Source organism: Pinus tabuliformis, chromosome 2_2 (assembly GCF_031772625.1).
Source record: "Pinus tabuliformis cultivar Carrire ecotype Pingquan chromosome 2_2, CPIR1, whole genome shotgun sequence".
NCBI classification, from domain to species: domain Eukaryota; kingdom Viridiplantae; phylum Streptophyta; class Pinopsida; order Pinales; family Pinaceae; genus Pinus; species Pinus tabuliformis.
Genome location: NC_142300.1, coordinates 949,787,987 through 949,932,165, shown reverse-complemented (window position 1 = coordinate 949,932,165; position 144,179 = coordinate 949,787,987). Strand labels below are relative to the sequence as shown.

At 37.1% G+C, this 144,179-nt stretch overlaps 1 protein-coding gene and 1 pseudogene across 18 annotated transcripts; both read right to left on the bottom strand.

The window, feature by feature from the left end:
• Positions 1–59,868: 59,868 nt before the first annotated feature.
• Positions 59,869–129,796, bottom strand: LOC149196340 (3-oxoacyl-[acyl-carrier-protein] reductase 3, chloroplastic-like). Of its 18 annotated transcripts, none has more exons than XR_016254647.1 (4): positions 129,599–129,796; positions 62,690–62,771; positions 60,132–60,445; positions 59,869–60,007 (listed from the first exon to the last, which is right to left on the bottom strand). XR_016254647.1 is itself a non-coding variant. In XM_089405527.1 (4 exons), the coding sequence occupies exons 1-3, from the start codon at positions 129,645–129,647 to the stop codon at positions 60,159–60,161; spliced, it is 372 nt and encodes a 123-aa protein (XP_089261653.1). In that variant the 5' UTR covers positions 129,648–129,796; the 3' UTR covers positions 59,869–60,007; positions 60,132–60,158. The 18 variants fall into 18 exon arrangements, 5 of the variants coding, with proteins under 5 accessions (XP_089261653.1, XP_089261651.1, XP_089261652.1 ...); XR_016254645.1 differs by lacking the exon at positions 62,690–62,771 and adding an exon at positions 129,392–129,473 and having other exon boundaries at positions 129,599–129,793; XR_016254646.1 differs by lacking the exon at positions 62,690–62,771 and adding an exon at positions 129,392–129,473 and having other exon boundaries at positions 59,869–59,992; positions 129,599–129,793.
• LOC149196341 (uncharacterized) lies at positions 65,492–69,411 on the bottom strand (annotated as a pseudogene).
• Positions 129,797–144,179: the final 14,383 nt, after the last annotated feature.

Genomic DNA, 144,179 nt, shown 5'->3' with positions numbered 1-144,179 from the left:
TCACAAAATTCTGACAGTTTGATTTTTGAGCATAATTCTGAGCGCCTGATCACTCATCTCCACTATAAGCCTTTTGGACCCCAAAATGATCACTTTCAGTTATTGAACAGATGAGGATATTGTTCACTCACCTTCCCCACTTCAATCCATTTGGGCTTTGATGGATGTGTACTTCGAGACCCACCCGAAGATAATCATATTTCTTCTTTCAATTGTCCTCGTCCTTTTGTATCAAGGTATTCTAGAGAAAAGTCTTCAATACTTGGAATTTGAACATTCTTTCCTGGATCTTAAATCAAAGTAGGTTCATACAATCTTGATTTTTCAACATTAAAAACAGAATAGATTTTCATATATGAAGGCAAATCAAGCCTAAAAGCATTATTACCAATCTTTTCTTGAATTTTAAATAGACCATAAAGAATTGGTTTCAACTTTTTACCTTCACCTTCAAGCATTTCTTATTGGTTTCAACCTTTTACCTTCACCTTCAAGCATTTCTTTGCTAATGTATAGCCAAAATCATCACCTAATTGAAACTAATGATCCACACAATGCTTATCATGCCTTGCCTTATACTTGCCTTGACTGTTTTCTAGTTGTTCTTGAATTGTTTGTTGAATCAACTGAATTTTCTCAATGAGATTATTTTCCGTGTCTATCTCACTATATCCATCTATAGCTACATCTTTCTCAAGATGAAATCCAAAGGCGATTTAGGCAAATACCCAAAACATGCCTCGAAAGGTGGAGTTAGAGTAGAAGAGTGTTTTGCTCAGTTGTAAGCATGTTAAATATAATGCAACTATTCATCCAACTTAGGATGTTTTCTGCGATATCCTCTTAGCAAATGAATGATCGTCCTATTAGCCTCTTCAGTTTTCCCATCTATTTCGGGATGAAAGGATGTACTTTTCTTCAATTTGGTGTGCATCAATTTCCATAAACTTTACCAAAACTTCCCAACAAATCAAAAATCACGATCACTTACAATAGAAATAGGCAACCCAAAATGAACCCATACATTTTGAAAGTAAAGTTAAATTGTTTGTCCAACTGTAATTTTCTTTTTACAAGGCATTCACATGCACACCTTACTGAACCTATCCACAGCTACATACAAATAATCATGACCTTTCCTTGATAAAGTAAGAACTCCTACAAAATCCATAGAAACACTTTCCCATGGTCTTGAAGGCACTGGAAGTGGTGTGTACAATCCTAGTTTCCTATTACTAGGCTTACTGATTGCACACATTGATAAACCTCTTATAAAACGTGACACACTTTCAAGTATACAAGGCCAATCAAAATACGTCTGAAGATTTTCCATTGTTTTACTTACACCAAAATGTCCAGCAATAAAAAAAGTGTGTGCTTCCCTTGTGATATTTACTCTCTCTACTTATGGAACACAAAGTTTTCCCAAATGATAAAACAAATTATCATGTACATGGTAGTCTAATTCCTGAACCTGGTGGCCTGACTCAAGTTTAGATATACCTCTTGAAAGTCAACATCTTGTGCGTATTGTTCAACATAACTTTCAGGAAAAACATAATTATTCTGGTGTAAAATGGTTATATTTGCAACCAGTCTAGAAAGCATATCTACAACTCTATTATATATACCTTTCTTGCCCCTGATTACCAAGTGAAATTGTTGTAATAATTTCATCCAATGAAAGTGCTTTGACTGCTACAATTTGGTTTGAGATTGCAGATATTGCAGAGGCTGATGATTAGTGTGAATAATGGTTTCTTTTCCCATCAAATAAAGCTTCCATTTCTTCACCATTAAAAATCTCAGAATGAAATGAAATGGACTTACCATGTTGTAAAGGAACTACACGCATGCATAGCCACTTGTGTCTGTCTGTATTTCAAAGGGTTGTTTCAAATTCAGCAATGCGAAAACTGGGGTTGAATTGATATTTTGTTTCAAAGCATCAAACAATTTTTGTTGTTTGCCTCCCCACTAGAAGGCAACCTTGACGTTGGTCAATGCATGTAGTGGGAGTTGTTATGGAAGAGAAATTGGCAATGAACTTCCTCCAGTACTGTGTTGCTCCTAAAAAAATCCATACTTCCGTGACTGGTTTGGGTATTAGCCCATTCAAAATGACTGAAACTTTAGAGGGATCAATCTTCAGCTCACCTCCTCCAACTATGTGGCCCAAATACACTAAGGAAGTTTTCCCAAATTCACATTTATACATATTTAGAAATAATCGTTCTTTTCTCATGATATCCAAAACTTTCCTAACATGCTTGACATGCTCTTCTCATGATTTGTTGAATATCAAAATTTCATCTAAATAGACAATTACAAACTCATCGAGAAATGATCTTAAAATATCATTCATCACTCTCATGAATGTAGCTAGAGCATTACAAAGACCGAAAAGCATAACCATCCACTCAAACAATCCTTGTTTCGTTTTAAAAGCAGTCTCCCATATGTCCTCCTCAACTATTCTAACTTGATGATATCCACTTCTCAAGTCTAATTTAGCAAGACACTTTGCATTTTTCCACTGTTCTAGCAAATCCTCTATTATGGGCAGTGGGTATTGATTCTTTATTGTGATCTTATTTAAAGCTCTATAATCTGCACACATGCGCCACGTTCCATCTTTCTTAGGTACCAATACAATTGGTGAACCACGTGGCAAGGTAGAAGGACGAATTACTCCTTTATCTAACAATTCCTAGATTTTTTTTTTAATTTCTCAACTTTCCAGAATTGACATTCGATACATACCAATGTTTGGGACTGGACAGTCCTGTTGTAGCTAAATTCATTCTGAACTCCTCTATTCGGTGGCAGTGCCTTTGGTTCTTGAAACATTTCCCCATATTGATTTACCACATCAACCAATTTATTTTTCAACTTCACATCCACCTTGCAAAGGATTCCTTTTGCGTGTCATTATTTTGCTTGATCATGAGGAGCTCGAGACCCTTGCTGGAATTAACAAGACATTTCATTTCACCTGAACTTGCTAAAGACAGATTAAGTTTTTTGCGATGGGCTCTCACAATGTAATCCACTCCGTCTTTGAACAAATGATATTTGTTCTCAAATCTATGGAAAACAAACTTCCTGTCATACAAATACGGACTTCCCAACACAATTCCTAAGATATCCAATGGCACAACTTCTAATTCAACTTCATCAATGAAATTGGTGGTGATTGCAAATCTAAAAACACATTTCCATGTGACTTGCAAATTGGCATCCTTGGTTATCCAACCCAACGGATATGGTTTATGATGAGGCACAGTTTCCAGATTCAATTTCTTGACTAAATCAACATAAATTAAGTTGGCCTAAGATCCATTGTCAAACAACGTATCTATTTTTGTATACTTGGAAACGACTCGGATATGGAACAACTCAATTCAGTTTTCTTCTTTTGAAACATTGCGAGAGTTATTTGCCACGCTGGTACTTGCTACAGCTGACTTTTTTTTGACCTCTATGATTTCTTTTGCCACAACTTTTCCTTTGGTGACTGTGCCTGCGATTTTTGTTTCATCCCCTAAGTTTGAACCCATGCCTTGTTGTGCAGCAACATTGGTCTTCTGTTTCCCTTTACTGTTGAATTTCTTCAGTCGTAATTGTGTATGAAGCTTCCAGCAATGTGCTTCATCATGTCCTTCATTGGAACAATTCTTGCACACAGGTATCTCCCCTTATTTCTTAACATAAGCATTTTTCTTCTGCTTTCCTTTAAACTTATTCCCTTTTTCAACACTCTGAAATGGCTTCTTCTTACCTTCTTCCTATATATTTTTCCCTCTTTCTTCGAGGTGTGTAGCTTGAACACATACCTCATCAAGATTCCTAGGGCGAAACATAAGAATGGTATGTCGAATATAGCTATGCAGCCCTCCTATGTATTTCAGCAAGGTATCTTGTGACTGTAAGCCTACTCCAAACATAAAAGCTCGTTTTCTAAACACTTTACTCTTGCACATTTTGACCTTTCAATTGTCTGAAATTTTGCCAATTCATAATGCCTTTTTACATATGAGCTAAAGGTAGAACTGTTTTTTTAAGCGGTAATGAAACTAGACCAAGTGATAGATATCTTACCATGTTTCTTGATCTCATCTTGAGTCCTTGATTCCTACCATACATGTGTTTCACCCTACATTCTCAATGAAGCGAACTGAATCTTGATATCATCCTCTCGAAGGCTCTGAATTCTACATTACACCTCCAATTGACAAATCCAGTTATCCAGCTTCTTTGCATTAACTTCTCCATTGTACATAGGCAACTCAAATTTAAAATCAAGCTTCAAAAAAGGTGATTTAGAAACCCCTTTTGTAAAAAGATGATGAGTATGAGTAACAGTGGTATTTGTGGAAGAGTCTGAATATGCTTTCGAAGAAGAAGACGGTGGATATGGTGGAGGCTTGTCTCCATTCCCATTATTTCCTTTTCCTTTATCTTCTTTTCCATTACCTCCTCCTGAAGAGCCTTCTCCATTGGGAGGCTTGGAACTTTCTCCCTGTAGTCTATTGTTCTTCTCTTCATAGAGGACCTTAACCATCTATGTCATATCAAAGAAATCCTTTCTGAAGGACTTCTCGAGGACCAACAGACTACATGGAGAAAGTTCCAAGCCTCCCAATGGAGAAGTCTCTTTAGGACCTTAACCATCTCTGCGATATCAAAGAAAGCCTTTTTGAAAGTCTTCTAATCTTCTGTCATGATAGGTTCTCCTCCTTGAGACATGGTCTCTGAAGACTCAACTACAACTTGAGTTTGTACTGGTATTGGAATCTCAACTACAACTTCTGCAACTTGATGTTGAATTGTTGTAGAAGACTTTGGGAACCTTGCTCTTCTTCCCTTTGACCCAATTTCAAGACTTTCAACCAGCTTTCCTTCACCTCTTTTGAGATTTAACCTTGTGAGCATGACATAAACTTTCAAAAAATTAAATCCTTCCTTCACAAAGCAAATCTAGTAAAAAAAAAACCAATGCACTAATATCAAACATGATCTGAATTGGAGCATATTAGAAATGTTGTGCTAATTTCCCATTCAAAAATAAACCCAAGATGCTTATCAAGTGCTCAAGGATTCAAAAAACTTTTGCCATTAACATATTCCCATGAGAGTTTCTTCAGTAAATGTTATACGCAATTTAACACAAAAACCATATGTTGAACAACAGCAATATAAAAACAATGAACATCAATATACAACACACTTCAAGAACATGATAAAAGAGTTCACCCCTCTTGGGCTACGTCTCCCTGGTCCATCTTTCAATGGCTTGGGCCTCTCTATTATGCTCAAATTTCATCAAAAGTGTGTTTACAATGCTCAGTTTCCTCTCAAAAACTATCTCAATAAGTTCAACATACTCAAAAATGGCCATCCAGCCTCTTTTTGCATCCAATTTGGGTAAGAACTGAAGAAGTTATGGCTTCTCCTAGTTTCTCCACTAGTTGTTCCACAAAATGCTCTAAAATCAGCGGAAAACTACATTTCAACTCTAAAATTCGCTAACCGGACAAGAATTTCTCCGCACAGCGAACCATACCCAGTCCGTCGTATCGCAAATCAAAATCAATGAGTTCAGGTGGACAGAAGGTCTTGTTTTCACAGCAGAACACTTTCATACGATATAGGCAGATCCGATGGAATATTAAACTGTGGCATAAAGAACCATCGCATCCGGGGTCTTATCACTTGTCGCATTCAATAATTGGCTATGGGCTCTTTAACACAATGAAACATTTGCGATGCGATATCACGGACCCCCCGGAACATAAAACTACAACATAATGACGTACCGCATCCGAAACTAAAATTGTGCCTGTGCCAGTGCCAGGGCCAATACCAATTCTCCCCTTCACCGATTGTGATTGCGATTGCTTGATCACATATAAACCCTGAACCTGTCGAGGGCTGATTTGAAACACCTTTTCCGCCTACCGTTTCGATATGCGATTTTGCGAGAACCAATGGTGGGCTGCCACTTGGCGCCTCCTTATTCACTGAAGACTTGCCACATCATCCTAATCCTGCCATGTAGGTAAGTCAAACCTGAAATTTGACTTGCTCTAAATTCTGCATACGAACTCGAGACCAAACATATGCTCAACATTTCCTCACATAGCTCACTGCTCTATATGCCCTTTAGTACTCTGTACAATGGTTTATCATAGTAAATACTCCGCAATGCTACATCATGGTGCAACACCAATAAACTGTCAATTGACGAACTTCAATTATGTCAAGCCCCTTTTGTTTTCAACCCTCATCAAATATCCACATATAGGACCGAGTGTTGTGACTAGAAGCTTAGCCTTAAGGCGCTGAGCCCTTTAACAACGTTCTGACAAACTTTTCTCCTTTTTATTGCACTTTATCAGAGCTTTTCCTCTATGGGAACTTTATTCACAAACAGATAGCGAATTTTGATTGTTCTTGGCCCTTTTTGTTCTGGCCTGTTTTCGCATTTCACTTCATAGGATCAAGGGCAGTGACCAAGTGGCATGACCTGATGCGCTAATTCTTTCAACATTGTGTCGGGAGCCTTTTTCGTTTTTTAAGGATTCTGCAATTGGTTGTTAGGTCCCTATAATACTAGTGATTCCTCCATTACTATTTTCATTGTAGCCATTATTGTTATTATTGTGCCCTTATTGTCCCCATATTGTTAGTAGTGTGCCCCATAGAAACCCACTATTGTTATTGTTGTGTCCTTATATTATTATTGTTATGTTGGCTTAATTATATCGTGACCACTTAGACTCTTATATATAGAAGGGAGGTTTCGTCATTTGTATCATCCAAGAATTATTCATTTATGTAATGTAAAGGAGGCTGCCCCCTCGAAGGGGCTGAATTTTAAGGCGTTGATCCATCTTTTCTATCCTTTTGTGAGCTGGTTTCATAACATTTGGTATCAGAGCTTTGGATTCTAGGGTTTTGCTGCTCCAAACAAGTCATCGTGGAATATTCCCTATAACTTTGTTTCTGCGATGTTTAATAAGCTAGAAGAATAAAAAACAACAACAACAACAAAACCATTTGAACCAAAATCATTCTGAACGTTGGGTCTAAATTTCAGAGACTCTCTCACTATATTTTTGGAGATATGATCTGAGGAAGTTAAGATTTTTGTAGACTTCTGAATTACATTCCAAACAAGTGACCTGGGGAAAGTAGTCATAACTTTTGTTCTGAGCATCAGATGGAAATTTCGTCAGAGGTTTCAGAAAGAGGACGACCTGTAGTTTTCTGTATATCAGTTTTAGGTACTAAGGTCGAAACAATGACACGTGGAACTTCATACAAGTTCGCTCTACCGAACTAGTCTATAATCAGGTCATCGTGGCAGATTTGGCATAACTCTTCCTTGGAGAATCCAATCTTGATCAGACTTGCAGGGTTAGAAATATGACTCAAAGGGCTACTATAGGACGCGATTTCAGATATTCGAGATCCGCAGTTATAGAGATACAACAAATTCAATGTAGAGCTCTTATAAATTGAAAAAAAGATGTGTAGTTTTTTTTAACTTTTGCATAAGATTGGTTTGAAAAATTAATTTGAAGGAATTCAAAGGGAATAGTGAAGAATTATTAACATTAATTGATGCCCCGAAGAATAAGAGGAGGAAGTGAAACATGATATATCAAAATTACAAGACCAAGTACAACAAATTTCACTCTCACAAAAGGTAACTGAAGCCAAGATGAATGGCATGGAAGCTAATATGAATGGTGTGCAAGTTAAGATGGAAGGTGTGGAAGCTAAGGTGGATGGCATGGAATCTAAGATGAATGGCATGGACGCCAAGATGAATGAATTGAAAATAAATTTGAATAAGTTGCTACAAGAAATGGTTACTAATGGTGAAAAGGTAGTAAAGGAAACTCATGATGAGAACAAAAAAATGTTAATTATGATTTCATAGGCTCTAATGTTGGATTGAACCCACCATGAGGAAGTTTGGTGGCAAGAATCCCAGAACATGGATACTACAAATGGAACAATTTTTCGATCTCCATAATATGCAAAACACAAAAGGTACGTATTGCAACTTTATATTTGGAACCAAATCAGTTTGTATGGTATCGATGGCTTTGCTCTCGTAAACAAATTGTCACTTGGGCAATTTTTACGGGAGAAATTATAGCACATTATGAGGATACAAAAAGAAACACCTTTTTTAGCCAATTAATCAATCTCAAACAAAAGGGTCAAAGCACATTGATGACTTCCAAAAATTGAACATAACAGTAAAAGATATTCCAGAGGAGCATAAGATTGATGTGTTCATAGGGACTTTAATGGATAATATCTAACATGAGGTTCGCCTTTGGGAACCTGTTTCATTGGAGAAGGCATTCAGGTTAGCAATAAAAATGGAAAGCAAAATTATGGCAACCAAGAAGCCTATCACTCACAACTATAAAGATGGAAGTGATGTTTGCCCCTAGCCTTCCACAACCTACAAAGTTAACACCACAACAATTGGAAGAAAAAAGAGCGGAAGGGCTTTGTTATAGTTGTGATATCAAATACACTAAAGTTCACAAGTGTCCTAAGAAGAAATTATTCCACATAGATTGCGAAGAGGAGGAAGAAAAGGAACAAGAAATGTCAAAAGAGGAAATACTCCAGGAACAAACCCTAGATAATAAAGAAATGAATCTGACCATATCTTGTAATGCATTGGCTAGAATTACCACACCTCAAACTATCAAGATAGAAGGACATATGAAGAAGAAAAAGGTAATAGTGTTGATTGATTCGGGAAGTACCCATAATTTTATTCATTGTAAGATAGCCAAGGAATTGAATTGCTTCCTATATCCAGCACCAATGCGTCAAGTGATGGTTGAAAGTGGCGGAACCAAAAATTGGTCTGGAAATGCCATAATATCAAGCTATCCATGGGAGAATATGTATTGAATAGCCCAATGCTTTCCATTCCAATGGGTGGTGTTGATGTTGTCCTAGGAGTCCAATGGCTACAATCCTTGGGTACAATAACTTTTAATTTTCAAGAACTTTTCATGAAATTTTGTACAAAAAGAAAGGAAGTTGAATTAAGGGGTATTCCCAGGAAATAAGGAAAGATAATCAGCTCTAACGGTATGACAAAGCTTTTAAAGAAGGAACAACAAGGCGTAATTGCATAATTATGTCCTCTGGAGGTTCCCATATCAAAATCATCTATTTATCCAGATTTCCAAAAAGTCTTGAACAATCATTCCAAGGTATTTGAGACTCCCAAAGGCCTCCCAGCTATTCGTGATCATGATCATGTTATTCATTTGATTCTAGGAAGTGTTCCTCCAATCACCGGTCTTAGCTACGCCGAGTTTCACAAAAACCTCTATTGTGGAATGTGATGCTTCAGGAAATGGAAATGGAAGATCAAAGATCCATTGCTTTCGAAAGTCGTCTAATCAAAGGAAAGTATTTACACAAAGTTATTTATGAGAAGGAAATGTTGGCAATACTACATGCACTTAGGAAATGGTGACCCTACCTAATGGGAAGACACTTCAAGCTAAAACGAATCATGATAGTCTTAAATAATTTTTAGAACAAAGATTATCCTCTGAAGAGTGACAAAAATGGGACACAAAAATGTTGGGTTATGACTTTGAAATCATCTATAAAAAAGGGAAGCAAAACGTTGTGGCAGATGCACTCTCAAGAAAGGATGAGGATGTGGAAGCGCTATTGTGCGCCATTTCTATTATTCAACCAGATTGGATAAACGAAGCAAGCGACGAATGGAAGAATGACAAAGAAGTGTGGGCACTCACTCAAAAGTTACAACAAGGTCCCAGTACATATGACACATTTAGCTGGAAAAATGATTCGTTATGGTACAAAGATCTGTTATACCTATGTAAGAATTCCCAAGTCAAACAAAATATGCTTATGGGATTACACACTTCTCCCTTAAGAGGGCACTCAGGATTTTTAAAAACTTACCACATTGTTAAGAAGGAATTTTTTTGGGATGACCTTAAATCGGATATTCAAAAGTTTGTGGTAGAATGTTTGGTTTGCCAACAAAATAAAGTTGAAACAATTAAGACCCCAGGTCTATTACAACCTTTATCAATTCCAAGCCAACATTGGGAGGAGGTTTCAATGGATTTTATCACAAGTTTACCCAAGTCTGGAGTAAAGAGTGTCATCATGGTGGTAGTTGACAAACTTACCAAATATGCACACTTTTGTGCATTATCGCATCCATTTAAAGCCAGTACAGTTTCTGCTGCATTTATAGAAACAATTAAAAAGCTAGATGGAAACCCAAAGATTATTCTAAGCGACAGAGATCCTATTTTCAATGGAAATTTTTGGACAAAATTATTTTCTTGTCCCGGTACTCAGTTAGCTCACAGCTCATCTTATCATCCTCAATCTGATGAGAAAAGTTAGATACTAAACAAATGTTTGGAAGGATATCTTCGTCGCTTTTTATCTGATAAACAGACACAATGGGTCAAATGGTTTCCTCTGGCTGAATGGTGGTATAACACTTCCTTCCATATTGCAACAAAAATGACCCTATTTATGGCACTTTATGGATATCATCCACCATCCATTACATCGTATTTAAGAGAAAATTCTAAGGTTCAAGCAGTGGAACATCACATGGAGCATCAACAACAAGTTCTCCAAGTCTTAAAGGATAACCTCACGTTGGGACAAAATAGAATGAAACAACAGGTAGATCAACATCGCAGCAAAAGAAGTTTTGATGTAGGTGAGTAGGTTTTCCTACGGCTACAACCTCAAGCAAGCTAAGAAGGATAATAAATTATCACCAAAGTATTATGGTCCGTACCTGGTGTTGCAAAAGATTGGTACTATGGCATACAAATTGGAGCTTCCTGCAGCTTCCCGAGTGCACCCAGTTTTCATCTTTTCTTGTTTAAAGAAGGTTATACGTGACAACATCCCAGTTCAAACAATATTGCTAGAACTTGACGAGGAAGGTAAAATCATATTGGAACTAGAAGCAGTCACAGAAACAAGAACTCGATAGCTACGAAATCGATCAATTTCAGAGTATCTCATCATGTGGACGAACTTATCTGCCGAGGATTACACATGGGAGGATGAGAATTTTATACAGAAGCATCCATAACTACTCAGGCATTGAGGACAACACATTTCGGAAGGAGAGGGGCATGTTAGGTCCATATAATCCTAGTGATTCCCGCATTACTATTTTCATTGTAGCCCTTATTGTTATTATTATGCCCCCTATTGTCCCCATATTGTTATTAGTGTGCCCCATATAAACCCACTATTGTTATTGTTGTGCCCTTATGTTATTACTATTATGTCGGCTTGATTATATTGTGACCCCTTAGACTCCTATATAAAAGGGAGGTTTAGTCATATGTATCATCCAAGAATTGTTCATTTGTGTAATGTAAAGGAGATTGCCCCCTCGAAGAGGCTGAATTATAAGGAGTTGATCTATCGTTTCTATCCTTTTGTGATCTGGTTTCATAACATTGGTTTTGTGTTTATTCCAGAATCAAGCGCTTAACATTATCAGAGCCTTCTTATCGGGGATTTCCACTTGTTTCCTATATGCCAGCAACAACAAGCCGTCGATCGTCGATGTCACGTCATCATTGACACATGGCATCTCCCGAGTGGTGACATGTGTCACCAGGATAAAGCCAATTAGGCCACATCAAAAAACCAAAACTACCTGCCACGTGTCCCTCCGTACCATCACGTCATGTTGATGTTACCAGCCCCTTGTCCCTTATCGGACCCAATCAGATCTTGTGAATTGTCCACATCGGAGCTCATCTGAGACTGTTATATGTCCTTATCGAACCCAACCGGAAGCCTCCATGTGCTTTCCTAGAGGAGAGAGAAAGAGGCCTCACCTACCCTGTTTTTTCAGCGAATTCCTTTGTAAATTCCTTTTTGGCCTTCCCGACAATTTAACAAAGAATGCATTGTCCCATCTTATTAAACTCAATTAGAATTTTCTGATCAATTGTTTCCTAATGTTGGTCACCTATTAAACTGACGAATTTCGATCACTGATATGGCCTTGTCCTCTGACATGGGGATCAAAAGTCGCTAATCAAATAATGCCTTATTTATTGTGCCGCACCTTGAATCCTCCAATTGTTGATATGTCAGGACCTCCGTCTTGCGATATTGCTAATCGTTGATCAGAGATTTGCATTCGTTGTGTGTTTCTCCTTAGAAACTCCGAAGTCTGACTTGTGAGTCTTACGATGCTTCGATCTTTGATTTGCGGGGGTTCTGATATTCGAGACCTTTCATCTCCGATCTTCAACCCTGCTTAAGGCTTTAATCACCCTAAACTTTAGCAAGCCATATCATTTGAACCACAAGCCCATCTATGGAATTTCGCATACCGTTGGAAAGCTCTTCTAGAGAACTTTTGAATGGAAGGTGTCTAATTAGCCATTGAGTCCATATGTTACCTAAAAATATGGCTCCAAACTCACTTCCAATATTTTGGTCCTAAAATCTGCAGAAAACTAGGAATCACACCCACAATGTGTCCTTAGCATGACGCCTGCACCTCCTATGGACTTCCATCATAGGCCATCACTGTAATAATCATTTGATATCTTCTCTAATAAGATTGCTACTATGATTATTCTCTACATGTAGCCTGCAACTACCAAGATATTCCTCGTGAACCATCACTACCAACATCTACTGCAACAAGCAACCAAGCTTGCCTGGTTGACATCAATGCCAACACTCTTACCAACTGTTAGGAAAGCCAAATGCCCAACAAAACTCCTCAGGATGATTGTTGACATCAACTCCAACACACTTGCAGATGCCTTCTCAAGGACAGTGGCCATGAACACAATGCCAACTGTCCAAAAATCTCCCCCATTGGCATTGATGGAAACAAACCATCCCTTTCTCCAAGTGATGGCCAAACCTCAAGCTGCTTCCGCACATTTCATGGAATGAGACACCAATGACCTTCTTGGCATAAAAAATTATACACAATTTTTCTCCCCCTCTAACATCAATGGCAAGGGGCTACAAGTTTCCTTTCTCTCCCCATGATCTCACCGATTGTGAGGACTTGATTCTCGCTCTTGAGATGTGCATCGTGCCTCGCAGACCTCTCTTCCAGGCTTGTTTCTTCTACTGCTCCATACACTAGGAAAATGTGATATGCTCCCCTTCAACATATACTGCCTCTGATTTTTCCTTCCAGTGTTGGACAAATTATGGCTACAGGTTGAGCACTTTGTCCACTAAGGCATCTTTTATATCAAAAATATTGATACCCATTAAATAGTGCATGGTATTCATGCTGCTGCAAATACCAAGTTATAATGATGTATTTTGGCTAGCCCTTCTTCGTTGTTGTTGTTGCTTCTGAGATTGTGGTCACTTTACTTGAGCATCTCCACTTCTCCCCTTGAGATCATTTTCATACTATGGGGACTGCTTCACATCTCATACCAATTTCATCAAAAGAAATGATACAAGTGGAACATTGTACGATGAAAACTCTGTTATTTCCTATCTAAAAAATAAATATCCACTTGCACACATGGTTACTCAACATGAGCCCATCACAACCAATTGACATAGCTATACCAATCGAGGGTTAAGGGACATGAAAAATCATACACCAATTGTGTTTCTTGAACACTAGACTGCTAATCATAATCAAAGTTACAACTCAAATGAAATAAGAGTATTTCACCAAATATGAAAACCTTTTATTTGCTCAAGAATCTTCCTTTTTGAGGTTGTCCATTGTTGCCTGCTACTGCTTATCAAACAAGCTCCCCCTCAGCCAATGTTCCCTGATATCCTTTAAATCTATCTCGCATTTTCTAGGGGAGTGATCCTATGGACCTGACAAGACCGTGAGCTTCCTATCATTCCTATCTTCCTAAGAAACAGAGGATCTACTCCCCCGGAGACGATCATCCCCTTACTTCTCTAGACCTTTAAAGGTCAAGACTTGACAAAAACATTCCCATATTTCTTCTTCTTTACCCCTGTTTGGGTCTTCCCTTAGCTGCACATGGATAGAGGAAATATTTCTCTCAACTCCTCTTTTTACACCCAAACCCTATTGAAGCCTTTCTTCGTTTTAGAGGGTTCTGCCAAAAAATTTGGAGGACCATTATTCTGATTTCTTCCTCCTCTTTTCATCTTGCTCTTTTGACGCAGAGCACTAAAGACAAGTTTATCTTTTTCCGCTTGATTCTTTCTCCTTGTCTTCAAACCCCAAGCTGCTACATTTCATGCATATGCTGAGAATCATTTCGTTTCTTCTCGTTTCTGCAACCATTTCTCTTGAGCCCAAATTTTCCACAATCGTAGCATTTGATTTTGTCTAAGAATGGGGTGGAGGAGTTACTCCTTTTGACAACTCTTATATCAAAACTCCTCTCGTGGCCAACTTTCCATCTTCTAGCATTATTGTGCATCCTTGGGTTGCTGCTACCCAACACATTTTGTTTCCTTGCATACCATCTACAGTCTATGGCTTGATGTCCAAACTTATTGCAAGAAAAACAAAAACGGTGAAAAGTATTTTGATGAGAAAAGTTACATTGTATATGAAGGTTCTCTTAATGAGGAGGAGGAGTCCTCTGCTGGCTCTTCTCGTGCCTTTCATGACAAAAAGCATTGCTATCATGCCCTCTTACTTGCAGTTGCCTTTCCCTCTTCTACTGCATTCTTTTCTTCTTCTGCCATGCTCTTGGTCGGTCAGCACACATTCCAAGCCAAGTCAACACAATTTTTTTGATTGGGGATGAGTGGTACATTGGTACACAAGCAATATAATAGTCAAAGTTTAAGTTTCATCTTTGGTGTTGCTCCGCTACCAGCAGGCCTGTATAATACCTTGGCAAAGCCACACAGGAACACAAGCATCACTCCGCAGCCAACAAGCCCAGTCAATACCCCGGTGGAGTTACTTGCATCACCTCTCTATCCAAGAAGTCTTTCTCTTATTTTGCATTATTCATTTTTCATTTTTCAAAAATTTTCATATTTTCATTTTTTTCATTTTTTTTTCAAAAATTGTGCATAACACATATTCATTTCAGAGGCGCAAACTTATTGAGAGAAGAAGAGGTTGTTCCTTAAGAGAAATACTTTTGTATATACCTCTGACATACTTGTTAAGGTTTTCCCCCTCACCTTACTCTACTTGATTGAGATGACAAGGGTCAACCCAAAAACAACTGACTAGAGTAGGTGATACTAGTTAGCGTGCAAGCGTTGTGTTTTCATCGAGATTCACTTCGAACAGAACGTATTTTCCATTGGTGTATCATGGACTAAAGACAAGAAGCTCTTCATATAGAGACAGGACGATAGATAACCAAGTATTGATAATTGCACAAGTCCTCTTGTACTTTACCCAACTTGTTTCAAGAGTCGCACACAGTTCATGCGAAACTAACCTACGAACGCAAACAAGCAAACAAATAAAAGAGCGAAAAGCAGAAGCAAAATGCGAAAGAAAAGCGAGTAAGCAAACAAGCAAGCAAGAAAAAAAACAAACACACAAGAAATCAAACATGCATGCAAGCAAACCAATAGGCAGCAAACACTACTCCTACTCCTAAGCTAATGGTGCACGGGTCTGCTCACGTGAAGTGATACTTCCAATGTAGCCACTGTCTCATTGGTCGACCCATGTTGTTCAAGGCGTGGTTCACGAATAGCACAGTCACGTGAACCAGCAAACATGAAAGATATAATGATGAATACAAACACACTCTGAGTTTAAATCCGTCCACAGAAAAGAAATCATTGAAAGCACATAACATGCACTCTGTGGACTTTCCATGGAGTTGTCCTACACTGCGTGCAGATGTTAAGCATACACATTCTCTTGACTGCAACATGAAAGCAAACGTCTGAATGGTACACCACTTATGTCGTGCAAGTGTGTTTTCTTTGTAATATTCCTCCAATGTAACAGCGATGGGATCATGTGATTCGAGCCGAGGAAGAAAAATCTGGGTGTTTGATTGATCTTCAATGCGAAGCAAAGAGTGATGAGGAGTCTTGCATGTTTCAACAATTTCCTGACTGGAAGTGAAACCAACCTCAGGACAGCGAGGGCTTGACATAACCATCAACTCGGGCTGAAGTGGCTCGATAGCCTTCGGGGTTTCGACTTCGTCAATAGGTAGATCATCGAAGACTAGTGGCTTAGATAGATTAACATCGAGTGAATCAACATCATGATCAAATGAAGTATTTGGAATGTTCGTTGACACACTCATGATTTGATTAATCATGCAGATGGGTAGATGAGAAGCAAGGATGTTCACCCTTTGCGTTTTCAGGAATGATAGATGACAGATTGGACAGATTTTCAAAGGAATATGTGTCCTCTCCGCAATGTAATAACAGACTGGCATCCGATGTGTCCTGTGAACGATCAAAAGTAGAAACATCCGGAAATGAGTTTTCACAGGGGAAATCAACAGTGGAAGAATCACAAGGGATGTTAGGATAGAGTGGGTGAGGCGCGGGTGTAAGGGAGTCATCCTTCCCTATTGGTTCTTCTTTAGATTCCCGCACACACTCATCATGAATGATAGCGCGGGTTGGTTGCACAACACCAACTCCATCAACAACTTTATCCTTGTTCGCAACTAGTACGGAGTCTGGAACAGAAGAACACAAGACAGTGCAATTTGGAGGATCAGTAGAACACAGGGATGGAGGTTGACGGAACAAATCCACGTGACAACCAGCAGGCTTGCAAGCCAAATCTGTGTTGATATCAAGAGCAGGTGGGGTGCGAGAATGTGACAGTTCAACAGATGTGTGTGCATGTTCTCCCACATCAATATGTGGTGGTGGAGCTGTTTAATGAGGTGAAGGCGGACAATAACTTGTGACAACAACTATGCCTGCCTAAGATTGCGCAGCTCCATCACCGAACTACGCTGAGCGAGATTCGAATGATTTCAAGAATTGTGTATTTTTGAATATGTAAAGAAGATACTCTAATCTTCCATCGAGAAATTCCCAATCAATTTCATCTTCGGGAAATCAGTATGCAAGATTAGAAAGGCATGTGTGAAATTGTTCAACAGATTCACTGGGTACTTTCAGCAATTTCAGAATTTCTTTATTGAGTGATTTACGGTCAAAATTATTGAAGGCACAATCTATCTCCACGACCAAATGAGAAAGAGAATGAATATATTTTTCATACACCTTGGCACACCAATGCATTGGGTGCCCTCGAAGCGTGTAGGCGAACAACGCACAGGTCATGTAATCTTCAAAGATTTCATGTCTTTCACATGAGCCTACAATGCGGACCACGTGCCTAAATAAGGCTACTTGGCCTCCACCATCGTATGTTTTATGTGACAAGTTATCCCAGAGATATTCCGAGACTTGAAAGTCGTTTCCATAAGACATACACTCCCAAAGAGAGACTTTGTAGTTAGTCATGATAAATATGTAGATATTCAAAACATATGCGAGGACTCAGCTTGTCATCAGGTGCTCCTTTTGGCAACAGAATGTTTATGGTGCTAGACCCGCCAACATGTCAGGGTATCTCTCCAGTAAGAAGCCCCAACTAGACCTCTTACCGTTTGGTGTAGGAGTCCCAGTAGTGGGGTAGTACGTTATTTCCTTGACCACCATTGCACGTAGAGGTAAGTAAGATGTCCTTGTTGGTAGCAAGGGTTTGACCAACACAACAAGCCAATGAAGGTGCATGAAAGGTTCTAACACAGGGAATGGGGAATGAGTGCGCCCCTTAGAAACCTGTGGAAACATGAAGCTTGAAAGGGAACACACGAGCAAAGATACATCAATAGTTGGAAAGAAAGTTAACAAATATTCAAAGTGATGATTAAACCAACAACACATCTTAGTAAGATTCATACAAATATATATAGAAGAATCCATATATATGCGTACGCAAACAACTACATATATCATTAGAGTGACCATTTGAACTACAACAACAACATATGCATGAAACGTGTTGGCTCTGTTATATTAAGAAAGTGAGAGTTCCAATCATACATAAAACCATGACCAACCACTAGTTCCGACAACGGAAAGTTACAGTCACTGCTGCCTCCTCCTCCAAAGAGATATACTAGCTCTGCACTGTGGAGAAGTCAAGGCGCGTTACAATACACTGCAAGATTTCTCTAAGTTACACCTATAGGAAGCTTAGCTCCCAAAATCATGTACAATGAGTTATGAGGTTCTATAAATAGAAAAGGGTGGGGCGACCCTTGACATTCCCCTTTATGACTCTTCACCTACCCTCATGACTCTTCAACTGCTACATCACTGTTACATTCGACTATCAACACTTGGTCTTTCACTTTTACAACATGTTACATTACAATCTGCACATGTACCCATGTGAGACAAAATAGGCTTGAACAAGCCATGCAAGACATCAATGAGACTCGGACAACTATGGGAAGACCAACTCTTCGACATCCTCACGATGATCGGCGGTGGCGAACCGATGCCTTTGCACTCTCAGCAACCTTCCACTTGCCCTGCTCATGCGCATGTGTGCTACCCTATCATGTTGCGGATGATGCTTCCCTCTGCGATGTCATTTCCATTTCATTCTTGATATCCTTGTCTATGAACAACTTGGTTTCTTCATCGATATTCAAGCTCATAGACACTCACGCAACTACATCTCCAGTTGTGCTCTCAACGGTGTCCTTTCACCCTGCTCTCATGTAGGACATTGTACATGTACTACTGAGAGGTACACAAACACTCGTGACACGTGGAGGCATAGAAATGCTAATGGCAAGCAATTTGTCAATTGAAAACCAAAACAAATTTAAGAACTGGCATGCAACATACCTGTGTGACTAACTGTGAAGATTGCGCAATTTCCACCAAGAGGCTGGGAGACTGATTGCCAAAACTGCACAAGGCAAAGTCCAGGTTGTCAGGAGGGGGACTGACTATTGGAATTACGCAATGCATAGTCCAACCTAGCCTGCTGACGACTGAAACTACGCAATGTGTAGTTTCAGTCAACAATGACATACAAACTAGCAAACTGCATTGCATTGTTTCTGGGGCTAGCAAGGCACTGCCTCCAAGAATTGCACAATGCAAGCCCAGAGGCCGGTGCTATCCCAGGTTTTCATATTTTCTGGATGGAAGGCAGAACCTTCACTTCCAGAAATGCGGAATGCTAACCGGGAAAGGTAAGCTCTGGGTCAAGGCAGCCTAGACCAACTGACGGACGACTGAAAACATGAGAAGTGTGAATGCATGGAAAAACTTAGTGCAAACAACAGTGAATGATCATGCATGCAAACAATGAGTGTAGGATCGATAAAACGGGAAAACAAGCATGTGTGTCAAGTAAGTTGCCACAATGACGACCGTTAATGCAGAAACAGTGTCATGCATCCGACAATGATGAGATGGAAAGGAAAACTGAAACAATGCTTCTACAAGCTAACATACATCAAAACAATAGCAAGCGTTCATTGAAACCAAGAAGACAACACTCACACAAGTCGAAATACAAAAAGTGTTAGAAAAGCAGCAAAAGACATGAAAATCAGACTTACGCAGAAACGTTGAGTCGAACCTACTGAGGACTCCTATATGTGATGTGGGATGTCAAAGCTCTAAGATTGATGTGAGGAATAATTTTTGCAGCGTCGAATAAATGTGTTTTGATAGGATCGAGGTTATGACACGCATGCCACAAATCTAGTAAAAAGTGACACTTGGAGGGAGGTCTCTAAAATGGCTTTTGCATGTAACCTCCAGTTGCTAAAAATGGATCCCTAAAATATAGAGATGCTCTATTCTTTTTGCTTTTTTCTTTTTGGGTAAAAGCAGCCCATGCATTCAAATCATGATTGCTCAGTGCTGGAGGGAACCACCTGTCAGGCTGAAAACACATGCAACATTTTACAACGCTGAGGATGAGATTTGCGCAATTTATGGGCTGAGCTATACTATTTGTCCCTCATGCGTTTCACAATTTATGGATTGATCCCATGGATGTCAGCCAGAAATACACAATTCATAAGTTGAAGCCCGGTGTCAGGTTGAACTTCGCATTTTCCAGAGGGAAGGTTACCTGGCTGAACTGCGCATTTCTAGAGCCCAATAGGCAACCCAACAAAATTGCACAATTTCTGGAGGGAAGGCTAGTTCCCCTCCAAAATTGCGCAATTTTCAAGGGGAGCATCTCACCCAGAAAATTCATTAAGTCCGAAATGAGAGCCTGCAGTAATAGACAAACAAGTTGACATGCACAGGTTGGTAGGCCATGTTGGAAATAACACTGAGAGGGGGGTGAATCAGTATTATCAGATCAATAATTTTATTTCCCAAACAGATTTATATACGTTACTTCAGTGAAGTGAACTAGCATATAAATGCGGCTGTGATCAAGGAAACCAACATATATCCGGAAAACTTGTGATTTAGACAATTTATCATGTGTTGAGCTTAAACCAATATATCAGAGATTTATTAGATAGTGCAGTAAAAGCAGAATAAATCTTCACACATAAGCAACACACATGAACACAAAGATGTAAGGTGGAAACCCAATGTGGATAAAAACCACTTGTTGTTGTCGTCTCTATCTTATTTTAATAATAAGAAAATCTGTTTACAATCTTGTACTGGTGCAGACTCATAGCAGTACATAAGCTTCTACCTGCAGAAGGTTACAACCTTCTCTCGTTCTCCAGCTTCTACTGGAAGGGAGCTACAACCCCCTAGCTCTTGTACTAGCCAATATGTTTACTAGTACGTAGGTGCCAACCTACAAAAAAACTCCACTCTTCCACGAGGGACCACGTTTCATGAATTTTCCTACTGGATACTCCTGGATCACAACACCACAATCTGAAGGCCATGTTTCATCAAATTTTCACATTGGACTCATCAAGACTTTTAAACTTAAATGCATCAACCAATATTCAGTTCATCTAAACAATCAGATCACTGATACCAGAAACACTGTGCTGAACCCAAAACCCTGCATCATCATTCAGAACCAGCTGTAACCTTAAAAACCATGCATTCGAATGTATACGCTACTTGGATAAAACCAAACTGTGTGTATACGCTACTTCCGTTAATTGAATCTGCGTATACCTTCAAAACTACTGCAAACATAAACTTTTGAATCAAGTTTGTACCAACTATCAATATACTGAGTATCTACTATCAACTTTCAAATCTTTAGACAGGCAGGGACCGAGATCACTTCTTCTCACTTATACAATCAATCAATCAAATGCGAGCCTCTCCTTATGCATTCAGTTTTACATTCAGATCTAAGAAGACTTCATGACAGACAGCAGTAAAACAATAGAATTTTATCAGATAGATCAATCAGATCTAAAAAAGGAAGCTTTTCTTTTGTATACGCTACTTGAAAGAACCGAACCTACGTGTATACGCTCTTTGGCCGAGACGAACCTGCGTACAAATCTGCAAATATTGACTTAGAAATTTGCTGCAATTCCAGACTTCAGACAAACCCAGATCTTGATAGATAATGAATAAAACAGGCGCAAAACATTAGATCTAGTCTCAACCAATATCAGATCATTCAAAAATAAGTCATTTCACATCTCATGATCCTAACCCAACATTGAACTCAAAGTGCACATAATTATTTCAGATCTAGTCCCAAACATAACCCTGCAACATAAAATATACTTTACATAGAAGTATTCCTTAGAATATTATTACTTGCACTCTTGGCCTAATGAGCTTCTCCTCCTTATATACTCTTAGGCCTTTCTCAATACCTTGGACCAAAACCACTTAGGACCAATACCTTAGACCAAATACCTAGGGTCAATACGTTGGACCAAATACCTCGGACCAAAATACCTTGGCCCAAATACCTCTGACCAAAATTTTGGTTTTCCAACCTGTACACGCTTTCCCTCCTATGAAAGTGCGTGCATACGTTATATGCTCCTTTTTTTCTGTTAATCCATGTGTATATGCTTCTTGGAGAAAGTGAACATGCGTATACCTCTATTTCTTCATTCTTTGGAGTCTGATATGTAATCCTTTACTATTAACCTGTTGCACTGTGAATTGTCATCTAAGTGAGTTGCCATTAAGGACAACACCTGTATCATAATGCCAACAATCTCCCCCTTTGGACTTGATGGCAACAACAACACCAAGTCACTCTCCCCCTTTATCATCAAGGGCAAAGGGCGGACTAAGATATTCTTCCCTTTTGATATACATTATGATGTCCATGCTCCCCCCGAGTATATGTTGAATTCTTTGATTAAGCTCCCCCTATGCTAAGATGTACTAAATCGTCCATGCAAGACCCATGTTGCCCCTGAGCACATACAGAAACTGTAGGAATAACATGACTCTATAAATCAACTAGGTGAGTATGACCTTCCTATCACCAATGACTCATACATACATCAATCTCCCAACCAAGTGGTGATACACCAAATTTGACTCATCCACCAACCAAGTGGGGATATTAATTACATCATTTGTCCAAGAGGACTCATTCAAATGTATGAGAAGACATATCACACCCTAGACTTTTACATGACTTGAGCAACAAATGGTATAAATTTTTGAAGTCATAGCTAAACTCAGCAACTATAATGCCAACAATGAAGAATGCACGTGAAGGCTAATGCTCGCCTTGAACCTTTACTACCTGTGCATTGTTAACAAGTCAATAAAAGTTAATGAACAAAGCATATCGATAGACTGTAGTCATCAACATCAGACAGAGCACCCATATTAGAGCCTACCCCACTGTTTTTCCTATTTGAAAAACATATATGCTCCTTGACCCACAAAAACCCGCCCATGTAAGCGACTATATTTCATGAAACACGCGTATAATAACCTCTGTGAAAAACAAAAAAATAAAAAATGGATTTAACAACATGATGATGCATCAACTACTCCCAGCTTTTGTCTAAGATATTCAAATGTTTCTTTGGGCAGTGTTTTAGTGAATATATCAGCAACCTATTCTTTGGAAGGAACATGCTCCAATTTGACCTTTTGTTCAAGCACTTGTTCACGTAGAAAATGGTACTTGATGGGTATGTGCTTCGTCTTGGAGTGCATGACTTGATTCTTTGAAACACTGATGACACTTGTATTATCACATAGAATGGAGATGGGTGGAGTACATGTGATCTGACTGTCTTGCAAGGTTTGCATCATCCAAAGTAGTTGTGTGCAGCAAGATGCAACAGCCACATATTCTGCTTCAGCTGTAGAGAAAGCAATTGAACTTTGTTTCTTGTTGAACCAAGACACTAACCTGGAACCCATATAAAATGCACCACCACTAGTGCTTTTTCTATCATCAACACTTCCTGCCCAATCTGCATCTGTATGTGCATGAAGAGTAAGATCTGCATCTCTAGGATACACCATAAACCAAAGTCCTGAGTTCCTTGAAGATATTTGAAAATTCTTTTGACTGCCTCAAGGTGTGATTCCTTTGGATTTGCTTGGAATCTTCCAACTATTCCTACTACATGCATGATGTGAGGTCAAGCACCTGTTAGATAAAGCAGACTGCCAATCATGGATCTTTAAGTTGGTTGATGTACTGCTGTTGATTCATCATTTGAGTTGACACTGCATCTTGTTACCATTGGGGTACATACAGATTTATAATCTTCCATTCCGTACCTTTTCAAGATCTGTTTGAGATATTTGGTTTGTGAAAGAAAAATACCATCTTTATTTTGTTGAACTTGTAGACCAAGAAAATAGGTAAGTTCACCAAGCAAGGACATTTCACATTCTTGCTGCATTACTGAAGAAAAATTCTGACTCATGGATTCTTCATTGCTACCAAAAATGATATCATCAACATAGACAATAATAATTAGAAATTTATCAGTTTCAATATTTGTATATAGATTGCTATCCGCTAAACCTTTTGTAAAACCTTGTTGGTGTAGATATTTGTCAAGGCGGTAATACCAGGCCCTTGGAGCCTATTTCAGACCATAGAGAGCCTTTTCGAGTCTGCATACAAGTTTTGCATCATTTGCAAGAATGAATCTGTCTGCCTGTTCAATATAAACTACTTCTTTTAAATCTCCATTGAGGAAGGCTGATTTTACATCCATTTGGTATACTTCGAATTTTTGAAAGCCAGAAAGAGCAAGAAACATCCTTATGGCTTCAAGTCTGGCAATTGGTGCAAAAGTTTCTTCAAAATCTATACCTTCTTGTTGAGCATACCCTTTACAAACAAGTCTGGCCTTGTTTTTAATGACTTCTCCATTTTCATTCAGCTTGTTTTTTAATATCCATTTAGTTCCTATAATATTTTTATCATGAGGTCTAGGAACTAATTCCCAAGTATCATTTTTTTCAATTTTCTCAAGTTCTTCATTCATGGCCTTGACCCAACATTCATCTTTGCATGCTTCATTTACATTTTGAGGTTCGATGGAAGATAGTAATGCTAGATAGCTTGAGGTCCCTGTAATAGTTCTTCTTGTCTGTACACCTACCTCTTTTTCCCCTAAAATTTGAGTTTCTAGATGATTTTTTTGAACATACCTGGACGAAGTCTTTTCTTCTACTAGTATCCCTTCTTTTGGTGCTTCATTAGTTTCTTCTTCAATATGATTTTGATTTGATATGGGAAAATAATCCCCATCTTCTTCATCGTCATAATCTTCTGTTGATTTTATCTGTTTTGGATTTTTGCATTCTTCATCAACTACAACATCAATGCTTTCAACAATTTTTCAAAGTCTTTTATTATAGCATTTATATCCTTTACTTTTGGAAGAATACCTTCATCTGCTCTGGGTTCAAACTTACCAAGTTTTTCATCAGTCCTTTTGATAAAACATTTGCTTCCAAAAACTTTAAATTATTTTACAGTAGGAGTCTTACCATACAAAAGTTCATGTGGAGTTCCAGCTTCACCCCAAAAGGTTGGAGGAGTTCCAGATTCATCTAGCATATATCTCGAGCCATTTGTTGAACTGTTCTATTCATTCTTTCTACCACACCATTTTGCTGAGGAGTCCTTGCGGTGGAGAATTGCCTTTTTATTCCATGTTGTTCACAAAAGTCAAAGAATTCATCCCATGTAAACTCCCCTCCTCGATCAAATCTGAGGCATTTTAATTTTTCGATCTGATTCATTTTCAAACAAAGCTTTCAAGGCTTGGAACTTTTCAAATGCTTCATCTTTATGCTTTAGAAGACCTATCCAACACATTCTGGAAAAATCATTAATGAACAAAATAAAGTATTATTCTCCACGAGGTGACTTTTTCCGTGATGGTACACATAAATCAGTATGGACAAGTTCAAGAGGCTTACTAGCTGACCCTTATTTTTCCGTGAAGTGAACTCTGGTTTGCTTAAGGATTTGACATGGTTTGCATATTGTATTTTCTGGGATGCTGATATCTAGAAGATCACGAACAACCTCAAGTATGCATGTTTTTCTTATTTGAGAAAAGCTTAGATGTCACAATCTTCTATGCCACAACCAGTTTTCATCATTTTTGCTTAGATATCATTGTTGTTGTCCTCCCTTGAGTATGTATAAGTTGTTTGGAGTTCTTGTACCTTTGATCACGATCTCACCTATATCAAGCTCACGAACAAAACATATGTTTGATCGAAACATCACTTCATTTCCTTGATCACACATTTGACTGACACTCAACACGTTATGCTTTGAACCATCTACATGCATAACATTTCTAGCTTTAACCTTTTCTTTCAAGAAAACAAAGCCTTTACCTTTTATGACAACAAGAGTGTCATTTCCAAATGAGACGTTCTTTTCCTTTTCTAAGGGGCATTATATGAGTGAAGTTTTTCTTTGTCACCTATCAAGTGTTTCGAGCATCCACTGTCGATGCACCACTGATTTTCTTGTCCTTCAGCACACAAGGCTATACCACATCTTTCTGTTTGAGATTCTTCCCTTCTCCATATCTTGGGATTTAATGACGTTTGTTCCTTTGGAGATGTTTGCTGAAATTTGCTCCTGCATTCAGATTCTTCCTGACCAAAGTTGTTACAGATTGAGTATTCTATTTCATTTTCAAGAGGAGAAAAGTTATTATAGGAACTTCTCTTGATCCCTGTTACATTGAATTGATTTCATGCTTCTCTAGTCATGATGGTTTTGTAAGCAACACATTGAGCAACTTTGTGCCCAAAATTATGACATGAAAAACATTGCCCATTAAAGAAATTCCCACAATTATCAAATCTATTAACCTGATGATTGTAGTTTCTACTGATATTCATCTTTGGAGCAAAGTGAGTATGAGTTGCCTGAGGTTGGTTGTGGCTTCTATTCATTCTTGGAGTAAATTGAGTATGATTTACCTGGTGATCAGCGTTATGCCTTTGCTGGCGATTGACATATTGTTCACTGGTCTTTGCTGCATCAAGATATATTTTGGTGGAGTTTGACAGCTTTTGTTATGGAGATGCTTCTTCAGTATATCCAAGACCTATCTTTATCAGAGGAGAACGCTGAACTTTGATAATTTCATTTAAAGTTTCTGATCCTTTAGCAAATCCAAGATTGAGATATTTCGTTTTCTCAATATCCTTTCTTAGACCCACAATTTCACATTCTAGTTTTTCATTGTGTTTTTCCTTTTCAGCAAGTTCGTATGTCAAGGTATCTATAATCATATTCTTTTATTCTAAACAGATTTTAAGTTTAGAGATTTCTTAATGAAGGTCTTCCTCTTCTAAAGCATCCCAAAAATTATCATTGTCATAAGCCATGAGAAGTCTATACTCATCACTATTAGATAAACCATCACTATCCTCTTCTAAACTATCCCAAAAATCATTGCGATCAGAAGCCATGAGAAGTTTGTAATCTTGTCCAGTTTCATCTTCATCACTATTAGATAAACCATCACTATCTTCATGAGTATAGTAACTCTTTTTATTCACAACTTGTTTTCTATTCCCTTTTGCATATTCTTTTCTTTTTCATATTTATCTTTATGAGGACATCTGGTAGCATAACAACAGACTCTGCCACAAGCAAAACATTTGAAGGGTAGCATACCTCTAAACCTTCCAGAACCTCGTTGAAGCTTCTTGACAAAGTTTACCTCATATTATTCTTCTGAAATATGTCCTGATTCATTGTGTTCTTCCTTTCATTTCGCTGGAGCTTTAAATGAGGCTTCTCTCATATCTGAGGGTCCTCCTTTTCTCATCTCAAAGGCAGTTAAGATGTCGTGAAGCCGCGTGATAGTGATATTCTGCAGATCCTGTTTTTCTTCTATGGCAAGCACTTTTCCCAAACAGATTTATATGCGTTACTTCAGTGAAGTGAACTAACGTATAAATGCGACTGTGATTAAGGAAACCAACATATACCCGGAGAACTTGTGATTTAGACAATTTATCATGTGTTGAGCTTAAACCAATATATTAGAGATTTATTAGATAGTGTAGTAAAAGCAAAATAAAGCTTCACACATAAGCAACACAAATGAACACCAAGATGTAAGGTGGAAACCCAATGTGAATAAAAACCACTTGTTGTTGTCGTCTCTATCTTATTTTAATAATAAGAAAATTTGTTTACAATCTTGTACTGGTGCAGACTCGTACCAGTACGTAGGCTTCTACCTGCAAAAGGTTACAACCTTCTCTCGTTCTCCAGCTTCTACTGGAAGGGAGTTACAACCACCTAGCTCTTGTACTAGCCAATATGTTTACTAGTACGTAGGTTCCAGCGTACAGAAAAATTCCACTCTTCCACCAGGGACCACGTTTCATGAATTTTCAGACTGGATACTCCTGGATCACAACACCACAATCTGAAAGCCACGTTTCATCAAATCTTCACACTGGACCCATCAATGCTTTTAAACTTAAACTGCATCAAACAATATTTAGTTGATCTGAACAATCAAATCACTGATACCAGAAACACTGTGTTGAACCCAAAACCCTGCATCATCATTCAAAACCAGTTGTAACCTTAAAAATCATGCATTAGAGTGTATACGTTACTTGGCTGAAACCAAACTGTGTATACGCTACTTCCGTTAATTGAACCTACGTATACCTTCAAAACTACTGCGAACATAAACTTTTGAATCAAGTTTGTACCAACTATCAATACACTGAGTATCTACTGTCAACTTTCAAAGCTTTACATATGAAGGGACAAAGATCACTTATTCTCACTTATACAATCAATCAATCAATTGCCAGCCTCCTTATGCATTCAGTTTTACATTCAAATCTAAGAAGACTTCATTGACAGACAACAGTAAAACAACAGAATTTTATCAGATAGATCAGTCAAATCTGAAAAAGGAAGCTTTTCTTTTGTATACGCTACTTGAAAGAATCGAACCTACGTGTATACACTCTTTGGCCGAGACGAACCTGCATACAAATCTGCAAATATTGACTTGGAACTTCGCTGCAATTCCAGACTTCAGACAAACCCAGATCTTGATATATAACGAATAAAACAAGCGCAAAACATCAAATCTAGTCTCAACCAATATCAGATCATTCAAGAATAAGTCATTTCACGTCTCATGATCTTGACCCAACATTGAACTCAAGGTGCACATAAATATTTTAGATCTAGTCCCAAACATAACCCTGCAACATAACATATACTTCAAATAGAAGTATTCCTTAGAATCTTATTACTTGCACTCTTGGCCTAATGATCTTTTCCTCCTTATATACTCTTAGGCCTTTCTCAATACCTTGGACCAAAACCACTTAGGACCAATACCTTGGACCAAATACCTAGGGTGAATACCTTGAACCAAATACCTCAGACCAAAATTTTGGTTTTCCAACGTGTACGCGCTTTTCCTGCTATGAAGGTGCATACGTTATATGCTCCTTTTTTCTGTTAACCTGCATGTATATGCTTCTTCGAGAAAGTGAACATGCATATAGCTCTCTTTCTTCATTCTTTGGAGTCTGATTTGTAATCCTTTGTTGTTAACCTGTTGCACTGTGAACTGTCATCTGAGTGAGTTGCCATCAAGGACAACCCCTGTATCATAATGCCAACAGGCCACTGGAACTCAGCTGAAGCCTATGTACTTGGACAATGTAAGACATGCGACTAAGGATGGTTGGTAGGGAGGCTCCAAAATGAACCCAGGGAAAAATTTTGGAGGGTGGTTGTAGCCGCTACAACACCTTCATAGACCTTTTGCATAAACATCAATGATTTCTCTTTTCTACAAGGATTATGACAGTCCTTATCTATGGAAGGACTTTCAAAATCTAGCCGGTTTATAAATCCCCTTGCAATCAAGAAATCATTTAACCAAATCCGATCATAAAATCGAAAGATACTTACTTGGTGTGTGAAGAGGAGATCTTCACCTTGATGCATCTTTTTCTTGAGTTGCCCATCATTAGTGTCCTTTCAGCACTACTTCCTTGGAGGCCTTCTATCACAATGACATCAATGGTCTTGACATCACAGAGACTGCTTCACGACCTTCATAACTCATTTTTTATGTATTTTTAACTTCAACATATTATTGTTATGTTAGTGATACTATGATCTGATCCGAGCACCATGCTATTGAGATCATAATCATATACATAATTCAAGACTACGATAATTATATTGGTATGGCACTGCACATTGATGTCTATGTGCATTGTGTAGAGAGGAAATGTAATGAGAGCCCAAACTTGTCAATGAATAAAATCACTTAACTATGCGTGGAAATGTATAGATAGACTATCTCATCATCGGAACTCCCTTGATGTAATAATTATACTTAGACAGTGAAGTAATCATCGATTGTAAGAGGTACTCCTTTGATTACTTCTGCAATATATATATGCCTGAGACTATATTTTATGGCATGGACAAAGTTCAGTGATCAAGAAGTGAGGCTCACTGAAATACATCATCAAACTGAGCGAGTGCTAATTATGACTATTGTTGACCTTCCTGTTGTATACTTGCTCCTTTAATTCTTTCAACCTGCTTTGATATCCTTGAAGACAGATCCTTGTGTGTCTCTTTGTTGCCCTTCATTTGACTTTATCACCTTAGCTCTAATATCATGTTGAAGAATCTAGGGAAAGTGGGATTAACGTGATTCTCCCAGACTTGATAACAATTTGTGAAGTGGTATTTTGATTTATCTTAGCTTGATCGTCTTCTTATTATTAGTGTGTGTGTTTGCTTCATCAAGGTGCTACCAAAACAAAGAGACAAGAACAAAAGATATTTGGCTTTCTTCCAAGGCCAAAAACTCTCCCTTTTGCAGAGTAAAAACCGCACGAAATTCTTCTTATGGATATTAAATTGACAAACACCAAGACCATGACCCTTGACCTACTAGGCCACTCCAAGATAAAGTCACCAATGCTCTCCTATAACACTTCATTACTGCACCAGAGCCCATGAATACTGCATCACTTCATTACTGCTGCAACATCGTTTTTGTCCCTTGACCAAAGCCTTCACCAAATAGATCTTCCATATTGAGATATGTATTGGAAAGTTTCCCTTTGATCCACCGAGATCATGAGTGTCTTCTTGTATCCTTTACCGAGATCATGACCATGTTAGGGTCATGACTACACCTTAACCGAGAATGTAACTATGTATGTACAACAATCATCCTTATCTACAACTATGGGAGTATGTGAGTGTACAATAGTCATACTCATTCGAAAAGCCAGAGGGATCCTTCTCCTAATCGTAACAACATCCTGCACATTTTCCGAGACATATGTAACCTTAAACTTGACCGAGATTTCAGAGAGGAGTGTGAGGATATTCTTGTCCAAATGCGAGGGTGAAGGCTCCTATATATAGTGGTTTGTCCCTATATTTGAGCCAACATGTCCAACAAAAGTGTTGTGTCTCCTTTGTGATTCGACTTGTCATTTATATTTATCTTGAGGCCGATATGACTTCCTTTCTTCATCATTTTGCTGAAAGACATGTTCATGCTTGTCTTTGGAGGATTGTGCTTGTCTTGGAGGACTTTTAGACTAGTATATATATTTACACATATGATCACAAAGAATACTATCTTTGACTCTTGGACTTTCCTAGATCTATGGAATAAGGAAGAAACCCATTCTTATAATTTACAAAAAATAATATTTCTTTTTCTTGACAAGTACAAAGATGAATGTTAAATTTGTAAATACCGAGCCTAGTTACACTTTCTTCAACACTTGACTAGCTGAGTTTGAAATATATTTCAACGAATTACATTTACTACATTAACTAAGTACGCTAGAAGAGTTAAAGTCAAATTGGCCTGGTCTAATGACGTTGGAAAGATGGAGCTATCAAAAAATGAATGGTCCATGAATTAGCATGCATGAACATGGTATCATGGACATTTATAATCCCTATCTGCATTAATTACACTAAATCATGGAGCCCTTGGAGTTGGAGTGATAAAACCTCGTGAAAATGTATGGACATGTGTAATTATATATCATATGCTATGGCATGGTGTGATGCACTAAGCCACCAATAATTGGCTTAGTGACTTGTTTTTAAGAATTGCCCACTCGTTCTCCATCTTCAACTTCAACGTGACTTGTACATTTATAAGTACAAGCTGTGTATATATAGAGATGCATGTAGAGCACACAACTCACACGACGTTCGAGAGATTTTAGTGGGAGAGAGAGAAATGGATCTTTAGTTTGCAATATCATTATTTCTTAAGAAAATTTTAGTGAACGCTAACTATCATCATCAATTTTATTTTTTTATTAAAAGAACTTAAAATAAATAAATTAAATCATATTGCTAAATAAAAATAACGAGTAATAAATTAATCTATAATATTTATTTCATGGGGATTTAATTATTTTTTAGTGATTATTTTAATTTTGTAAATATCTTTGTAACATTTTAAAGTCTATGAAAATTACTATGAGATAATTAATCTATGAAGATGATAATGATGTTGATGATTAACACCCAGATCAACGTCATCTATCAAACCTTAAGAAAGTAAGAGATTAATTGAGACACCTTCATATTTTATTTCTATGATAAAAAAAAGGGAAATAAACATTCCTAAGTCATTATAGTTATGTTGACTTAATAAGTCAAGAAAGTTGGTAGTGTGGCAAATGTTCTGTTAATGAGAAGGGATGTGGGTAAGAGCTGAGAAATACAAGAAAAAACGATTTTCATCTTTCTTAGTATTGTAAAGATGACAGATTCTTTTATCCTAAGGTGTTTTGGGAATAGAACAACTCCCAGTTTCAGTTGGGGGGTCATGAGAATTAGTTCTTATCTTCACAATGTTCATTTCTTATTAACATTGCTCAAGAAAAAAGGATAATTTTGGTTAACAAGAGTGGTTTGATCACCTCCTTGTAATACCTTAGCTTCCTTCTCCCCTCTATCTCCTTATCATCCCACAACTTATCTTTAAATTTGGAAGAATAATATTTTTTATATTATCTTTATTCTCCAAGATTAGCTCCTCCTTTATCCCCCAATGGTTGAGCTAAGACTAGGCATCCTTTTGCCATCCTCCCTTGATCTTGAGGTGGGGATTCTAGCTAGAGCTAGAAGTAGTTTTGGGGAACGTCCTGGCATCCATTTGTAAAGCTTCTTCTTATACATTAGATACCTAACCATGGACATGCTTTCAATGGGGAGAAACTAGCTTCAATCAAGAGGATAGGATATGAAGTATTTCCTTTCATATTGAGGTTGTAGGTTATAAATTGTTTTTGGATCAACTCGAGTTTCCTCCATGATTCTCTAGATATACTACAACCCAAACCTCACAACCATATAAAACAATAGTGTTGATGAGAGTCTCAAAGAGGAACCATTTGTCGCTCCAAACCCAAAGATAAGTCGACTTACAATTGTTTTCAAGCTAATAATAAAATTTTCATCCTTCAATGATCCTTTTGTCAATGCTACAATTCCAGTTGAGCTAATAAATGTAATAAATGTCAATACTTGAATATTTGTATGAAGAAACTTTCTCCAAATAATTATCATGATAGATGAAATGATCATAATTAATTTTTTTAGATTTAATTATCATATATTTAATATTGACTATATAATATAATTTAATATAGTAATAAATAATATATAATAATATACATATTTAAATTTTAAATTGAAATATGATTAATCAACCATCCTTGCTTGGTATATTTTGTTTGTTTTTAAAACTTATAAACTCTACATATACCATTTTCTAGAAGGCCAACGGACACTTATTTTTTCACCTCTCATGCCACGAAGACCAACCACCACCATGGGGCTCACGTTATACAAGTGAATTGATAGAACGCCAATAATTTTGAATGGAGTTATACAACAATTTATTTAGATGCGATACCACACTAATGGATGCCTACACCTTCTCCATCCTCGATGTGACTTACATGACTTCTTCATTACAGCCGCCATGTATATAGACAAGAACACACAGCTCGTGCTTTGGAAGACTCTGTGGTTAGAAACAAAGAGGATGGATATTTAATTTGTTTTCCTTCTCTCGTGCCACGAAGACCAATGACCGCTGTGGGGTTAACATGATATAGAAGTGAAGTGATACCACACAAATCATTTTCAGTGGAGTTGTTATTCAACCATTTATTTCCATTTCATGGCACATCAATCGATGCCCACTCGTTCTCCATCCTCAACGTGACTTCTACGCACACGACTCTTCCTTGATCGGAATGTAGTGTATATATAGAGGTCCATGTAGAACACACAACTCAAACGTGTTAACATTTTTGCACATCTCACATTTAAATATAAACTCCACATATACCTCTTGATACCAATGCTATGTAGGAGTGAATTGATACCACACTAATCATTTTCAGTTGATTTGTGTTAATCATGTCCATGTGGTAACGGTATATTGCATATAGCTCCGACGCATGGTTGTGTGTGGATCCTGGTCTAAGGGTAGGTCACGACTCAACTATTCTTTCTTTATCCGACGTATAGTTTTGTTGCTCAAATTAATTAGAGATAAGATTCACGTGGCCCACTCTCCCGTTCTTCATGTGGATGTTTCAGTCTGTCTGTATAGGCCCGATTTCAGGAATTGGTGGAGAAATAGTAGACGTGGGACCCTAACTCCTTGCGGTCGTCTGTTGACAGAAATTTTTCTAACTGGCTCCTTATTTTGTTGGTTTCTTATGCAATTTCGTTGGCAAGTATTCAGGGTTGGAGCAACCCTCGGAAGTGTCTTACTTTTGAGCCTAGATTATGTTTGGGTCAACCTCCATATTTTGAGACAACCCATTATTTGATTTGCAGGTGTAGAAAAATAGCTCATGCCTCTAGTAAGGGAAGGAATAGTCGGGGAGGTTGCAACCGTGGGAAAAAGAGGAAAGCATCCCCTTACCAGGCCAATGAACCTAGCTCATTTGGGGGAACTATAAATCGACATGTCGAATTATCCAGGAAGTTGCTCAAGCATATCATTTGGGCAGTTTGAACCCATTCAAGCAGCTCAGAGAATATTGGGAAGAGGAGAATAAATAGACAGAGGAAAGTTTTGAAAGTAGTTTGGATGAGTATAAATTTTTTATTCCTGACCCTCGTCATACCCGTGAATGATCTACTCAATACAAGAAAACGGTCCACCTATATTGGATGATGAAGATCCTTCTGGATAAAGCCTTGGAGCAATTTCCACCAAACATTCATGTCTTCCCATGGGCTCTTGGATTATATTAAAGAGTTTCGAAAGATCCAATTTCAATTAGCAAAATGAACGCCTCGACCGCATTGAGAAACACATCCCATGCATTCCCCACACGAAGATGCGAGGTTCCACTATGAAGGACCCTACCCCTATTGATTCCACTGATGACGAGTAGAGTGACAGTGCACCCCTAGTTTTAGTTTTGTATGAAGAAGTTCCAAATTTCTAGGCATATTAGCAGTTATGTTTATAGGTATCTAGCTAGTAGGAAGAACAAAGGCTCTCAAACATATATAGTGTGACTAGCAAGACTTTTATTTTAATTTTTTGGATAGCTTATTTTGCTATCAAGTGGCTAACAAACCTAGTTTCCCTCAGGGCAGGTTGAGACCACCTAACCTTGAGACATGTGTATGTAACCTTCGTTTTTAATAGAAAATTAATGGAAAGGTCCTACCAAATTTCCAAAACAAAATAAATCTATACCTAAATATAAAAGTGATCTCATAATCACACAGAAATCCTCCTCCTTCGAATTCTTTAGCTGTAGCAATAAATATTGTGAATATTTTATGTTGTGAGAAATGCATGACTCTTCATAATAATTCAAAACCTTTTTAAAATTCTTCACTTATGTGTATATAAATAATCTATATATAAATGTAAAAGTGATCTCATGTTGGGATGGGGTCCCGTAGGTTAGTTTGGGATTCAAATAACCAAAATTTTGATATAATTTTGTAAATAATGTAAAGTCTCTGCGATTTGTGGATGCGGAGCGTGTAGATGAATAGAGTCATAGGGGCTTAGCCCCTTGTATTATGTAAAGTATGAGTCAGTTTTGAGATTCACCCATGGTCCGCGAACCATGGCATTGTATGAAAATGACTATAAATAGGTGTGTCTTATAGAGTTGAAGGCAATAGAGACGAGGAGTAAGTGATACAAAGGAGAAGCGGGTAAGAGAGGAGAAGAAAGTCTTTGCAGTTGAGTATGCGGAGGCCTAGGTAGAGTCCGCAACTGAGTGCACAGACCCCTGCAGCTGTGTGCTCATGGCAGTTTTGAGTCTGTAATCCTGAATTGTAGATTAATAAAGACAATTTTCTAAAGAATTCTTGCACATTTATCTTTATCTCTGTTAATGTTATATGTTTTCAATGAATGACGTGTTTTATGGAATATTGATTTAATGTTACGCGATTCTCTTCAATACATGTCAATGATGTACACAATGCATGTCTAAGTACTTTCGCGAAGACTCTGATGAATTCTCTTATGTTTACTAATAACTTAAGTAAATCTGTGCGAACACTAGTATAGGACTACTCTATGATGTGCATAAGTAGGCAACTTGACTCATAAAGGTCCGCAAAGACTGATCGTAGACCTTCGTGAAGGTCTAAAGGCTATTTTAACAGAGTTGCAACAATGTGCCTTAAGAGGTTATCGATCTGCATGAAGACAAATATGAGGCGCTGAAAGACATCACACTAGTCTTTGGATATAGAAACTTGGTTCTTGCATCCCCCCATACTTCTTCACGTGAGACTGCAGCCTGCGCTACGTGGGTTGTTGCCGAAAGGGCCAGTAGTGTAGAGTTTTCTTAGTTAGCGCAACTAACTCTAACCCTGGGTAAAAACCCCCTAAGCCAACAAATGGATCCGTTGCCAGGACTCGGATCTATTTGAAGAAGATGTGTGATGTCGTATCATTGGAATCTGACCAAGAAAGAGATTGAAAATTGGTTGGATCGAAAGATTCACGAATTTGCGGCACAAGAAAACAAGAATCCGCACCTATCAAAGCAAGAGTGGTTGAACAGGTATTTGTATACGGAGATACACAAGATCTTCTTCTGCAACTTCCCCATTGAACTGTATCAATGGTTGGCTAAATTGATAAATAGCCAAGGAAGGTGGAAGCTCGATAATATTATAGTGTGGACTCCAGAATTAGTGCGACGGGTAGAAGCCTCTAAAAACAAGATCACGCGGGCTGTCGATCACTGGCTTGATCGAATTATAAGAGGATTTGTTACAAAATTTGCAGTTGATACCTCAGTCAGCTATAGCGAAGCGGAGCGAAGATTTTTCAAAGGACCGTGATGTAAGTACTTAATATCATTGAATACTTGGATTAAAATGTTGTTATGTGAAAAAAAGGTGATTCCATTACCTTGATGTTCGTAGCTATGTGGAGTGGATGACTCTTTAGAAAGAGTGAAGGATCAGGACCTGAGTATAGTCCATTGATTGGACCTCCTTTAACTAACGACGAAGGGGCGAAAAGAACTCCGCCGCGAAGCATTGTTCAGCTAATCACTCAGGGGATTCCTCGAGAAAATCATCCTTCCACTCCATATCCACCCTCGCCTCCACTGCATACACCTTCACCCACACCTCCACCTAAACCACCACCATTCAACATTGTGAACACGATGAAGCTACCGATTTTCAAGGGCATAGGGAGTGAAGATGCAAAGTAGTTTTGGTTTGTTGCGAATGTTGTATGGACAGTGCAACAAATTACTTATGACAATATAAATAAGGCATAATTGGTTACCTCTCTGCAAGATAATGCGCTAACCTAGTATATTAAGTATTGTTCCAATAATCCACTTACAATGCTAATCCACTTGCAATGCTAGCAGAGACTAAGGCAGCTTTAAACAAGGAGTTTAGTAAGCCTAAATCTGACTCACACTCTGTAATTGGATTCAAAGAAATCATGATGAGGGTCGATGAGACGACTTGGGAATTAGATAAAAGGTTGAAGTGTCAGATTCGAGAAGCTAACATGCAGCTCAAAGATAGTCAGCATAGCTTTGCTTCTACCCCATCTGAGAATTTTTTTGTCACAACAGAAGATAGAAACACAGGCAAAATCCTTGGAAATCACGATGAGGTTGCATGCATCCTATTCAGCATGTGACCTTGGGGATACAACAAATCCACTCTCAGTTACAACGCCTACACCTAGAATTACAGAGTTTGAAGAAAGACAAGGACACTAAACCAAAAGTGTGCGCTGAAGTCTGGTGTTTGAAGTGAAAGGGGCAGGGGCATGATAAATATCATTGTCCTGTATACACAAATTATATTGCAAGAGTGGGGGAAATTCCCCTGAAACCTGAAGACCCAGCAACGCTGAACGTGGGGGCTGCACTATGGTGTACTATTTGTCAAGTTGTTGGACAACATACGACGGACAATTGTTATTTACTTCAAAAATTCTTCCAGACACCCCAGCAATTATTCTATAACTTTTGCAAATCTGTGGGCCACGATGAGCGCCACTGTCGAAGCTATGAGCTGATGATGGAAAGGACGCCTACATACTAGATGTAAGTAGAAACTCGATCTCCATATCAGGGCGTCGGGGGAGCGCACAGCGGATATCAGGGTCTAGGACAAGGCTGCAAGGGAGGAGGACCTGGTAGAAGTCGCAGCGAGATTATCTGCTACAACCACAGACAACCGGGGAACTATGCACGAGAGTGCTAGAATCAAATCCGCCCATCATGTCAATACTGTAGCCAATTTGAACATGGTATAGAAGAATGCCCATTGTTGATAGCTAAGATGCAGGAGAAGAAAGCGCAGCCTCAACAACCTACGTAGAACTTACAGATAATGATAGTTGCGCTCCGCGAGGAGGATCAAAGCATGAATATAGTGTTGAGAAGTGCAATAACGACTAGCGATGATAAAGGTAAACATCCTGAAGAGGACGGATGGGTCTGCAAGGCCCAAGAGAAAGAAGTCGGCTTTGATTTGGATCACGCTAAGGAAACATTTATGGAAGCCAAAAAGAGCTTCGTTGAGGCCTCCACCTCACGAAGCCAGGACAAGGTGCAAGAAACCAACGCGCCTGCAGAGGTTGATGCCTTTGTACTCACTATGTTTTTGGAGACCTGCATAAAAGTGTTGCAATGAAAACAAAGTTGTGGAAGGCCTTCAGGAATTAATAAATAAATGTGCCAGCAAAGAGAAAGTCCCTGATGGACACTGACTGGTCAGAAAAATTTGCAAACATCAAGCACGAACAGGGCGCAAGATGAGGCTCACCGCGCAGATAGGTGATTATGAGACAGACCAAGTCATTTTGGATCTGGGGTCCGATGTAATCGTATTACCGAAACAAACATGGGAAAGAATGGGGAGACCTGCGCTCCAGTGATCTTCGATTCAACTCAGAATGGCGAACCAACAGAAAATCATCCCCATGGGACAATTATATGGAGTAACAATTGATATTTAAGGTGCGAGCGCAGTAGCAGAGTTTGAAGTTATATAAATTGCTGATGACAGTAATCCCTACCCTGCGCTCTTGGGAATTGATTGGGTTGTTGATATGAATGGGATAATTAATTTGAAGAAGAGGACAATATCATTTGAAAGAAAGTCGCTACGAGTTATAGTGCCACTAGATCCTATAGAAGGGGCACGCTATACTGAACCAGTCCGCAATTACGACGAAAGTGATGATGAACTGGATCAAATCTACAAAATAACAGCGCAAGATGAGGATTGGATCAATCTGATAACAAATGGGAGGATTGCATGGGATCGGGAATGTTCCTGCACCTCTCATTCAAATGAACAATTTGAGCATTGGTAGAATTGCTTGCATGAAGCATCTACACTATGATGCAATATGATGACTAAGTCGCTACACTGTGTTTCATTGGAGGTAAGAAAGTTAACCTATCATGATGGTTTAACTGATGTAGATCTATTTTTGGATAAATTTTAGCACAAAATCCTCGAGGATCGCCGCTTCCAAACGTTAGAGTTGGCACTGTAAGTGACGCCTACACGATGGTGGGGAACGCATAAGGATAACTTTGCTAGATGGCAAGATTAAAGAATAATGATGAAGTTTCGGTTTGGGCATATTAACACCAGAATGACTGAGAAATATAATGGAAGGGACGATCCACGCGATCACCTAGTGAAATGGAATAAAACATGGGGAACAGAACTGTAGCCGGAATGGGTACCCATATTTCTCCATATTTTAGATATTATTCCCATGAACTGGTATCTGGAAACAGAGCTCGGCCATGGTACCGCGGAATAAGATGTGTTGAGGGAAGGGTTCTTATTGAAGTTCATCTTTGAAGATGGCTTCCCAAGCATTGATGAAGCGTTGCAAGATATTAAGGTGGTTATCTTTTGAACGCTGACGAAACCTATGGAATGGACCCAACCAGGATAGAGCACCTAGCTGCGCCATGCGATGGAATGCTACAATGTAGCCACTGAAGAGAGATGAAGATCAGAGAAACATTAATATTCCAAAGGCAGAAGGGCATCGCAAAGTCAAAGGCCCACAAATAGAAAACTCAGACATCTCTGCATCGTTGAAGACAAAGCAAGTAAACATTGGCACTAAAGCAAAACCAAAGTTCGCAAAGATTGTAGATTATTGGGACGACGCTACCATGGATAAAGTTGTTGAGTTACTCTGCGAATACAAGGATCTCTTCCGCACTAAGTTTTCAGATTTGAAGGGCATTGTTGGTGATGTGGGTGTTATGAGGATCACTCGAACGCGAAGCCTATTAAACAGAGGTCGTATCACCTTAATCCTAAATACAAGGAAAAGGTTCGCCAAGAGTTGGATAAGATGTTGGAGGCGAGTATCATAGAATCGGTTGAAGAATCTGATTGGGTGAGCCCAATGGTGGTTCAGGAGAAGGAAAAAAGGTGAAAAAAAGATTTGTGTAGATTTGTAGAAGCTTAATGATGCGTGTGTTCACTACCCATTCCAAACAATGTTTATAGATGTGGTATTAAATAATGTTGGAGGGTAGGAGGCCTATTCCTTTACTGGCAGGTTTTATGGGTATCATCAAATCAAGATCGCGCCAAAGGATAGGAGCAAAATGACCTTCGCAACAACGTGGAGTTGTTTTCAATACACTTTGATGTCATTTGGCCTTAAGAATGCGCTTGCGATATTTCCCGCATAGTCATAGTAGTGTTCAACGAGTTCATTCATAAGTTCCTAAAGTATACTTTAATGAGTGGACAGTGTTTGGATTAGTGAACAACCATGTACCAAGTTTGCCCCTGATGTTGGATACGTGTTGTAGATACCAGATCGCACTGAATTTGAAAAAATGCATATTCTGTGTTCCTTTTGGAATCTTGCGGGGTCATGTGGTGTACAAACAAGGATTGATAGTGGACCCTACAAATATTGCAATAATTGTGAATATGGAGGCCCCTCGGAACGTTAAGTAACCGCGTGCGACACTGGGACATACAAGATACTATCGAAAAATTATCAAAGCTTATGCTCAAATTACTGCGCCCCTTCAAAAACTACTAAAGGAGGATGTAGCATTCTTTTGGGACGAAAAATGCCAATGCAACTTAGATGTGTTGAAAGAAAAAATGGTCACAACACCAATCTTGGTATTCCCTGATTGGAAAAAGGATTTTCACGTACATGTGGGTGCCCCTTGCATTACGTTGGGTGCAGTACTAACACAAGCAGGGGAAGGAGAAATGGACCATCCTATAGCCTTCGCATGTAGGAATGTATAGAAGGCCGAGAAAAATTATTCAACGACTGAGCGCGAAGGATTGGCTATGGTGTACACGCTGCAAAAATTCAAGCATTATGTGTAAGGAGGGCACTTCAAGATGTACACAGGTCATTCTGCCTTGAAATAATTGGTCAACAAGCCTGTGTTGGGGGGAATATTTGCAGATGGTTTTTATTATTTCAAGAGTATGACTTTGAAGTCATTGTGAAGCCAGGAAGGTTAAATGCGAGACCTAACCATCTGTCACGGATCAAAACAGGGGAGGAACCTAATAATCTAGAGGAAGGGATGCCAGATGCGCAACTCTTCACGGTGCATGTAGCGAATGACCACTTTGCAGACATTATTCACTTCTTGACTATGGGGATGGCACAGGAAGGATATATAGGCGAGCAAAAGAAGGAATTGGTAGTGCGCATGGCTGATTTTTCAATCATTGCAGGACATTTGTATAAATTAGGGGCTGATGAAATATTGCGAAGATATGTGGCACACATTGAGCGGGACACAATTCTTGTTGAAGCTCATGCGGGCGCTGTGGGAGGCCATTATGCAAGCAAGGCAACTACGCAAAAGATTTTGTGTGCAAGTCTATGGTGGCCAACTCTGCACAAGGATTCCAAGGAGTATTGTAAGGCATGTGATGCATGTCAACGAACTAGAAGACCCTTGAAGACCCTTGCAAAGGGATGAGTTACCACTAAATCCTCAGGTGTCCCTGCAGCCATTTGAGAAGTGGGCGATCGATTTTGTTGGGCCAATTCAGCCCCCGAGAAAGAAAACAAGTGTGCGCTATATTATCACTGTGACGAAATATCTAACCAGATGGGCGAAAGCACAATCGGTTAAAAATTTCTTGTTTCAGTATGTATTTACCAGATTTCGCTGCCCGAAAGTGTTGATGAGTGACAAGGGTACGCACTTTCTGAACAAAACGATCAACACGTTGATTGAAGAATTCCATGTCTACCACTAGAAGAGTACTCCATATCACCCTCAGGCCAATGAAATAGTGGAAACCTTTAATAAGATTTTGGAGAAAATTCTAACGAAGATCTGCAATGTGCAGCAGAATGACTGGGATGTGCGCATACCTGCAGTAATATGTGCTTATAGGACTAGTTGTAAGAAGCTGACAGGGAAAATGTCGTTCAGACTAGTATATGGGGTCGAAACCGTAATGCTGATGGAGTACATTGTGCATGTCTACACATAAAAGCTCTCACGGGTATGGCAGATCATGAGGCCTTGGAGGAACGGCTCGCGCAACTGATAGAGCTCGAAGAAGATCAATTTTTGGCGAGCTTCCATTAAAAATTACAGAAGGAACACAAAAAAGCATGGCATGATTGCCACATCAAGCTTCGCACATTCAAGGTAAATGATCTTGTCCTGTTATATGACAGTAAATGCACTAAATTTCCGGGTAAATTCTAGATGCATTGGTTAGGGCCATATGTTGTCAAAGAAATTACAGATGGAGGCGCAGTTCAGCTTGTGAAGTTGAATGGGGAATCCTTCCCAAGAAGAGTGAATGGGAGCAGGTTGAAGTTGTATACAGACGATCCTGCACAATGACTATATGGCAACAAGATAGTCTTAGTGATCCAGGAAGTTGCAAGGGAGCGCGGGACTATAAACTACACTACCCCACTTGGAGGACAATGCAACGAGCAGGTTGCGCAAAGAGCGACGAAGATGCAACCTATGAAGCACCGCTAAGGAAGTTGTGCCATGACGGAAGGTACCGTGCAACACAGAAGGAAACCCACTGTTGAAGTTATTGTTTTTGACTTAACAACGAGAAGACGGTTAAGTGGAGCGGGGTGGCTGCATTTAAGGCAAAAATCTTTGAATATCTTCCACCAAAACAACATTTATTATCAAAAAATGGGGGGAACAGTGAGATTGGAATTCAAAACTTCCTATAAATTACGCGTGCCGTTCCAACAGAGAACACTTTGCGCTCTCAAAATTGTTAGTGAATTTTGCTATCTATCGCCTATGAGTCAAGCGTTTTGGGAAGAATTCATATCGCGAACAAACATTTCTTATTAAGCCCGCTAGTTGTTTATGGAGAAAATGACTGCCACCAACCCCACTGAAGCCCTGAGTTCAGAAGTAGCTGTGTCCGGCACACGAGGACTAGAGGTGTGAAGTGTATAGGCTACACTTGCGATGCTCACGGTGCCGAGGTCACCCAAGCCGAAACAGACCATGGAAAAAGACAAACAACCTGCCATTAAAGAGAAGCAACCTGTAGCAAAGGAAAAGAAAAAAAATCCAGTGTTGGTGCGCACATCCCCAAGGAAGCATACCGAGACATAGAAGCAGAAGAAATATAAGAAGCCAGCGAAAGTAGTAGACCTAGAGGTGGAAGAAGCCTAGGGAACAGAGGACATTAACAAGGCTCCCTAAGTATATCCCTTTGCAGAAGGGAAAAGCAAAGGTCACAAAGGAACCAGATGTCGAGAAGTTTACAATATCCAAGCCCCTGATACCTGAGCAGGTCCCTATTGAAGGCCCTCGACTCACAAGAGTCTCGCCGCTGAAAATGGAGGATTAGGACCTTGCAGACCACGGTAAGTTTCCACACTTGGCAAAAAACAAGTATATGTGGAGTGTCTACTATGAAGAAACAAGCGTTCCAACACTGGAAATGGAGGAATGGGTCTACAGTGTCGAGCAATCAGGGTTACTCAATCTGCTATGGGTGCCACATTACCACCGCACCCCTATTAATGTGATATGTGTGCGCTAGCTTCCCACACTAGTGCACGATGGATGTTTGTGGCTAGGGGAACCTATCCTCATTATAGACATGCTAATTCACAGAATCACGCAACTGCCTTAAAAAGGCCTGAACCCAGCTAAGGAGTTTGGCCGAAAGAGAGTTTGGCCGAAAGACTGGGGAGAAAGACCTTGCAAAAAGGATGAAGAGGGATTACAGCCTCCTCAAGAAGTCGTGAGGGTATTCCATTATTTCCATAACATACCCAACAGTTCAATTAGATGCCCACATTTTGGTAGGGAAGGTGACGAGAAAATGTCACGCGGACGAAGTTCCAACACTCGTAGTTTCCCTTACTACGCAGTGCGCGAAGGGCGTGCAATTTAATTGGGCACGGTACCTCTGTTAGGAGTTCCTAGCAAACTGCCACAAGGCTCAGGATGAAACTAAGCCATTCCACTCTGCTTAGTTGTTGTTGTTAATTATGCTCGTTGCATGGATATTTCCGGAGGAGAGATAATTTCCTCTGCTCGAGGAAGGATTACCGGAGGTAACAATTCACTTCCTTATGGTCTACAAAGGATGTCACATAGATTACAGAGACAAAGGAATTTTGCGTTCTTATGGAAATGGATCTCTGTATGACAATCAATCAACATCTAAGGTTGTCCCCAACCTTGTTCACACAGCTATCAGCCTAAGCGGCATTCAAGGCCGACTTCCATAGAATCTATATCCAAGCGCGGAAGGATCCAAAGCAAAAATGGCACCAGTTGCCATATTTGGTGACAAAAACGGGCGCACCAGTTGCCATATTTGGTGACAAAAACGGGCGTACATCAGGTTGTAGTGAAATGGCCTACAGAGTGGCGCTCCCCGTCAGACTTACATGTTGGAGCAAGCATGGGGGCGAAAAGTTCAACTGCGCAAAAATGAAATGAGGCTACTAGGAAAGTTGCGCATAACCTAGCAGAGAAGAAAAAGAAGGAAGTTGCAGAAAAGGCTCGCATAAAGTCAGAACACGCTGACAAGGAGTAGACAGAAAAAGTACAACACGAGTCACAAAAAGGTGACAAGCCACCCTCGCCGGAGACAGAGGAAGAAAAACTTTCAGGACAAGGAGGCAAAGGTGATGAGGGGCAGAGCACCCCCTTCATTTTGAAAAGACGTGGCACGGAGCAGCAGGAAGAAACGTGAAAGAAGCCAAAATCCGAGAGAACACGAGTTGATCCCATGGTATTAACATAAGGCGATCTTGACGAGATCTGCGACAAAATTCAAGACACCGCAACAGAAGTGTTGCAACAGTTCGAGCAGCAATGCATGCAGACATTAGGAGGTGTTCAGAAGGATCTGCGAGAGTTGCAACTCCAAGCAACTAGAATCCACAAGGATGTTGGGGAGACGAGCAGCGCGTAAGCTAGTCTGGCGTGATGATAGAATATAGTTGCGGAGATGTCCCAGCCGCAAGATGTGAGAGTCTTCACTTTGCCTGAAGGGCCAGTCCGAGCCAACATAGATGAACAACGCACACTGCTTCACAAAGTCACAAAAATGGGATTGAACTTTGCTGCGCTATCACTTGAATCTTTGAATAAGTTACTACATGGAGTCGCAAATGAGCTCAGGATCAGAGAGCAACGAGCACTCTCTGCTGTCAGTGAAATCAATGTCAATAATCATCAACTGTTCGTCGAAAAGGCGTAGGCTCTTAACGAAAATGAGGCGCTACAGGCACATAATTCGTGTATGGAGTCAACAACAGCATAAGCATGTAAGACAGTGCCTAAACTTCACATCCCAAAGGATGCCCAACCAGAAGCCAAGATCAGAAAACTAGCCGCTAGTGTGAGTGAAGAAAAAGCCGAGGTTGGATGCGTCACGTTTGAGTTCAACATGAAGATCGTGCAGTTGTAGTTAAAGTTTCAGCCCACGACTTCGCTTGAGGTCTAGGAGCAGCGTAGAGTCGCAACAAAGGAAGGCATGGATACCTTGGATGCCACAGTCACTAGCTGTGCGACATTGTTTGAGCAGGCTATGGAGCTAGTGACCTCTCTGTAGGAGGATCCAAACCTGCAGACATTGAATACAGAAGTAAGGGAGTTGCAACGTTGATATAACGAGGTCAGGGTGACTGCGCGCTCCTTAGCACCAGCACAGTGCCTTGCCATTTTACAGGAAGGAAAACAGCGGCTGACACAAGTGGAGGAAGCGTAGAAGAATGAGGCCTTTCTAAAGTCCAGGTTGCAGCCTTAGTTGGAGGAGGTTTATTAGATCACGACTACCATTCAAGATAAGCGTAAGCGACTACAACAGACACACAAATGATGAAGTTGGTGCCTTAGTTGGAGGAGGCTTATTAGATCACGACTACCATTCAGGATAAGCGTAAGCGAGTACAACAGACACAACAAATGATGAAGTTGGCAATAGAGGGACCAACCACTAAAAGATTAGTCAAGGAAGTTCAACAAGCAACAACACAAAGCATTGTTGAAGTTGCAGTAATCCAGATAGAGTTGGGGTTCTTCGTAGTAAGATCGCCGCGTCAAAAGAGTGACTAAAGGGTGTGTCACGTTATTTGTGTTACGGACCTGTTGGGATGGGGTCCCCTGGGTTAGTTTGGGGTTAAGTTAACCCAAATTTTGATACAATTTTGTAAATAATGTAAATTCTCCGTGATTTGTGGATGTAGAGCACATAGATGAATAAGAGTCATAGGGGCTTAGCCCCTTGTCTTATGTAAAGTTTTAGTCAGTTTTGAGATTAACCCATGGTTTGTGGGCCATGGAATTGTATGAAAAAGACTATAAATAGGTGTTTCTTAGAGAGTCGAAGAAAATAGAGACAAGGAGTAAGTGATAAGAAGGAGAAGCGGGTAAGAGAGGAGAAGAAAGGCTCTGCAGTTGAGTGCACGAACGCCTAGGTAGAGTCAGCAGCTGAGTGCGCGGACCCCTGCAGCAGTGTGCACAGGGCAGTTTTGAGTCTGTAACCTAAATTGAAGATCAATAAAGACAATTTTGCAAAGAATTCTTGCGTATTTCTGTTTATCTCTGTTAATGTTATATGTTCTCAATGAATGACGTGTTTTATGGAATATTGATTGAATATTACACGATTCTCTTGAATAAGTGTCAATGATGTACGCAATGCATGTCTAAGTACTTTGGCAAAGACTCTGATGAATTTTGTTATGTTTACTAATAACTTTAAGTAAATTTGTGTGAACACTAGTATAAGACTACTCTCTGATGTGCGTAGGTAGGCAATTTAACTGATAAAGGTCCACAAGGACTGATCGTAGACCTTCGCGAAGGTCTTAATGCTATTTTAATGTAGTTGCAGCAACGTGCCATAAGAGGTTATCGATCTGCGCGAAAGAAGATCGAAGGCGCTAAAAGACATCACACTAGTCTATGGATGCAGAAACTTGGTACTTGCATCGCCCCGTACTACTTCAAGTGAGATTGCAGCTTGTGCTATTTGGGTTGCTGCCAAAAGGACCAGTAGTGTAGGGTTTTGTTGCTTGGCACAACTAACTCCAAACTTGGGTCAGAATCCCTAAAGCTAACATCTCACATAAATGTTAGAAAATTCAACCAAATCTCAATAATATAATTATTCTAAAAAGCAATCTCATTATCAATATGAATTACAAAAATCTAAAATCTAACATGAAAATTCCTCTAGAAATAACTAACTTCTTTCTTTTAATTAAATCAATTTCTTTTTTTACATTTTCACTATAAATAAAATTGATTTCATCTTCACATTAAAAAAACGCCTAAAAATAATCACATGAAAATCCTTATGGAAACAAATAACTCTTTTTGATTAAATCATACTTTCATTTTTATCATTTTTCACTATGTCCGCATATAAAATATAAAATTGATTTCATTTTTACATAAAAAACTTTCTTCTTGACTTTCCATCACTTTAGTCACATAAATATTATAAACCTTCTATAGTAGAAAGAAGATATAAGTTTTTATTTATAAATTAAACTTTTTCTAATATTTTTCACATAGATCTTAATATATGAATTATATAAACTCAACATTAACTAATCGAATTTTTGGAAAAAAAAAATGATTGGGAAATAAATTCAAAACATTTCAAAACAATAAGTTTTTGTTTATATATATATATATTCAATTTTTTAAAAAATCATTAACATCTAAATTTATATTATTTTTTATTAAGGAGAAAATGCCTATATATATTAATTTTGTCTTAATTTAATTTTTATTTGGTTATTATTTTAAATTTTTTAAATAATTTAGATAATCTATAATATAAATGAATATAACAATTTTCACTCAAATTTTAACATATTATTAATAAACAAAAACTATATAGTAGCTAGTACCTGTTGTTTAACTTAAATATAATTTAATTAAACTAAAAATAATAATGACAAAAAGTTCATCACAACAATAAAATAATTAATAAAATATTATATTGCTAAATTTTATCGCAAGAAATTTTAAAACATGACATGTACATTTATATATAAAGAAATATATATATATATATATATATATATATATATATATATATAATAAATCGTTTTCAATTGAAAATATGGAGAAAAATAAAAATAATATAAACATGAAAAAATTAAAAATAGAAAAGTTAAAACTAAAATTGAAAGGGAAATAAAACTAAAAACAAAAAATTAGTACCTAGTAGAATTACAAGTTATTAAAGAGTCTATAATAAGATCTCAGTCAATCATCTTCTAAATAAAGAAACTTAAATAATAATAAATAAAATAATTGAATTCTGCACTATAAATAAATAACATAAATTTTTGATAAAAACAAACTAAAACAATCAAAACCAAATTAAATAAATAATACCATAAATATAATATCCATCCACACATGATATAATTTTTTTTGCGATATAAACTCCACTGCATTTTTTCTATACTCTAGTGGCCCTTTCATTTTCTCGTAAACCTCTATTGATAAAGACACGTTTTTTTCCTTCTCCCGTGCCATGAAGACCAACAACCATCGTGAAGATAACGCTATATAGGGTTGAATTGATACAACACAAACAATTTTGAATGGAGTTACTCAATAATTTTGAAGGAAATTTTAGTGAAGGTAAGTACCATCGTCATTTTTTTCTCTATTAATGATCTAAAAATCACCCTATGAGTGATCTCAGTTAAATATTTATTTGAATGAAGGTATTATAGACTCATGTGCTAGTGTGTGTCTATGTTATTTAGGCAACGGATCGATCAGATTGCAAATACACAGACACTTGAAATGGAAAACAACAGAGAAATACAGTAAGCAAATACAAGGACACAAGAAATTAATAAGGAGTTCACCCTATCCTCCAAGGCTACATCTCCGGTCCAACTCTCAGTGGTGACCTGATTTTATTGTCTTAAGCAAAGAATTACAATGAAGGAGCTCAATATGAGTCTCCTGAAACAGAATTTGCTTGGCAGGGTGGTTCTTGGATTCCCCAAGCCACTAAAGTGCACAGACTCTTTTCCTTACCAGCTCTTTGACCTCTCTGATCTTTAGTGGAAGGAGCCCAATGTGGTGCTCAGTCTTGACAAATCCTCTCAGGGATGGCTCGAATCTCTCAAGCTCTCTGGTGCTCGACGCTGCCTTTGGTCAGCTCGGCCCTCTGTCTTCTTGCTGCTTGTTGCTTCACTATTTCTTCTCTTATGTCTTCTGTCTTCGGTTCTTCCTCTCCATGTTCGGTGTCTTCTGCCTTGTCTGTTCATGGCTTTAAAGCCATTCGGTCTCATGGTTGTTCGATTCCCCTTCCACCTCCGTCGGATCGCATGCTACAGCTTCGCTTGGAGTTCCCTGTCTCTGCGCCAACATCAGGCTCACAAGAAGTGGCCACTTGTCCTCCTGCAATTGCGCCAACTTGCTTCGTTTTGAACTTCAAAATTCTTTATGCCACGGCTTAATCCCCTGTTAAATCCGTTCTACCCATCGGGCGCGTTCTCAGCGGTTAGATCTGGGGCCTCCAGATCTGACGCCATTCGTGCATTTCGCGCGGTTGACTTGCTCGACTGTTAGCGCGCGATGGGAGGCGATTTTCTCTCTCCTCCGCTTGCCACGCTTCGGGCGTTGAGTGGAATCGCTTTGTTTTCACCAAATCTGGTTACCGCCCAAGGGTGCCCCCGATATATACAACCGATTTTTGGAGCGTGGGTCCCACCTTTTCCTTTAGCCTTTTTCCTCACGATTTTTCAGGCTCTCATGCGACCGAGCGCTCGAGGCCTCTCCTTCTTGAAGGGTTTTGCCCAACGATGTGCGATTAGCGCTAACCGCATCAAAAAGTGCCTCATTTTCCCGATCCAGGCTTCCCAGGGGTTAGTTTCGTCTCCTGCGCAATCTCCATGGGCCTCGATCAGCGCGCTTTGACCGAGGTCCTCATCGTTCCACGCTAGTTGCTAACTGCCACAATTTAGAGGTGTTTCTGATCACTGCTCTTAATTCTTTGAAGTCTGTCCCGATCTGATACAGTCACGATTCTCTGATAACTCTTCATGGATCCAATTCGGATCACGACCTTCCCACTAACAAAAGCTTTTGGACAACCAAAAGTTGGTTTTCAAACATCGACTAAGTGAGGGTACTATTGTCTCACTTGTCCAATCTCAATCCACTTTGCACTGCTCGGCTTTGAACATTTGAGCCCAATTCTGAGTTACTCAACATCTCCTCTGCGCGTTGTCCTCACCTTCCTGTCCAACACTATGTCTTCCTGCAATTCATTAAGATATTCAGGTAGCAGGTCATCAATAGAAGGCAATTGACTCTGCTCTTTGGGATCCTCAATAATTGAAGGTTCAAACAATCTCAAGTAGTTTGCATTTACCACTGAATAAATGTGCATGTAAGCTAGTAGATCAAGGCAAAAAGCATTTTCACCAATCTTCTCAAGTATTTTGAAGGGTCCATACCTGATAGGCTTTAGCATTTTACCTTCACCTTGCATTCTGTCCTTGCTGATATACAGCCAGACCTGGTCACCAACTTGGAAACTATGTTCCATCCGATGCTTGTCATGCCTAGCCTTGTATTTGGCTTGGCTCTTTTCCAGCTGTTCCTGTACTGCTTGGTGGATCTCTTGGATTTGTTCAATGAACCTAGTTGCCTTGTTCACATCACTGTGTCCATCTACTGTGGTATCTTTACCAAAGACAAAATCCAAAGGAGACCTTGGTGTGAAACCAAAACAGGTCTCAAAAGATCTCTGTGTGGAAGAATGTTTTGCTATGTTGTAAGCATGCTGCACATAACACAAGTGTTCATCCCAAAGCTTAGGATATTTGCTGCAAGTATAGTAGATGCATTTATAATGGGTCTAGATAACATGTCTGCAACTTTGTTATGTATGCCCTTTTTATATTGATGACTAAATGAAATTGTTGTAGAAAACCCATCCATATGTAGTGTCTTCATTGCTGCAACTTAGTTTGGGAGTGTAGATATTGAAGTGGTTAATGATCAGTATGTATTACTGTTTGTTTGCCCATTAAGTAATGTTTCCAATTTTTCACACTCTGAACTAATGCATACAATTCTTTATCATATGTAGGATAGTTAACCACTGTAGGATTAAAAGTCTCAGAATGATAACATATGGGTTTACTGTGTTGTGTCAACACTGCTTCCATGGCATAGTCACTAGCCTCTGTTTGGATCTCAAATGGTCTTTGCAGATCAGGCAGTGCTAGTACAGTTGATGTACTAATCTTTTCTTTCAAGGTGTCGAAGGCTTTCTAATGTTTGCCTCCCCACTGAAACACCTTATTCAATCCTGTCAAAGCATGTAAGGGAGGTGCAATTGAGGAAAAGTTAGAAATGAACTTCCTCCAATATTGTGTTTCTCCTAAGAAGCTTCTCACTTTTGTAGCAAACTTGGGTTTAGGCCAGTTTACAATCACTGCCACTTTAGAGGGATTTATTTTCAATTCACCACCCCCCTACTATATGACCCAAATAATTTAGAAATGTTTTGCCAAATTCACATTTTGAGAGTTTAATATGAAGTTTTTCTCTTTTCAAAACATCTAATGTCTGCTTAACATGCTTCAAGTGTTCTTCCCACATTTTACTAAAAATCAGAATTTTATCTAGATACACAATAACAAAATCATCAAGAAAGGGTTTGAGTACATCATTCATTAATCTCATGAAAGTTGCAGGAGAATTAGTTAAGCCAAAAGGCATAACGAGCCACTCATACAATCCCTGCTTTGTTTTGAAAGCAATCTTCCATGCATCTTGTTTTGCAACTCTGACCTGACGTTATCCCCTATGCAATTCCAACTTGGTGAAATAAACAGCGTCTTTTAATTGATCTAAAAGATCATCTATGCGAGGAAGGGGATAACGATTTTTTATCGTTATCTTATTCAGTGCTCAGTAGTCAATGCACATTCTCCACGAGCCATCTTTCTCTCTCACCAAAACGATTGGTGACCCACATGGTGATGTGCTAAGCCTGATGAACCCCTTCTCGAGCAACTCCTGCATCTGCTTCTTGAATTCAACATTCTCTAAAGCAGACAACATGTACATTCTAATATTAGGCAATGGAGCATCTTGTTGCAAAATAATATCATGTACTATTTCCTTTTTGTGTGGCAGGCCTTTAGGTTCTTGAAACAAGACATCATACTTTGAAACAACCTTTCTATATCAACTTGCTATTTAGCATTACAACCCTCAAATACATTGGTTTTATCAAGTTTCTTTTCTATTACAACCAGCAGTAAGAATTGTTTGCATGAATTTATCATTCTTTTCATCTGCCCTGAGTTTATGAGAGTATAATTATTCTTGAACTTATGAGCTCTTACAAAGTATTCGATTCCATCTTTAACAAGTAGATACTTGTTCTCAACTCTATAGAAAATAGCTTTTCTATCATACAAGTAAAGACTTCCTAAAACAATTCCACATATATCCAAAGGAATTATGTCCAACTCAACCTCATCTACAAATGCTGACCCAAAAGAAAACTTGAGTTTGCACTGTCTAGTCACTTGTAGTTGTGCTTTATCATTCAACCATCCTAATGGGTATGGTTTCTTGTGAGGTGTAGTTGCTAATCCCAATTTCTTTACAATTGCTTCAGAAATTAGATTTACTTGTGAACCACTATCAAACAAAGTATCAATCTTTTGATATTTAAAAAACAACTCGAATATGGAAAAGCCCATGTCTTTTTCTCTCATGTTCTTCATCAATAATAGATTGAGCAGAATTACTAGTAAATGCTTCAGATTTCTTACCTCCTATACCTATGGCTGCAATGGTGGTTTCATCTCTCGAGTCTGACCCCGAATCTTTCTGAATAGCTGCAACAGTCTTCTTCTTCTTGCCCTGGAACTTCTTAGGTCTCAGCTCTGGATGCGAAATCCAACAATGCTTGTCAACATGCCCATCCTTTTTACAATGAATGCATGAAGCTTTGCTTTTCTGTGCAGTGTTAACATTCCTTGCTTTCCACTTCTGCTTTCTTTTCTCCTTGCTCTTGCTTGTAGTGGGTTGGGATGGTCCCTCAACTTCTGGTTTTCCATTCTTTCCTCTAGCTTCTAGATGAGTAGCTTGTACAAATACCTCATCTATACTAGTAGGATTAAACATGAGAATGGTATGCCTCATGTAGCTGTGTAGACCACCAATGTACTTCAAAAGAGTCTCTGGTGGGTCTAATGAGATTCCAAGAATCAATGTGCTCTTTCTAAATTCTTGAGTGTACCCTTGCCACTTTGCCCTTTCAACTACCGAAGAGTTTGCCAACTAATCATGGCTTGTTGCATGTAGGCCAATGGATAGAACTGCTTTTTGATTGCAGAAACAAATTCACTCCAGACAGAGATAGTCTTACCATGTCTTTTCATGCCAGCTTGTGTTCTGCCTTCCCACCAAACCAAAGTAGTGCCTCCTAGGCATAGGCTTGCCAGTTGAATCTTAATCTTGTCTTAGTTGATGTTCTGTACTCTGCAATAAACATCAATTTGTCTAATCCAATTGTCCAACTTTTCAGAGTTTAACTCTCCATCATATATAGGCAAATCAAATTTAACATCTAGTTTGATCAAAGATGCTTTCTTGTTATGCACAGGGCTATTAGAAGGTGTGAGAAAGTTTTCCTCTTTCCCTTTTCCTTTTGAGCGGTCATGGAAGTGAGACTCATATTTTTCTTTGTCTTGCTTAGAACTTGATGAATCTTCATCCTTATGCTTTCTAAAGTCCCTATACATTTCTTCTACCATGGACTTTATGGCTAGGGAACTTTATATGAATTGAGGGTCTAGCCCCATAGAACCTTCCTCTCACATTGTCTTCCGAAGATAGACTCTCCCAATTTCAGGATTAGTTTTGACCAACTCTCCTCCTAATTTGAGCTTTGATCTAGTGAGCATTCCACAGCTAAACCAACACAAGCTTGTCTAACCTTACAGCCTAAAGCTCTGATACCACTTGATTTGAAAATCACCCTATTAGTGATCTCAGTTAAAGATTTATTTGAATGAAGGTAATACAAACTCATGCATTGGTGTGTGTCTATGTTATTTAAGTAACAGATCGATCAAATTGCAAATACACAAACACTTGAAATGGAAAACAGCAGAGAAATACAGTAAGCAAATACAAGGACACAAGAAATTAATAAGGAGTTCACCCTATCCTCCAGGGCTACATCTCCAGTCTAGCTCTCAATGGTGGCCTGATTTTATGGTGTCTTAAGCAGAGAATTACAATGAAGGAGCTCAATATGTGTCTCATGAAACAGAATTTTCTTGGCAAGGTGGTTCTTGGATTCCCCAAGCCACTAGAGTGTACAGACTCTTTTCCTTACCAACTCTTTGACCTCTCTGATCTTTAATGGAAGGAGCCCAATGTGGTGCTCAGTCCTGATAGATCCTCTCAGGGATGGCTCGAATCTCTCAAGCTCTCTGGTGCTTGACGCTGCCTTTAGTCAGCTCGACCCTCTGTCTTCTTGCTGCTTGTTGCTTCACTGTTTCTTCTCTTCTCTCTCTTCTGTCTTCTATTCTTCTTCTTCATGTTCAATATCTTCTGCCTTGTGTGTTCATGGTTTTAAAGCCATTCGGTCTCATGGCTGTTTGATTCCCCTTCCACCTCCGTCAGATCACCTGCTACAGCTTCGCTTGGAGTTCCCTGTCTCGGCGCCAACATCAGGCTCACAAGGAGTGGCCACTTGTCCTCCCGCAACTGTGCCAGCTCGCTTCATCGGTTCAGTTTTTTAGTTACGTCATGGAATGATTCATCCGCCACCTTGGCAGTCAAATCGGACTTCAAAATTCTTTATGCCGCAGCGTAATCCCCTATTAAATCCGATCTCCCCATCGGACACATTCTTAACTGTTAGATCTGGGGCCCTCCAGATCCGACGTCATTCTCACATTTCGAGCGATTGACTTGCTCGACGATTAGAGCGAGATGGGCTTTCCCAGGGCTAGTTTCGCAACCTCTACAGTGTCCATGGGCCTTAGTCAGCGCGCTTCGACCGAAATCCTTGTCGTTCCACGTTGGCTGCTAACTGCCACTATTTAGAGGTGTTTCTGATCGCTGCTCTTAATTCTTTGAAGTCTATCCCAATCTGATAGAGTCATGGTTCTCTAATAACTCTTCATGGATGCAATTCAAATCAATTAAAATGACTTAAAAATAAATAAATTAAATCATATTGCTGAATAAAAATAAAACTTAATAAATTAATATATAATATTTGTAATAAATTAATCTATAATATTTATTAAATTAAGGTATAATATTTGTAATAAATTAATTTATACTATTTATTTTATATAGATTTAATTGTTTTTTAGTTATTATTTTAATTTTGTAAATATTATTATAACATTTTAAATCTCCTCAAAATTATTATGAGATAATTAATTCATGATAATGATGTTAACATCCACTAAAGATCAATGTGGTCTAATCAATGTGGTCTATTGAACTTTAAGAAAATAAGAGATTAATTGAGACTCTTTGATATTTTATTTCTATGATAAAAAAAAAGGGAAAGAAGCATTCCTAGGTCACTATAGTTTTGTGACAATAGTCTCAAAGAAAAACCATTTTTTGCTCCAAACCTCATAATAAATTTTTCATCCTTCAATAATTTTTTGTCAATACTACAATTCTAGTTGAGCTAATAAATGTCAATATTTGAATATTTGTATAAAAAATCTCTCTAAATATTTGAATATTTGTATAAAAAATCTCTCTAAATAATTATTATAGTAGATGAAATTATCAATTTTTTAAAATCTAATATTCATATATATAAAAAATATAATTTAATATAATAATAAATAATAGGTAATAATATACCTATTTAAATTTAAATTGAAAAATGATTAATCGTCATTAGTATATTTTGTTTCCTTTTTTAAACTTATAAACTAGACACACACCCTTTTCTAGAAGGGCAGAATTTTTCACTTCTGTGGTGCCACGAAGACCAACGGCCAACGTGGGGCTGACGTTATACGAGTGAATTAATAACCCACGCCAATAATTTTGAATGGAGTTATACATCAATTTCTTGAATGGATTGAATTGATGGCATCGCAATTTCATTCCATGCGATGCCCACTCCGTCTCCATCCTCAACGTGACTTACACGGCTTCTTCATTACAGCCGTCGTGTACATCAACAAGAACACGCAGCTCACGTGCTTTGGATGGATCTTTAATTTGTTTTCCTTCTCTCGTGCGACGAAGACCAACTGCCGCCGTCCTACTACTCATTCTCCATCCTCAACGTGACTTCTATCTATTCACACGGCTCTTCCTTTATCACAATCGCATTGTATATAAAGGTGTGTAAGAGGCATTAAATATATATATATATATCTATATATATATATATTTAGTTGGGAAACAATAATATAATTAATTTTATTTAAATAATATAATTTATTTATTTATAATAAAAATTAAAAGAAAACAAATAAACTAAAAATAAAATTAAAACAAAAGAAGAAAGAACAATAGAAACAAAACATCAATAGAACAAAAATAAGAAAATAAAATTAAAAAATGCAAAAAAAAAATACAAAAACAAAAAAAATAAATAATTAATATAAACAAAAGCATATAATTTCAAAACATTTTGGAATACTAAATGTTTGGTTTTTTTATTTTTAATGTAAAATATATATTTTTAGAAATTAATACAAAAATATGAAATCAAATACTGACATTTACACTTATATCACTAACGTTGAAATTTAAATTATTTTGTATTAAAGAGAAAATAATAATTTATATATGTGTTATATTATTTTTATTAAAGAGAAAATACCAATTTATATATATATGTTCGACTAACCAATTTATATATATATATATATGTTCGACTAATGTTTAATTCTTGTTTACTTATTATTTCAAACTTTTACAAACTTTTACAATAACTCCTCCGTAATTTTTCATGATATAAATGGACATAACAATTTTCACTTCAATTTGAAGTTTAATATATCATTAAGCATCCGAGCAAAGGATACTTTCTTTGCTTTTTTAAATCTTATAAACTCCTCATATATCCTTTTCTTTTACTTTTACGTTGTAGGAAGACCGCTGCATTTTTTCCTGAGAAACACACTAACTCCATATATACACACTAACTCCATATATCCTTTTCTTTTAACTTGCAGAAAGACCAACGACCATTGTGAGGATAACGCTAAATGTGAGTGAATTGATAATACCACACATTATTTTCAAAGGAGTTGTTCAACACTTTCTTTCGATTTGACACCACACCATTCGATGCCGACTCCTCCTCCATCTCCAACATGATTTCTACCCTTATCAAGACTACCCTGTATATATATAGAGATGCATGTGGAACAAACAACTCACTGGTTGTTAAGGAGAGATTTTAGTGAGAGAGAGAAATGTATGTTCAATTTGTGATATTATCATCATGGCTGCCCCTCTGTCGGCAGCAACGGCTATTAATTTCCATGGGGAAGATGATGCTGGTTCATATGAGGACATGGCCGCTGGATTCCCTTGGGTCATTCTAAATCTGAACGCATATTTGTGGAGGAACGTGAATTCAATGTATCTTCAATGGACGCCCACCATAAAAGTGACCTCCATGCTCTCTTGTCATTTAAAAATGACATCACAAAGGATTCATCTGGCATGCTCTCCAACTAGACAGCGGAAAACTTCGACAACATGTGCTCATGGTTCGGTATTCGCTGCATAGCAAACACCAAAAGAGTGGTTGCCATTGACCTCTCTAATGTAGTATTTGATGCAACATTGCGAGGTAAACTTTCCTCGTCTATTGGCAACCTCTCATTATTGAGCACATTGATTTGTTTAGGTAATGCTTTTACTGGAGGAATTCCCACACAGTTTGGCCACCTCAAAGCACTACAAACACTGGACCTCAAGGGCAATATGCTCAACGGTCCTATTCCAGTGGAGTTGGGCCTACTACAGAAGCTAGAGGACATAGAACTCAGAGAGAATATGCTCAACGGTACTATTCCAGTCGAGTTGAGCATGCTCGAAGAACTAGAGTACCTTGACCTCAGTCTCAATACTCTCAGCGGTCCTATTCCAGTCGAGTTGGGCATGCTACAGAAGGTAGAGCACCTGAACCTCGGAAGCAATATGTTGATCCACGGTCCTATTCTAGTGGCATTGGTCCTTCTACAGAAACTAAAGAACATGCACCTCGAATTTAATATGTTCAGCAGTCCTATTCCAGTCGAGTTGGGCATGCTACAGAAGCTAGAGGACCTGGTCCTCCAAGAAAATATGCTCCACAATCCTATTCTAGTTGAATTGGGCATGCTACAGACACTAGAGCAGCTGCACCTCGGAGGCAATATGCTCAGCAATCCTATTCCAGTCGAGTTGAGCATGCTCCAGGAACTAGAGTACTCTCAGCGATCCTATTCCAGTCGAGTTGGGCCTGCTCAAGAAGCTAGAGCACCTGGACCTCGGAGGCAATACTCTCAGCGGTCCTATTCCAGTCCAATTGGGCCTGCTCCAGAAGCTAGAGTCCATGTATTTGGATGACAACAGCTTGTGAGGCAGAATTCAATTTGAATTGGGCAATCTGACACAACTTTCGGATCTATCCATTTCTGGTTGTTGTATTTTCGGTTCTATTCCCTCTGAAATATTTAGACTTCCCCTCTCCACTCTTTCTCTTAGTTTTAACCTCACGGGGAGAATACCTAATTCCATTGCCAATTTGACCAAATTAACTGACTTACAGCTTTCTGAATGTGGACTCACTCAAATATGTGAGGGCATTACCAATTTGACCTAGTTGACGTACTTGGTTCTCTCTTGTAACCAACTCACTACCATACTGAAAGGTATTGCCAATTTGGTTAACTTAGTGAGATTAGATCTTTTTCAAAACCATATTATCGAGTTTTCGGAAACACAACAAAATAAATATTCCATCATATAATTGTCTTGGAAGACCAAAGAATGCCAAACCAAGAATCATAAATATATTAATAACAGAATCAAAGCTCGAAGCAAGCAAGTGTTATTTCACTCGTGTGCCAAAGCATTCAATACAATGGCAAACTATTAAAGATTTATAAATGAAACCCTCAGATGATACAACAAGAGAACTGCATTGTCCCAAATAGTAGCAAACTCTAAGATAGAAGCGAGGTCGTAGGCTCATAGTACAAGATATATACAACCTAGGGGAAAAACCCCTTAAAGCCCTAACATTTAAAAGACCAAAACACTGTCAAACTAGCGGACACCATAATAATAGCAGAAGACCGAGGCCAAAACTACGCTCTAAGCCTTCCACTTTTAGCCATAGAACACCCAACCGGAGTATGATCTTACCCAGATGTGGATGAAGACCCACGTTGAAGAAGCGCCTTCCCACTGGGTAAGGCCAAGAGCCACATTTCTGCAACCAAACAACCTGCGTGGTAAATGCAGTCACAAGAAAATCGATTAGAGGGTCTGGCGAGGTAAATATCGCATACAGCTAAGAATGTTAAGGAAGAAGAGAATAACCTGTTACAAAAAAGAAACAAACTAATTACCTATAGATAATTATCCATTGCCGGACTCTAAGGTAGAAACGGTAAAGACTTCTTCAACATTGAACTGGGCATCCATATGTTCGAAGCTATTGAAGGAAAGCCCCTATCCGAGCAAGCTCCGCAAGGGAGCGACATAGCAAATGAGGTCAATCCCATAACAATCCGGAGAAGAGGGAAGCCCAAGAATAGCTCCACCGTCGGATCGCGAGGAACAAGCTGCTCCGTTGATGAGGCGGGGTTTCCAAGTGGAGCAAGTGAGGACGGACAGCTTGCCCGGGCCACGTACAAGATGGGCAGGAAGAATTAATATCAACCTTATCAGACATGTCATGCCATGTGATGACAACGACAAGGGAAACACAAATCGGTATTGGAAATCAAGCCGTGTGGTATTCAACCATAAAATCAAACGCTCTAACATTAAGCCAGGTATTAATGACATTGGAACAACAGTATTAAACTTAAATGCTAGACCTGCATATCTATCTAAAAGAGCACTGTAGACGAGTTATTAATTACAGTAATTTCTTTTAATGTGACTGTATATTAGAAAAAATTTTTAGGTGGAGTCATTACAAGTGGTATCAAAGCCGAGTTACAAAAATGCGGCCTCTAGCAAGCAAATTGAAGAAGACTGAAGGTCTTGTGAACAAGCTAGGGGGAGATTTGGTCTCAAAAGACAATCTCATGGTTGGGTGGTTGACTAGCTACAACCAGAGGTGACCTCTTCTTTTGACAATCTCATGGTTGGGTGGTTGACTAGCTACAACCAGAGGTGACCTCTTCCTGTGAAGTTACTTGATTGAAAGCAACTCAGGTATCAGGTATCTTCTGGAAGTTTTGTTGATATTATTGAACTGTGTTAGAAGAAAGTTCTGCAAGCAAATAGTTTTTCGAAAAATTCTTAAGCTAATATATATATATTTTTATAGAAGAACTCAGTTGCATTTAACTACAGAGTTTGCTTCAACGTAAGGGTTTTAGAGGAAGAAACAACTGTCAAGGTGGGATTATCCCATTGTGAATTCTGGTGGTGTTAATTGTAAAAAAACACAGTACTGTCATCTTTATAGGAGCTGGTAAAATTGACAGTTAGCTTTGAAAGAAAATAATATTATAATTTCTGTATTGACAGTTAATGAAAGGAAATGATATTCTAATTCTGTATTGACAGATTACTTGAAAGAAAATGATATTACAAATCTGTACTGATTTTAAAAGACAGATATTACAAAAAAAAAAAAAGACATTTCAGTTCTGTATCGTCAATTCGCCTTAAAAAGGAAATAATTTTACAGTTTAGTCTGACAGACAATCTATATATAGAAATGTTGTTACAGCTCTGGTTAGGAACAGGTAGAATGACAGATATTCTCAGTGTTAAGAAAGTTAAAATTAGTTCTGTAAAATGCTAAATTAAATAGGACTACAGTGACAGAACGTGCTAATGACCGCCTGGCTAAACCACACAAGAATCGAAGAAAAGAAGACGGTTGAATGCTAAAGAATGACAGGACCCTGTTCTGGAATTTCTAAATAATAAATCCACTGTAACCCAAAGAAATATTTCGTGCATTCTGGAAAAGAGTTGAAAATAAACAACAGATTTGCATGCATGTAAAAAAAAAAAACAAATTAAGTGCAAAAGAATAGAACCCTGAAGGGACTCGGATTTTTCAGAGACTGATAAACCTCTTCGGAACTCTACACGTCGAACCAGAAGATTGCTGAGGGATGAAACCCTATGCTGATAACTCTTCATAATTCAGCGTATCAAGGGCGGCCATTTACAATGGAATTAGCTTCCGAAGAGTGATATAAGACTAACCCTGGTAATAAATTAACAAATTCCTCCAGCCGTCAAGTGGAAGGACTAAGACCCTAAATGGCGGTCACCATAGAACCTTGTTTCTGATATATTAAATTTACAATGGAATTAGCTTCCGAAGAGTGATATAAGCCTAATCCTGGTAATAAATTAACAAATTCCTTCAGCCGTTAAGTGGAAGGACTAAGACCCTAAATGTCGGTCACCATAGAACCTTATTTCTGATATATTAAAATTAAATAGATGGTAACAGAAAACACGCAGGTCCAAAACCATATTATCGAGTTTGCGGAAACACAACCAAATAAATATTCCATCATATAATTCTCTTGGAAGACCAAAGAATGCCAAACCCAGAATCATAAATCTATTAATAACGGAATCAAAGCTCGAAGCAAGCAAGTGTTATTTCAGTCGTGTGCCAGAACATTCAATACAATGGCAAACTATTAAACATTTATAAATGAAACCCTCAAATGATACAAGATGAAAACAGCAGAACTACACTGTACTGAATAGTAGCAAACTCTGAGATAGAAGCGAGGTCGTAGCCTCATAGTACAAGATATATATAACCTAGGGGAAAAACCCCTTCAAGCCCTAACATTTAAAAGACCAAAATGCTGTCAAACTAGCGGACACCATAATAATAGCAGAAGGCCGAGGCCAAACCTGCGCTCTAAGTCTTCAACTTTCAGCCAGAGAACACCCAACCGGAGTATGATCTTACCGGGATGTGGATGAAGACCCACGTTGAAGAAGCGCTTTCCCACTGGGTAAGGCCGAGTGCCACATTTCTGCAACCAAACAGCCTGCGTGGTAAATGCAGTCACAAGAAAATCGATTAGAGGGTCTGGCGAGGTAGATATCGCATACAGCTAAAGAATGTTAAGGAAGAAAAGAATAACCTGTTACAAAAAAGAAACAAACTAATTACCTGTAGATAACTATCCACTGCCGGACTCTAAGGTAGAAACGGTAAAGACTTCATCAGCGTTGAACTGAGCATCCATATGTTCGAAGCTACTGAAGTAAAGTCCTTATCCGAGCAGGCTCCGCTGGGGAGCGGCATAGCGAATGAGGTCAATCCCATAGCAATCCGGAGAAGAGGGAAGCCCGAGAAGAGCTCCACCGTCGGATCGCGAGGAACGAGCTGCTCCGTTGATGAGGCGGGGTATCCAAGTGGAGCAGGTGAGGACGGATGGCCTGACCGGGCCACGTACAGGATGGGCAGGAAGAATTAATATCAACCTTATCAGACATGTCATGCCATGTGATGACAGCGACGAGGAAAACACAAATCGGTATTGGAAATCAAGCCATGTGGTATGCAACCATAAAATCAAACCCTCTGACATTAAGCCGGGTATTAATGACATTGGAACAGCAGTATTAAACGTAAATGCTTGACCTGCGTATATATCTAAAAGAGCACTGTAGACGAGTTGTTAATTACAGTAATTTCTTTTAATGTGACTGTATATTAGAATTTTTTTTAGGTGGAGTCGTTACAATTATGCAAATGATTTGATATAAAGTTTTTTATTATGTAATATTGGAGAATGCAAATGATTTGATATAAAGTTTTTTATTACGCCGTAAGGAAACAGGCGTTTCCTTATGGGAAGATCTTCCTTATATGCTTCCGTGTCTTATTTTCGACCATTGATCTGATATGTTAGACGATTAAAAGAGATTGTACCATTGGATCAGATCATTATAGTTGGAATTTTAATCGATTTTTTTTCAGACGAAAAAATCAGCATGGTATTATATTGAGCAGATATAATAGGCATTACAAAAGGACCAAATGTATAGCAGCTGCCAGAAACAATAAGCAGTGCCTATCCAAGCTTTATACAGGAAAAAACCGACCAAAGATCGAATCAAAGACCTAAAAAAACCTTCAGCATGTCGTCAAAAGAGCAAAAGACATCTCTGATATGAGGAGGCTATGCTTCCAAGAAAAATTGTTCTCTGTTGTGAGGAGGCTAAGCGTTCCAAGATAAGATGTGAAGAACTAATAAAAGCATACCAGAAACAGGGTAGTACTGTGATTGGAGAAATATACAAACAGCAGTTCCAAAACGCTGATCGATTCCTCCTTTCAAGTTGATTCGACCAACCAAAATATCCTCGCCGGCATCGCCCATTCTCCACGAGTCATTTTCACAAACCTGTCGGATGCATATCATCCTAGCTACGCCGATCAGAGCGGCCATCTCCCCAGCACGGTCAGACTTTAATTAAAAAGAGCTGATATGGAAAGCAGGGTTGAAAAATGGAGATTTTTTCATCTGTCAAAGAAGCAAAAAGAGGGATAAGAGCCATCATTGACAGGCAGATTCGAGCATAGCAGAGATATGCATCATAGTGGAGCTTATAGGGACCTTGGAGTCCTGAAAAATACAGGCGTTTCGCCATTTCCAGAGGCACCAACATGTGGAAATAAATAAAGATCGCCAAAGAGGACGCTGAGCACCCCACCACCGAAAAGCCTCTTGAACAGAAAGGAAAACCTGTGGAGGAAACCCGTGAGCTGTAGATAGATCGTGCCAGATGAGAGCAGATACAGGGCACTGGAAAAAAATGTGGGTATTTGATTCAGATGCATGCCCACACAGGAATTTTAATCGATTAACATTGTATGTGCTGGTTGAACTCCCTGTTTATCTCATGCTGGAGAGATTACCCGCTCGAAACCCTTCGCAAACAGTAGTGATGGCTACGCTGGAGTTTCAATCTGGATGAGCGCAGCGCTGAGTCGTCAGAATTGATGGCTACGCTGGAGTTTCGATCTGGATGAGCGCAGCGCTGAGTCGTCAGAATGACTGCAATTCGGCTCTCAAATATGTTAATACTACCCAGGCAGTTGGAAGATCCATGCAAGAACTCATTATAGTTATGAACTTCACTAGTAATGCTCTAAGCATGGTCTATGCTCTGGATACTTACGGGAAGAATATGGTCATATGGAGGCCTCCCAAAACGGAGAGATCATTGAATTTATCTAGCACTGCAGATTATTCCCATCATTTCAATAAAATTTTGGGTGTATCAGAGGTAAATGAATTGGTTTCCGGCGTTACTGTTTCGAAGGATGAATCCTCCATGAGCATTCAACAAGTTGTGAACAGTGCATCGGATTATTCTGAACGGAGATTTGTGATACGTATCAAGGCTGGGGTTTATGAGGAGATCGTTAGGGTTCCTCCCAATAAGACTAATATCATGTTTGTGGGCAATGGCATGGATAGGACTGTGATCAGGGGGTCTATGAGTGTGCCGTCCTTGCCTGGTGTTCCCACTACATATGACGCTGCAACTGTTGGTAATACTCGTCCTGGTTCCTCTTTCTTCTCCTTCATACCAAGTTAATTTTGTTTGCCTGAGTTTGGTTATGGTATTGTGTTTAATGATGGTGTGATTCCTGGCTGATTTTACATGCCTGAATTCCATGTGTTATACCTATGAACCAAAGGAATCCAACTGAAGTAGTTAAAACCTCTTTGATTTGAAAAGCAAATACCCATTAAGCTAAGTAGGTTCCCGAATCCCTTGATAGTTCCAAGAACAAAACGGAGGTGTATTCTACAACCTGAGTTGTGTCCACTGCCCCACGCCCCTGCTCCCACCAAGCGTGTATTGAATCAAATCCATGCATTTGGTACATTTATGATTTAATATGGATACTGGACTCAGTGTGCAGCTTCAGAAATTCCAAATACATATTTCCAGTTTAGCTTCAGAAATCCCAAATGCATATTTCCAGTTTATCCAAATAACATAGTGTTTTGGCTTTTGTCAATTTTACTCGAAATCCAATGAGCTGAGCTTTACAGCCTCTAAGAAAGAGGGAAATAGTCATAGACACAATACAGCTAGAAAGGTTCAGGCTGTCTATGTAAGAGGGAAATAGACACAATACAGCTAGAACTGTAAGAGATGGCTTCTTATTTCAATGCTTTGAGTAAGCATCCCTGACTATGTACGGGAGATCGTCTTTAGACCAAGTGTTGACCCTGGCTGTCGAAAAAGAGTCTCCATCGTAGGCTTTGAAGCTCCATGGCTACTAGCTTGTGCAACATGTTATTGTTGCTACGGGGTAGTGTAAACTATGTAATGTCTTAAGAGCAAAAACGATTCATCATGCAAAAGGGATTAATAAAGTTTAGTAAAGCAAGAACTTTTTTGAACTTTATGGTTTTATGCCATGGTCCTTTTATTGAAAGAGTGGTTGTCAATGATCAAGTTTGGTGTCTTGAGTCCCTTCTTTAATATTATTTTATAAAAGTTGGCCCTTTTCCTCTGCCTTCAAATTGCAGGGAACTTGTCAATTACTTGCTTAGTTAACTCTTTGAAAGATGTATTTTGACTATTCTCTAAATAGTTTGAAATCATCTATCCTGAGACATTACGATTTGACACTTACATCTGGACAAAGAATGGCGACTGCAGCATCAGTGGATTGTAAGTTTTAATCAACATTAGAACCACAGTTGGCAACAACGAATTTCCTTTTAATGTCGCGTTCCTCCAACACAATTGTAACATCTCTAAATTTTTGAATTAGTGCTTCAAGTTATTTAACAGCAAATACCTGGTAACCGAGATCTTTGGTGTATCTTTGTCGGTACAGTGTTGAAAATTTTGCCAGCAGAATTGCACAGGCATGGCTTACCAAAAGCCCCTGCAGTTCTTGTTTGAATATTTCTAGGCTTGCTTATGCTTCATATTCATCAACATTCACATCTCCTTGGAGGATCGTCTCTCCATCCCCATCTTCGTCATCTTGTTCACTTCAACTTCCATCATATGAACCTTCATCTAAATGTGAAGCCATGTTCACTTCTATGTCATATGGATCAAAGTCATCACGTAGGTCATTACAAGCACCTAGATCTATGAATTCTTGGAATCCTTTAAACTTTTCCCTTCCCTAACTTTCCATTATGTTCTTTCTTCCTAATCACATCTGTTGAATCATTGGTAGGAGAGTTCATTTATATTTTACCTTGCATGAACTTGTTTGATAACTCTCTTAAAAACAAAAACTTATTGTTTCCTTTTCCTTCAATGGTGAAGACATCATGCATCTTTTCTATCAAATTAACTAGCTTATAAGAACCATACTCCACTAAAGATAGAGGTCTGCCAAAGACCTTTTGATATTCAGATGGAACATGTGCAAGAAGCATACTTCCTCTATATATATTGAGAATGTGGACAAGTTGTCTCTTTAAACCTTGAATATCGCTAGGTTGGACCCAAAAATATGAAGTTTGTCCAGAATTTGTTTCATTAGAAGGCATTCTATGTTGACCAGAATCTGTGACAGATAATGTCTGCATAGGCTTATCAAGTGCAGACAATATGACACTAGATGTTTGAGTCCTTTGCAATGAAGAAGATTTACCTGCATGGGTGGGTAGAGTCCTTGAAATCGGAGTTGGATATTGTGTTGACCATGAATGCATTCCTATAACATTATTGTCATTTCTTATGAAATAAATTGGGTTATATTCTCCAACCAAATGAGACGTTTTTGTCCAATCCATCGAAACATGCTTTGGATTTATACAATAAATTTGGTTTGGAGCATTTCCAATATTGTATCCATTCTTGGAGCTCCCTCTATAGACAGTAGATTCTTCATCATTTTGCATAACAGAGTCATCACCTGAAAGACAACCAACATGATAAAAAGTGAAATCGGGTGCTAGAGACAAGGATTTTGCTGGAACAAGACCTTCACCTCAAGCCAAACATGGTTAATCCCACACAAATCGACCATCATTGTGTAGTGAAGAAGAGACACCCACTCCATCTGGAAATGCAAGAACAATTGTATACCCCCATTTCCCTAGTTTGTGCAAAGCAAGAGAAAAATAAACATCTCATGAAATCAATAAAATGGTAGAGGGAAGATGATTATCAAGAGAAAATGAAAACATATACACTAAAATCGATTTATATGCTGCATCTTTCCTTCCATTGGGAAGGTCAATGAGGTTGACTCTAGTCTTTTGACAGCCTTCTCTCAGTCTTGGAGGAAAATTATTAAAATCTCCATAATGCCGAGAGCATAGTGACAACACCTGTAACCATTGGATGCAACCCAAGAGCCATCCTAATATTACCTGCTACATCCTCTGGATGGACTTCCCCAGGAATAGGGCAATTTTCAATATCCCAATTTAGAAATATCCTCCGAATTTATTAACCAGTACTTATTCAGTGACCAGTAACACATGGTATAGTATTATTTGCGATTTTCTTAAGGAACTTCATCAAGCTTGAAAGACGAGCCATATCTATTTTGCAATATAACTTGTACGCATCTTGCACATTCAAAAATGCCATTGCCCGAAAGATGCATTTAAACAAGCTGACCCCAGACAATTTTGTCTCATGAACACATGCCCACTACTAGAACAATACTAATGTGGACCTATGCACTGAGAGGAAACCGAAACCATGTTGCGGAGACCTGAAACAGAAAATCCCCAAATATATCCTCAGAAGGTCAAAGTCCAGGTTTATTTGGAAATCAGGAAATTCTGTTCCTTTCAAATACGTTTATATAATCTGTTCAGAAAATGGGAAATATCATCTTTATGGGGTCACATGTCCTGTACATCCTGCATTAGTTAATAACAAGTCATGAAATAAAATTGATCAGTAATCAAACAAGTCATGTTGCTAGAATCACATCACAAGAGACTAAAAAACAAAATCATTATGTCAGCCTTCAACTTTCTCACAATATAAAAGCTCTCATTTCATCTTATATATTTGTAATAAGAATTCCTCAATACAATATATAAATTACATCTTCCAAAATGCAAACCATAACCTCTACTCTGCATATTTATATGTCGCTATAGATAAATTACAAACCTGTAATTCTCAATATCATTTAGAGCTTTGTTCCATAACTCTAGCATTTTCTTTTTAGAAACAGCTTCAAACTCTTGAGAAGCCAAGAACTTCAAAATGTTGTTGAGAATCAAGATGTCAATTACTTGCTTAGTTAACTCTTTAAAAAATGTATTTTGACAATGCTCTAAATAGTTTGAAATCATCTATCCTGAGACATTAAGATTTGATACTTACATCTAGACAAAGAATGGTGACTGCAACATCGGTGGATTGTTAATTTTAATAAACTTTAGAACCACCGTCAGCAACAACGAATTTCCTTTTAATGTCGCGTTCCTCCATCACAATTGCAACATCTATAAATTTTTGAATTAGTGCTTCAAGTTATTAAACACCAAATACATTGTAATCAAGATCTTCGGTGTATCTTTGTTAGTCCAGTGTTGAAAAATTTGGCAGCAGAATTGCACAGGAATGGCTTACCAAAATCCCATGCAGTTCTCGTTTGAATATTTCTAGGCTTGCTTCTGCTGCATATTCATCAACATTCAAATCTCCTTGGAGGATCATCTCTCCATCCCCATCTTCGTCATCTTGTTCACTTCAACTTCCATCATCTGAACCTCCATCTCAATGTGAAGCCATTTTCACTTCTATGCCATATGCATCAAAGTCATCACATAGGTCATTACAAGCACCTAAATCTGTGAATTCTTGGACTCCTTTAAACTTTTCCCTTCTCTAACTTTCCAGTATGTTCTTTCTTCCTAAGCACATCTCTTGAATCATTGGTAGAAGAGTTCATTTTTATATTACCTTGTATGAACTTGTTTGATAACTCTCTTAAAGACACAAACTTATTGTTTCCTTTTCTTTCAATGATGTGGTGAAGACATCATGCATCTTTTCTATCAAATTAACTAGATTATAAGAACCATACTCCAATAAATATAGAGGTCTGCCAAAGACCTTTTGATATTCAGATGGAACATGTACAAGAAGCATACTTCCTCTATATATATTGAGAATGTGGACAAGTTGTCTTTTTAAACCTTGAATATCGCTAGGTTGCACCCAAAAATATGAAGTTTGTCCTGCATTTGTTTCATTAGAAGGCATTCCATGTTGACCAGAATCTGTGACAGATAATGTCTGCATAGGCTTATCAAGTGCAGACAATATGACACTAGTTGTTTGAATCCTTTGCAATGAGGAAGATTTACCTACATGAGTGGGTACAGTCCTTGAAATAGGAGTTGGATATTGTGTTGACCATGAATGCACTATAACATTATTATCATTTCTTATGAAAGAATTTGGGTTATATTCTCCAACCACATGATAAGTTTTTGTCAAATCCATCGAAACATGCTTTGGATTTTTACAATAAATTTGGTTTGGAGTATTTCCAATGTTGTATCCATTCTTGAAGCTCCCTCTATAGACAATAGCTTCTTCATCATTTTGCATATCAGAGTCATCACCTGAAAGTTGGGAAGATGGTATTTTTGAATATGCAATTCACATTCCTACAACGAACTCTTAAGCGTGTCTTCATGAAAATGGCAAGTAGCACGGTCAAAGAGCAGCTTTGGTCTTGGGTTGGGTTTGATTCCTAGCTTGTAAAATTTTCCAGATGTTGTAGTTCGAACTTCGAAGATGAAAGTACAAAACATTGGTAGACAAACTGCTTAAGAGTCATTAAGCATGTAAAGGGTTAACGGTTGAGTATTACATTTTGTGTGAAACAAGAAAACAGGAAATTAACCGTTTCCCTGAGAAAATGCTTCAGGGACTGCTTGCCAACCTACTTTCTCTATCCAGGACTCTGGCTTCTTTTTTGGTGACTTGTGTACAAAATGCGGTTGATTGCTGCGACTGCCAACTTGACACCACGTACAGGTCTAGAAGAAGATCAGTGAGAGCTTAAGAACATGTGTTTCTTCCAGTTAAAATCCAGAGTAGTGTGGATTATGTATGCTTTTGTATATTTTCAACTGTTGGTAATACTCGTCCTGGTTCCTCTTTCTTCTCCTTCATACCAAGTTAATTTTGTTTGCCTGAGTTTGGTTATGGTATTGTGTTTAATGATGGTGTGATTCCTGGCTGATTTTACATGCCTGAATTCCATGTGTTAGACTTATGAACCAAAGGACACCTACTGAAGTAGTTAAAACCTGTTTGATTTGAAAAGCAAATACCCATTAAGCTAAGTAGGTTCCCGAATCCCTTGATAGTTCCAAGAACAAAATGGAGGTGTATTCTACAACCTGAGTTGTGTCCACTGCCCCACGCCCCCTGCTCCCACCAAGCGTGTATTGAATCAAATCCATGCATTTGGTACATTTATGATTTAATATGGATACTGGACTCAGTGTGCAGCTTCAGAAATCCCAAATACATATTTCCAGTTTAGCTTCAGAAATCCCAAATGCATATTTCCAGTTTATCCAAATAACATAGTGTTTTGGTTTTTGTCAATTTTACTCGAAATCCAATGAGCTAAGCTTTACAGCCTCTAAGAAAGAGGGAAATAGTCATAGACACAATACAGCTAGAAAGGTTCAGGTTGTCTATGTAAGAGGGAAATAGACACAATACAGCTAGAACTGTAAGAGATGGCTTCTTATTTCAATGCTTTGAGTAAGAATCCCTGACTATGTACGGGAGATTGTCTTTAGACCAAGTGTTGACCCTGGCTGTCGAAAAAGAGTCTCCATCGTAGGCTTTGAAGCTCCATGGCTACTAGCTTGTGCAACATGTTATTGTTGCTACGGGGTAGTGTAAACTATGTAATGTCTTAAGAGCAGAAACGATTCATCATGCAAAAGGGATTAATAAAGTTTAGTAAAGCAAGAACTTTTTTGAACTTTATGGTTTTATGCCATGGTCCTTTTATTGAAAGAGTGGTTGTCAATGATCAAGTTTGGTGTCTTGAGTCCCTTCTTTAATATTATTTTATAAAAGTTGGCCCTTTTCCTCTGCCTTCAAATTGCAGGGAAGATGGTATTTTTGAATATGCAATTCACATTCCTACAGCGAACTCTTAAGCGTGTCTTCATGAAAATGGCACGTAGCACGGTCAAAGAGCAGCTTTGGTCTTGGGTTGGGTTTGATTCCTAGCTTGTAAAATTTTCCAGATGTTGTAGTTCGAACTTCGAAGATGAAAGTACAAAACATTGGTAGACAAACTGCTTAAGAGTCATTAAGCATGTAAAGGGTTAACGGCTGAGTATTACATTTTGTGTGAAACAAGAAAACAGGAAATTAACCGTTTCCCTGAGAAAATGCTTCAGGGACTGCTTGCCAACCTACTTTCTCTATCCAGGACTCTGGCTTCTTTTTTGGTGACTTGTGTACAAAATGCGGTTGATTGCTGCGACTGCCAACTTGACACCACGTACAGCTCTAGAAGAAGATCAGTGAGAACTTAAGAACATGTGTTTCTTCCTGTTAAAATCCAGAGTAGTGTGGATTATGTATGCTTTTGTATATTTTAGTAGTACAATGGCTGCCTGAAGGATCCAATGGCTACTTAAAGGTAGGTCCCTTGTCGCACAAACAAAAAGATCTTATACATCAATTTGATGTCTCGGTTGGCTGTGACCTTAAAAGTTGGATTATTAATATATATCCCTAAGAGACTGGCACCCCTCTCAAAAGTTTGTAGATCTCTCAAAGGTCTGCAAGCTGGTCATGGATGCAACTACCTTTGATACAGTTGCAGATTCTTTTATGGGTCCTCTTAATGAGCCCAAAGGGATCTAATCACTTTTCCAAATCTTGTAGTCAAGGAATGCAAACAGAAGGTGTGCCTTTCCCATCATGTTGCTTACAACTATTGCCTGAAAATGCCAAAACACAATGCCAATGCCCTGCATGCTAGATAAAGTTAATAACAGTCTGAAGAAAGGTACAGATATAGATGACAAGACCTCCTTCTAGGGAATCAAAATGGAAAATGACGCTTAAATATCCAATCAACGAATTATAATTTCACCACTGAAGTTCAACCCAGATTAAATTGCTTGCTAGGAAATGTTGATCTAGAAATCATCAACAAGAATTCAGATGGGAGAAGAGAACAGTTGAAATCCAAGATTGCTTTGAATGCACTCTGTCAATTGCTAAAACAAGAACAATGCTTTTCTTTAGATTGTGGGTTGTTCAAGAGAGGAGAACTATAATATTTATTTCTGCAGATTCGGTCCTCTTAAGGCATTTAAAACAGAAAACATTTAAAGATAGTTTTACATTTTAAGGATAAAATATCTGGAACCTTTCATCATGACACCTGTAATGTCATTTAACAGGCATTGAGCTTTGCAAGTTTGATCCTCAGGTTACACCGCAGTAGAGCATAATTTCCAGGGTCATAAGCTAAAATTATAAATTGGATCCTGGGGTTCTGCTGATAACTGTACAAGTATGTATATGTCATTTTCAGACAGAAATGGTTTCCCCTGTGAAATCATCTCCAAATCAGCTACAACAGCAGGGAAGGTTTACTCAACATCTCAACTGCAAGCTCTCTCCACTAGAGCAACGACTGACAAATGATGCAAGGTAAGCTTCTGAAGATGTAATCTAAGGTTAGATTTTTCGATTTTCTTTTGGATTAAATTTAATATGGTTCATTTGTTTTAAAATGGGTCCCACGATGTCACCTTGTTGAAGCACCACTTTTCTTCCCTTAAAAGCAAAGATTAGCAGGTTCATTGCTCCCTGTACACTGACAAGGAGCAATGCATCGCCCTTGTCCTTACTGCAAGGAGCAATGCATCGCCTAATGCCCTTCAGCAGCAATGACCTGGTCAACCTTTTAGATTTGTTCATTTTTTAGGGGATCACTTTGAAGAGGTTTGAATTTTCAATTACCTCATCTAATCGCTTGGGAACTCATACTAAACTTTGAATTCACTAGGACAAAGGGTCTGGAATCATCCTCCTCTCCTCTCCTCACCAAGTCTATATAATGAAGTCATTCCTAAGGGACAGAAAGAAAGCTCTCTCTAAGATTTTTCAGCAGCATGTAATTATCTCTCTTTGGAGTGGCTTCATTATATAGGCTTGGTGAGGAGAGGAGAGGATGAATCTAGACCCTTAGGTCTTGCCATTGCTAGCCCATAGCGCTTTTCAGCCTTGTTCTTTCATCACTGCTTTTTCTTTGACCTGGGAGGGAGGTATTATTATATGGTACCTAGTAACATCATACTCCAACTCCACATCACCTGGTGTCATCTTTCTTTTTCGGGTCCGAAAAAATATTGTCCCACAGTTTAGGCGTTCCAAGCATCTTGCTAGCCCCTTGCAGATTTCCTCCCTCTTCCCAGTTTTTCTGGATGGACGACAAGGGTAGTAACCAACTGCTCGCTGAAATACCAGCTGGTAACCCCAAGGTATTTAATGAGATTTGCTCTCGTGAAGGGCCACCCACCCCTTGGGATATAAAATCGTGTTATTTGTTGTTGTTATTGACATGGATGAATAGTTTATGTCCTAGACTTCCTTTTGTTCCTCATATCCTGAATAATAATCAATCTAGATGGTATTGTATGTGCTGCTTCAAAAAGAGAGATTTACATAATATATATCTTGTCGAACAAGTCATAAATGACTTATGGTTATTCACAATTGAAGTTGGGTGGTTGTTTAATCCACAATCCAATCTATTATTTTTCTAGTATGCCTTCCCTTTCCTACTTCTTGCTACCATGGATCGTCGAAATCAGTGTATTGCAAGATTGCATGAAACGGGGAAACGGGTACGAGTTTCCGAAACGGGAAGCGAAACGAAACGTGACCTCCCCAAATTTTGCAAACGGGGAAACGCGAATATATATATATATATATATATATATATATATATTAGGACATTTAAGAAATATGTGCAATCATAAAGCATATATGAGACATTCTAATTTATTACATTATGATAAAATTGTCAATTGTCAATGCATAAACTATAATTATCTAAATTTACATCACATTTACTCATGAATAATCACATAATGAAAATAGAAATATCCAAAATCAGCCATGAGAAATTTCTAATTTTTTGTCTCGTCCTTGATTGGGAGTCTCCTCCTACATAGTCGAATGACCTTAGTGCTCTTAATTAAATACAAGTTTCATACCCTAGTACCCTACATTCTCTTGATTATTGGGAGTCTCCCCTGCATAGAGGGCTTTGTTCTCTCGATTAAATACAAGTTCCATACCCTAGTACATGATAAAATCCAATGGAAACATTGCAATCCCCCCCAATCCTGAAATCCTGAAAAATAGATAATTCTGCTGGATTTTGAGTGAGATCTAAAATTCTACTTTCTCCATATGAAATCCAATGCGGGCGAAACCACTCTCAAACATCGTGAGTCATTTCATGGTAATGTTAAAAATTTAAGTAAAAGGATGAAAATGAAAAATAAAGGAGAATATCACTTTTACTTTAAGAATTTAACATTACCATGAACTGCATATCAACACTAGGGCAAAAGTTCACTTTTATAACTTTAGACAGGCATCTGGAAGCAACTAGAAGTCACTAGGCTAACGTAAGAATAGATTAGAAAACAAAAAACAAAACAAAAAAAATGAAAAAAAAAACACAAGTACAAGCTGAAACGTGGGTCGTACGGCCCTGAAACGCATTTCAGGCCGTACTGGCCACGTTTCAGTTTCGTGAAACGTGGCAGTACGGCCTGAAACGCGTTTCAGGGCCGTACCAAACGCGTTTCAGCGTTTTGTACTCGTTTCCGTACGGAAACGCCCTCCTACCCCACGTTTCCTGCAACATAGGTGTATTGCTTGCTTGCTTTTACATTTGAGAATTGTAACCCACTACGGACTAAAGTTACACAATTAATTTCCTTTGCAGAACTTGAAAAGCACATACCTGATGCACATGTTTTGATTTCTATGCCTTTCCACCCGGCCTATGTGACAACAGACAGGATCAAGAAGGCAAAGAACTTAAAGCTTCTTTTGACAGCTGGTATTGGTTCTGATCACATTGATCTAAATGTTGCAGCAGCCGCTGCTGTGACTGTCGCACAAGTTACAGGTACTATTTCTGAAATTATACCGCTTGTCACTGCCCTGTTCACGCTATGGACATTTTGGTATGAACAAGTTTCTGCAATGATTCTTCATAATTTAACTGACACCTTCTTCAACAATTTTTACAGCAAGTAATGTGGTGTCCGTGGCAGAAGATGAGCTAATGCACATTCTCATATTGATGCGAAACTTTGTGCCTGGATATAAGCAACTTGTTGAGGGTGATTGGAAAGTGGCAACAATTTCTTACAGGTCATATGATCTAGAAGGGAAAACTATTGGTACTATTGGTGCAGGGCGTATTGGCAAAGAACTACTTAAGCGTTTGAAGGTATTCATTCTTAGGATCTAGTACTACTTCATGATGTTGCAAACTTCTTTTCAAAAATCAGTGCTCCATAATTCTTATGCATGCATGTTGTTTGTTTCAAAATTTCAACCTAATAATAATAAACATTACATGATGTTGAATTGAATTGCGTTCCTTTGTACAACCCTTCAATTGTAAGCTTCTTTACCACGACCGTCTTTCTATTGGACCCAAATTGGAAAAGGAAACTGGAGCAACATTGGAGACAAATCTTGATGAAATGCTACTTAAATGTGATGTACTTGTCATTAATATGCCTCTTTCTGACAAAACTAGGTGCGCCTTATCACAATTTCATAAATAATCTCTCCCATTATTCACTCAGACATCAATAGCACCTATATATTTTATACAACTTGTGAACAAAAACCTAATTATTGTTTCTCTTGCCCTTTCCTTTTGGTTACAATAGGGGAATGTTTAACAAGGAAGGTGTTCTCTACGAAGCCTAGCTTCTCTCTCAGAATCTTAACATCCCCTTTGCAAAGGGTTTCATTAGAATGACAACAACCCGCATTTAAAGCATTTCTCCACCCCTCTCCTAATTAGAAATACAATTTTGGGTTCTTTACTAATTTTCTCCACACCCATTTAATCTAACAATGGACATAGAGCATGTATATTTATACCTGTGTGTTGGAAATACCATTTTATACTTTAATGTTTATTATTTTTGTTTTATTATTATTACTTGAATTTCTTCTTAACAAGTGGTTGTGTTTCTTTTGGTTTTAGTGAAAGTATGGGCTCCAATGTTGGCTCTCTTATTATGGAGTATAATTCATCTTTGAGAATTTTTCAATTATTAAAGTAGGTTAGTCAATTGCTTAAAATATTAAATTTATTTCAAAAAGTTTTTGTTACTTTATAGGTTAGACACTGGCTTGAAATATTAAACTTATTTCAAAATGTTTTTGTTACTTTATAGATCAAATTTCTTGGCTCTATGATGAAAATAATGAAGGGAAAATACATGTTAATATGTTACTTGTGCTCTTTGACTGAAAAATACACGGTGAGAGAAAAATGCATATTATGCTAATTGAGGAATGTTTTTCGCTTGTCGAACTTATAGTATTGAATTTAACACACTAACACTTTACAACAATGAACTAACAATATTCGTGATGAAAATAGCAATATGGAAGATTTATCTACATAATGAAAAAGGCAATATGGAAGTTTCTGATCACGTTCCAAGGCATTTCTTAAAATGTGGATGTGACAAAAGGTTGTTGTGGAAGTTGTTGTTTGTATATGGGAAATTTCTTGATCATTGTGTATAATCCTAATGTTGATAAATATGTCTACTAAGTGCTTCCAGTTAATGGGGCATTGATTTGAGCGTTCAATATATTTTTATTCTTTATCAAAGTATTCTTTTGTTGTATTTGTATTTTTCAATTTATGCCTTACGGCGTTTCCTTTGCAACATCTGGTGCAAATGCTAGTTATGTAATATTGGAGAATTTAAGTGATAGGGGAGGCAATTGGGATATTTCGACAAGATCCAATTCTACTATTTTATGATATCCCAACTTAAAAGAAATTACTTTGTTTTTTAGAATACTTATTGTAATGGGTAGTTTAGCGACCATCCGTTCACATATTTTAGGGAATAAGTGGAGATTTTATTACTTTAGAATAAGGTATCGAAAATTTTAATTTAATTATCAATAATAAGTAGATGGGTGATAGAGATTTGAAACTTTATTGGAATATTCTAAAATGTTTTAATAGTCACAAATATAAGATTGAGATTTATCTCACAAATAGTTATGTTATTTTTATCATTTTAATTAAATTGATTAACTAAAAAAACATTATATGAAACTTTCTTAATTGATGTGTATAAGTAATGACATATATAAAATTTATGAGTTATGAATGCTTACATCTTTGTTGGTCTGGCACACGAGATTCGGACTCGGAATTTGGTGGTTTACATAAATATGTATTATTTTTATCAAATAAATGATTTTCTATTTTATGAATGTTATTATTTTAATATATTTTGAAGATGTGATAAATATTAATTAATAGAGTTTTTAAACGAGCCTAGATCCATCTAACCACAAATCTATCATTCCTAGAAAGGGATTAAATCCATCTAGATACAAACCTTTCCTCAAATTATTAATCCAAAGTTATTAAATCTAATAATATTAATACTAGCAATTGCACAATATGTTACAAAAGAAACGCCTTAAGTCTGTAGCATAGGAAAGAGTATATGTTATGCTATTTAATTGAATATTTAAATTATAAATTTGAATTATTTTATTTAAAAAGAAATTTTAAGTTGGTAGAATTGTTTGGATAAGGAATCTAGTTTTTTATAGCCTAAGGTGAAAGTAGATAGTATATAGAGTATATCCACTTAAGGACACAACAAACTGACTATATAACCAACCATATAATCGATGTAGAAATTATGTTGAGTTATAGTGCAATATTTATGAATGTAATAAAGACTACCTGTAATGAAAATTGATATCATTGTGAAAGTTATCTACAATTCAAAATGTTTGGAATTCCAACAGTGAAAATTGTTGGCCATCATATGTTGGAGCCCTAAAAGAAAGTGCATTAGCCTAATGGATTGTTGATTGGTGAAACTGATCCCATTCCTTGGATTACAAGTAGACAGGAAAGAATGTTGTGGATTGGGGTTGTTGTAGGTTGACAATTGATTATGAATAGAGGAATTGGACTATATGAAGAGAGTTTAACTCAACCATAGTTAAATACAATTGGTGGATTTATAATTTTAGCTTAAAGGACGACCTCTATTACAACGAGAGTTGGTGCAACAAGGAGCCTATGGTTGGGTGGAGTGTCCCTTTTTCACAATTAGTTAGTAGATATGTCCTACAAATATAAGTGCTTGTAACTTGTGATTATGTGCCATGGATTATATTACATTCCAGTTTGTTCAATTCTATTTGCAAGTTTAAGTGTGCATTTTCAATTTATGATTTATGATGACCAAATGGTTTAATTATATTACATAAGAAACTTATCTAAATTTCTCTCATACCCTTATATCAAATAATATTAATCTAGAGTAAAGTAAATGGGCATATGGAATGAACATCATGGATTTTCACACTTGGAGAAAGACAAACATTGATGAAAGTAATCATTGTTGGCTTAAGACATAAGTCGAACACTATCCTTGTTTGTACAAATATTCAGTCAAGCTTAACTTAAAAATTTTGGATTACCATGGGTATTTTATATCTAGATCTACAAGTTAATAGTTCGCTAAGCATGCACATGGTATTTTTTCATAATATATTGGTATTTTATATCTAGATCTACAAGTTGGCAGTTCGCTAAGCATACACATGGTACTTTTTTAGAATCTAAATTCCAATCTAACTCTCTGGCATTTAGGGACTCTACCACAAACATTGATTGCATTTAATGGTCATGTTTATCCTATTGATCCTTCTTGGCATATGTTTGAATTGGGATACCACCCTAAAACAAACCTCAATAGTGTTTCTAAAGCTATTATTTTTGCCTAGGAATGCTCAACTGCAAAGGATTGTTAGGCATGTATTTGAATTACTTAGTTATAAAAAATAATGAAGCAACATCGACCCGTTGTTTTAGCTTAGATTCATAGTTTTAGCTTAAGGGTTGGCCTCTATTACAATAAGAGTTGTTGCAACAAGGAGTTTATGTTTGGTTGGAGTGTTTCTTTTTCACAATCAATTAGTATATTCATCCTAGAAATGTAAGTGTTCATAACTTGTGATTATGTGTCATGGATTATATTACATTTCAGTTTCTTCAATTATGTTTGCAAGTTTAAGTTTGAATTTTAAATTTATGACTTATGATGACAAAATGATTTAATTATATTGTATAAGCAACTTATCTGAATTTCTCTCATCCCCTTATATAAAAGAATTTTGATCCAGAGCAATGTGCATGCACATATGGAATGAATGTCCTTAATTTTCAAGCTTGGAGAAAGAAAAACATCCATGAAAGTTATCATTATTGGCTTAAGAAGTAAGTTGAATGTTATCCTTTTTTGTTCAAATATTTGATCAACCTTAACTTAAAAATTTTGGATTACCATTGGTATTTTATATCTAGATCTACAAGTTAACAGTTCGCAAAGCATGAACATGGTATTTTTGCAGAATCTATCATTATTGGCTTAAGTAAGTAAGTTGAATGTTATCCTTGTTTGTTCAAATATTTGATCAAGCTTAGCTTATAAATTTTGGATTACCATTGGTATTTTATATCTAGATCTACAAGTTAACAATTCACTAAGCATGCACAAAATCTAACTTCAAATCCACCACTTTGGAATTTAGATACTCTACCACCAACATTGATTGCATTCAATGGTCATGTCCATCCTATTGATCCTTCTTGGAATATGTTGGGATTGGGATAGCACCCTCAAACAAATGTCATTAATGTTTGTAAAGATCGTGTTTCTGTCTGGGAATACTCAACTGCAAATGATTATTAGGCATGCATTTGCATTACTTAGTTATAAAAAATAATGAAGCAACATCGACCCATTGTTTTAGTATGGATTCATAGTTTTTGCTTAGGGGCTGACCTCTATTACAATGAGAGTTGGCGCAATAGCAATCCTATTGGTGGGTGGATTGTCCCTTTTTCATAATCAATTAGTAGATAGTTCCTAGGAACGTAATTGTTCATAACTTGTGATTATGTGTTATGGATTATATTACATTCTAGTTTGTTCAACTCTATTTGAAAGTTTAAGTCTACATTTTAAATTTATGATTTATGATGACGGAATTGCTTAATTATATTGTATAAGAAACTTATCTAAATTTCTCTCATCCCCTTATATCAAGTAATTTTTATCTAGAGAAATGTGCATGGGAATATGGAATGAGCATCCTTGATTTGCAAATCTAGAGAAATACAAACATCCATGAAAGTTATCATTATTGACTTAAGAAGTAAGCTGAATGTTATACTTGTTTTTTCAAGTATAACATAGTAAAGCCTTGTGTGATAAACATTTGAGATCTGAGAGTTGCCTTATAAAGAAATCCAAAATATTGATATTTTTTCAAGAAGAGGTATTTGAGTAAAGTGATGCAATTGAACATTTAAAAGGCTAGAAACCTGCCAGCTTCACAAAAAAATGATTAATCAGGACTCAAGTGAATATATGTTTCACAGAGAAAACATTTGAACTGAAAGGAATTAAAATTGTGAGCTGTCTCACTTTACTTATCAAAGTAATGATGGTATTATGAATTTGTTTGTTTCTTGTCATGATAGTTGCAACTAAGAAGTATATGAAACCAAGAAGACACATTTCTACACGACTGTTATGAAAGATTTTCCTTAAACATGACACAACGAAATCTAAGTACGGTAAAAGTTAAACATTCATACAAACAGCATGATACCACACATCGATAATACAAAGTTACAAACTGATGGGCAACGCTAATACTAGATACTGAGATATATTAACAGTATAGTGTATATTGCATCTTCTTAAACTGGAATAAGAACTATGATCAGTGATCACTAATTATAATAACCCAGATTTGAGTTTTGGATAGTTTTTATTATTTAAGAGATCAGGATGTTGGGATACCTTCGAGAAATCACTATCATCTTAAGTATAAATGGTCAGCAATCATTTTAATCTAAAAAATGGTAGGTGTAGGATTATGATAATTCAAAGTTCATAATGAAATCACTTGCAATCAAAAGTTATATCATATGATGACATGTCAAACATCTTGAGAGCTATGCCATGTTAGAAACATACAGATACAAGACTATAATTGGCAACTTCAGCAATAGTAACTGAGTTCAATGGATGGTACTTGAAAGTGGTCAGAGTGTCTATTTTTCATATGTTCAAAGTATGAAGCCGCACCCTAAATTTAAATGCTTGTGTTGTAGGAGCAATATGAATAGAATCTGAGTGGTACAAATACATAACGTGTTAATCAATTGTATGGGGTCCTAGCCTATCAACAAAATGATATCATTGTTGCCATGTGTATTTCTTCGTGTATGGACTCTGGAGTACAATGAATTTCATTATAACAGATTGAGGAAGAACTTGTCTATTGAGTGAAAGAAGTCTACTATTATAGATGCATCATGTGCATTTTCAAAAGACGAAACATATGATACATAATTTTGCAAATCAAAGACTAAGAAAATCCTACACTACTTACTGCTACATACTTGCCCAATTCTAAGATTAAACTTTTCATTTAAGCAGTAGAAGGTAGTCAACATACAGATAGATTTTTAACACACAAGCAATTAGAAAATACCCAACCCATGTCAAACAAGTTCGATGACAACGCTAGGAAACAAATCAAGCATAAAGCACTCAGTGCCTGTAACAGAGGTATATAAATTAAGAAACAGGAAAAATATCACTTTCTTATGTGATCAAGAATTCTTGCATGCAAATTTTATCAAAAATGGGGCACTGAATGCAACTGATTTGATAATTAAGTAGCATATAACACAAGATGACTATCCAACTGTAACACAAGTTTTTGAGATAGCTTTCAAAAGAAAAATGCAAAACTACAGACATGGTAGGTTTAACAAAGAACAAAATATTTAACAAAAGCATTTCTGACCACATATAAGAATGCAGACTCCAAAGGGAGATGACAAAGAAAAAGAGAAACAAGCAAAAATCGTTTTCTTACCTAATCAAGAATGCCTGCAAGCAAATTTTACCCGAAACAGGGCATTGAATGCAATAGATTTGATAATACAATAGCTTATAACATAAGACAATTGCCCAGCAGTATAAAAATATCTGAAGACAACTTTTAAAAGAAAATTGCAAAAGTACATACATGGTAGGGCTAAAAAAAATGAACCCAATATCTATAACAAAAGAAATTTCCCAGACATATATAAGAATACAATCTTCCAAAGGGAGATGGCACACATCGCCTGTTAAAACTTAAGAGAAAAGTTCAAGTCGCACCTAACAAAAGTCAGTTGTTGGACTATTTAAAGTACAATGCAAATCAAATAAAGAATGAAATCCACAACTAGTCAATATGCCATGCTCAAGATACATTGAAAGTAGTAAATAAGTACCATAAATAAGGCCCATAAAACCTGCCAAAAAAAAATATTATGAATTCAGTATGGGGGGTTACAAGATTGTGAAACAGCATTGCTGGAACTAATCTTGAAGATTACTAAATTATTCTCTCTTCCTTTAGCAATGCATCATTTATTACATCAGACATTAAAATTTGGGATGGTAGGCTTTTATACTAACTTATCATCTTTTCTTTGTTGCACTTTTCTTGGACTTCTTCAAAGGGTACCAGTTAGCATGTGTTATCGTTGACCTTAGTGGATGTTCAAGATGATAAACTGTATTACATTAAATCCCTCTGCTCTGCTTTTCCCTTCTTATAATTACAAGGAATTTCCTTTGTCATGTCATACATGACTTTTATGAATACACAATGAAAAAAGGTCATGTATTAAACAGAGACCATCTACAAAAATAAAATATTGCATCTCCTAATAGTGCAAAAACAACTTGCCTTATTCCTCATGCATTATATTCATCGAAAGCAACAAGAGAGAAAGTTGCATCACGTCAATTGTTGCATCATTTGTCCCCTCTTCCTTTTCTAATAAATAAATCTGTAAACAGTTTATCATAAATGAGTGCAAACAACCATTGTAATTGCATCTATTAAGTAGGCAATGATATAAGTATGCACCTTACAGCCTGCTCTACCTAGTGACAGAGAAATGGCTTTGTCAATTCCTCTCGAAGCTCCAATTACAATAGCCACTGGGGCTTCAACCTTTTTAGGAGTTTCAGCAGTTGCTTGTTCAATTGATGCAACTTGAGCCTTGACACCTGCATGCCAACATAATAAGGCCCAAAGTTCACTTCCTGTAAAAGCCTTCATGACAAAACAATAATTATTTGTATCCTTGTTTGTTATTTCTTGGGTTAGAGTATGAATGGCTATCACACACACACACTCTTTCTCTCTCTCACACAGACACACATAACCATTAGTTATTTTATTTCTTTTCCTTAATATATGAGATAGAGAGTAGTTTGTTGTTAGGCAAGGACAGAATAGACAGCAATAATTTAAGCAGAGTTGTTTAAGCAAAAGTAAAACAATTGACATTCATGGAGAGACACAACTAAGTCAATCCCCTAAAACTATATTTAAGGCTAATAATAGCAAGTTGTGGTGTTTCCAAGGCAAATTCAAGGTGGTCATCAAAGGACCACAAAGACAAATCTGTCTATGCAAAAATATATTGTAGGATTTGACCCAATAAACTGCATGTAGATGCACCAAATGCAAACTATCTGGTCTCGTCCCATTTCAACATAATTAAAAGATAAATAGATTCATTTAGGTACAATGATTGAATAAACAAAGAAACTTCAAGACAATCAATAATTGTTGCCTTCTCCCATTTTATCTTATTGTAATCTTATCTTATCTCCTAAACAAAAAAGTTAAGGAAAAAGCCAATCTACAATAAAGTAGTTGACATACAAATTACCATTTTAATTTGTCAATGCTTGTATATATTAGGCAATTCCACACATAACATAGATTGCCCTACACTGATGACCAAATATTCAAAGGAATATAAAAACTTTAAGCGTGGACAACCAAAAAAGAGGAAATGTGGAACCAAAGCTCTAATAATCCATTAGAATCCCTCGTAAATAAGGAGTGGTTACATGTTCCAAACAATTCTGAGCTCCATTGTATTTACAGCTCACAAAAACATCACAACAGTTAATTTTTCAGGCCAGGCGAGACAAAATTGGATATGTTATAAACTAATGTTCTCCAAACAACATTACATCTACATTATTAAAAATATTAGGCTAGTTAAGCCTTCTCCCAAATTCTAAGGTTATTTGAAAAGTCAACAGAAGGAAAAATGGGACATGAGAACATAAGTTAATAGACTTTCGTGTACTTATGTAAGGATAAAGAGACTACAAATCTTTAATGATGCATCTTGAAAAAGGGAAAGCATATATTATTAAAAAAATAAACTGCAATGAATCAGGTCAAGCATCTTCAAGGAGCATCCATTAAGATCTTCAATGATAATCATAGGTTCTTTGGAGGGCAGAGTAATTCAGAGAAACAAGTGAAGCTAAAAATAAAAGTAGTGATTAGAGAGACTATAGAAGACACGAATGTATCAAAGGTATGTGGCACATGGAGAAGGCAGAAAGGGATCTCATAAAAAACAAGATCTTGGAAAGCTGTTTTCAATTTATGCTTATGGTCGAAAAAATTTGGTTCTCATAAACCAGAAAGGATTTCATTTGAAATCACCGAGCAAATTGAGTAAAATTAAAATGTGACAAAGCACCAAAGGGGAAAGTTGGAGAGTGGAGGAAATTCCTAAAGGAGGAGAGGAGGGACACATATTTTTTATCAATGCCTGAGTAAAAATTTTAAAAATGTGGTAAAGACAAGTCACAAAAGGCCTCCTTATGGGTCTAAAGTTAGGCATTGAAAGAAGATATCAGAAGCTAATAGTGAAAGGAGATATGAAATTCCTCTACGAAGTTGTGTCACCGCATTCGATGAAGACATGGTTCTAGAAGAGCATCCTCATAGGCTGGTTGAGATACCCCTTGTTTACAAATGGTCTAACAGTGATGCTTAGCTTCTTGAGCAACAAGAGTTGTTCCAGAATCTCTAAACAAATTTTGGTTGACATCTGAACTCATTGAAAGAATTAATAGCTTAATCATTATGTTGAACAGGGACCTGCCCGCCCCCCTTAAAAAAAACCGGTTACCCGCTGTTCTGGCATTTCAGGCACTTGGGGAGCCCTAGTAAATGTACACAAACTGCTGAGAACTTCATCAGGGACTCAGGGACTTACTGGCCATTTCAGGGATGCTCTGGGAAGATTTCATGGATATTCCAGGCATGTAGTTTTAGTTTTGAGTCTTGAAAATGGACATGAATAATTAAATACCATTATCATTTTCTCCATCAATATCTTTTCGTATTACACTGAATCTAAATCTGTTGTACAAATTGCAGCTTAAAAGATGGGTTTAGTATGATGGATTTGTATTTGGATCCTACAACTAGCATATTGTAAATGACCAGAAAATATGCCTATAAAAGGGTAAACACATAGAACAGTTAGACTCTGCTTTTATGAAGTGGCTAAGAGTTTTACAATTCTGGAAGTGATTAGATCATAGGATCCATATATTTGGGGATTCTACTTGTCTATTGTGCACTGTGGGCATGGCAAAGTTTATAAATTCTGTTAGAACCAATGCCATTTCTAGGCCTAAGCCATTTCAAATTCATGACAATGCAGAGATGTCTATGATTTCCCCGAGACTAATTATTCTGGGGAAGATGGATTCATTTGGATTTAGAATGAATCCAACATAAATGTCACATTTTTGGGTACTCCAGAATATAAAAAAATGATGAAAAAAGCTCATTAAATATACCTTCTGTGGAATTCTAGAACCTAAAACTTTGTTTCAAATAATTGAACCCCATCGATATTTTTAAATGCTGTCAAATTTTATAAATTCTGTTAAGGGAAATGAGCAAGGACAAAAATTCTTGGAACATTTATAAAGTGTAATGTAACATGGGATTTTGTAGTTCCTAGAAAATGCCTAAGCCCTTTCAACTATCAGGGACAGGTGGGTATAGGAATACTGTCATTACTATATGCATCAAAAAACAATTTGATCAACAACGGAAATATGGTGAAGGTAGTAGATTTCAAAGAATGAATCAGTGTTTTCATTGGCATGTTTGAGGAACATAGATGGAATAGAGTGGACACTTGCAAGGATCTTCCTTATTAGCTTAAATTGGTTAATTAATAATTTAAAGGGGTTACCATTGGAATGATAAGTATAGTGATTGCAACGGATCTGCTTTACTGGCATAAAAAGGAAGATACCAAAATGGAGTGGAGCTGAACATCAAAAGTTTGGAAATATAATAGATTGCTAGCAAGAAATTCACTGCAATGGATTTCATTATATTCAATTTATTACAAAATGCTATAATTGTTTCCTCAAGACTGTGGAAACTGCCACAGTATTGAATAATACTTCCCTCGTGCTTCTAGAGCATCATTTCATGTAATGATGCTTATACAAAAGATAAATTAATCTATCACAACTTTATCAATTGCTGTACAACTGGAAGTTGGAAAACCATGGACTAGATAAAATACAAGCCTTCAACCATGACCATCACTTCCATGATGCGTTTTACAACAAAAAATATTTGCATAGATAAACATTGTGTGCTTGGCAAAAGACCACATTGTGTGCTTGGATGAGAATTGAATGCTTGGAAAAATACCACATTGTGTGCTTGGCTGAGAATTTATGTCTTCCACATTGAGGTTCAATGCATGGACAATCTTGGTTGGAAGCAGAACTATAGAACAACTTGAAAAAAAAAGAGCATCCACGTTAAAATTTTGAAAATTAATCAACACCATCATTATCCTAGCAGACCATAAACTATATGTGACCAGGAACTTCAACACGCATATATACACAAGCACACAAGATCTAAATAAACACTTTCACCGAACACACAACTAAAAGATAACAACCGACATTGATTTGGGCAATAGGACAGTTAACACTTTATTGCAGGCATAAAAGGATAGAACAATGTTCAATGAACATCAACAAATCATGAAGAGGGCATGTTCAAAATAACATAACAATCTACTACGCTATCATATACTATTCCATGAAGGCAAAATCAGCTTGATGAAGTCATGAAAATCCAACGAGATCTCTGACTGGAGGCAAGGAATCAAAAATCCAACAAAAAAACCCCAATGATAAGGTTCAAACCTCATTGGCCTTTAACCATCTAACCATAAATTTATAAAGATGTAAAATATAAAGATCTATAAATCTAATAAACACCGAACCATGAGCATAGGTATGAGAACATAGTAACTACATGTTTAAGTATAAAAATCAAACATGTTGCGTGAACATAAATAAGTAAAGAGATTATATTTGACAGCCAACATGATGGATAGGGAAAAAATAACAACATGAGCAATGAACCCATATGATGGTCCTTCTCCTCAACCATGAACAAGCATAAAAAGGCACGTAAAGCCCATGACTTTGGCATAGGAAATACAATTAACACCTTAGTGGGGGAAAGGTGTTGACGACTGAACTTTGTTTCAGTGAGAAATGCATGGGAAGAAACATAAGCACTCACAATGACCACATTTGGCAATCCTAATTTTTCAGTGACCATGAACAGATTATGAAAAAGGTATTTTCATAACAACATAACAATAGGAAAACATAAATATACTTAGCATATGAAAAAGGGCAACCCACCTTACGAGGCCATGAAAACCTAGCTTATCTATTCTTTGTGCATACCTCATTGATTCCCACTAGAGTTGAATTCCTTCCATAAATAATCAGTCATGGTAGAAGATGATGCTTCTCCACTTATTCTATAGTTATCTAGAAAAGTGTCAAACATTATCGCAAAGAAATTCGCTAGAGCATCAAGGTATATGTGCACACACAATGAAAGAGTGTCAAATGTACCTGGCATGGGAGGTAAAGTTGGATGGTCTTGCATCTCTCTTTGGTCTTGGGTTATCGCCATGGTTGGGGATTGTTGCATTGCTATAAAAATAAACATACCACATGTTAAAGAATGGTGATGATTAAATACTTAAATATAAAACCATGACTCTATTCAACACATGAAACTAACCTGGAACCATAGACAGGGCATTATTTGATCGATGATGTTCTCACTTATTGAGGTATCGAAACTCAAATGGTTCATATTCTGATGGATCAACATTTAAATCAATTTCCAAACCATTGTTTTTTTCTGTTGCTTCTTCTTTTCTTTGTGGGGTTGAGGAAACTCTTCTTCCTCTTCAAAGATGGATCAAGATAACCCAATCCAGGTGTGAAGTCAAAATCATTAACGTGCAAATTATTGGCTTCATCCAACATTTTTTTAAGCATACCAGTCAACTGAATTGTGTTCGTCAAAGTAGTAGGAGGATTATCTAAAATGAGATGTGTATAGCTAAACAACTCCTCCCTTGCCAAATGAAGTGCCTCAACATCTGCATCAACAATATTTGTGGCCATAAGAGTAACATCGACATCTACATCATGGTTTTGAGGCTCTATATTCATCTTAAGTGGGTCATTGCATATGTTATCCTCTGCACGTTGATGAAGCAATGGATTTGAATTATCCGAGTGGAAATACAACCAATTAACCTTTATGGCATGCTTGCAAATGTTTCCACAGATAGACCATGAACATTCACACGTTATAAAATCCGTACGATACCAGGTGACAAGGTATTTTTTACCTCGATCTGTCTCACTTCTCACTCAATAAGCACGGGTTATGCTCTCATGAGGACAACAATCAGTATCCAGAATTTTTCTTACTCGTTCCACTGATGATTCTAGCTACTTTTCTCTCTTGTAGTTGTTTAGAAATCTTTCTTCTTTTAAGATTTCCTTGAACCGATAACAAGGTTCAACTGTTGTTAGTAGCATATGCAATAACCAATCCATCCTTCGAGCACATTTTTTCCTTCTATCAGATAGAAATGTTGTTTTTAGGTAACAATGGTATGACTCAACAACATTATTGGTCTCCTGATTTGCATGAAGAAACTCCTGACAACCTTTCACCCACATACCTAATTGCAAATAGAACAATGTCAATCTCATTATATTACATTTATAGAAGAAAAAAATGCATATAATACGAAAAAAATGTTTAATTACGAATCTTATCTCGAGTGACCCAATTCTTGTTGAAATAGTCTAAGAACTTCTCTTCATCTACAAATTTGATAAAAAAAATTGATTGATTGCATCTTCCACTTCATAATTGAGACTGTATTTCATGATGAAACCTAACTCACTAAACATCTCATTGGCTTTTATGGAACTAGTGGCCAACCGATTGACATTTTTTAACCAAGCCCTCCGTACATGCCAAACGCATAAGATCACATCACAACCTGTGATCCTCCTGCTATATTCAATGCATTTTGGCGTGCTATTTTTAGAAAACAATGCAAGTTTGGTTATATCATGACAATGTTAAAGTTACCTCAAGGCACTGATTTCAGCCAGTGCATCATCAACCATGAAAGCATTGACTTTCCAGTAAGGATGGGTTTGGAAACACTTACGCATGAGCTGCTCCAACCATATTGCAATATCATCTAATGTGTTTCGTGATGCCACGACCCATGCAACAAGCACCTCGCTTTATTGTTCATCAAATACCACAAGTGTATACAACTGATACCGCCATTTTAAACATTACATAAAGTCAAATACAAGTTATTAATCATTCTAAATGTATACAACTTAAATAAATATATTCAATCAATGATTGGCATCTGACTTACCCCGTATTTATTTGTGTTAAATGTTGAATCCATGGCTATTAAGCTATTGTGCGATAGCTTGACCATTGTCTCCAACATCCACTTTTTTTGAATCCCTATTATAAAAGGGACCTCCACACCATTTCGCTTTTGGTAAAAAAAAAAACTTCCCGATGCTTTTGATGCCAAAGGTTTACACTCATTTCATCCTTTTTGTGAAGTTGATAATTTCCCTTCGCCAACCTATTATAGATGTTTACAATATATTTCTTGCATAAGAAGAAATCTCTATCTCGAGCTGCCACATCGATGTCCACATGTCTCTTAATGTGGGTTCTATACACTACATCAACAGGGACTCCCAAAAAGAAACAACTTTCTACATATGCAACAACGTCCCTTGAAAGCTTTTGCCTATGCAAGGTCTTGGTCTCACCTGAAGTGTCACATTGACCATGACAAGCCCAACCTTTTCCATCTTCAGGTTCATACATATTGAAAGTTAATATTGTTCTATCAAGAATTTCATGCATAACTTTCACAATAAAGTGGCATTGGCAACCCCTCTTCTGCGCAAATGACGTCCTTTGTTTAGTTGGAAGATTTCCTCTTTTGCCCTCTGGGCCAAATGAACAGTGATAACTACACAAAAAATTTAAAATGTTAGTACATACAAAGAAAGATAACCGTGGTTTCAAAAGATCTAAACAATACATATTTTAAATACTCACATCTCATATTGCAATGCAGCGGTAGCTCTTTCTTTTGGTTCTTTTTTTGCTTTTCATATGAATTTGCATGGAGCAATAGGATTTTCTTCCTCTCCTTTGATAAAGTCAGCAACTCATCGTAATGGGATTACAGCAACTCGATCAATACTATTGTTTTTTCTATTTATTTCCGTCCAAACCAAGTCTTTACTAGAGAATGTCATTTTTCCTTAGAGGTCTTGCACCTCAAGATCCATGATATATTGCCATTTTCTTTGCTTTCCCATTTTGAACTGATCTGGTCAAACAATATGCAAGGACATCAGAACTGAACTTTCAATCTTAGTAATTTTTATGGGCTGAATAATTGAATTAGATCTAGAATTTTTACATGAGCTAGAACACGGTTTCTATGGATACCTGGGAATATTTGTAGACTTACATGGAATTTCTCTGGCCGTGCATAAGATTTGAAGTTAAAATGAGACATACCAGTTTCAGATGAGCCAAATTTGCAATGGCAACCACATAAATCCAACATGGAGAGATGATTGTAGATATGAACGATAATATTTCAGTTTTCTTCAACATTCTAGCATTTAACCTTTTATGAAACAGTGGGTATTATTTCCCCTTTACTTATTGTTTACCTATTGTTTTATTCTTTCCGCTTTACTTATTGTTTACTTGTATGGTTCATTTGTGTCTAATTTCCATGTTCTTGCGTACGGATGTAGACATCATCATCATCACCATGTGCTAATATTTATTGGTACCATTATAATTATCTCACTTTGACTTCTTGCATCCATCATGCTTCACTATGCGCCATGGTTGAAAGTCCCTGGGGTGATCTATTAAGTTCAAAATATATTACGGGCATGGAAGATCAATCATCATAGTAATATCCCTACTAATCACATGGGCCACCTAGCTAGTCGAAATTGATGTGGGTCTATTGCAATTGATTTTTTTCCACAAAGTTCATATAGGGCCAACCCACACATGTGCCAAAAATTGATATATGATTGTATTTGTTGCTCCCATTTGCTACATAACAGGTAGCATGAAATTCCAGCTAGGTTAAGTGTTCAGTGCTAGTAAGGCATCAAAGAGTCATCTCGTGCCCATGGTTATATGGTGGAGTGTCTAGTCATGTCAAGCTACTTGCCGGTTTGATTTATTAGTTATGAAAACATGGTGTTTGACCTATGGAAGGTGGTCTCCACAAGAAGATTGGATTCTAGCAATCAATCATTTTGCTTTTTTTGATGATCCAAGGTTCTACATTGTGCAGACAATACATTAGCTTAATGAATATACTCCCTGGGGTTGATTCTGTACAATATGTTGCATGCTAACCAATTTTACAAGATTGTCAAATTTGTCCACTGTTCAGTGAGTTCACTCAGCTCAACTCCAAAACAATCCAAGTCTTGTCAAAGTCACCAGAACTCAACAAGTTTGACTGATCTTACGCAATTTACTCAGCAAGTTTGACTATGTTCAACCAACATTTACCTATTTTAAGTTGTTTTTGAGTTTTAGAATTTCCTGAAATTCACCTCAATTTTGGATGTATTGAAAATGTATTGTTCCTCATCAATATAATTCTAGGCAATCCCTTCCAATTCCACTGGTATTATGGTACTCTTATGTGAAGAAGGTAACTCATGTTAGCCTTGAGTTTTCACAATTCGATTATGTTGGACATAATCTTCCGAGATTTCTTCCCTATAAATAAAATTGTAAATAAATAAAGTAGGAGAATGCAAAGATGAAGGGACCCTTTGAAAATGAAACAAAGGGTTGCACCATTGTATATCTCTGATTGCACATTAATGAAAAGACCATCATGGAGTTACCTATTATGGCCTGACAGATTCAAACTCTTACTCTTTGGCTTTGCCCAGTCGTTTCCCTAGTCCAGGTCATGTGACTGATGGTAACCCCCAAAATGTGTTGTGCTCTAGGTCTGCAGTAAAAATCTTCTAATAATATAGTTTTCCAGGTAGTGGCAATAAATCAAACTACAAGAATCACTAGATATTTGATAAACCATGTTTGGCCGCACCTATGTGAAAGTGACAACTATGAAAAGAAGCCTTCCTATTAGGAAATAAAGCTACAGCCACTGCATAGGAAACAAAAGACTTGCTCAAATATTTTGGTAGAATATTTTGTCTACTTTTAATCGTATCCATCAAGTAGGGCATTATCCTCCTCAATAGTTTTTGGATTTGATAAAAGAAACCATGCAATTTAGAATATTTTCAAAATTGATCCGGTCCGGCCTCATCCCTGCCCTCAGCATTCGAACAAAATAACCAAGTGCCTTCTCCTTGTCCCCAATGTTTGCATATCCTGCCTCATTGACTTGCTTACATAAAATTGATAGTTTGATAGCGAGATGGATTTTCCTTAACCCTTGGAAACGACAGGTTATATATAATAAAACACACATATGATAAGATTTTTCGAATCAACAGACTAGACCAATCGACATGGCTTTAGATCTTGCTTGAAGGGAGAGCGTTGCAAATCATCAAGTTACCTAATTCCAAATGTTAGTTTTAGACCCTCGACAGATCATTTTCCTACGAACCCCTCCACACAATTAATTATTGAATTAGTTTTTAGCTTCTGGGGTTTAGTGATTTTATTGCAACGCTGTTATGTCGAACAATTTGGTACCTCAGTGTGATAATGTTCATCATCATCACCAGCAGGACCAGCAGCAGGGCATGGGAGCCTGCGTTGAGGTTGGACAGTATGCTAGGAGAAATTGAAGGGCTTAGAAGGGACAAAATCATTTTAATGATGGAAGTCGTGAAGCTGAGACAGCAACAACAATCCACTAGGAATTAAGCAAAAGAGTAAGACCCTGTTCCTCGATCATACATGCACACAACGAAAAAGAGCAGAAAAATGAACCAGATGATTGAACCTGCCTTTGTCTGTCGCCTAGTGATGGGGAGCTTGGTTTACTGCCTGTTTGTCGCCTGGTGATGAGTCAATGGTGGTGAGATGCAAAGCGCGGGATGGAGTTTCTACGCGGAGGCAATTGGTGAGCTGCAGAGTGGGGATGGAGTTTCTGCGGGAGTCGAGCTGGTGAGGGGAGCTGCAGAACCCGCGGTTTGGTCCAAATTCAAAAGGAAAGGATCATAGAATCTGGTGGACTCCGAAAATCTGTCAGACGAGATTCCATCAGCAATTAATGTAGAACGGTGGCGGAGCTGGTGAAGGGTGGCGGAGGAATTGCCGATGGCCGGAGCCGGACGTTTTTTCGGGCGGCGACGGAAACCGGGCAATTCCTCCACCTTGTTAGACTACTCCATTTCTTTGCATGCGATGCCCAATTTCTTCATTACAGCCACCGTATACGGATGGATTACCCACACCAATAATTTTGAATGGAGTTATTCACCAATTTCTTTGCATGCGATGCTCAATTTCTTCATTACCGCCGCCGTGTACGGATGGATTACCCACACCAATAATTTTGAATGGAGTTATTCACCAATTTCTTTGCATGCGATACCCAATTTCTTCATTACCGCTGCCGTGTACGGATGGATTACCCACACCAATAATTTTGAATGGAGTTATTCACCAATTTCTTTGCATGCGATGCCCAATTTCTTCATTACAGCCGTCGTGTACGGATGGATTACCCACACCAATAATTTTGAATGGAGTTATTCACCAATTTTTTTGCATGCAAATCGCGATGCCCAATTTCTTCGGAGTCGTCTACCGAGGCGGAGGAATTCTAATTCTGAATGCATATTGGTGGAGGAACATGAATTCAATGTATCTTCAATGGACGCCCGCCATAAAAGTGACCTCCATGCTCTCTTGTCATTCAGAAATGCTATCACACACGATCCTGACATGATCCCGACGGTTTGCTATCCAACTGGATGGCGGAAAACTCCGATAACATGTGCTCACGATTCGGTATTCGCTGCAGAGCAAACACCAAAAGAGCAGTGGCCATTGACCTCTCTCCATCTGATGGAGCATTGCGAGGTAAATTTTCCCCGTCTATCGGCAATATCTCATTATTGAACACATTGATTCTTTCCGTTAATGCTTTCAGTGGAGGAATTACGGCCGAGTTTGGCCACCTTAAAGCACTACAAACACTGGACGTCACCAACAATATACTCAACGGCCCTATTCCAGTTGAGTTGGGCATGCTACAGAAGCTAGAGCACCTGTACCTCAGCCTCAATATGCTCAGCGGTCCTATTCCTGTCGAGTTGGGCCTGCTCCAGAAGCTAAAGTACCTTGACCTCAACACCAATTCGATCAATGGTTCTATTCCAATGGAGTTGGGCCTGCTACACAAAGTAGAGTACCTTGGCTTGAGCAGCAATACGCTCAGCGGTCCTATTCCTGTAGAGTTGGGCCTGCTCTAGAACTTAAAGTACCTTGACCTCAGCAACAATTCGATCAATGGTTCTATTCCAATGGAGTTGGGCCTGCTACACAAAGTAGAGTACCTTGGCTTCAGTAGCAATACGCTCAGCGGTCCTATTCCAGTCCAGTTTGGCATGCTACAAAAGCTAGAGCACCTGCACGTCGAAGACAATATGCTTAGCGGTCCTATTCCTGTCGAGTTGGGCCTGCTCCAGAAACTAGAGGAGCTTGACCTCAGCAGCAATACGCTCAACGCTCCTATTCTAGTCCAGTTGGGCGTGCTACAGAAACTAGCGTACCTTGACCTCAACTCCAATACGCTTCGCGGTCCTATTCCAGTGGAGTTGGGCCTGCTACAGAAGCTAGAGTCCATGTATCTGGATGGCAACAACTTGTCAAGTAGAATTCCATGTGAATTGGGTAATTTGACAAAACTTTCAGATCTATCCATTTTTGGTCGTAGTATTTCAGGTTCTATTCCCTCTGAAATATTTAGACTTCCCCTCTCTACTCTGTCTCTTAGTTTTAACCTCACAGGGAGGATACCTAATTACATTGCTAATTTGACCAAATTAACTGCCTTACAACTTTATGAATGTGGGCTCACTCACATACCTGAGGGCATTAGCAATTTGACCTGGTTGACTGACTTAGATTTCTCTAGTAACAAACTCACTACCATATCGGAAGGAATTGCCAATTTGGTTAAGTTAGAGTACTTAGATCTTTTTAAAAACAACATCACTCACTTTAATGAAAACATTGCCGCTTTATCTCAGTTGACAGAATTAAATCTCTTTCACAATAATCTGAGCAGTAAAATATTTAAAATAATTTTCAATTTGACTAATTTGTCATACCCAGATCTGTCTCAAAATAAACTCATAGGTCAAATTTCTAAAACCCTTGTCAATTTAAAGAAGCTTATATACTTAAAATTCTCAAACAACAATCTTGAAGGGACAATTCCCAGAGCTATAGTAGACCTTCATTCTTCGAATGAATTATATTTAAATTCAAACAATTTCACCGGGAAGATTCCTAATAATATTAATAATTTGGTTTCGCTTAATGCATTATATTTATCAGAAAACAATTTGGAGGGACCTATTCCTAGTATCTGCATCTATAACTCCACTTCTTTAAATATTTTCTCCACTCATTCTAACAATTTTTCTGGGACTTTAACCTCATCATTTGCAAATTGCACCCAACTTATAATATTGGATTTAAAGAATTGTGGATTTAGAGATGAGCTTCCTTCAACCCTGGCAAATTTGAGTAAATTGGGATTCTTAAGTCTTAGTTATAATAATTTTCAAGGTATTATTCCCCAATGGATCACAAAGTTTACCAACTTGTTTTTGTTGGATTTATTAGACAATGATTTTAATGGAAGCATGCCATATGATCTTGAAAGACTGCAAGGGTTTGCAATACATCAATTTTATTTCTTTGAGCTTTATTTCCAAACCAAAGAATACATAAAAGGGATTGAGTATAATCTGTCATATATCTTGATTACAAATGTTATATTTGATTTGTTTAGGAATAATCTTTCTAGAGAAATCCCCAAAAGCATAGGCAACATGAGAAGCTTGGGATTACTAAATTTCTCTGGGAACCAATTGGAAGGAAAAATACCATCGTCTTTTAGTGAGATACCTACTTTGGAGCAGTTGGACTTGTCCAAAAATAATTTGGATGGAGCAATTCCTCAAGAGCTCTCTCAATTATCAATGTTGGCTTATCTAGATGTTTCATCTAATAACCTATGTGGACCAATTCCAGGAGGGACACAATTTTACACCTTTAATGAGTCTTCATTTCAAAGGAATAAGTGCTTATGTGGATATCCTCTTCCAGGATGCAATAAAAAATATATGAAGACAACTAGTGGAGACAGTGGCAGTCAAAGTAATATCAAGAGAGGATGGTTGAGCCATGTAAATGAGAAGATGTCTTTGATAGCATTAGGGATGGGAATTGGGATAGGGTTTGGGGCAGTTATTGCTATGTTCATTGTTTGGGATAAGGCAAGGTATTGGGTACTTGGTTTACCTCCCAACAACATAAGAAGGCCCTTTTATGGCCTCTACTGATTCCCTACATAGCTCAATAAAACTTGTATGTATAAATCAGTATTTTAATGTATGTAATGCCACTTAATAATATAACTTGAATGTTATTTATTCATATACCATGTATTGTTACTTAACAATATGGTGTTTGGATGTTGACATAAATTATCTAGCTTTGTGGAAGAATATAAAATAGAGTTTAATAATTTCTTTCAATACAAGAATGTTATTATATTTATTGAAAATTGTTAATTATTATAAAACTAATGTAGATAGATGTATTTGTATTGATTAAGAATTAAGAAAATAGAAAAATAAATACTAATTTATTTTTTATTAATAATTTACTATTTTTTCCCATAGGGTTTATTGTAGATTTCTATGGAGTTTTTTGTTAAAGCATTTTCTGGTGTAAATTTCATTGATTCAAAATTATGTGGGCAAAAATCTAGCCATGCTAAAGATTTTTGTGGCCGAGATCTGCTAGGATTACTGGGTGATTTTGATGACTTAATTGCCCCTGATTCCGATTACTCAAGTCATAAGTTAAATGTGTGAGTAATCACAAGTCTCACATAACTTAACCAAACAAACAAAAAAGTAATTAACAATATTTTTTAAATAAAATAACAAAATCAAATCACAATGAAAATTATAAATTATCAATGCTGATTACAATTAATAAATCTCTCAACTTTAAATACCTTTTCGAAATTTATTAATTGCGAGGAGAGATGAGACCTGCAATTACTTAATATTTGATATTTTTTCTGGAATTAAATTTTAATGGTTGAGTTGTATATGGAACGAGTCAATGTGTTGCCGGAGAACCTGAGAAAAACGATAGCCGGCAAAGCCAATTCATAGCATAATGAGACTACACCGTTAATTTTGTGTGTTATGTTACGGATAACCGATGGTTTAGTGAATTTTAATAATGATAAAAATTTTGATATGTTATTTTTATTTATTTTTTAATTAAATTTATTTATTTAATAAAATTTTATAAAAAATAATTTTATTAAATTTACTTTATTTAATAAAATTTTATGTTTTTTAAATTTTTTTTTTTTTTAAATATGGTAAAATATATTCAACCTATCATTTATCCCCTATTAGTAAGTATAATGGGCACCTATTTTTTTATTAATCATTCATTTAATTAAAATCAAATCATAATTTGTAACATTCATTTTTTAATATATATATAATTTTATCTTTTAGTATCTAATTAATTAAATTAACTTGAATCATAATTTGTAACATTCATTTTTTAATATATATATATATATATATTTTATAGTATCTAATTAATTAAATTAACTTGAATCTTATTGTACAATCATAATTTTTTAATGTTAATTAAATCAGCTTGAATCTTATTGTACAATCATAATTTTTTAATGTTAGTGTTATATTTTTATTAAATCAACTTGAGATTTATCATGCAATCATATTTTCTTTTGATCATACATTTCTGCTGGAGATTAATTAAGAAGCCTGATACGTTAGACTCATGGGATCAGACCGATTGGCTGGCAGTGCCTCTTCCGTTTGGCTTACGGTATTTGTGTAGCAAACCGTCTTTATTTGTCGATGGGATTCATGCCATCTTATTTTTATGAGAGTTTTCAAATTCCAAATTTAATTTGATGAGAAAGGTATGAATATGCAGAACTATATTGATGGGATAGGTATTTTCATGAACTAGAGATATCAGTGGTAAGTTTAATCTAAATAATTTATAAATTAATTTGGAAAATAGAGAAATTATAGAAAGATTATGATAAAATTTGTAGAATATTTTGAAATTTTAAATTATAGTGGTTAAATTTTAGGTTTTTAAATTTTTTAAAAGTTCTTCATAATGGTGAATCTATTTTTACTATTAAAAAAATTAAAAACTCCAGTATTAGGATCTGCATAGACAAGTTTTTTCAATAATAATTTATAAATAATGACTTTTGAATTCAACTTGGAATACTCTGCCTTTATATATATATCATCATCCGGCCCCTGTTCGAGCCCATTTGTAGCGCATGATGTATTAATTGAGCTTGTATATGGATTTGATTGTGATGTGATGGACACTTGTACATAATGTATATTGTATATTGGGCCTAATAGAGCTTCTTAAGGAGACCTTGCCCTCCCCATTTAAAAATATATATCATAATGACTTTTGAATTCACCTTGGAGTACTCTGTGTTTTTTGTATATATCATAAAATTATAAAAATTGCCATTTTATATTTAAGAAATATAAAAAGAGGAAAATAAGTTTTCTTTAATTATTTATTTGAAATTTTGATTAAAAAAAAAAAAGGTTTTTTATAAAACTTTATTTAAATCGAACAAATAAAATTATATTAATTAATTTAAAAGTAAGATTTTTTTTTGAAATATTTAAAACGATCAAGTTCTGTTATGTAGATTAATTAGTATATAATAATATATATTAATTAAATAAATTTTATTTTATTTTTAATTTATTAAATAAAATAAAATAATATGTGAATTTATTTTATTAATATATATTGATATATAAGTAAATCTATCAACATTAAAAAATAAAATTAAAAGATTTTGATTTTAAAATTGAAACAGGAATTAATAGGTAAAAATAGCTTTTTTACCTCTAAAATTTAAGTAAAAGGAAAATTTTATTTATTAACTAGATTGATTTAATATTTAATTATGATAATAAATTATTTCACTACATTAATTTTACGTATTAGTTATTGATTTACGTTTTAGTTATTTCAATCAATAAGACTTATGATTTACGTATTAGTTATTTCAATCAATAAGACTTAAAGCTATATATTTTTTAGGATTAAAAATGTGTTAGATGAATAAAAAATTAAAATATTTAAAAGGTTGAATCAACACATTCATAAATTTGAAAAATTCTCTTGAAAAAACAAATATGAATCACAAAACAAATGACCTATTACGTTTTCTATTTCAAAATAGAGGCGTTGTCTACCCACGTAACAAAATAGTCTTGACGACAGTTTTTTTGTTTGTTTGTTAAATTTGGCAAAACAAATTTCAAAAAATCAGATAGCTGGAGTTTTTATGATGGCGAAAATGGATTCAGCACTATCAAAAACCCGAGACACCCAAAATCTTGAAATTTAACAACTATAATCTAAATTTTCAAAATTGTTAAATTTTTTATAATCTTACCAAAATTTCTAATTTATTTTGTGGATAGTATAAACTAGGCTAAAAACATATTCACACAAAACCTATATTAGAGTGTCGAATTGCACCCGGGGTGCATGATATGACGGCTGGGGTGAATGGCTTTCGCTCCCCCAGCCGTGTTCGATCCCTGCGGAGGACCCCTAGCCTCATTGTGACGGCTTTGCCGTAAAATAAGTTGGTTTTGGCTCTGGCTTCGGCCGTATTCTGACTGGCTTTGGCTATATTGTAATCTGAAAGCTTCAGCCATATATAAAGATTTTTCTCTGAAAAAAATATTACAGTGTTGAACTCAACGTTAATGGACAATCGTAAGAAGAAGTTGAGTGTCCATCGAATCCTAAGTCTTTTAAAGAAACAAACATGTCCTTTACGATTCCACAGAAATCCACAGCCACAGTGCATGAAGTAATGTTATCACTTTTATCTCGACAGATTATCTCAATTTTTTTTATGCATTTCATTATTATTATCCCCGGTGCATAGAATATTATTTTTCCATTTTGTTATAATTGAATCGCCAAGTAGTAGGATTAGTATAACGATGTTTCAAATTTGTTTTAAAAATAATGTAAATTTTGGTAAGATTTTAATAAAATTTGGTAAAATTTTTAGGAAATTTAAATTATAAAATTCAGGTTTTCAAAATTTAATGTACCTGTTTTATGTTTTAATATAAATAATGTATTTTATTGCAAGTTTATTGTCTTTTAACCTAAATTATAGGGCTCTTAAATTGATATATTAATAAAATTTTGGATTTGAGTTTAGTTATATTTAATTTTTATTAATATTATTTTTAAAATATAATGAATACTTTTTATTAATAATGTTTTATAATAAATTTATATAAATAATTGCATAAAAAAAATATTTATTAATAATAGAGTATAATTTAAAGTTATAGTTAATTAAGCATATAATATTAAAATATAAAATTATCATATTTATGAAAATGATAACTGTTTTGAGTTTTAATTATGTCAATTTCAGTGTAATATTGTAAGAGATATTTGAAAAAAAAATCTGGTGTTATGCATAAAATAATAAAAAATAAAAGAAAAATTAGGTCCATGTAATATTGTAAAAAATATTTGAAAAACAAATGTGGTGTTATACATAAAATAATAAAAAATAAAAATAAAATTAGATCCATGTTGCATACTATTTATTTGTTAATTTTTTTTCATAATTATTAAGTTAAATTAAATTAAACTAAACTATATATTTTAAAGATTTAGAAATTATGCAATTACATTTATTTAATTAATAAATATAATCTTTTAATTTATTTATCAAGTATACAGATATGAAAATAAGAAAAATACTTAACATAAATTCAATATTGGTTCATATATATGTTAATATAGTTTTAAAAGATTTAATATATGTATTATAATATAGTTTTAAACTAGGTTAACTCCTTGAATCAATAAGCATACATCGCTCTCAACGTCCTCTCATCATTAATTGTACAATTTAGGGGTTTTAATTAATACGTTATAAGGGAGATAGAAATAAAATAGTTTTAATTGATTTAATTCCTTTTTGAATTTGTAAGTATTAATTTTTTTCCATTTGTATTCCTTGGATTGCCTATTAAAGATAGGTAGGATTTTTTTGGATTACTTATTAAAGAGAGGTAGGATATTTTTGGAATGTTTTGTAGAATTTAATAAGAAGAGTTGGAGTGAGTTCAATTTTTTATTTTTAATTATATTAAGGTTAAATTTACAAAATTATGCAAATGATTTAATATAAAGTTTTTATTATGTAATATTGGAGAATTTAAGTGATAGGGGAGGCAATTGGGATATTTTGACAAGATCCAATTCTACTATTTTATGATATCCCAACTTGAAAAGAAATCACTTTGTTTTTTAGAATACCTATTGTAATGGGTAGTTCAACAACCATCCATTCACATATTTTAGAGAATAAGTGGAGATTTTATGAGATTTTTTTATTTTAGAATAAGGCATCGAAAATTTTAATTTAATTATCAATAATAAGTAGGTGGGTGATAGAGATTTGAAACCTCATTGGAATATTCTAAAATATTTTAATAGTCACAAATAAAAGATTGAGATTTATCTCAAAAATAGTTATATTCTTTTCATTATTTTAATTAAATTGATTAATTAAAAAAACGTTATATGAAACTTTCTTAATTGATGTGTATAAGTAATGACATATATAAAATTTATGAGTTATGAATGTTTACATTCTTTGTTGGTTTGACACACGAGATTCGGACTCGGAATTTGGTGGTTTACATAAATATGTATTATTCTTATCAAAGAAATGATTTTCTATTTTATGAATGTTATTATTTTAATATATTTTGAAGATGTCCCCGGATGCGGGTGTTCATTAATGTGTTTACGGTGATGAGACTAGGCGACGACGGACGGGGTGGCCACATGGCCCTCTGCAACCATCCCAAGATCAGAGTAAATGATCCTCAGGGCACCTCGCAGGCGGCATTAAATGCCTGCTACAGTCGAGGCAGAGCCATTCCTTGTTTAACCATGGTGCCAGAAAACATTCCAGTCATTCTGCCCCTGTTTCACTGTGCTTGTCCTTCGCAGGCGGAAGAGCCAACTGAGAGAACCAGCACGGGGCGCCGCTACTGGATTGTAAGCTGCCTTGACTTGGGCAATGGTTACCACCATTCCCAAACAAATCTTTGTAACTCAGCTCCTGTTCTCCAGCATTCTGTTACCTCTGCGCAAAATTCCTCTGTCTATTCTCCTTCTGCTTCCCCTGACTCTTTCTCTGCTCCTATTTCCACCATGGTTCGCCATCGCATGCGTAGCAGACGCGGTGGCAGCTCTCGCTCCCAGGCTCTGCATCGACGTAATTCGGCTTCCCCGGCTTCCTCTGCTGAAAATCCCCAATATCCGAATACCAGAAGTGGTCGTGGCAGAGCAAGTCTCCACTGTTCTGGTCGCGAAGAGGTGGCTATTCGCACTGCGCCATTTCATCTGCCTCTGCACCAGGTCCCTCACACGACTCAGTTCTGGTTCCGTAGCTCTCTGAACTGCCCGGTCATTGTTGCCACCGTCTCCATCTCCATCACAGAAGAGACAGAGCAGCACATCCCCATGACAATTTCCATGGAGGAGACGCACAGAGCTGGTCCAAGTCGGAACAAAGGCAACGACGAAGAACAAGGTGGTAATGGTGGTCGGAACAGACGGCATGGGAAGGCCATTGCTGGCAGCTCGCATGATGACTTGGGCCTTCAAAGTGACACGCATGCCATGGAAAGCCACATGGAGGACACATCGGGCCCGCAGGTGGAAGCCGACAGTAGGGAGGGAGCTCATCAGGTGGGGGGACGTGGCGAATCGGACAACCCGGATGACTGGGCTTGTCCAATTGTGGAGGAACCCGCCACGGAGGAATTTGTCGCGTGCGTTACGTCTGCCAGGTGGCACTCCTCTTAGTTCTTGGTTTAGTCCTGTCTTGTCTTTTGTGGCCTCAGAGTTTTTTTGAGGGTTGACGGTCTAGTCCGGACAAAATGTTGTTTTCTAGGTGGTTTTGTAATATTGTTTTTTGACAGGGTAGTCTCTTCAGAAAACTGTGGTTAATTCTGTTGTCTTTTTTGGACTTCTTCTTCTCTTTCAGACTGGTTTCCCCTTTGTTGGGGCAGTCTTAGACAATGTTCATGGCTGTGTGCTGATTAAGGCCGGGTCCCTTTACGGCCAGGACACTCTGTAACTACTTTTTGTATTATATCAATAGATTAATCTTACTTAGAATATATATATATATATATATTTTGAAGATGTGATAAATATTAATTAATAGAGTCTTTAAACGAGCCTAGATCCATCTAACCACAAATCTATCATTCCTAGAAAGGGATTAAATCCATGTAGATACAAACCTTTCCTCAAATTATTAATCCAAAGTTATTAAATCTAATAATATTAATACTAGCATCCCGGATGCGGGTGATCTCGTTGTGCGATAGGCATGTGGCTCGTCACATGGGCAGGTGTCAGCCCGGACGAGCCACGAATAACCAGGACGCTGGCACAGTTAATACGCCGGAAGGTGAAGTCATTTGGGTTTTAAGGCCTGTCTATTTGGCATTCAATGCGCAGCAGAGAGCGAGGATGATGGCGCTCCATAAACTTGAACCCCCTGCCGCTTTCCTGCATTCCCTCAAGTTGTCCGAGCAAACGCTGGCAGAGAAGGAACATTCTCTGGTTTAACGTAAGATTTCTCAGAGGAATTCTTGTCTGGAGATAAATTGGGAGATGCAGAGAGAAAGGCCCAGAATGAGCAGTCGTCGTGGCGGTTCCAGGGGTCGAGCCGCAACACAGCGGCCAGTCACTTCGCCTTCCTCCTCGGTGGAAACCACTTCTGAGCAGAATAGGAACCCGAGCAGACTTGCAGGCCGCAGCAATGTGTGTGGGCGGGGAGAAATCATGGATTGTTGTCATGTGGAGCATCCGGTTGTTCGCTACCGGATCCCATGCACTCTGGAGAACAATACTCTCATTGTCTCAGTCTCGGTGGAACATTGCAACAGTCTCAGGGGGCAATTGGAAGACCTGAATGTGCCAGTGGTTGACATGCAAGTTCCTCTGGTAGATATGAGGCGGCCAACCAGAGCAGACATTCCCCCAGCCACACAAGCAACTGATGCAGGCCCCAGTGAGTCGGTGCAGAGGACTTTGCTCTCGGACTCGGACGAATCCCAGAAGCTCAAATGTAAAATGAAGGATGAGCCATACACAACTGATGATGAATAGCTCAGCCATCAATATGATCTTCGCTGCCGAGAAAGGAACGCAACTTTCTGTTCGTCTCTTCTGCTCTCTATGTCTGTTTGTCATTCTGTCGGTTTATGGGTCCACTATGTCGGTTTATATGTCTATTGTGTCGATTTATATGCTGTCTATGTCGGAACTATGCACCGTAAAAGGTCGCAATGCTAGTAAGGGTGGTAAGCTGATCCAATTTTTGTAACTGTGTTGCTCTGGAAAGGTCCAATATGGGGAAAATGCCAATCTCTTTGGAGATGCAGGGCCACGGCCCTGATGTAAAAAATGTTGTAATTTTTGATATTTTGTAATATAAATAGCATAGTCTTGCGTAGAAAAAAAAATAATATTAATACTAGCAATTGCACCATATGTTACAAAAGAAACGCCTTAAGTCTATAGCATAGGAAAGAGTATATGTTACGCTGTTTAATTGAATATTTAAATTATAAATTTGAATTATTTTATTTAAAAAGAAATTTTAAGCTGGGAGAATAATTTGGATAAGGAATCTAGTTTTTTAAAGCCTAAGGCGAAAGCAGATAGTATATAGAGTATATCCACTTAAGGACATAACAAACTGACTATATAACCAACCATATATTTGATGTAGAAATTATGTTGAGTTATAGTGCAATATTTATGAATGTAATAAAGACTACCTGTAATGAAAATTGATATCATTGTGAAAGTTATCTACAATTCAAAATGTTTGGAATTCCAACAGTGAAAATTTTTAGCCATCATATGTTGGAGCCCTAAAAGAAAGTTCATTAGCCTAATGGATTGTTGATTGGTGAAAATGATCCCATTCCTTGGATTACAAGTAGACAAGAAAGAATGTTATGGATTGGAGTTGTTGTAGGTTGAGAATTGATTATGAATAGGGGAATTGGACTATATGAAGAGATTTTAACTCAACCATAGTTAAATCAAATTGGTGGATTTATAATTTTAGCTTAAAGGACGACCTCTATTACAATGAGAGTTGGTGCAACAAGGAGCCTATGGTTGGGTGGAGTGTCCCTTTTTCACAATTAGTTAGTAGATACGTCCTACAAATATAAGTGTTCGTAACTTGTGATTATGTGCCATGGATTATATTACATTCCAGTTTGTTCAATTCTATTTGCAATTTTAAGTCTGCATCTTAAATTTATGATTTATGATGACCAAATGGTTTAATTATATTACATAAGAGACTTATTTAAATTTCTCTCATACCCTTATATCAAATAATATTAATCTAGGGTAAAGTAAATGGGCATATGGAATGAACATCATGGATTTGCACGCTTGGAGAAAGACAAACATCGATGAAAGTAATCATTGTTGTCTTAAGACATAAGTCGAACACTATCCTTGTTTGCACAAATATTTAGTCAAGCTTAACTTAAAAATTTTGGATTACCATGGGTATTTTATATCTAGATCTACAAGTTAATAGTTCGCTAAGCATGCACATGGTATTTTTTCATAATATATCATTATTGGCTTAAAGATGTAAGTCGAATGCTATCCTTGTTTATTCAAATATTTTGTCAAGCTTAGCTTATAAATTTTGGATTACCATTCGTATTTTATATCCAGATCTACAAGTTGACAGTTCGCTAAGCATGCACATGGTACTTTTTTAGAATCTAAATTCCAATCTAACTCTCTAGCATTTAGGGACTCTACCACAAACATTGATTGCATTTAATGGTCATGTTCATCCTATTGATCCTTCTTGGCATATGTTTCAATTGGGATACCACCCTAAAACAAACCTCAATAGTGTTTCTAAAGCTATTATTTTTGCCTAGGAATTCTCAATTGCAAATGATTGTTAGGCATGTATTTGCATTACTTAGTTATAAAAAATAATGAAGCAACATCGACCCATTGTTTTAGCTTAGATTCATAGTTTTAGCTTAAGGGTTGGCCTCTATTACAATAAGAGTTGTTGCAACAAGGAGTTTATGTTTGGTTGGAGTGTTTCTTTTTCACAGTCAATTAGTATATTCTTCCTAGAAATGTAAGTGTTCATAACTTGTGATTATGTGTCATGGATTATATTACATTTCAGTTTCTTCAATTATGTTTGCAAGTTTAAGTTTGAATTTTAAATTTATGACTTATGATGACAAAATGGTTTAATTATATTGTATAAGCAACTTATCTGAATTTCTCTCATCCCCTTATATCAAAGAATTTTGATCTAGAGCAATTTGCATGCGCATATGGAATGAATGTCCTTGATTTTCAAGCTTGGAGAAAGAAAAACATCCATGAAAGTTATCATTATTGTCTTAAGAAGTAAGTCGAATGTTATCCTTTTTTGTTCAAATATTTGATCAACCTTAACTTCAAAAGTTTGGATTACCATTGGTATTTTATATCTAGATCTACAAGTTAACAGTTCGCTAAGCATGAACATGGTATTTTTGCAGAATCTATAATTATTGGATTAAATAAGTAAGTTGAATGTTATCCTTGTTTGTTCAAATATTTTTTGAAGCTTAGCTTATAAATTTTGGATTACCATTTGGTATTTTATATCTAGATCTACAAGTTAACAATTCACTAAGCATGCACGGAATCTAACTTCAAATCCACCACTTTGGAATTTAGGGACTCTACCACCAACATTGATTGCATTCAATGGTCATGTCCATCCTATTGATCCTTCTTGGAATATGTTGGGATTGGGATAGCACCCTGAAACAAATGTCATTAATGTTCGTAAAGATCTTGTTTTTGTCTGGGAATACTTAACTGCAAATGATTGTTAGTCATGCATTTACATTACTTAGTTATAAAAAATAATGAAGCAACATCGACCCATTGTTTTAGCATGGATTCATAGTTTTTGCTTAGGGGCTGACCTCTATTACAATGAGAGTTGGCGCAATAGCGATCCTATTGGTGGGTGGATTGTCCCTTTTTCACAATCAATTAGTAGATAGTTCCCAGGAATGTAATTGTTCAATTCTATTTGCAAGTTTTAGTCTACATTTAAAATTTATGATTTATGATGACGGAATTGCTTAATTATATTGTATAAGAAACTTATCTAAATTTCTCTCATCCCCTTATATCAAGTAATTTTTATCTAGAGAAATGTGCATGGGAATATGGAATGAGCATCCTTGATTTGCAAGTCTGGAGAAATACAAACATCCATGAAAGTTATCATTATTGGCTTAAGAAGTAAGTTGAATGTTATACTTGTTTTTTCAAATCTTTGATCAATTATATAAGTTAATAGTTCTCTAATCATGCACATGTATTTTTTCAGGATCTATCATTAATGGATTAAAGAAGTAAGTCGAATGTTTTCCTTGTTTTTTCAAATATTTGATTTAGATTAGCTTATAAATTTTGGATTACCATTTATATTTTATATCTAGATCTACAAGTTAACAAGTTGCTAAGCATGTGCATGGTATTTTTACAGAATCTAAATTCCAATACGACTCTCTGGATTTTAGGGACTCTACCACCAACATTGATTGCATTTAATGGTCATGTTCATCCTATTAGTCCTTCTTAGCATGTGTTGGGATTGGGATAACACCCTGAAAAAAATCTCAATAATGTTCATAAAGTTGTTGTTTTTGTCTGGGAATGCTCAACTGCAAAAGATTGTTAGGCATGTATTTGCATTACCTAGTTATAAAAAATATTAAATCAACATCGACCCATTGTTTTAGCACAGATTGATAGTTTTAGATTAAGGTTTCACTATTATTACAATGAGAGTTGGTGCAACAGGGAACCTATGGTTGGGTGGAGTGTCCCTATTTTATCATCAATTAGTATATAATTCTTAGAAATGTAAGTGTTCATAACTTGTGATTATGTGTCATGGATTATATTACATTCTAGTTTGTTCAATTCTATTTTCAAGTTTAAGTTTTCATTTTAAATTTATGGTTTATGATGACCAAATGGTTTAATTATATTGTATAAGAAACTTATCTGAACTTATTTCATCCCATTATATCAAAGAATTTAGATCTAGAGAAATGTGTATGGGCATATGGAATGAACATCCTTGATTCACAAGCATGGTATTTTTGTAGAATCTAAATTCCAATCAAACTCTCTGGCATTTAGGGACTCTACTGCCAACATTGATTAGATTTAATGGTTTTGTTCATACTATTGATCCTTCTTGGCATATGTTGGGATTTGGACACCACCTTGAAACAAATCTCAATAATGTTCCTAAAGTTGTTTCTTTTGTCTGGGAATGCTCGACTGCAAAGGATTGTTAGGCACGCATTTTCATTACTTAGTTATAAAAAATAATGAAGCAACATCAACCCATTGTTAATGGATACTCCTAATGTTTGGTGACTATGCCTTTCTAAAACCTAAAATTAACATGAACTGTATCGGAGCATAAGAAGATGCCACTAGGTGCCTTGTTGTCAGCAATATCAACGAATCTACAATTACAGTGGAAGAAAACAAGGGTTCATTGTATTTCTGTTTTATCCTCAATACTTAGGACCAATTTATTATATACATTAATTTTTGAATGTATATCGAGTTTCCATGTTTCGTTAATGCCTTAGGAATTTCCTAGTGCCCATATTACTAGATAGGATGCATCGAAATAAATGGGTCAGGTAGATATTACTCTCCCCAATTTATTTGTAAAATAATTTACTCTTGCACATGCACTTTCTATGTAGACCTAGTAAGATGGACACATTGTTTTCCAAGTAGTTGGATGATTTTTTCCTTTACCAATATTTGCTACTTCTTTCTTATTTACATATAACCTGAACAATGATGAGTGTGATAATTTATTTTGTATACTCGAGTTAAAAAAAAAAATGGAAAATTTGCAAACAAAAAATGAGTTTCATGGTAAAATAATATTCTACATTCCATGCTCCATACATACATTATATAAGTTCACAATTTTCGGCGCCAATTGCAATCATTACTACCATGGATAATCTCTACATGTTACAAATAAAAATATACCCCATATTGAATCTAAACAAACAAATCCAAAAGAAAATGGTTCTTTTAAAAGTTTAACTCTATGCCGAATGCAATTAATTCCATAAACTTAAAAAGGATTTGACTAAACAAAGAGTGAATAAAAAACCAATGATTACTTATAAATATTATATACCAAAACATTATCGCAGAAAGGACTAAACCTTTCAATGGACCATGATAACTTTAACAACATGATGATAAAATTTATACATGTCAGACCTATAAATACTACTTTGTCATCCAACAAACATTTGATTCACTGGATTAACACCCTAGCCAATGTAAATACACTTTATTGGGGTACGTCCCCAAACCATTCTCTAGACAAAGTGTAAAAAGATTAAAAATAAACCTAATGCAAATCCACTTTACCGAGGTATGTATCCAAACTACTCTGAGGTGAAAGTGTAAAAAGATTAAAAATAAATATATCTTTAATGGTATGCTTATTAATATATTTACCGAAATGGAAAACTCCTGATATAACGAGAACATACAACACCATAATCTTCCCCGTTGGCTATGAAAACCAACAAATTTAATTTTTCCACTATCATCATACATGCAACGGGCTATAAATGTGGTACGGAGTATGACGATGTGTTGCAAAGACATGCAGAGGGGATGATTAATGTCGTGGGGAGAAGATGTTAAGAGGAGAGAGAAGGGAATGTTGTTGAGGTGTGGAAATCGAAGAAAAGGTACTATCATCGTGGCCACGACAAATCTCTTCCAACATATGAGCTTGAAATTCCACATTTTATCCATGGGAGGGGAATTATTCTCAGAGGAATGCCTTACAATGTAACTAGTAGGTTATGGATACACAATGGATACAATTAACTGTTATACATATAACTCACCTCTTAATGGGAACTAATTGCCATAGATCATGTTTTTGTTTGAGCTATTCAAATTATTATGAATAATTTGAATATAATTAATTAGAGAAACCAATTATATATTTATTAAAAAATTTACAAATGAACAAATTTGTTATAAATTAATAAAAATAGGATTATATTAATATTAAAAATATGTTGAATAATTATTAACTATTTATTTAAAAATTCAATTTAGAATATAAAAATTTAAATTTTAAACAAGTAAATTAATTCTAAAATCATATATAGCCCACATGTTTCATTTGGAAAAAGGGATCAACTTGAATCACATAACAATACACACATGCATAATTTATAAAACAATCTCTTATTAAACAATAATCATGTGCATAATTTTCCGTAACAATTACAATAGTATACATCAATATGATCCACATAAAATACCATAAAGACAATATTACACACATGCATAATTAGCCAAAAAAAGACAAAATAGTACACATAAAATTTGATACACGAAATATCAGGAGGAACATCATACTGGAGAACCTTGAGCACTCGATCCACAAAATATTAGGGGCAACATCGTACTAGAGAACCTCGAACACTCTGGTGACGTGAGAGATACACAATCACTACACCATCTACAATGTATAGGTCGACTAAGTAATCCTATTTTGTTGTAAAATTACGAAGTTTTCTAATCCTGAAATTTTCACTATACACCTAAAACCATAAGCACATATTATTTTCCTTCCATATAAACAAACCAAGACCCCCTAATAGTGAATAAGTTCCTACTTTCACATTGCGATAAGGATTCGATGTGGAGTATTTGAAAGTATTATCGCATGCTGAGAAACATGTTATCCAACAACAACACATCTTTTGCCTCCGACATCAAATTTACGCACTCTTCATTTACTACAGTCTTAAAATCATCCACATCTTCACCAAGAATATCACAACCATCTCCCATTAACAGTGATTGGTTTCTATTACCTCCATCATAACCCACAATGTTGTTAAACCAAACATGTCCACATCTTCACCAAGAATATCACAACCATCTCCCATTAACAGTGATTGGTTTCTATTACCTCCATCATAACCCACAATGTTGTTAAACCAAACATGTCCCTTCGTATCCCTCGTACGCTCTGATAGCCTTGTTGGGGCATGTCCACATCTTCACCAAGAATATCACAACCATCTCCCATTAACAGTGATTGGTTTCTATTACCTCCATCATAACCCACAATGTTGTTAAACCAAACATGTCCCTTCGTATCCCTCGTACGCTCTGATAGCCTTGTTGGGGCTATTGTCACTCTAAAATTTCCCTAGGGTTGTCATGTTGTGTTCAAAGAAATGATAGAGGTAACCACAAACCTACTTTTGAGATCAGAATCTAGCCTTCCTAGTGCTCATAGAGGGCTCTCTCTTAATGATTTAACTTTGTTGAGTTAATTGATTTTAGGCTAGTTATTTAAGTTTGATTGGGTTTTCCTCGGATGCGGGTGATTAACGGGATGAGACGCGCGATTAAATGTGGCCACCTGCCAGCCATGCGCAACAGCGAGGATCACACATGGGAGCAGGCCTGTTATCAGCCGCGCGGGAGTGGGTTGTTTGGCATACACCAGGGGAGCTTAAATGCTCCGTCCACCTCTGTACGCAAGCTAGGGTCCGGCTCCTCGGCTCCCATGAAGGTTGCAGTAATGGCGGGCGGGCTTCGAGGCGCAGGCAGGTATGATAAATACAGTTGTGGGTTGGGCTTCACTGCGCATACTTACGGTCTGTTCATTGTTCAAACTCAGGGTATGTTTATGCAACCTCTGGAGCTGCGAGCAGCTCCAAGTGGCTGCCTTTCCGTCTGGGCTAACCCCCCGCCTGTTCGTGGTCTCCCCGGGACTGTTTTGGTTCTCAATTTCACTCTGCGCTCTATACATTTGGGCCCTGCAATCATGGTTCGGCCTCGACAGCGAATGCTCAGCCGTCGAGGCACCTCCCGTGGAGGATCTTCGCGCCCTCCTGTAGATGAAATTTCTCCCCATTGCTGCCATTGCCATTGCCATCGCACCCTTGAAGCTAACCCCCTTCAGTCCAGTCAATTCCTGGATTCTAGCGCTCCTGATTCCGCTTCCTCGCCCGCCTTCGGCTCTGCCATTTTCAATTTCAACAGTTCTTTGAACTGTCCCCGGATCAGCGCCCATGTGTCGGTTCTCTTCATCGAAGAGTCCCCTGATGGAAGCGATACTAAAGACAGTCGGGGGAAGCAGCCAGCTGATGGCTCAGCGAAAGCCATGAAGACGCCCTCTGCAGATCCTGTGAATGTCTCAAAAATCCCTCTGGCTCAGGAGGCGATGACCAGCCAAAAAGAAGATGTCAATATGGAGACCGCTCCAACTGCAGCGGAGGTGGCGGAATACGGGTGGTGCAGGGTGGTGGAGGAGGAACCTGAAGAATAGATGCGCCTTCGTTCCAGGTCTCTGTGGCACTTCTGTGAGGGCATTCGGCCTCTCTTGCTGTTTTTGATTATGTTTTGGATATATGTTACTGTCTCTGTGCCAATGCTGATGGCAAACTGTCTATGTTTGGGTTCTGGAATCTTTTTTCTGTGGATGGGAAGTGTTTGTCTCCCCTGCGCGGGATTAGTCTGCTGCTCCACTGGCGCCCCTGCGAGGGTTGGTTTATTTTTGGTCTGGTTAAGTCCTCGGACACTGCAGTCTCAGCTGTTCCAGGCTGCCATTACTTCCAGGCAGCTGGTTCTTTCTGTTTTGTAATGATGTAACTGTTATCTGTTTATGTATATAATAGAATGGTTTTAACGAGAAAACAAAAATAAGTTGATTGGGTTTTGATTTGATTTGGTGGTGGAATCACTGATTCAGATGGATAGATAAGCGTCTTTTTACCATTGGGCCATGGAGTCCAAATGTCAAGAAAACAAGACTGAATCAAGTTCTAAAGATAGTGTTCACAGGGCAACGTCGCTGAGTAAATTCAGATCTTTTAGGCTAGATGGTGAAGTGGTTTTTCAATCGGGGTCAAGGAGAAGTTAAGGATTCCTCAAACTGGATAATGAGGGAAATGAAAGAGGTCAATCGAAACTAGGGAGTAATGAAGAATTCCCTACTCTGGATATCAGAAGAAAACATAAAAATGAATAACTGTTCAAGACAGAGTGTACTTAAACAAATTCTGTAGTAACATTCTAGTTATTTCATTCAAATTGGAAACCATGTATGTATGTGAAATACTTAAGAAAATAACAATTTCACAAATGAAGTATACTTCACTAAAGTGGTCCAACACATGAATCTTGTAATGCAATGCCTCTATTACTCAGTCCAGTCTGTTGACTTGAAAATGTCTACAATAAACCCTCAGGTTTTTAGATCAATATAACTATAGAAATGTTCAGAAATCCACCCTCTATACTTTGAATTATGAAGTATTTATACAAAAAACTGTTACAAAATATCCTAAACTATTTTAGGAATTATTCAAGGAAAATAAAATATCTTCATGCAAGAAGATAGACACACCTAGGAGACTAAAAGGCTAGCCGTCTCTTCTTTTACTGATTTTGTTGTTTGTTGTTTTGATCTTTTGCAACTTTCTTTCTTTGGCTGTTTCTCTACGCTGGCTGTCCTTTTACTCTGCCTTTTGACTGATACTCTTTCATCTTTAAACTTTTGTTTTCATCTGATACTCTTTGACTTAGATGATCTACTATTTTACCTTCACTACTCTGTATTAACTATTTACATTGCATTTTTACGATAAATCATTCAACTTTTCCCAAGTCTCTACGTCTGGTAATTTAATATTTACCATTCTTCTATAGACTTCAATAGTTTCTGTATATTTTGCAAAGGTAGGCTTGTTTACAAAAAGATGCTTTACCTCATGCTAGAGGTAAAAGTGGTTCTCAAAAGTCTGGTAAAGGACTTTTCCTGTAGGAATCCCTTTCATGGAGGAACTGTTGGCTTTCTCCTTTGCCACTTCTCTGATTCTCTTATCATAGTCTTCATGTGGCATCAACCTGTCATTAATCACCAATGGGTTAGGTAGACCTTTCTGCCTCAAAGCATCAAATTTCACCATAAACCTGGCTATTGCTAGCTCCATTGTTTGGCACTTCTCCTCAAGTTGTATCATCAGGTTCCTCTTGGTGATTACCTTCTTTACCTCTATTATGGTCCCAGTTCTGTCAGCTATTCCAAGATCCTACAATTCATACTTGTTCTTTGAGTTAAAGAACTGGATTATTCTTGAGGCTTCTTCTGGCATATTTCCAAGTTCGGCTCTAACCCTTTGAATTGCCTCACCAGCCCCTTTGACCAAATCATTTTGCTCAAATATCACCTGTATAGATGGCCAAATATCATTGACTGAGTCAATGATATTGGCCCATAAAAGTTGTTTTTCTTGGGCTAGTGGCTCTTTTAGTTTTAATTCTTTCTCCAACTTTTGTATCCTTTCATTCAACCTGTTTGACTTTTGTGTCTCATTCTTATGCATGCTTTGAGCCAGTTTCTTTTCATCCTCTAGAATTTTTATTTGTTCCTTAAGTCTATTTATTTCAGTGGTTTGGATGGACATATCCTCCATGGCTTTGACCAGTTTAGATGCTTCATCACTAGGATGAGCTGTTGTTGTTGTTGAACCTGTTGCTGATGTATTTGTTGATGCAATTGGAAGTGTTGTAGCTACTGGAGCTACTGTGGCAGTAGCTATTTCAATTCTGGTCTATTTCTCATGTACTAACTTGTCCATTTAATTCTCCATTTCTTTTAATTGAGCATTTAACTAGATAATGAGGTCCATCATCTCATATTTCTGGCTTCGGCTCTCTAGAACTTCCTTGGTCTGTGGATGTTCAGAAGGAGGCAACCTCAGTTGCTTCTTCAACGCAACAATGTCTTCATTCTTCTTTTTTATGAGCTTTTCTGCAGCCTTGATGTCATTTGGATTATATCCAATCTCAATAACCAATTCTTCTAATGACTTAATTCGGTTATCCTTTGCTTGTGAGGATGCCTTCTCTAGCTTAAACCATGTTGTGATGTTCTTTAGAGAATTTTGAAGTTTCTATAAACTCATAGCCTTGTTGGTCATTTTTGAGTATATCATTTCTCCTGCTTGCTTATGAAATTCAATCTGATCTATGGGATGAACATCCCTAGCCAAAACTTCAAATTTTGTCTTTCTGTAATCTGCTGATGACTTAGGCTGTTGTATTGTGGGCTGCAAAAAGTTCATTTGCATTTTACCTGTTTTAATGTCAAAAGCAATAAGTAACCTATTATGATTGCTAGGAGTCTGTTTGAAATACTGAGCATAGGTTTCAGATTTCAATGCCTCATTTCTCAACTTGATCTCTTTATACTTCTCCTTTATGTCTTTTTCCTTATCCACTGGTTTGCTTGATGATGAGACCTCAATGTTAAGCTATTTCTGAATACTATGAGTATTAGAGGTGGAAGGCCGATGAGTTTCCTCTAAAACTATTGGAGCTGCGTTCTCTCTAAGCACTATACCTGTATCAATTATTTGAAGTGTCTCAATTGTCTCAACTATCTCTTCTTGATCATTTACAGGATTTAGCTTAGGCTTCTTCCTGTACATGATTTCAAATATGTCATGTGTTGTATCTATGTTTGAGCACGAACCTTCTTCCTTGGTCCTTTTTTCATTTTTGTCCTACAGGGCTAGAGTATGTAGAATGGAACTAGTATCTATTTGTTTCTCCATATCTATTAAGGTATTTTCCAACCACTCTGACTGGTTGGCATATTTTTCAATGTCTGGCCTGGACTCATGCATGAAAGGGCTTAATTTAAATTTGAGCCTTAGTTTGTTTATGACTCCTAAAGGGTCATACTGCCATTTGAAACTGTTATTGAACTTCATTTCCTGTAAACAATTTTCTGCTTCTCCTCCAGCCTCCCTATTATTACGGATAAAAGGACCAAGCTGGTTTTTTTTATTTTGAACTGTGTTTTCTTCCTAGCTGATAGAAAATTCACATCATCTGAGTTTATGATCTACCTAATATACTCTAATGCAAATATTCTCATGGGGATATATTTGGGTAGCTTATAGGGAGTGAGCTGGCATCCATACACCCTAATTTTAGTGTGGTCCTGGTATAAATGCCAGTCTCCTATTCTACTATTTTTAGACAACTGCAAAACTCTCTTTATCTCATCATTGATCCTGGGTTGATTGCTACTGCTTAGCATATTAACAATTGGATGAACAAAGGAATCAATGAACTCCTTGTAGCTGAAAATAGTGGAATATTTTTGGATTAAGGGTGTCCAAAAGATGACAGATCTAGGATGGCCCTTAGTGTCTAGCTTTTGGATGTTGACTAGAAACCTGTCTAATTGGAAATATAGGAACATATGGAACAATGTTGAAGAGTATTTGAATACTCTTTCATTTGGCAATCTGATCAATTGACCATGGATTCTATCTGCTAAGAACTGGGCAAAATTGAAAATTGTAGCTGGAGGCTTTCCTGGGCAAAAAATAGAGAGGAAAGCAAGTATAGGCTCATCTAGATGCTCATGAGTGGTATATCCTAGAATACAAGAGAGCATGGTTACAATTTGTTTGGCCCTCTCAGAGAAAATGGTGGCAGAGTATGAAGAACTACTTTTTATAGTTGGGAAAAAATATATATAGTTGGGAAAAAATAATATAATTAATTTTATTTAAAATACAACCAAAAACCAACAAACAAATTAAAACGACAAAACAACAAAACAATAAATAGAAAATAAATAAAACAAAACAAGAAAACAATATAAATAGAAAATAAATAAAACAAAACAACAAAATATATATATATATATATATATATATATATATATATATATAAAAGCATATAATTCCAAAACATTTTGGAATATGTTTGGGTTTTTATTTTTTAATGTAAAGTATATATTTTTAAAAATTAATACAAAAATATGAAATCAAATAATGACATTTAAATTTATATCACTAACGCTGAAATTTATATTATTTTTTATTAAAGAGAAAATATTAATTTATATATATGTTATATTATTTTTATTAAAGAGAAAATACCAATTTATATATATATGTTCGACTAGTGTTTAATTCTCGTTTGGTTATTATTTCAAACTTTTACAATAACTCCTCCGTAATTTTTTATGATATAAATGAATATAACAATTTTCACTTAAATTTAAAGTTTAATATATCATTAAGCATCCGGGAAAAGGATATTTTATTTTGCTTTTTAAATCTTATAAACTCCTCATATATCTGTTTCTTTTACGTTGTAGCAAGACCACTGCATTTTTTCCTGAGAAACACACTAACTCCATATATATCCTTTTCTTTTAACTTGCAGAAAGACCAACGACCGTCATGAGGATAACGCTAAATGTGAGTGAATTGATAATACCACACAAATTATTTTCAAAGGAGTTGTTCAACACTTTCTTTCAATTTGACACCACACCATTCGATGTCGACTCCTCCTCCATCGTCAACATGATTTCTACCCTTATCAGGACTACCCTGTATATATATAGAGATGCATGTAGAACAAACAACTCACTGGTTGTTAAGGAGAGATTTTAGTGGGAGAGAGAAATGGATGTTCAATTTGTGATATTATTATTATTGCTTCTCTGCATCATGGCTGCCCCTCTGTCGGCAGCAACGGCTATTAATTTCCATGGGGAAGATGACGCTGGTTCATACGAGGACATGGCCGCTGGATTCCCTTGGGTCATTCTAATTTTGAACGCATATTTGTGGAGGAACGTGAATTCAATGTATCTTCAATAGACGCCCACCATAAAAGTGACCTCCATGCTCTCTTGTCATTTAAAAATGACATCACAAAGGATTCATCTAGCATGCTCTCCAACTGGACAGCGGAAAACTCGGACAACATGTGCTCATGGTTCGGTATTTGCTGCATGGCAAACACCAAAAGAGTGGTTGCCATTGACCTCTAATGTAGTATCTGATGCAGCATTGCGAGATAAACTTTCCTCGTCTATTAGCAACCTCTCATTATTGAGCACATTGATTCACTTAGGTAACGCTTTTACTGGAGGAATTCCGGCAAAGTTTGGCCACCTCAAAGCACTACAAACACTGGACCTCGGGGGCAATATGCTCAACGGTCGTATTCCAGTGGAGTTGGGCCTGCTACAGAAGCTAGAGGACATAGAACTCAAAGAGAATATGCTCAACGGTACTATTCCAGTCAAGTTGAGCATGCTCCAGGAACTAGAATACCTTGACCTCAGTTTCAACTCTTAGCGGTCCTATTCCAGTCGAGTTGGGCATGCTACAGAAGGTAGAGCACCTGAACCTCGGAAGCAATATGTTGATCCGCAATCCTATTCTAGTGGAGTTGGGCCTTCTACAGAAACTAAAGAACATGCACCTCAAATTCAATATGTTCAGCGGTCCTATTCCACTTGAGTTGGGCATGCTACAAAAGCTAGAGGATCTGGACCACCAAGAAAACATGCTCCACGATCCTATTCCAGTTGAGTTGGGCATGCTACAGAAGCTAGAGCACCTGCACCTCGGAGGCAATATGGTCAGCGGTCTTATTCCAATCGAGTTGAGCATGCTCCACGAACTAGAGTACCTTGACCTCAGTGTCAACACTCTCAGTGGTCCTATTCCAGTCGAGTTGGGCATGCTCAAGAAGCTAGAGCACCTGGACCTCGGAGGCAATACTCTCAGCGGTCCTATTCCAGTCCAGTTGGGCCTGCTCCAAAAGCTAGAGTCCCTGTATCTGGACGACAACAGCTTGTGAGGCAGAATTCCATGTGAATTGGGCAACTTGACACAACTTTCAGAACCATCCATTTCTAGTTGTAGTATTTCCGGTTTTATTCCCTCTGAAAAATTTTGACTTCCCCTCTCCACTCTGTCTCTTGGTTTTAACCTCACAGGGAGGATACCTAATTCCATTGCCAATTTGACCAAATTAACTGACTTACAACTTTTTGAATGTGGATTCACTCACATATGTGAGGGCATTACCAATTTGACCAGTTGACGTACTTGGATCTCTTTTGTAACCAACTCACTACCATACCGAAAGGTATTGCAAATTTGGTTAACTTAGTGAGATTAGATATTTCTCAAAACCATATTATCAAGTTTTCAGAAACACAACCAAATAAATATGCCATCATATAATTGTCTTGGAAGACCAAAGAATGCCAAACCCAAAATCATAAATATATTAATAACGGAATCAAAGCTCGAAGCAAGCAAGTGTTATTTCACTCGTGTGCCAGAACATTCAATAGAATAGCAAACTATTAAACATTTATAAATGAAACCCTCAGATGATACAACATAAAAACAACAAGAGAATTGCATTGTCCTGAATAGTAGCAAACTCTGAGATAATAGCGAGGTCGTAGCCTCATAGTACAAGATATATACAACTAGGGGGAAAACCCCTTAAAGCCCTAACATTTAAAAGACCAAAACACTGTCAAACTAGCGGACACCATAATAATAGCAAAAGGCTGAGGCCAAACCTACGCTCTAAGTCTTCCACTTTTAGCTAGAGAACACCCAACCGGAGTATGATCTTACCTAGATGTGGATGAAGACCCACGTTGAAAAAGCGCTTTCCCACTGGGTAAGTCCGAGAGCCACATTTTTGCAACCAAACAACCTGCATGGTAAATGCAGTCACAAGAAAATCAGTTAGAGGGTCTGGCGAGGTAAATATCGCATACACCTAAGAATGTTAAGTTAGAAAAGAATAACCTGTTACAAAAAAGAAACAAACTAATTACCTGTAGATAATTATCCACTGTCGGACTCTGAGGTAGAAAACAACAGTAAAGGCTTCATCAGCGTTGAACTGAGCATCCATATGTTCGAAGCTACGGAAGGAAAGCCCTTATCCGATCAGGGTCCACTAGGGAGCGACATAGCGAATGAGGTCAATCCCATAGCAATCCGGAAAAGAGGAAGCCCGAGAAGAGCTCCACCATCGGATCACGAGGAATGAGCTGCTCCATTGATGAGGCAGGGTTTCCAAGTGGAGCAAGTGAGGACAGACGGCCTGCCCGAGCCACGTACAGGATGGGCAGGAAGAATTAATATCAACCTTATCAGACATGTCATGCCATGTGATGACAGCGACAAGGAAAACATATATCGGTATTGGAAATCAAGCCGCATGGTATGCAACCATAAAATCAAACCCTTTGACATTAAACCGAGTATTAATGACATTGGAACAACAATATTAAATGTAAATGCTAGACCTGCATATATATCTAAAAGAGCACTGTAGACGAGTTATTAATTACAGTAATTTCTTTTAATGTGACTGTATATTAGAATTCTTTTAATGTGACTGTATATTAGAATTTTCTTTTTTAGGTGGAGTCATTACAAGTGGTATCAGAGCCGAGTTAAAAAAATGCGGCCTCTGCCAAGTATATCCAATGAAGACCAACAAAATTGTGTCATTCTTTTGTTTTTTTCTTCAACCAATTTACCAAAATTAATATAAAATAATAAAATAACAAAAAAAACAGTGTGATAATTTTATTTTTACCTATGTAAAGCTCAAGAAATAGTCAACAGCAGATTAAGAATGGACAACTTTCCACACAGAAATGTGATCGGACGGGGACCCGTAACAAGCCCAGAAACTAAACCTGAGATATGGGTACAGTAGGAGAAGAGACGTGCAATACGAATTTAATGATATTAGAGTCGACGCGGGAACTGAAAAATGAGATGGCCCGTTTATAGGAAGACAATGTGAGATTAACTATGAAACAGGAAAGGATCATGAAGAGTTTCTCTGATAAGTAGAATCAACGTCCTCTAAATCCCAGTCCTGAGCGGCCACGAGTGTTAGAAGAACAAGGCTATCGTACAGATCCAGAAGAGTCAGAAGTAAGGGAAGAGAATCGAAAGGAGAAGTCGGACCATGCCTCCGAGCATCAAACATCGAAAAGACTGCGTATAGAGTTACAAGGGGAGTTCGGGAAAATTAAACCACCATACTTCGATAGAGAGCTGGAGGAGGTAGCCGAAGCTTGGTTGATTAACATGAATAAATACTTTCAATTATACGAATGCAATCACAATCTCAAGGCGCGTCTGGCCATTTTCCAAATGCAAGGAAAAGCCACCCTCTGGTGGGAGGAAGTCAAGATTGTACGGGGGGTCAGTGAACAAAATATAACGGGAACATTTTAAAAAATACTTCAAGGAAAGGTATTAGACTGAGTGGTTTTACGACGAGAAATCAAGGTAATTCCATGATCTGCGACTTGGAAAGCAGACTATGGAAGAGTTTATCACCCGATTCACCTCGTTACTCCGCTATGTGCCTTGTATACGGGAGGAGAAAGCTAAGGTGCAACGGTTTGTTAGTAGCCTACCCTTGGCGATGAGGGAGAGAATTGAGATTGACAACCCAAAAAAGATGGAAGAGGTGAGACGAAAAGCCAGAATTTGTTATCAACAAAGTAAACAGAAGGGAGAAATCATAGGAAAGAGGTTGGTTGACAAGCGTGGCAATAAGGTGACCGGAAACTCTAAGGAAACTATCGTAATGCTAATAAAGGATCTATCAAAGGGCAGAATAACAGAAATCTACAAAAAAAACCCGCTCATATTAAAGCCACCCATAGAATCTAGAATTAGCGAACAATCTGGAAAAATAGACAATGAAGGGACAGCAAGACCCCCAGTACAATGCTGGGGCTGTGGACGGCCTTAATATGTTAAACACTGCCCTCGTCGGAAAGGAACCAAACAAGTTTTTCAAATCCACGAAGCATCTACAGTTGGTGATGTGTGCCGAAGTCTACAAAGAATTAATGTTGCTCTAGAGGATGGTCAAGCAGACTAACAACAGACTATGGTGGAATTTGAAGTTAAGATCTTTGAATATTCTGTAACTGTTTTAATTGATCTTGGAGCTACATTAAGCTATATTAGTCCTAAAATTGTGGAACAATGTAAACTGTCAACTGTTAAGTTTAAGAACCCTTGGCTAGTACAGCTAGCAAAAGGGGCAAAAAGATGAGTGTTGGCTAAAGTAAATAACCACCCCTTGAGGATAGCAGATCAGCCCATGTTGGTGAACTGAATGTGCTTCCCGTTGGTTCGTATGACGTGTTGATAGGCATGGATTCGCTCGAGAAGTACTGGTCCATTATAAACTGTAAAAAAAAAGCTATTTGCTACAAGGATCAGCTTGGGAAAGAGCAAGAAATGCAGGGCATTCAAAGACCTGTGCAGATTCGACCAATAACTACCTCTCAGTTGGCAAAATGTATCAGGAAAGGATGTCAAATTTATGCCATCCAAGTGGGGTATGCCAACACGAAAGACAAGTCCACGTCATTGGAGAGTATTCCAGTAATAGGAGAGTTTGCAGATGTGTTTTCGAAAGACATACCAGGACTGCCACCCAAAAGCGACATAGACTTCACCATTGAACTGGTGCCAGGATCAGCCCCGGTATCCCGAGCTCCTTACCGAATGAGCACACCAGAATTAACTGAATTGAAAATGTAATTATAGGCGTTGTTGGACAAAAATTACATCTGCCCCAGCGTGTCGACATGGGGAGCCCCTCTATTGTTCGTTAAAAAAAAGGATGGGACCCTTCGAATGTGTATGGACTATCGCCAGTTGAACAAATTGACAGTCAAGAATAAATACCCTTTGCCCGGTATTGATGAACATTTTGACCAGGTGAAAGGGGCAATGATATTCTCAAAGATTGACTTGCGATTAGGGTATCACCAAATCAGAATTAAAGAAGAAAATATTGCCAAAACTGCCTTTAGAACATGATATGGACACTACGAGCTTGTGGTGTTACCATTTGGGCTAACCAATGCCCCCATCACCTTTATGTGCTTGATGAACAACATATTTCATCAATATCTGGACAAATTTGTGTTGGTTTTTATTGATGATATATTGATATATTCCCGGAATATAGAGGAACACAAGGAGCACCTCAAAACAGTATTGCAAACCCTCCGAGAACATAGATTATACGCTAAGTACAATAAGTGCGATTTCTTTAAAGAACAGATTCAATACTTGGGGCATATAACTACTAAAGAAGGGATCGTTGTGGACCCTGAAAAGATAAGAACCATAATGGAATGGCATGTGCCAAAAGATGTGGCGAACATAAGATCCTTCATGGGACTAGCAGGGTACTACAAACAGTTCGTGGAATGATTTTCGAGAGTGGCTTACCCCATCACCTCCCTACAGAAAAAGGGAAAAGCTTTTAAATGGATAGCAAAATGCCAAAAGAGCTTTGAATAACTCAAGCATCTGCTCACCACTTCGCCTATATTGAGCATAGCTGATCCGGGTAAGGACTATGTGGTGTGCACAGATGCAAGCAAGGAAGGGGCAGGGGGAGTACTTATGCAAGAAGGAAAGGTGATCGCCTTTGAGTCTAGGAAATTAAAATAACATGAGCAAAGATATTTTGCTTATGATCTGGAATTGACAGATGTGATCCACGCATTGAAGATGTGGCGCCATTATTTAATGGGAAAAAGCTTTTTGCTACTGACGGACCACCACAGTCTGACTAGCTATTTTAGTCAACCTACCTTAAATGTTAGGCAAGCACGGTGGGTAGATTTCTTAAGTGGTTTTGTTTTCGATATTAAGCATTTAAAAGGTAAGGAAAACAGGGTGGTGGACACTTTGAGTCAAAAAGTACAATGCATCTACGAGATTTCTTGCAGCGAAGGACAAAATACCTTCGATGAAGTGATTAAAAAGGCAACAAAACAGGATTTAAGATATCAGCAAATAGGACAAGCTCAAAGTTCAACCAGCAAAGAAAATAAGCAAGGATATACAATGGATACTGTTGGCTTGTATGTGCCCATACAGAACAACATTAAAAGCTTGATTCTAGATGAATTTCACAAAAGCCATTACGCTGGGCACCCAGGATATCAGAAAATGATTACTGCACTCCGGAAGGAGTACTATTGGCCAGGAATGAAGAAAGATGTAGCAGAATATTTAACTCGTTGCCTGGAGTGCCAACAAGTTAAGACGAAACAGTTGCACCCTGTTGGGTTATAACATCCGCTACTAATTTCGAAGTGGAAATGGGAGACCATATCTATGGACTTCATAACAGGATTACCCAGGTAAAAAAAAACAACGATTCCATCATGGTAGTGGTGGACAAGCTAAGTAAATCAACTCATTTTATACTACTACAGTCTACCTATAAAGCAGTACAGATTGCTCATATCTTTATGCAAAATATTTCTAGACTGCATGGGTTACCAAAGACTATAATTTCTAACCATGACCTGAAATTTACATCAGTCTTTTGGAGAACTCTGTATGGAGAATTGGGGATGCAGCTAAACTTTAATACCGCGTACCATCCTCAAACCGATGGACAAACGAAACGGGTGAATCAAGTATTAGAGGACATGCTACGGGCATATGTAATGCAACAACCCTCTAATTGGGAAGATTACCTGCGTTTGGTCAAATTTGCATACAATAATGGCTATCATACATCCTTGCAGATGAGCCTGTTTGAAGTGTTGTATGGACAAAAATGTCGCACACCCTCAAGCTGGGGAGGACCAGAGGACAAGCTGATGTTGGGTCTCGAAATGCTCAAGGAAATGGAGGAGATGGTCAGGAACGTTCTTACAAATTTAAATGCCCCTCAAGATAGGCAAAAGAATTTTACTGACTGAAAGAGGAATTTTAAGGAATACCATGTGGCAGACCATGTATATGTGAGGATTAGAGCAAGAAAGAGCACACTACAATGGAGTAGGAACGCAAAATTGGCACCCAAGTTTTGCGGACCATTTCAGATCTTAACAAGAGTTGACCCAGTGGCATACCAACTTGCTTTGCCAAGTCATATCCGGGTCCACAATGTCTTCCATGTGTCAGTGCTTAAAAATACATCTATGATCCTAAGCATGTAATTAGTTGGCAAGATATTCAGGAAGGAAAGTATCCTAGGTAGGCCAATTGGATTTGTTGACTAAGGAAAAACTGACTTAAACTATTGCTTATTTTAGGTCGAACCGAAAGCAGAAATCTTGGTCGAACCACTGAGTATACTAGATCCGAGAGAAGTAACACTGCGAAAACGAGTCATCACCCAAGTTAAAGTGAAATGGCAGCACTTTGGGCCAGATGAGGCCACCTGGGAGGATGAACAACTCATGAGAGAAGTTTATCTCAGACTGTTTGCAACTGGAAAATATCGAGACGGTGTTCGATTTCAAGGGGGGAGATGTAATACTCCCAGAATGTTGTAAATATTTTATTTGTAAATATTTTATTTACCATAGTAAAAACAAACTGAAGGATTATTGTTATTATCTGTTTGAATTAACTAATATTTTTATTTTTGAAAAAATGAGACATGATTTCAAATGAAGAGGAGATCATGTAACTTCTGAGGAGGGAATTTAAAAAGAAACAGTTGCTGGAACCCTAACTACCTCCCCTAACTGTATAAGGCTTCCAGAAAAGGAAGTGAGGGGAGGAAAAAATTGCGCTGTAGGGACAAGCAGGAAAAAAAGAAAAGGGAAACATTCAATTACTAAGTTTGGTGAGTACCAGATAGCAAGAGCACAGCGCGCAAGCAACTTGCAGAAGACTGAAGGTCTTGTGAACAAGCTAGGGGGGAGATTTGGTCTCGAAAGACAATCTCATGGTCGGGTGGTTGGCTAGCTACAACTAGAGGTGACCTCTTCTAGTGAAATTACTTGATTGAAAGCAACTCAAGTATGAGGTATCTTCTGGAAGTTTTGTTGATATTATTGAACTGTGTTAGAAGAGAGTTCTGCAAGCAAATAGTTTTTCTAAAAATTCTTAGCTAGTATATATATTTTTATAGAAGAACCCAGTTACATTTAACTACAGAGTTTGATTCAACGTAAGGGTTTTAGAGGAAGAAACAACTGTCAAGGTGGGAGTCTCTCATTGTGAATTCTAGTCGTGTTAATTGTAAAAAAACACAGTACTGTCATCTTTATAGGAACTGGTAAAATTGACACTTCGCTTTGAAAGAAAATGATATTATAATTTCTTTATTGACGGTTAGTTGAAAGGAAATGATATTCTAATTCTATATTGACAGATTGCTTGAAAGAAAATGATATTACAAATCTATATTGATTTTAAAAGAAAGAAAAAGACATTTCAGTTCTGTATCGTCAATTCGCCTTGAAAAGGAAATAATTTTACAGTTTAGTCTGACAGACAATCTATATATAGAAATGTTGTTACAGCTCTGTTTAGGAACAGGTAGAATGACAGATATTCTCATTGTTAAGAAAGTTAAAAGTAGTTCTGTAAAATGCTAAATTAAATAGGACTACAGTGACACAACGTGTTAATGACCGCCTGGCTAAACCATACAAGAATCGAAGAAAAGAAGACGGTTGAATGCTAAAGAATGACAGGGCCGTGTTTTGGAATCTCTAAATAATAAACCCACTGTAACCCAAAGAAATATTTCGTGCATTCTGAAAAAGAGTTGAAAATAAACAACAGATTTGCATGCATGTAAAAAAATGAAACAAATTAAGTGCAAAAGAATAGAACTAAGGAGTAGCCGTCAACGAGCATAAGATCATACATAAGGCTCAGGGGTTCGAACCCTGAAGGGTCTCGGATTCTTCAGAGACTGATAAACGTCTTCGGAACTCTACACGTCAAACCAGAAGATTGCTGAGGGATGAAACCCTCTGCTGATAACTCTTCATAATTCGGCGTATCAAGGGCAGCCATTTACAATGGAATTAGCTTCCGAAGAGTGATATAAGACTAACCCTGGTAATAAATTAACAAATTCCTCCAGCCGTCAAGTGGAAGGACTAAGACCCTAAATGGCGGTCACCATAGAACCTTGTTTCTGATATAATAAATTTACAATGGAATTAGCTTCCGAAGAGTGATATAAGCCCAATCCTGGTAATAAATTAACAAATTCCTTCAGCCGTTAAGTGGAAGGACTAAGACCCTAAATGGCGGTCACCATAGAACCTTGTTTCTGATATATTAAAATTAAATAGATGGTAACAGAAAACACGCGGGTCCAAAACCATATTATCGAGTTTACGGAAACACAAGCAAATAAATATTCCATCATATAATTCTCTTGGAAGACCAAAGAATGCCAAACCCAGAATCATAAATATATTAATAATGGAATCAAAGCTCGAAGCAAGCAAGTGTTATTTCAGTCGTGTGCCAGAACATTCAATACAATGGCAAACTATTAAACATTTATAAATGAAAACCTCAAATAATACAAGATGAAAACAGCAGGAGAACTACACTGTACTGAATAGTAGCAAACTCTGAGATAGAAGCGAGGTCGTAGCCTCATAGTACAAGATATATACAACCTAGGGGAAAAACCCCTTAAAGCCCTAACATTTAAAAGACCAAAATGCCGTCAAACTAGCGCAGAAGGCTGAGGCGAAACCTACGCTCTAAGTCTTCCACTTTCAGCCAAAGAACACCCAACCGGAGTATGATCTTACCCGGATGTGGATGAAGACCCACGTTGAAGAAGCGCCTTCCCGCTGGGTAAGGCTGAGAGCCACAATTCTGCAACCAAACAACCTGCGTGGTAAATGCAGTCACAAGAAAATCGATTAGAGGGTCTGGCGAGGTAAATATTGCATACAGCTAAAGAATGTTAAGGAAGAAAAGAATAACCTGTGACAAAAAAGAAACAAACTAATTACCTGTAGATAACAATCCACTGCCGGACTTCATCAGCGTTGAACTGAGCATCCGTATGTTCTAAGCTACTGAATGAAAGCCTTATCCGAGCAGGCTCCGCTGGGGAGCGGCATAGCGAATGAGGTCAATCCCATAGCAATCCGGAGAAGAGGGAAACCCGAGAAGAGCTCCACCGTTGGATTGCGAGGAACGAGCTGCTCCGTTGAGGGTATCCAAGTGGATGGCCTGACCGGGCCACGTACAGGATGGGCAGGAAGAATTAATATCAACCGTATCAGACATGTCATGCCATGTGATGACAGCGACAAGGAAAACGCAAATCGGTATTGGAAATCAAGCCACGTGGTATGCAACCATAAAATCGAACCCTCTGACTGTAATTACAGTAATTTCTTTTAATGTGACTGTATATTAGAATATTTTTTAGGTGGCGTTGTTATAATTATGCAAATGATTTGATGTAAAGTTTTTTATTATGTAATATTGGAGAATTTAAGTGATAGGGGAGGCAATTGGGATATTTTGACAAGATCTAATTCTACTATTTTATGACATCCCAACTTGAAAAGAAATCATCCCAATTTGAAAAGAAATCACTTTGTTTTTTAGAATTTCTATTGTAACAGGTAGTTCAGCCACCATCCATTCACATATTTTAGGGAGTAAGTGGAGATTTTATTATTTTAGAATAAGTATCGAAAATTTTAATTTAATTATCAATAATAAGTAAATGGGTGATAGAGATTTGAAACTTTATTGGAATATTCTAAAATATTTTAATAGTCACAAATAAAATATTGAGATTTATCTCAAAAATAGTTATGTTTTTTTCATCATTTTAATTAAATTGATTAATTAAAAAAACGTTATATGAAACTTTCTTAATTGATGTGTATAAGTAATGACATATATAAAATTTATGAGTTATGAATGTTTACAGTATTTGTTGGTCTTGCACACGAGATTCGGACTATTTGGTGGTTTACATAAATATGTATTATTCTTATCAAAGAAATGATTTTCTATTTTATGAATGTTATTATTTTAATATATTTTGAAGATGTGATAAATGTTAATTAATAGAGTTTTTAAACAAGCCTAGATCCATCTAACCACAAATCTATCATTCCTAGAAAGGGATTAAATCCATCTAGATACAAACCTTTCCTCAAGTTATTAATCCAAAGTTATTAAATCTAATAATATTAACACTAGCAATTGCACAATATGTTACAAAAGAAACGTCTTAAGTCTGTAGCATAGGAAAGAGTATATGTTAGGCTATTTAATTGAATATTTAAATTATAAATTTGAATTATTTTATTTAAAAAGAAATTTTAAGTTGGGAGAATTGTTTGGATAAGGAATCTAGTTTTTTATAGCCTAAGGTGAAAGTAGATAGTATATAGAGTATATCCATTTAAGGACACAACAAACTGACTATATAACCAACCATATAATCGATGTAGAAATTATGTTGAGTTATAGTGAAATATTTATGAATGTAATAAAGACTGCCTGTAATGAAAATTGATATCATTGTGAAAGTTATCTACAATTCAAAATGTTTGGAATTCCAACAGTGAAAATTGTTGGCCATCATATGTTGGAGCCCTAAAAGAAAGTGCATTAGCCTAATGGATTGTTGATTGGTGAAACTGATCCCATTCCTTGGATTACAAGTAGACATGAAAGAATGTTGTGGATTGGGGTTATTGTAGGTTGAGAATTGATTATGAATAGAGGAACTGGACTATATGAAGAGAGTTTAACTCAACCATAGTTAAATCAAATTGGTGGATTTATAATTTTAGCTTAAAGGACAACCTTTATTACAATGAGAGTTGGTGCAACAAGGAGCCTATGGTTGGGTGGAGTGTCCCTTTTTCACAATTAGTTAGTAGATACGCCCTACAAATATAAGTGTTCGTAACTTGTGATTATGTGCCATGGATTATATTACATTCCAGTTTGTTCAATTCTATTTGCAAGTTTAAGTCTGCATTTTAAATTTATGATTTATGATGACCAAATGGTTTAATTATATTACATAAGAAACTTATCTAAATTTCTCTCATACCCTTATATCAAATAATATTAATCTAGAGTAAAGTATATGGGCATATGGAACGAACATCATGGATTTGCACGCTTGGAGAAAGACAAACATCGATGAAAGTAATCATTGTTGGCTTAAGACTTAAGTCAAACATTATCCTTGTTTGTGCAAATATTTGGTCAAGCTTAACTTAAAAATTTTGGATTACCATGGGTATTTTATATCTAGATCTACAAGTTAATAGTTCGCTAAGCATGCACATGGTATTTTTTCATAATATATTGGTATTTTATATCTAGATCTACAAGTTGACAGTTCGCTAAGCATGCACATGGTACTTTTTTAGAATCTAGACTCCAATCTAACTCTTGGCATTTAAGGACTCTACCACAAACATTGATTGCATTTAATGGTCATGTTCATCCTATTGATCCTTCTTGGCATATGTTTGAATTGGGATACCACCCTAAAGCAAACCTCAATGGTGTTTCTAAAGCTATTATTTTTGCCTAGGAATGCTCAATTGCAAAGGATTGTTAGGCATGTATTTGCATCACTTAGTTATAAAAAATAATGAAGCAACATCGACCCATTGTTTTAGCTTAGATTCATAGTTTTAGCTTAAGGGTTGGCCTCTATTACAATAAGAGTTGTTGCAACAAGGAGTTTACGTTTGGTTGGAGTGTTTCTTTTTCACAGTCAATTAGTATATTCATCCTAGAAATGTAAGTGTTCATAACTTGTGATTATGTGTCATGGATTATATTACATTTCAGTTTCTTCAATTATGTTTGCAAGTTTAAGTTTGAATTTTAAATTTATGACTTATGATGACAAAATGGTTTAATTATATTATATAAGCAACTTATCTGAATTTCTCTCATCCCCTTATATCAAAGAATTTTGATCTAGAGCAATGTGCATGCGCATATGGAATGAATGTCCTTGATTTTCAAGCTTGGAGAAAGAAAAACATCCATGAAAGTTATCATTATTGACTTAAGAAGTAAGTCGAATGTTATCCTTTTTTGTTCAAATATTTGATCAACCTTAGCTTAAAAAGTTTGGATTACCATTGGTATTTTATATCTAGATCTACAAGTTACCAGTTCGCTAAGCATGAACATGGTATTTTTGCAGAATCTATCATTATTGGCTTAAATAAGTAAGTCGAATGTTATCCTTGTTTGTTCAAATATTTGATCAAGCTTAGCTTATAAATTTTGGATTACCATTGGTATTTTATATCTAGATCTACAAGTTAACTATTCACTAAGCATGCACAGAATCTAACTTCAAATCCACCACTTTGGAATTTAGGGACTCTACCACCAACATTGATTGCATTCAATGGTCATGTCCATCCTATTGATCCTTCTTGGAATATGTTGGGATTGGGATAGCACCCTCAAACAAATGTCATTAATGTTTGTAAAGATCTTGTTTTTGTCTGGGAATACTCAACTGCAAATGATTGTTAGGCATGCATTTGCATTACTTAGTTATAAAAAATAATGAAGCAACATCGACCCATTGTTTTGGTATGGATTCATAGTTTTTGCTTAGGGGCTGGCCTCTATTACAATGAGAGTTGGCGCAATAGCGATCCTATTAGTGGGTGGATTGTCCCTTTTTCATAATCAATTAGTAGATAGTTCCTAGGAATGTAATTGTTCATAACTTGTGATTATGTGTTATGGATTATATTACATTCTAGTTTGTTCAATTCTATTTGAAAGTTTAAGTCTACATTTTAAATTTATGATGACGGAATTGCTTAATTATATTGTATAAGAAATTGTTGGCATTATGAGATAAGTGTTGTCCTTGATGGCAAACCACACTGATGACAAATCATAGTATAGAAGGTCAGCAGCAAGGAATTGATGATCAGACTATAAGAAGAAGAGAAAGTTCATACACGCAGGTTCATTAAGCCCAAGTTGCGTATACAAGCAGGTTCACTATATACCAAGTCGCGTATACGCAGGTTCGCTATATACCAAGTCGCGTGTACACGCAGGTTGGCTTCAGTAAAAGCGCGTGTATGTGGAAAACTTATCTTTGGTCCACGGCGGTTATTCCTTGGAAGTTGTGCCTATGGTTTTGGACCTTGGTGTCTCGACGGACGTGTTGATCCCTAGTTTTTTAAGTTGATGGTATTGGATTTCTATGGTTTTGGCCCTTGGTATTGAACAAGGCCTAAGGCTATATAAGGAGAAGGAAATCATTAGGCAAGGGTATCTGAAATGTCTTGAATATCTGAAGAAGTATGAGATCCAGTATGCAGGTTATGGGTTGATGATGCATTGCTTGATTTGAGCTAAGGAGGGATCTCACCGGAACAAGATCTAAGGAGAGATCGGGATCAAATGGTTTGAAATGAACTATCTTTATGATGCTTATTCTAGATCTACATACTGACGCATGTATTGTTCTATAAGTGTTATGAGTATGACTGATGTCTGGTACAGCTGCAAGTTATGAGAAATTATTTTTAGATCTGTACGCGGGTTGTCTTTGGCAAAAGCGCGTATACACGCGGGTTTGATTTATCGAAGCAGCGTATACATTGTAAAGCTCGATATTTGAATTTGCAGATGGGTCTGATGGTTATTACAGAGTTCTGTGTCTGCTCTGTGTTCTGGTGACGGTGTTGTTAACAGGGTTTCAGTGATTCATAGTTTGATGATTGTTTTGAGCTTCAATGATAGTTAGGGGTCCAGTATGAAAATTGGATGAAAAGTGGCCTTTCAGATTATGTGTTGTGCTTCAGTGTATCCAGTCTGAAAATTAATGAAACGTGGTACCTGGAGGAGAGAAGATTGTAGGCAAGCACCTACGTACTAGTATCTAAGCTAGTACAAAAGCTAAGGGAGATCTTTGGAGCATTGTAGCAGGTAGCAGCCTGTGTACTAGTAAATGGATCGGCTAGTACAAGAGCAAAGGGGGTTGTAGCTCCCGTACTGGTATAAGACTGCACCAGTACAAATATTGTAAAAGTGTTTTTTTATTAAGAAGAAGATTGAGATGACTTGCAGCAGGTGGTTTTCACCCACATTGGGTTTCCACCTTATATCTTTGTGTTCATGTGTGTGGCTTTTGTGTGATGATCTGTTCTGTTATACTGCACCTGTTTACTGTTAATATGGTTAATAATGTTCTGATGCATTTACTGAAGATAAGCTAACTGAATCATAAGATTTCTGGATATACGCTAGTTGCTTTAGACACAGAAGCGTGTACACGCGGGTTCACTTAACTAAAGTAGCGTATATGTTTTTGAGCATTGAAAAAGTTTTAATGATCTGATAATACTGATTCACCCCCCCCCCCCCCCTCTCAGTATTATTTCCAACAATTGGTATCAGAGCAGGTCCTTTGGTAGAAGCTTGATCGCTTGAAGGAGATCCGTGGAACAATGGGAAAGAAGCTTAAGAAGAAAGCTCATAAGAAGAAGAAGACATCTCAGAAGATCTATGACAGTGGGAGAGTCGATTGGGGATTAGGTATAAGAAGTTCTTCAGATTCAGAATCAGATTCAGAATCATTATCAGGTATGAATGTGTTATCCTCTGATGTTCCTGCTATATTTCCTTGTGAAAGTGATGGAAGTGAGAGTGAAACTACTGAACATGCTTTTATGGGTGAGCAAGAAAAGTATCAAATAGAGGCAGTATTTAGAAGGCTTGCAGACAAAGTTAAAGATCAACAAGATCTATTGAACAAAAGGGAATGTGCTTTCAAAGAAGAAGTTACCAAACTAAAGGCCCAACTAGAAGAAGGAAACAAGGTAAGAAAGCTACTCAAGGACAAGGAAGACCAATGTCAAAAATTGCAGCATGAAGTGACATCATTAAGAAAAGAAGTCAACGAAAGAAGCACAACCATCAAGAAATTCAAAGATAGATCCGGCTACTATGAAAATCTTGAAGCTACAATCCTCTCACTAAAAGGAGATCTTGAAGAATCAAAGAAGCAGAATACAGATCTACTCCAAGTTATTGCAATACAAGAAAACGAAGCCACCAGCTTAAAATCTCAACTAGAATGTGCCTTCCGAGTTCGTCAAATGCAGCAGGATCTGAATGAAGAACAAGAAAAGGAGATTCTCAAACTAAGGGAACAAATGGAAGAAGGAAGGAAAGATGAAGAAGACATGAAGAAGCAATGTCTAGAAAAGGAGGAACAACTTCAAGTTGAGGTAAATATCTTGAAAGGTAAATTAGAAGAAAAGGATAAACTTTTGAGATTTCAAGATAGTACTAAAGCCTTGGATGATATTCTTAGTAGTCAAAGGTCTCCTGCTATCAAGACTGGTCTTGGTTTTCATGAATCTGTTGAAGGTGAATCTAGTTCACAAGGTGAGGCAAGGAACTCTAAAGAGAAATTTAAAATGATCAACAAGGAGATGAAAGGTCAACCCCATCAACAATCAAGGAAAGAGACTCCTCAAAGAAGATCTTTTACTCCTCCTATGAATAATGTTGAATGTTATGTATGTCATAATCTTGGACATGTTGCAGCTAGATGTGGAAGAAGAAGGGTTCAAGACCATCATGTAGAAAGATCATCACATTCAAGGTACTTTAGTGGATATTGTTTTTCTTGCAATATGTTTGGTCACAAAGCTGCTGATTGCTACAGGAGGAACATGAAACATATTAGATGTTATGCATGTAACAAGCTTGGACATATAGCAAAGGAATGCAGGAACAAAGGATGGACATCACACCAAAAGAAGAAAACCTCATCACACTTGAAGATATGGAGGAAGAAGGAAGTACAGTCAGCACAATGTACTGAGACACAGCACAGCACAGACATATCAGACTCAGGGGGAGCTGAAAGTGTAAAACATCAGTGTCCTGAATCTCATACGCAAGTTCCTTAAAGGGAAGTCGCGTATATACGCGAGTTAGACACTGCAAAGTCGCGTATATGTCAGTCTGAGGAAAAGCAGTGGGGACAGGTTCAGAAAAGGGATCTGATATGATTCTGTCCATTATTTGCTCTATTGGTTAATAGTTACAGTCTGCTGAGGATGTGTAAAAATGTTTTGATACTTGTAAAATGTCTAGAAGTGTTTTGATCCTAACTTGATGATGATGGTGATGTCTTGATGCTTATTGCTGATATATGCATGATCAGATCTAACAGATGGCACAGGTTGAGGGGGAGCATATGCCTTTAATAACTCATTGTTGGCATTATGGTTAATAATCCTTGGTGATGATTCTTATATGGCTAAATGATGTATCTTGCTATGATGTGGTTGTGGGTTGTCTATGATAAACTCTCATATGATTCTTGAAGTTAAATAGAAGAAGTTCAGATCAGATTTATGGTTGATTCTTTGATGATGCATATATGGTGCTTACATGGTGATCTTCATAAGGACAAGGAGAAGTACAAAGCTTGAATACACATCTTCCTCACTTGATGATGAGTCACTTAAACTGCTGTTGTCATATGCATAAAGATCATACAGTTATGATGCAGGCACTCATGTGGATAAGGATTGTTGCTGATGATGATATCAAGAAGCTTTGTCAAAAGAGTTTGAGCTCAAGATACATAGTGCTGATACATGGATGACTCCTCAAAGTCACTTTCTTGGAGACATGATGATGAGTTTGTGTCTATATGATGATAGGTTTATACTTACATATTATTGATGTAGATGTTCCAAAGTAATGATACTTGGATCATGAAGATCTTGATGTTGATGAAATGGCTATGGTGGTTTCACATGTAATGTGAATGATTTCATGATGATGTTTAAAAGGAGGAGTTGACATCTATGTTCAGACATACCTTGCTGCAGGACATTTACAGGTTGCTGATATGAAAATGGTTGTACGCGAGTTTCATAAGGCCTATCCGCGTATATACGCTTGTTTATATGGATGCAGACGCGTATATTGATTTTTGAAGGAAATCAGCAGGGACAGATGTTGGTTGCAGAAAGTCTGATATGGGTCTGACAGAGATCATCTGGCACAGGTTCAGGGGGAGCAGATAATCTTCCAATGATGCATTATTGGCATTTGGTTTTGGTTCACAATTGTTGTTGGTTTTAGGTGGAACAAAGGCGAAAGGAGAACAGAAGGATCTCTTGGTTGCTGATCTGAATGGTGATTATCAGATGCTGCTGGTGACTTTCATAAGTCTTGGTCTAGTTCTTTCGTCTCTATGTCATATATCTCTTTTGTGGTATCTCTTTCATGGTGTCAAGGTCATGTAATGGCCTATTTTGGTTTCCCCACTATGCCTGGGATGATTGATGCAATATGATTGGTTGTCATATGTAAACTTTTGATGTATCCCCACTTGGTTGGGTGGATGAGTCAATTTTTGTATGTCCTCACTTAGTTGAGAGATGGATGTATGTATGAGTCTTTGGTGATAGGAAGGTCTTTTATGATGTATAGAGTCATGTTCTTCTTGAAGAACATCTTTTGCAGATCTTGCCTACAGTCAGGAAGAGCATGAACAGCACACTTCAGAAGGACAGAGATTCAGCATGTACTCAGAGGGAGCATGGACAGATTGGTACACCTTGGCATATACAAAGGGGGAGATTATTCAGAGATTTCAGCAGGTACTCAGGGGGAGTATGGACAGTGGAATGATTCAGCAAAGGAAGAGAATATCTTGGTCCACCCTTTGCCCTTGATGTCAAAGGGGGAGAGTAATTTGGTGTTGTTGCCATCAAGTATAAAGGGGGAGATTGTTGGCATTATGATGCATGTGTTGTACTTGATGACAACCCTCTCATAGAAGAATATCTCACTTATGTATAACTGGATGAATCTTCAGAAGAGATGTCAGATGTGACTGATGGAGGACAGCTCAAAGGAATCAGATGATAGTTCTAAGTGTGACAAGTTAGCTTTGCCATCAAGTCCAAAGGGGGAGATTGTTGGCATTATGAGATAAGTGTTGTCCTTGATGGCAAACCACACTGATGACAAATCATAGTACAGAAGGTCAGCAGCAAGGAATTGATGATCAGACTATAAGAAGAAGAGAAAGTTCATACACGCAGGTTCATTAAGCCCAAGTCGCGTATACAAGCAGGTTCACTATATACCAAGTCGCGTATACGCAGGTTCGCTATATACCAAGTCGCGTGTACACGCAGGTTGGCTTCAGTAAAAGCGCGTGTATGTGGAAAACTTATCTTTGGTCCACGGCGGTTATTCCTTGGAAGTTGTGCCTATGGTTTTGGACCTTGGTGTCTCGACGGACGTGTTGATCCCTAGTTTTTGAAGTTGATGGTATTGGATTTCTATGGTTTTGGCCCTTGGTATTGAACAAGGCCTAAGGCTATATAAGGAGAAGGAAATCATTAGGCAAGGGTATCTGAAATGTCTTGAATATCTGAAGAAGTATGAGATCCAGTATGCAGGTTATGGGTTGATGATGCATTGCTTGATTTTCGGGATCAAATGGTTTGAAATGAACTATCTTTATGATGCTTATTCTAGATCTACATACTGACGCATGTATTGTTCTATAAGTGTTATGAGTATGACTGATGTCTGGTACAGCTGCAAGTTATGAGAAATTATTTTTAGATCTGTACGCGGGTTGTCTTTGGCAAAAGCGCGTATACACGCGGGTTTGATTTATCGAAGTAGCGTATACATTGTAAAGCTTGATATTTAAAGTTGCAGATGGGTCTGATGGTTATTACAGAGTTCTGTGTCTGCTCTGTGTTCTGGTGACGGTGTTGTTAACAGGGTTTCAGTGATTCATAGTTTGATGATTGTTTTGAGCTTCAATGATAGTTATGGGTCCAGTATGAAAATTGGATGAAAAGTGGCCTTTCAGATTATGTGTTGTGCTTCAGTGTATCCAGTCTGAAAATTAATGAAACGTGGTACCTGGAGGAGAGAAGATTGTAGGCAAGCACCTACGTACTAGTATCTAAGCTAGTACAAAAGCTAAGGGAGATCTTTGGAGCATTGTAGCAGGTAGCAGCCTGTGTACTAGTAAATGGATCGGCTAGTACAAGAGCAAAGGGGGTTGTAGCTCCCGTACTGGTATAAGACTGCACCAGTACAAATATTGTAAAAGTATTTTCTTATTAAGAAGAAGATTGAGATGACTTGCAGCAGGTGGTTTTCACCCACATTGGGTTTCCACCTTATATCTTTGTGTTCATGTGTGTGGCTTTTGTGTGATGATTTGTTCTGTTATACTGCACCTGTTTACTGTTAATATGGTTAATAATGTTCTGATGCATTTACTGAAGATAAGCTAACTGAATCATAAGATTTCTGGATATACGCTAGTTGCTTTAGACACAGAAGCGTGTACACGCGGGTTCACTTAACTAAAGTAGCGTATATGTTTTTGAGCATTGAAAAAGTTTTAATGATCTGATAATACTGATTCACCCCCCCCCCCCCCCCCCCTCTCAGTATTATTTCCAACAGAAACTTGTCTAAATTTCTCTCATCCCCTTATATCAAGTAAGTTTTATCTAGAGAAATGTGCATGGGAATATGGAATGGGCATCCTTGATTTGCAAGTCTGGAGAAATACAAACATCCATGAAAGCTATCATTATTGGCTTAAGAAGTAAGCTAAATGTTATACTTGTTTTTTCAGGTATAACATAGTAAAGCCTTGTGTGGTAAATAGTTGAGATATGAGAGTTGCATTATAAAGAAATCCAAAATATTGATATTTTTTCAAGAAGAGGTATTTGAGTAAAGTGATGCAATTGAACATTCAAGAGGCTAGAAACCTACAAGCTTCACAGAAAAATGATTAATCAGGACTCAAGTGAATATATGTTTCACAGAGAAAAAATTTGAACTGAAAGGAATTAAAATTGTGAGCTGTCTCACTTTACTTATCAAAGTAATGATGGTATTGTGAATTTGTTTGTTTTTTGTCATGATAGTTGCAACTAAGAAGTATATGAAACCAAGAAGACACATTTCTACACGACTGTTATGAAAGATTTTCCTTAAACATGACACAACGAAATCTAAGTACGGTAAAAGTTAAACATTCATACAAACAACATGATACCACGCACCGATAATACAAAGTTACAAACTGATGGGCAACGCTAATACCAGATACTGAGATATATTAACAGTATAGTGTATATTGCATTCTCTTAAACTGGAATAAGAACTATGATCAGTGATCACTAATTATAATAACCCAGATTTGAGTTTTGGATAGTTTTTATTATTTAAGAGATCAGGATGCTGGGATACCTTCGAGAAATCACTATCATCCTAAGTATAAATGGTCAACAATCATTTTCATCTAAAAAATGGTAGGTGTAGGATTATGATAATTCAGAGTTCACAATGAAATCACTTGCAATCAAAAGTTATATCATATGATGACATGTCAAACATCTTGAGAGCTATGCCATGTTAGAAACATACAGATATAAGACTATAATTGGCAACTTCAGCAATAGTAACTGAGTTCAATGGATGGTACTTGAAAGTGGTCAGAGTGTCTATTTTTCATATGTTCAAAGTATGAAGTCGCACCCTAAATTTAAATGCTTGTGTTGTAGGTGCAATATGAATAGAATCTGAGTGGTACAAATACATAACATGTTAACCAATTGTATGGGGTCCTAGCCTATCAACAAAATGATATCATTATTGCCATGTGTATTTCTTCGTGTATGGACTCTGGAGTACAATGAATTTCATTATAACAGATTGAGGAAGAACATGTCTATTGAGTGAAAGAAGTCTACTATTATAGATGCATCATGTGCATTTTCAAAAGAAGAAACATATGATACATAATTCTGCAAATCAAAGACTAACAAAATCCTACACTGCTTGCTGCTACACACTTGCCCAATTTTGAGATTAAACTTTTCATTCAAACAGTAGAAGGTAGTCAACATACACATGGATTTGAAACACAAGCAATTAGAAAATACCCAACCCATGTCAAACAAGTTCGATGACAATGCTAGGAAACAAATTAAGCATAAAGCACTTAGTGCCTGTAACAGAGGTATATGAATAAAGAAACAGGAAAAATATCACTTTCTTATGTGATCAAGAATTCTTGCATGCAATTTTTATCAAAAATGGGGCACTGAATGCAACTGATTTGATAATTAAGTAGCATATAACAAAAGATAACTGTCCAACTGTAACACAAGTTTTTGAGATAGCTTTCAAAAGAAAAATGTAAAACTACAGACATGGTAGGTTTAACATAGAACAAAATATTTAACAAAAGCATTTCTGACCACATATAAGAATGTCGACTCCAAAGGGAGATGACAAAGAAAAAGAGAAACAAGCAAAAATCGTTTTCTTACCTAATCAAGAATGCCTGCAAGCAAATTTTACCAGAAATAGGGCATTGAATGCAACAAATTTGATAATACAATAGCTTATAACATAAGACAATTGTCCAGCCATATAAAAATATCTCAAGACAACTTTTAAAAGAAAATTGCAAAAGTACATACATGGTAGGGCTAAAACAAATGAACCCAATACCTATAACAAAAGAAATTTCCCAGACATATATAAGAACACAAACTTCCAAAGGGAGATGGCACACATCGCCTGTTAAAATTTAAGAAAAGTTCAAGTCGCAACTAACAAAAGTCAGTTGTTGGACTATTTAAATCACAATGCAAATCAAATAAAGAATGAAATCCACAACCAGTCAATATGCCATGCTCAAGATACATTGAAAGTAGTAAATAAGTACCATAAATAAGGCCCATAAAACCTGCCAAAAAAAACTATTATGAATTCAGTATGGGGGGTTACAAGATTATGAAACAGCAATGCTGAAACTAATCTTGAAGATTACTAAATTATTCTCTCTTCCTTTAGCAATGCATCATTTATTACATAAGACATTAAAATTCAGGATGGTAGGCTTTTATACTAACTTATCATCTTTTCTTTGTTGCACTTTTCTTGGACTTCTTCGAAGGGTACCAGTTACCATGTGTTATCGTTGACCTTAGTGGATGTTCAAGATGATAAATTGTATTACATTAAATCCCTCTGCTCTGCTTTTCCCTTCTTACAATTACAAGGCATTTCCTTTGTCATGTCATACATGACTTGTATGAATACACAATGAAAAAAGGTCATGTATTAAACAGACCATCTACAAAAATAAAATATTGCATCTCCTAATAGTGCAAAAACAACTCGCCTTATTCCCCATGCATTATATTTATCAAAAGCAACAAGAGAGAAAGTTGCATCACGTCAATTGTTGCATCATTTGTCCCCTCTTCCTTTTCTAATAAATAAATCTGTAAACAGTTTATCATAAATGAGTGCAAACAGCCATTGTAATTGCATCTATTAAGTAGGCAATGATATAAGTATGCACCTTACAGCCTGCTCTACCTAGTGACAGAGAAATGGCTTTGTCAATTCCTCTCGAAGCTCTAGTTACAACAGCCACTGGGGCTTCAACCTTTTTAGGAGTTTCAGCAGTTGCTTGTTCAATTGATGCAACTTGAGCCTTGACACTTGCATGCCAATGTAATATGGCCCAAAGTTCACTTGTTGTAAAAGCCTTCATGACAAAACAATAATTATTTGTATCCTTGTTTGTTATTTCTTGGGTTAGAGTATGAATGGCTATCACACACACACACTCTTTCTCTCTCTCACACAGACACACATAACCATTAGTTATTTTATTTCTTTTCCTTAATATATGAGATAGAGAGTAATTTGTCATCAAGCAAGGACAGATTAGACAACAATAAGTTAAGCAGAGTTGTTTAAGCAAAAGTAAAACAATTGACATTCATGGAGAGACACAACTAAGTCAATCCCCTAAAACTATATTTGAGGCTAATAATAGCAAGTTGTGGTGTTTCCAAGGCAAATTCAAGGTGGTCATCAAAGGACCACAAAGACAAATCTGTCTATGCAAAAATATATTGTAGGATTTGACCCAATAAACTGCATGTAGATGCACCAAATGCAAACTATCTGGTCTCGTCCCGTTTCAACATAATTAAAAGATAAATAGATTCGTTTAGGTACAGTGATTGAATAAACAAAGAAACTTCAAGACAATCAATAATTGCTGCCTTCTCCCATTTTATCTTATTGTAATCTTATCTTATCTCCTAAACAAAAAAGTTAAGGAAAAAGCCAATCTACAATAAAGTAGTTGACATACAAATTACCATTTTAATTTGTCAATGCTTGTATATATTAGGCAATTCCACACATAACATAGATTGCCCTACACAGATGACCAAATATTCAAAGGAATATAAAAACTTTAAGCATGGACAACCAAAAAAGAGGAAATGTGGAACCAAAGCTCTAATAATCCATTAGAATCCCTCGTAAATAAGGAGTGGTTACATTTTCCAAACAATTATGAGCTCCATTGTATTTACAGCTCACAAAAACATCACAACAGTTAATTTTTCAGGCCAGGCGAGACAAAATTGGATATGTTATAAACTAATGTTCTCCAAACAACATTACATCTACATTATCAAAAACATTAGGCTA

Coding starts and splice junctions, on each gene's coding strand:
- LOC149196340 (XM_089405524.1), bottom strand. CDS start 129,647: ATGCTCAGTTCAACGCTGATGAAGTCCGGCAGTGGATTGTTATCTACA. Junction 129,515..129,598: donor CAGTGGATTGTTATCTACAG/GTAATTAGTTTG, acceptor TTACCTCGCCAG/ACCCTCTAATCGATTTTCTT. Junction 84,171..129,391: donor GGGTCTTCATCCACATCCGG/GTAAGATCATAC, acceptor GTTGGCATGCAG/GTGTCAAGGCTCAAGTTGCA.